The 126,723-nt window shown below is 41.3% G+C and overlaps 1 protein-coding gene across 3 annotated transcripts; it reads left to right on the plus strand.

Annotated features, from left to right (window-relative positions):
- Window positions 1–729: 729 nt before the first annotated feature.
- RASGRF2 (Ras protein specific guanine nucleotide releasing factor 2) lies at window positions 730–117,199 on the plus strand. Of its 3 annotated transcripts, none has more exons than XM_048503312.1 (27): window positions 730–1,706; window positions 29,111–29,217; window positions 33,113–33,260; window positions 37,866–37,955; window positions 43,130–43,383; window positions 44,384–44,463; window positions 47,041–47,234; window positions 48,991–49,100; window positions 50,373–50,491; window positions 52,329–52,489; window positions 54,296–54,362; window positions 57,557–57,693; window positions 60,625–60,707; window positions 62,367–62,615; window positions 67,214–67,602; window positions 72,594–72,719; window positions 77,223–77,312; window positions 85,628–85,734; window positions 96,124–96,236; window positions 99,121–99,181; window positions 100,723–100,826; window positions 103,785–103,869; window positions 105,157–105,354; window positions 107,735–107,814; window positions 109,291–109,408; window positions 110,078–110,146; window positions 112,605–117,199. In XM_048503312.1, the coding sequence occupies exons 1-27, from the start codon at window positions 1,422–1,424 to the stop codon at window positions 112,695–112,697; spliced, it is 3,717 nt and encodes a 1,238-aa protein (XP_048359269.1). In that variant the 5' UTR covers window positions 730–1,421; the 3' UTR covers window positions 112,698–117,199. The 3 variants fall into 3 exon arrangements, with proteins under 3 accessions (XP_048359269.1, XP_048359268.1, XP_048359270.1); XM_048503311.1 differs by having other exon boundaries at window positions 731–1,706; window positions 72,591–72,719; XM_048503313.1 differs by lacking the exon at window positions 730–1,706 and adding an exon at window positions 13,801–13,880 and having other exon boundaries at window positions 72,591–72,719.
- The last annotated feature ends 9,524 nt before the right edge of the window (window positions 117,200–126,723 follow it).

The following is a 126,723-nucleotide window of genomic DNA, read 5'->3' on the forward strand; positions in this document are numbered from 1 at the left end:
CTGAAGGTTGCACCCCATAACTGCAAAGCCACCTTATCTGTGTGGCATCGACAGGGCTGTCACATTTCCTGGCAGGATTTTTGTAGCTTTGCGCATAAGCTTAACGAGCAGAAATTCAACAGCCTATTCAAGTGAATTAAAGCTTCACAGCGACCTGGTGCATTTCATGTACTTGCCAAGAGTCCTGACAGCAAAGCCAAAGGGCTTTTTTTAATGTTTTAACGGGGCTTTTAACCCCATTATGTAAGCCGCCCTGCCCTGGGACTTCGATGTCGGGTGGGGTATAAATGGAACAAGCAAGCAAGCAAGCAAACAAACAGACATCTCCCTTTTATTTATTCCTTGTTCCCTGCTTGGTCCTGCCAAGTGGTCACCTAAGCATGTCTCAGCCTCAGCCGCCGAGCCCATTCGCAGAGCCGCCGCGCAGCCCCCTGGAACCCGCACACCAGCCAAAGCCGAGCCTTCGGAGCGCCCCGCACGTACTGTCAACATCTGACGGCATGTTATCCTCGTCCCATCTTAATCCGGCCGTCGAGAAGTCAACAGCCCAGCCCAGGAGACCGATAAGCCCCGGCCGCCGTCCTCGTGGCTGTGCAGCGCCCTGTCACTGCCACTCTCGTTCAGACAACCCGCCCCTCAGGAGCACACTTTTCTCCGCCGGAGGCCGCGGGCATCCGAGCCTGCCTGCCTGTCTCCTTCTCGGCGTCCTTTCCGCGCCCCCTTCGGCCAGCTCGCCTGGCTGGAGAGAAACTCCTGGAGGCTGCAAGCGAAGGGGGAGGGGGCGGGCGGGAGGGAGGGAGGGAGGGAGCCGGAGCGCCCCCCACACAGGCAGGCAGGCAGGCAGGCAGGCAGGAGGCAGGCGCGCGCATTGGGCGGGCAGGCGAGTGCGCCCTGGCAGCGGCCGCGGCGGCGACTTGGTCCTTGCAATCGGTCTCAAAGCCGATTACCGCTGATCCCCCCACGTGATAGTTCCCCTTCTGGCGCCCGCTGGGCTGGGCTGGGCTGGGCTGGGCTGGGCTGGGGACGGGCCTCGGGGGCCGAAACCTGGAGCGGCCGGGCTCGGCGACAACCTGCCAAAAAGCGCGCCTCGAAGAACTTTTCCGGCGCGCATCCTTCGGGAGGAGGCAGCCAGCCAGGCATGTGCCCGGCGCCAAAGGGACGGCTGAGGAGCCCGGAGCCCGTCGAGGTCAAAGCGGGGGACGCCAGCGGCGATCCCGGGCGGCAGTAGCGCCCGCAGGGCAGAGCAGAGCAGAGCGCCAGCCAGGGCTCCTCAGCGGCGCGACACAGCCGACAGCGACCGCCTCGCCCTCGCCTCCGCGCTCATGAGGCGCTGCTGCTGTTCGCCGACGGGCGCCCGTTGAGGGAAGGGGGACAGCGGGACGTCGGGGACCCGGGTGGGCGCCGCCAACTCGGGAGGCACCATGCAGAAGAGCGTGCGCTACAACGAGGGCCATGCTTTGTACCTGGCCCTGCTGGCCCGCAAGGAAGGCACCAAGCGCGGCTACCTGAGCAAGAAGACGGCGGAGACGAGCCGCTGGCATGAGAAGTGGTTCGCGCTCTACCAGAACATGCTCTTCTACTTCGAGAGCGAGCAGAGCGCTCGGCCCGCCGGCGTCTACATGCTGGAAGGCTGCACCTGCGAGAGGGCGCCCGCACCCAAGGGCGCCTCTGTCGGGAGCGCCAAAGACGCGGCGCTGGACAAACAGGTAGCCACCCGCCCGCCCCGCCCCGCCCCGCCCCACGGGGCTCGCTCACTTCTCTCCCCGGCGTTCCCCCGATCCCGCACCCGCCGCACTTTCCCATCCCCTGCCTCGCTCGCCTCGTTCAAGTGAACGTCGCCGTTGAAATGGGTCCTCCGGCGCAAGAGGACAATCCTGATCGAGACGTTTGTCGTTTAATTCAGTCTTAGCGGCACGACCTTAATGGCACCTCTTCTCTTCCAAAGTTTGGAAGTGGCGCGAGGCAGGGGAAGCAGCCGCGCGAGTGATGGAGGAAGTTGCCCCTTTGGCATGAGTCTGGTCCCCCAAAGCTTGTTTTGAAACATCAGGAATGGGGCGGGGGCCAACAAATGCTACCATTGCGTGTCTGAGTGAAAGCAGGGTGTGCACAGTTCCAGTGATGCTGTTATTGATGTCTGACTTGTTCTTTCTGAAATAAAGGCTATGTTCGGTGAATAACAGGAAGGAGCTTTGACTTTTGTATGGGGGTCCAACACTTGTTCACACCCCCAGAGCTTCTTTCCATTCGTTTCTTTGAGGCAGTGCTATTTTTCTATAAGGTACTGTTTACAAGGGCTACCTGTAAACACACCTGCTGACCTGAAAGCTCCCCACAACCCCAGAGCTGGTTCTTTTTCTTCTTGTCACTGGAGGGCCCCTTACGCACACACAAAATAATGCGTTTTCAAACCACTTTCACAACTGTTTGCAAGTGGATTTTGCTATTCCGCACAGCTTCAAAGAGCACTGAAAGCAGTTTGAAAGTGCATTATTCTGCATGTGCGGAATGAGCCTAGGTCACAGGTGTCAAACTCGCAGCCCTCCAGATGTTATGGACTACAATTCCCATCATCCCCTGCTACCATCATGCTGGCAGGGGATGATGGAAACTGTAGTCCATTACATCTGGAGGGCCGTGAGATTGACACCTGTGCTCTAGGTGGAGAGTGAAAAGGGTATGTATTAGCAAATGTGTCACCATTTGAGAATCTCTTGTGGTGTCTGAAAATTCTGGAGTGTAATCTCCATTAATTTTTTTAAAATGTATGCCTTTTAGAGATATTTAGCCAGTTGGCAGTCATGCATCTGTTCAGTTTTCCTGCCCTTGTTGCCAGCATGGTTGAATTGGCCACCCCCACCCTCTTCAGATGTGTATGGACAGTTTGTAGTTATCCTGTGATGTAGGAAAAGCACTCTGTGCCTGTTTAGAGCTGCTCTGCTTTATATTATTACACTATTCTAGTGCTGAGGTTTTGTATTCAAGGTTCAGGGACTAAAAGCTGGAAGTGATGGTTAAGAGGTCTAGAGATGACAGTTTATAGACACACTAGCTCAGGGGTAGGGAACCTGCGGCTCTCCAGATGTTCAGGAACTACAATTCCCATCAGCCCCTACCAGCATGGCCAATTGGCCATGCTGACAGAGGCTGATGGGAATTGTAGTTCTTGAACATCTGGAGAGCCACAGGTTCCCTACCCCTGCACTAGCTCCTTCAGAGAAAGTGCTGCTAAGTATCATTGTTTAAAACCCCTGCCAATTTTTCTGGAAGTTGGAATATACACTTTTTCCACAAGTGGAAGAAAACAAAAATTAAATGGAATGGTGATTGGAAATTCACCAACTCTACATTCCATGGGGGGGGGGAATCATAATCCCAAATGTTTTCTGTAACTTTAGTATTTTCAAGTGATTTTCTGTTGCTGATTAAATATAGCCTATGACATTCTTTTCTGAAGAAAAATATACCCTTGGGAATTAGTCTAACCTACAGAATGCTTTGGTGTAGCTACAACAATGATTTTATTAAATTGTTGGCATCTGTAAACCTCTTAATATAATATATGTTTAAACACTTGGATATAGATCCACCTGGCAATTTTCTGAATCCTTTTAAATCTCAAATGAAGCAAACAACCTAGTAAAAGTGTTTTTCTTTACACAAGGCCAGTTTGTCATCAGACTCATAACACTAACAGTTTCAGCGTATTCATTGGATTTGAATGGGCAACAATACTCACAAGTTTTAATTTGATTTCTTTCTTGAAACACCATCTGAAGTCTTTACTTGTGTGTCTACATGTGGTGATAATCAAGAGGCAACTACTGCAGATTTTAGTTTGTGGAGGTTTGGATTGAAGAGTTAAAGTTGAGTGACAATGTGAATGTAATTTTCAGTTGGTATCTTGAAACTGGAGTAGGGATGTGTGAGATCTACAGATCAGTTCATCTTTATATTTTGAACAGAAAAGTCTGACTGTTGAATTAGGTTTTGAAAGATATGGTATTGAGGAGGGGTCATGCCTCCATGGTAGAGTTCTTAGCTTCAATCTCTGGCAGACCAAGCTGAAACAGTCTAATACTAGAATGGTTTTATAAGTTACAGCCGAATGGGTTTGACAGTGAATATCAAACTGGATAGGTCTGATTCAGTAGAAGGCAGCTTCTTATTTTATTTATTTATTTATAGTTAAACTTATAGACCACCCTCCCACGAAGAAATATGCAAATTTTCTTTTTCTTAAAATTTGCAAATTATACTACTATACACTAATGATGCACTTTTGGTAATTTATACTACCGTATACAAGTGATATGCTTTTGGTAAAATAACAAGAGGTAGTATTAATATATTAAATATTAAATCCTGGTTTCTTAGCACTTTGGTAGCCTTTCATTCATTCTGTTAATCCTACCCAAGGTGAAGGGGGGGGCACCTCTATGACAGCTTCACTCATCAGAGCAGGGCCTCCTGCAGGTGGAGTCTCCATCCTTGGAGGTTTTTAAACAGAGGCTGGGTGGGTATCTGTCAGGGATGCTTTAATTGTGTATCCCTGCATGCCAGGAGGTTGGACTTGATAGCCCTTGTGGTCTCTTCCAACTATGATTCTAGGTGCCATCCTGCAAATGGGCAAAATCAACAACTGCCTGTACACATGCATTCTCTGTGGCTCCCACCACGTGGCATAGTCTGCCTGATGAACTCCCACCCTCCTGGCTTTCCACATGTTACGCAAAATTGAATTATTCTGAAGGATGTTTTAAAACAAGTAATTAGGGCTGTACTCTAATGAAATGTTTCAGAAAGATGCTTTGGTAAGGGTATAGAGACTGTGGACTGGACTACTGAGTATAGTATATACTGTCTGATGCTTTAAGTACAAGCCTGTTATGGAATTTTGGTATTGTTTTAACATGTTATATTAATATTTACAGCACAGTCTAGATCAGGGGTAGGGAACCTGCGGCTCTCCAGATGTTCAGGAACTACAATTCCCATCAGCCCCTACGAGCATGGTCAATTGGCCATGCTGACAGAGGCTGATGGGAATTGTAGTTCCTGAACATCTGGAGAGCCGCAGGTTCCCTACCCCTGGTCTAGATGGAAAAGGTGGAATGGACTGTGGGAATGGTGTGAGCCCATGCTGATGTGTTTGTTCATCCCACCAATATAAATGGCACATCTGCTAACATGGAGGGCAAACAGGGCAGTCAGTGATGGATACTTCAGAGCTCTATGGTGTCCTATCTAGAAGAGGCTTCTAACCCTAGAGCTTCATCAACATACAGGAGGATGCTGGCATGGCTGTGGATGGGCTAAGGGTGTTCCGAGAGGCGGAGCCAACAATATTTGGCTTCCAATGGGTTTTGGCCTTGGAATTCACCCGGTGCAGACCTGTAACTTACACCATGAAAACATATGGCTCACTTATTGCTGTGCCCCCTGGAGCTCTGTTGGAGGCGATGTGGTGCCACCTCCCCTGTGCTGTTCTCAGCCACCACAGAACTCCCCCAAACTTTCCATTGGAAAAAATGAAAATGTCCCCATAATTTTTCAAGATGCGCACTTGGAATGTGTGAAATGCTTTTCAAGACAAGGTTATCCCCCCCCCTCCCCACACCGTGTTTTCCCCAAATTGTTGTTTTTCTGTTGGAAAAACTGAAAAAGTAATCAGGAACAAAATTTTCCAACTTTTTCCTCCCCAGACTTCACATCATAAATTGGACTAGTGGGTAACTTGGGAGCAGTTCTGTCCAGATTCATCAGGGAATCTTTCATTTGCCTAACTGGCTCTTTAAACCATACTCACTGTTCTTCCTTGGCAAATGCTGTTTAAACTCCATTGCATCAGCTGCTGCATCTCCAACCTAACCAGCTTGTGAACAGCATAGAGTTCTCCCATCACATTGTGTTGGCTTTGGGGCAAACTATAAAACAATTTGCCATAATATACAACTCTCAGATCATTTGGGTTGTCTTCCTATTAGTAGTTGCTTATGTCTTTTGTTTTTCCTACTTTAAATGCAGTCTTTTAAAAAAAGCTTTTAAATTTCTGCTGAATTTTTCTGTTTGTCTCAGACAGTCACACTATCCTAGTTGTTCTGTCAATTAAAAAGGATAAATTTCAGAAGGGGAGAGGATCTCCTGAGTAATAATGCCTTCCGGTGAAGTAATAATTCTCAAATTACTAGAGGTAATTTGGGAAGCTAATGGGTAGAAAGGAGGTAGAAGGAGTTAGGGGCCAGGGTTGTCCACAGCAGAAGAATGGGGCCCCTTGGCTGATCCTTCCCTCTATAAGTGCCACCAGTTTCAAAATAATAATATGTAGTTAATAGGCTTTTCCTGATCCCTTCCTTATATGTTAGTACTGTGTTTTCTTGCACCTGATATATATTAAGGGCTGGTAAAAGTGCCTTGCGCTAATCTTATTAATTCAAGCAATACCCTTCTAAACATATTTGATGCTTAAAGTTCTTTGCATGTCAGTCTGGTTTTCCTTTTTAGTCTTCTTTTAGTCTGGTGTTACTTTTTAGTGTCTATCGGATGCAACATCCTCCACTTTTTTCCATGTGATTCAGAAGGGCTTTCAGATGGAAAGAAAACCCTGTCTAAGGGTCCCAGAGGCATAGCTAGGGAAAATGGAACCCGGTGAAAAATTCGTCTCCTCCACCACGACCAAAGAATGATTCCGCCCCCACCCCCCCACTTGCCTCAGCTGGCCCGGTCATTGCTGGCCTCATCATCCGACCCAGTGGTGGGAAGAGCGGTGCCTCTCCGCCACCCACCTCCTGCCTCTGCTGATGGGGCCCAGCAGCAGGAGGAGGTTGGCACGGCTGTGGCTGCGGTGACTCAGCAGCAGAGAGGCCTTGGTGCAGCAGGAGCATGTCAGAGACCAGCGGGTGAGTGGAGCTGTGCGCAAGGAGGGAAGGCAGTGCACCAGGCCTCTGGCTGTCTCCTGTGTCTTCCTCATGGACAGGCTGGAGGAGGCCAGCTCCTGCTTCCTGGCTTGGCCCCCTCTGCCGCCTCTGCATCCTCGCTCTGTGTGCCTGAGTGCTTCTGGAAGCAGGTGGGTGGTTGACAGAGGGGCTCAGCTCAGTGATTGGTCTCCTGATGCCACCTGATCTGTAGTTTCTCTATAATTGTCTTTCAGTATTCAATCCAACAAACCTTTTTCCCCGCTTGCTGATTCAGATATCATGGTGCTGTTATTTCCTGCCTGCTAATGCTTATCAGCTATCTTTTTGTCTTTTTACTTTGCTTGCTCCTTGAAAGGAAAGCTACACTACCATGGATAAATTTTATATTGTTATTTTAATTTCAGCTATTATTTTAATGCTGCTTGCCCTCACTCAACTGACTGTGTGGGTATTGCAAATGTGATCTCATTTGTTGAAAATGTGCTGTACTCAATAAACCTGAAAAAAACATTTTTACTCATTTTTGCCTCTGAGCTGTGTGTGCTCCCCCAAATCCTGACCCACATTGAGAGGTGGCCAGTTAGCTGTACCTCTGCAGGTGCTATCTTTGGTTTAGTGTTACTTCACCAGATCATGTCAATTTCAAGTTAATTTCAAGGGTCTATTGCTGCAGCAATGGACTTTCGGCATTAAAGAAAAAAGAAGCCCATTGAATGTTCTGAAATTATGGTCTGAAGAGTGGGAAAAACTGTTGTGGTGGGGGTAGAGGAAGACATAGTGAGAAAACCTGAAGAAAGCTTAACACACTGTGATCCCCTTTGCTTTCCCTGCAAAGGGGGAGGAAAAATCCACACTTGAACAGGTTTTGGGAATTGTGGGGAGTCTCTGATATGAAAGCACAGTGAATGAACAACACCCAGTATATGTTTACTCAGTTAAAATGTTGTGTGCATGATTCCAACATCTAAAATAAACTTGCAATAAAGACGAGATACACACACATACACACAGCAATAAAAGGAAACACAACATGAACCTTGTTTAAAGGAGATGGGCAGTTTAAAAATAAGCTAAAAGAGAGGCAACCTTTTGCTCTGTATTTTTTTTAACTTTGGGAGCTGGACCTTCATAAACCCTAATGGCTTTTGTTTGTATGGCAACTCCCACAGTAGCAAATGGAAATTGGACAGCCTGAGGGTAGGACAGCCTATCAAGCCGGTACCCAGTATTATATCCCAATATATGCAGTGAACCAAGAGAGTTTTTTTGATAAGCTATCTCAAAATTGCTTCTGATGAAAGTATCAAGGAGGCAGATGCACAGCATCAATTTAGTACGAATGCTTTTTGCAGAGAAACATTCTTTTCCTAATGTGCTGTTCAGCTTAGTGACAGCTACTTTGGATGTATGTCTGAAAAATTAATAAACATTTTAGAATAATTCAAAGGAACAGTAATTTGAAGAATCAAAATTATCTAAAGTGCATAGATTTGTTAATAGTCTTTTAACTGTTTTGAAGAATGAATTACTCATGGAATGGATTCTGTTTGTTTGTTTAATCGCTTATACTTTGCCTTTCTTCCTGGCTTAAGATATTTTACAAATAATAACATTTTAAATGAAAACCAGATAAAATAAAAAAACTCAAATGCTACCTCCACTCCCAAAGATTCCTGTTGCTTATATTCCATCAAAAGCTCTGGACAGCAAACAAACAAGACTTGTAGCATCTTCTGAAGATGTCCAGTGTCTATCTGGGAGTCAGCCCCACTGAATAAAATGGGATTACTGTCCAAGTAGTCCTGTTTAGAATTGCTCCTAAAGTGGTCAAAGATTTTCTCAACAATAGAGAGTAGTTCTAACTTTTAATAACACTAAAAAGATTGTTATCTCAATTAAATATAAATTACAATTTAAACATAAGAACATAAGGCGGCTGGATCAAAGCAGTGGCCCATCTAGTCCAGGATACTGTTTCACACATCAGGCAACCAGGTCATTAGGCTTACCATTTTCCCTGAGGCAGTGGGCTGCAGGCTCCACCAGGTCTGTTCTATCCAGTGGGAACAAACAGTAGGGGGGGTACATTACATCATGACATAACTTTCTGTTTGTACCCAGAAGTAATATCACAACACTCTAAAAATTGTCCATGATGATGCGTGACTTCATGACATACCTTCAAGTTGATGGACAAATCTCTAGAGCTTTGTGACATCACTTATACAAACTGAAGATGATGTCATCACTCTCTACCTTGGTTGACAATATGCACAGGGTTTTTTCCTTCATTTTCAGCTTCGTCTTTTGTTAATATATCTTTTTGTATTATGTATTTTTTGTGTTGATGTTTATGTTGAAGTAACTAGAGACATCATGTAGTAGAAAAGCAAGAGCTAGTATCTGTGAACTAAAGTGAAGAGTTTACACAGTGCCTATTGCTTGTTTTTAATATATTGTTTTCAATATATTGTCACCCAGAAAAATGGTAAGCAAAAACAATCAAATAAAGTGATTGTAACTGGTGATTTTTCAATGATACTGTGTGCGACTAATGAAGAAATTTTCCTCCAGGAGTTTGGTGCTCCCTTTTTTGTGGGTTTTAACCTTTTTCTTGTTGTTTGGCTTGGCTTTCCTACATAAATGTGCTGTAAACTTTACTTGCATTACACTTTCTGTCTTCTTGTGGCAAACAGTTGTCTTAGATTCATTGAACTGATTGCATGAACAATCTAAGTTGTCTTAGATTGCATGAACTGATATTTGGGTAGACTGCTTTGGCAACAAAAGTCATAAACGTTAAGCCATCACACACTAATGGGGAAGGCTAAGGTTTGCTACCAAGTTACAACTTGATTTTACTGCAGTCACCATGAATGTAACCACATGCAAAGATGTTTGTTTAGAGTTAGTTTCTAATTACGCAAAGGAAAAATCAATGCAGCAAATCTGGAAATTCAGGGCAATCTGTAGAGTCAGTTTGGTTGCTACCACATTCACAGACTATTGGTTATTTAAATCCAGAGACTGGAGCCAAGAACAGACAAGACATCTTAGACAAAACTGAGAAATGCCTGGTGGATTAATAGAAGGCAGCATGTGGGTAATTGCAGTAATGACTAGCGAATCACGTACTGCACTCTTTGCATAGGTAAAATATTCTTCTTGGGTATTTTTCATATTTTGTGTGTCACTGGAAAAATTACTTGATTTTCATTTCATTTCAGTCCATGTGCTTTTGTTTCAAGTGTGTTTGCCTAGTATTTTCATGTATATGTCCTGAAATTCTCTTGCAGTTTAACACTATTTTAAGTGACTCAGGAAGGATATGGGTGAGGTGGAGAGCTGTGGGAAATGTTTTCAGCATGTGGAATAAAAATTGTTTTAACAATAGTTAAACAAATTCAAAAACAATTTTACTACAACTTCTTTTTTCTAACACTTCCCTAAAGCAGTTCTTTCGACTTTTCTGGATATTCTAATATAACAAATGAGAAAAATCAAACTGATTTAGGGGAAAAGTAGTAAAGTGCATGTTGATAAAAGCTGTTACTGTCATTAATGTGGGCACAGATCACAACTTTTGTTATTCTGATCCTTATTTGAATCAGACTTGTAGTTATTATTCTGAAAAAATTAACTTTGTTTTTCAGTACTTCATCACTCAGGAAATAAAGGGTCAAAATGTTACATTCATGGAACCAAGTAAAGTTCCTTTCGTTAAAGAGAAATGGAGCTGGATAAAAGTCAGATTTTAAACAGATCTTCATGAATTCATGTGATTTTACACTGAAATGAAATTGACACGGTTTGCACCACAAAGACCAAACATCCACTGCTTTGCAGTACTGCTACAGTGAAAAACATGGTTCTGCAGCACCATTCCTGATGGATTCTCAGGATTTTAGCAGTGTGTTGCCCCAATTTTACCATCAATTCATATATCATCTCCATAACCACAGATTGCACCATAAAAACACACCTTTGCAGCATCATGGGCTAGCTCCCCATTACAGACATGGTTCTGAAGCATGGATGCATATGGATCCTCAGGGTTTTTGCAGTGGCTCACCCAAACTCACCATCAGAGCATATAGCATATCCATGGCCACAGTTTGCACTTCAAACATCACACATCTACAGCTTTCTGGCTCTTCTATTATTCATTATCCATCCATGCATTGTATGCGTGATTGTTGTGTTGAGATCTGTGACTAGGGGCATGAACTGTGGTGTAATGGTGATGTCAGGGTGACCTAACACAAAAATCATGAAGATCCATTCTTTGCAACCACGTTTTTGCACCACTGCAGTGCCACAAAGCATCAGATGTGTAATTGTTGTGTTCAGATCCATGGCTAGGGACATAAGCTGTGATGTGATGGTGATTTGGGGGCAACCTAGTGCAAAAATCATGAAAAACCATGAGGATCTGTGCTTTGCAACCACGTTTTTGCGCCATGTTATCCAGTAACCTTCCATGGCAGAGTTGGAATTTGAACCTGAGTCTTCCAGATAATAGTCTGAAACACTAACAATAACATCATAGAGGCTTTCATAAGGTGGCTAGTGTTGAACAGTAGAGAGCAAACAGGCTTGGGTGAGTCATGAAGGTTGTGTGTTATCAAGTTAGCCAGTTGTTGTTGTTGGCCCTGGCTCTGACAAATCCTCTCTCAAAAGCCAAAACAATCCTGAAAAGGTTCTTGTCCCTTCCTCCTGCCTTTTACTGACAGAAGCCAGAACTGAAAGGCTAATAATACTGTTGTGACTGTCTAGCTACTGAGAGTTTTGTTTATTAAAACTATCAGTGCTGCTTCTATTATTTTTAAGGGAGCTTAACCCCATTAAAAAAAGATGTCAGATTTTGCTACCAACATGGGGCTTAGAAATATTTGTATTCTGTGTCTGTGACACCAGTCTCTGGATTTAGGGATCCACAGATTTGGCAATCTGGAGAATTACCGGTAGATACATTGATGATAAAAAGCCTCTTTTTTTGTTTGTTGAAGGGAAGGTCAAATACATATCCCCTGGTCCCCATATATAAGATGACTTCTGTTTGCATTTGTTGGATCATGGATTCTAAGCATAAATTAAATGCACACCCAGGCATTCACATCTGAATGTACATTCATTTATAAAGGATACCAGCACTGCATTCCATAGACATCATGTTCATATATTCATCTGCATCTGCATTCTAATGCATCATGTAAAAATATTTTATGAGACTGGAGCCCTTTTATGTAATGTATTTATTTAGAACCAATAATCCTTCTAATTATTCCCCAGTGCTGTTTTAGAACTTCCCAGACACTGTGTGGAACTGAGCTGCCTGGGAGAGTTCCCCCTGCCGGGCAGCTGCTTATCTACATAGCACCAATATGGTGGCCACATGGCCAAGCATCTGTGCGACTTACAGGGGACGTTATTTAGAACATTTTGTTAGAACATTTTTATGCTGCCTCTCCAGAAACCTACCCAAAGGCAGCTTAAAAATAATAAAAACAAAACATTAAAAGATATTAATCAAAATCCAGCATTATGTACGTTCATCGGTTCTTTAATTTGTTTTCCTTCCTAATAAGAAAGTATTGCTCGTCTTTTGATATTGTTAACATATATTCGTACATAGTATATTATAAAGGTGTCATTATTTAATGCTATTTTCTCACCTCAAAACTGAAAAGAAAATCCTAAAAGAATCCTTAGCTATTGAATTCTTTGTGAGTGTTTAAATGTAACTCCTTGAATCTGAAAGGTCCAGGTCCAAAGTCTAAAGAAATTCTAATAAACTCAAAGTATGAATTCAGGCATGATTATTTAAAACTCTGAACTGTTTCCATGACAGTAGTTGTACTTTTAACCCAGGGCTGCAAAAACAGGGGTAGCTGGTTGGCAAGAATCTGGCCAGCCAAGGAACATAGTGGCAGTTTCTGTTTGGGTCACAAGTTGCATGACCAATGTTTTTTTTTAAAAAATGCAACACGTGAGAAGGTTTTATCATCTTAATTTTTAATGTTATAATTATTATGTAATGATTGGTATTATGATTATTATGTATCATACCTTTATGAAATACTTGCATTTCTAGCAACTTCAGTCAGACTGTGGTAAGCTACCAAGAAAATAACCTGTTGTGCTTTTCTTACTGAGATAATTACTTACCTGATATTATCATACTTAATGTCTTGGCTTATCATACCATGTTTTAATTCTTCCATGTATGCAAGTTCTGTTTTGGTATTGATCTCAATGGTGTCAGGTTTATGTCCTGGCCAGAAGGATATAAACCATCTTCTTTTAAATCACTCTGAGCTCAGCAGATCTCTGGAGATGTAGCATATCATTTTTTCAAAATAAATAAATTCTATAATTTACTTCTTTGAGCTAATACCTGTTCTTGCAACTTATTCTACTGCCCTGATTGCTACTGTTATGTTCTTCTAGAGAACTGTGTGCCTAGTTAATCTTCCTTCCCTGGGGGACATGATGTTGTTGTGCTTTACTGAGTGCTTTTTCCCCCTCAAAGAAATGAAGTTTCTCTCACCTTACTTTAGCCTCAAAGAACCAATGATAACTTTGTGGTAAAGCTGTAGAAATGAAGATAAGGATAGAGATATGTGGTCCCTGTCAGCAGAACTTAAAGCTTGCTTGTCTGGTAATTGATTCCAATTTGAATAAAATCTTATGTTTTAACACTTCAAACAATCCTTCAAATATTAGCTATTTACATTTGCTGTTCTTTGTAGCATCAGGTTACTGTCCTCAGAATATCTCAAAGATTTTACTGCTAAGTAAAAATAACAAACCCTTTTCCTGCTCACTATTATACTGCGCCCGCCTTTGGGATTTGTAGGTAAAGATTTGTATCAATTTGTTGCACAGAAACCAGAAAGAATAGGACATGAGAAAATTAGGATATAATGCTGCAGGGAATAATGAAGGAAGGTCAAGCAGTTAAGGGTAAGATAAACAAGCTTTTTATTTACCAGCAGGTAAGAGTCTTTTATCTAAGAACAAAAGCTGTTAACAGGAAAAAGCTCCCTTGTGATAATATAATAATTATATGTAATTACTAGTGGGGCCCGGCCACGCGTTGCTGTGGCAATTGTCCTTCTCATCACAGTCCGCAACCCACACAGATGTCCATGCAGGTCCAATGATCCGCAGCATAGCCTTTTAGGGTGGTCAAATGGAATCCCTCTTTCCCTTTTCAATGCACATCGTTATATGGTGCTGTCTTGTTTTTTTAGTATAAGGTAACCCTTTCCATTCCACAATGGAACTGTCCAGAGTGCGAATCCCGCTGTCCATGAGGCTGGTTGACACGCACAGTCCTGGCTTGGGTAAGGCAGAACTGGGGCAAGGAGGCTATCCCAGTCAGGCAGCAGAGGCAGGGTGGTGAGGCGCTCAGATCGAGGCCAGCTCCCTGGGTTCGTAAAGGGCCACGTGCAAAAGAAGCGGAGCCAGTAGTGTTGGTTCGCCCCCACCCCACGGATTTTCTTAGAAGAAAAAGGCAAACTCCAGCTCGCTTTTAGTAAAAGAGAGCTGGGGCGAATATGGGTGAGGAAGTGGGTAAGTGGAGGTTGGATGTGAGGGAGGGCAGAGTGAGGTGTGTGAGGATGAGCTGGATGTGTGTTGTGTGGTAGCAGTGGGTGAGGCACAGAGAGTGAAAGTTACCTGTGTGTGTGGGGGGGGAACCCCACCTGACGTCTCCCACGGCAAAGTGTGTATGTGTTTCACTTCCACTCGTATTACCTAACAGTATTACCTATTAACTGTCTTCAGTGCTCATCTCTGCCCATCTAAGCGAACATTCTAAGCCCTCAGGCCACAGACAGGCTGCACGAACATTCTAAGGGTGACAGTTAAACATAACCAGCTTCATGGCCTGGTGCGCCAGGAAAAAGACTTTTTACCTGGCTCAGGTATGGACTTTCGGCGATTTGAAGCTCCGATTACCTGCCCGCAACAGGGAGGAACGTCATGTGAACATTTGGGGGCGGTCCGTCCAGCTTTTTTGGCGTTAGGGAGTGACTAACAAAGTCACGGTTTGCTTTTTATATATATAGATTATATAATTCAATATATGTTATTTATGCTGCAGGGTGGATAGTTTTCTGATCATTTTTTAAATGCCCCCTTTAACAGAAACAGGTATTTGTTCACCAAGATAACATTTTGTGTATGCCAAACAATTGCATATGGGGCTGCCTCTGAAAAGTGCTTATAAACTATAAAGATAAATACATCTAGGGGGAATAGTAGTCAAAAGTTCTTGACATTTATTTATTTGCCTCATTTACACCCCATTTTCTCCTGAATGGGTATTACCCTAAAAAGTCAGTCTCTATTTTGAGTTGGGGGAATTAGCAGGAGATGAAGAATGAACGAGGGTAACTGGTATTAAGGGTGAGCAGTTAGACAAAGCATAATGGAAAAATGGCAGCAAAGTAAAGGGAACTGAAATGGTAGATCTCCAAGTCATGCTGAAAATATTCGGCCTGTTCCTTTGGCCTGCCACCATTTTAGTTTAGAAAGACTGGAGGGGATCCCCCCTCCCCCTCCCCTCTCTTGTCTTCCCCCTCCCATCTTACATACCTACCTGCTGGTCCTGGAGGCAAGCGCAGAACTCCTCTGCTGCCACTGGCTCCAGGCCCTACAAGGGACTTGGAAGCAGTTCTGTACCTGTAGGAGCTGGTGCTGGAGCAAAGTGGAGGAAAATGGGGAGGGGGAAATGAGGTGGCGATGGTAAAATTTGGATTTGGGTTTAATTGATCCACATTTTTTCAAGAATTCAGATATTCCTAATATGACGTTTCAGTGATATCTGGATTTACCAAAAAAAAATAATAATAATTCAGGTCGATTAGATTTGAATCCAAATTTTATTAATTTCTTTTTGCCTAGTCCTAACTAAATACACCAGGATTGTCTGGGTGGGAAATCTTAAATGAGCAGGCAGTTGTTACTCTAAGGTAAGTGTATTGTGAGGGAACATCAGGAACACAGGCTCCCCAGACTCCCAAATAATAGCTACCCACCACACCACAACCCCCTGTACCTTATTCTTTGTTGGCTTGGCCAGCTATATCCCATTAACAGTAGGTTCTCTTGTTGCAGTCAGGATGTGGCCAATGGCCTCCAGGCAATTAGCAGTTACAGCTGGCATACAATTGTGCTGGCCTCCCTCACTGCATCTGAAGCCATGCCAACTCCCTCCAATGGCATGGTGACATCTTGGGCCTTTGGGGCATCCTCCAGCCCTATGGCACAACCCCATGGGCTGGGAAGTTGACAGATAGCTCATGCCAAAGTTGCAAGAAGGGATTAAGGGTTTCTGCAGTGGCTATGGAGGATGAGAGCTCAACAAGGGAATAGCCACTGTGGCTAGGTAGGCAGGAGGGAATGGGACTAACTTCTGAGAAGCACAGTAGGGCCTGGAAAGAGCCCAACTCCCAGACAAGCAAATGGCCACAAGGGAATTGAGGAGGGAAATTGAACCAAAGGCAGAGCTGGGAGAACTGGGCAGGCTATTGGATGGGGTGGGTGGCATCACTGAGCCCCAGTACGTTTGTGGGAACAGCTCATTGGCCATGGAAAATGGAGAAACTGAATGGAGTCTGGTGACAAAAGAGGCTGAGGAGGTCCTAAGGCAGAGAGGAGGTAAAACAAAAGGTCGAGGATATGGAATAAAGTATGTGTGTGTGTATATGTGTGTGTGTGAATAATTATAATAGTTAAAATTCCATATGTGTTTTGTCCAAGAGGCTTCTTCAAGGTACTGTGAGCCTTGCAGTTGTTTTTCAAAGAAGAGTACATAGTTTTATATAGAGTTTTTGATGATTCCTAGGTCAATTCCCCACAGTCAATTAATCACGTGATACTCATGTGAAAAATCACGGTGTTCGGCACTGCTTAAGTGCCGAACACGGATTCATTCCGGTTCTGGCGCGCTCTCTCCCCCTATCATGCGTTTTTCAGAAAGTGCATGGAAGTGCAGCTTTTTGAAAAACATGCACTGAAGACGGTTCGGTGGGGAGGTTCAGGGGACAGAGTAGGTGACATGTAGCCTTGCAGCCAATCAGAGCGCAGTGGGCTGTGCGCAAAGCACACACAGCCTTTTTTTTGTTGTGCACCGGTCGAGGCTACGTAGAAACGTAGAAATGCTTATGTGCAAACTGTGTAAACTGTAAACTGTGTAAACTGAAATTAGCCTTCTGTGCCAATGAAGCTGCGCAGATAAACAGTTAGAATGGCGAAGCCGTGGATCTACATATCTGCGTGCTTAAAACAAGATGAGGGTGGAGTATCGTTCCTGCTCCAAAAAAAATGGCCAATCAGAAGAAAGCTGCTCAAATATATAGGTGGGGAAATTCTCTCAATACATCTATGTAGCAACGTAGCTGTGTGGAAAAAAGTTTTTTTTAAAAAAGTTCCCATCCCAACACAACACAACAGCCAATCAGGACGAGGAATAACAGACCCGCTGAGCAGATTGTGTGTTCGTGGGGAGTGTTTACATTACTTGAAACCATGATAGACATCGAGGTCTCAATAGACACACACTGCAGTGGGGAGGGACAAACCGTGATGAAAAAAGGTGCTGTTTCTTTTGGAACTGGGATGTATCCAGTTTAATTTTTCAGTGGGGATTTCACTCTAGAGCAGCGATTCTCAACCAGGCTTCCGTGGTACCCTGGGGTGCTGTGAGCGTGTCCCAGGGTACTGCAGCAATGCTACCAGCCCCCCTCACTTTTGTGGTGTCTCCCACCAGTGCCAGCAAGGACATGGAGCTGGCCCATGGGGCAGGGCCTGCTGCAAGGTCAGCAGCCACTTCCCAACCCGTCCCCAGTGCTTCCCTTCACCCTTGGAGATGAAAGTGTGGGGATGGCAAGCAGGGGCACTGGGAGGGGAAGATGGAGGGGATGGCAGGGGTACCATGAGATGTGAAGAGTGAGGCCAAGGGTACTGTGACGTCGAAAAGGTTGGAAAACACTGCTCTAGAGAGATGTGTCTTCACTGCCATGACCTGATCACATCCCTCATGTCCCCTTCCCTGGTTGTCAGGGTATGTCTGGCAAGCCTAATGTTTGTTGCTTATTATAGAATATTTCTGTGTCTTCTTTCTATGTCACAAGCAATGATTTTTTACATATGTTTAATGTACAATTTTTTAAATAAATTGTGCAAATTGTACAATAGTTTCCCTAAAAACTGTGAGGAAAAGCTTAAGAGAAATGAATAATTCAGTAAAGGGATACAAATGTAATGTTACAATCATTTGGATGTGTTTATTGTTGAGTTTTTTCATCTTTTTTTTTCAAATGGATTAGAAATATGTCAGTTTTACATGCCCCAAGCAGCAATGAATCTTGGTTTCCCAGCTCTGGGCCTGCTGGTTTTCTATTTATGTCAGTGATTGGTGGTAGCTTACATTGCAATATGACTTTCTAGGAATCCACAGATATAAAATATTGACTTTATAGCTTTAAAAGAATTATATTTGTCAGTAGATAGTAAACATAAGTAAAACATTTCTTCTGTTAATAACAGTGGAACTGTTGGCTTACCAGTTTTACAGCATGTTTGATTTTCAGTGTTTATCCTGGCTATAAAATATTATAGGTTGTGGCACAGTTCCCAGTATAATATTCATGTCCTTGTGCAATATTTTTTCACTAACTGTACATTTAGAGATAAGCTTTATAAATTTCAAATCAAAAGAAACTTCCATGAATTCTTATACAAAACCAGATGGGCCCATGAACAATATTCTAGTTATACTCTTGATTACAAAAAACTAGTTGTTTTTTCAATTAAGTATTTCTAAGGCCGTTTTTGCATGGCACAAATATACAGAGGTCAAGGGTGCTTTGACTGCATATTCCTACATGGCAGAGGGTGGACTTAATGGCCCTTATGGACTCTTTCAACTCCATTAAGGGACTGTCCTCTCCCCATCTCAACTCGCCAGCCACATTTGCTGGGGTCTGCAGGGAGAACATGGAGTTGGGAGGGGGTTGGCAGTGGCAAGTGGCATGGGTCTGGGTGAAGGAGGCCCATGGCTGCAACTTTTCCCTATGTAGGCAGGCAAGAGACAGGATGAGCCAGCATTAGCCACAGCCAGGGAAGATGGCCAATTTGGGCTATGAGGAAAGACCAGGAGACGGTCCAAGGAACCTACTTGGACCAGGCAGGGGAAATGGGTGGAGCAACGTCTTTAGAGGTAGGTGACGGCAGCAAGGCTGGAGGGAAAAAAAGCTGTGAGGATTCCTGTGCAAGCTGGGGAATCTTCCAAACCAGGATGGAGAAGGATCAAAAATGTCCTCCTCTCCTTTCTGAGACTGAGACCCCTAACCCAAGCCTAGAACCCCTGGAAGCTGCAGGGGGAAGCGAAGTGGGAGGGGTTTCCGATGAGGTGCACATCATAGTTGCAAACTCCTGTTGCTATTGATGAAAGGGCCTAAGCCAGGGGTCGGGAACCTTTTAGACTCAAAGAGCCATTTGGGCCCATTTTCCCCGGAAAAGAAAATTCATGGAGCCGCACCCTGGGATTCCACTTCCTTCCTGTGGGCGGACGGAGGCTGGAGGCCGCTTTTCTCTGGGGAGGCAGCGGAGGCTGTTGCTTTCGACTCTGCTGCTTCTGCTGGTTAAGCCTGCTGGTTCTCACTTTTCACTGCGCTGCTGCCCTTCCCCTCCCTTCTCGGGACCTGTCAAAATCCCCTCTGTTGCCAACCCAGGGCTGAACTGTTTCCGGGATTTTTGGGCTAACGGCTGGTGCTGGTTTTTTTCTTGGGGGGGCGGCGTGTGGCCTCGGAGGCCACTTTCTTCTCTCACCAGAGGTAGCGCGAGGTCAGCTCTGGGCGGTGGCGGCGCTGGAGGCCGCTCTCCCTGGGGGGGCGTGCAGCACGGAGGCCGCCTTTGGGGGCGCCGGGAGCCGCTCGGGCGGGCGGCGCCGAGGCCGGGCGGGGGCGGCGGCGGCGGGGGCGGGAGGCCGCCTCCCGTCGAGGTGGCTGCACTGGGCGGCAGTCTCTGCGCGGGGGAAGGGGGCGGAATCCCACGCTGCCCAGGAAGGGGCGTGGAGCCGCACCACAGGCTCTAAAGAGCCGTTTGCGGCTCACGAGCCGCAGGTTCCCGACCCCTGGCCTAAGCATATGCATTCTTGCACTTTTTCCTCAGGGCACCTCTGAGTTCTCTGGTAAGGAACTTCTGAGTTTGTTTTTACACAGATACAAAACTTCAGAAAAACCTCATGATGGCAGGACACAGAATGGGAGACGTTGTTGTTTAGTAATTACTATTTAACTGTTTTAATATATTTATTATGATTTTATTGTGATTGTTTTATAATGTTGTAGCCGCCCTGAGCCCCTCGGGGAAGGGCAGGTATAAATAATAAATAAATAATAAACAAACAAACAAACAAATAATAATAATAATAAATAAATAGTTAGTTCAGAAATTAGAAGCCTCCCTTGGTGTTGTTATGAGTATACAGTGAGTGGGGAAGTGAGGAGGAGCATGGATTGAAGATTTTCTTCAATCAGAACTCATAGAGAGGCAATCCTGAGGTTCAGGTGAACCTGACTTGCTGGCTTGAGGAGTGCCTTTTTATAATCTTTTTATTTTACTTGAACGTTTACTATTGGGGCCAAAAGTCAGAAGTTAGAATCCTCTCTGCTAATGGGCCAAACTTTAGAATTTGATCTGTCCCTAGGAAATACAGGGTTCTTCTGTGATTAGAGAAATATTAATACCCATGTTGAGCTGCTACTGGGAGTTTTGAATTGTTCTTCGTGGGAGACTTTGTAGCAATGAATGGGGTAGATGAGCCTTAGTGTCATGCCTTATGACTCCCAAGATGGAGACAAGATGGGTAGATAGCTTTGGTTTGACTATTGGTTTCTTTGCCCTGGATAAAGCATGGATTTTCCTTCCATAGGAAACCATGGAGGCAGGTGGTTGGCTGGGAGCAATTTGTTCACAGCCTGAAGAATTGGATCCTTTCAACTAGGCTTGCCAGTCTTGGCCTGGGAAATACCTGGATATTTTAGGGGTGGAATCTAAGGAGGGTTCATTTTGGGTAGGGAAGGAACTTCAATGGGGTGTAAGGCCTTAGTGCCTGCCTTCCAAATAGCCATTTTCTCCAAATGAACTGATCTCCATTGCCTAGTGATCAGTTGTAATTGTGGGAGATCTCCAGCTACCACCTGGAGGCTGACAATCCTACTTTTATTTACTCCCTCTAGAGACTGTCTCCATATGGAATAATAGATCTTCTAAATTTTGAAATTCTGAGGCGATTGCCGAAACTAATACTGTGAAATAACACTATGGAACCCATTCCCAAAATCTGAATCTGAGAAATACTTTTTGTTTCAGCTGCACCTCCCTAGTGGGGAATGTTGAGGATTTCCTTGAAAAGTGTCACACTTCAGGCAGTAGTTTCCTAGACAACAAAAAGGGGTGGGAGAAGGAGAGTTGCTTTTTTTACCCTGGATATTTCGGTGTGGAGGCTGACTTTAAAGAAAGGGGACGCATAGCTGGAATATATGTACTGTGCCTCGATGTGATACAACTCATTGTTCTTTTAGTCTCTTTGCCGCATTATCCCAGTGCTACAACACTATTTGATTTACTTTTCTCACCAGGATATTGCCTTCTAAACATAGGGAAGAGAGTTCAGGGAAGATGAGCTATACATCCCTGCCTATTGAAAGAAGTTGGCTGAATGAAGAATGGCAAATTTTATAGTTGGGCAAATTTTATAGTTGGGGACTGGGATGTAGAAAACATGTGGGATTCATCTGGTAACTTTAGAGTTAAAATAGTCACAATCCTTCAGTTATTTATTTATTTCATTAGTTTTGTATGCTGCCCTTCCGCTTGCTGGCTCAGGGCAGCTTTCAAGATGTCAAACCTAAAATCTTAAAATATAAAACCATACATTTAGAAACCAATTAAAAACTCTAGATGACAACTATAATCTTGGTGGAACAGCTCTGTGTTACAGGCCCTGCAGAATTGCTTGAGATATGCTACTTGATTGTCTTTTTAGTTCCTTTTAGGAACTAATAATTTTAATCGTACATGAAAATCTTCATCACATTTGACATCAGAAGATCTAATTGGTGCACGGTATTTCAGATGTTAATTAAAATGAAATAATATAAAGACAATAACGCAAACACTTCTGGGTGTGATGAGGAAACGCTTACATTATAATCTTGCAGAGCTCCTGTCCTACTTCTGCTAACACTAACTTGCATTAAAGCTGACAGCCTATTATAGAATGAAACATTTAAGGTTAACAATGTGTAAACTTGTCTGTAAAATGATCTGTACCATAAAAGAAGTTGCTTTAGTTAGGAAACAGCCTTCCATATTTCTGATTAATGTGAATGATAAATGTGACTTTCAGTGGCATGATCTTCTTTCACTTCCCATTCTCTCTGCAGCAAGCAAGACCACTTCTAGTGCAACTGTTAATTTGCTTCACCGCCAGAGCAGGCAGATGTGCCAGTGAGCACAGCTTTGTCCCAGATATCTTCCCTCCTCCCACAATATCACTGAAATCTCCTGAAGATTGGAATGTTTTAGTAACATATCAGTAGCAATTCTGATCTCTCTACTAGATAACAGGTTATCAGTGGCAAAAAGGAGTTCAGTTTATCCTGGATGAGCAACGTTGTAATCAAAAGACCCTAAGAATACAATCCTAATCAGAATTACACCTAAATCCATTGAAATCAATGGACGCGGAACAGTATAATTCTGTTTAGGATTGCAGTGAATCACAGAGATTTTTCAGGTCTGTTTGGATTTAACTTGGAATGGTTTCAGTCACTAGTGGCTGTAGTACTATGCAAGCTTAATAAATAAGCAAACAAGACCTTTACCCAAGTGAAGATAATCTATCGCTACAAAACATTTTTACTTACAGAAGACTTATAGTGATAATTATGCCTCATTGAATTCAGTGGGGCTTATACCAAGTAAATGTACACAGGATTACAATCTAAGCTCCAATGAATACACTGAGGTTTAATTCTAAGTGAACATGGACAGAATTATGCCGTTAAGGAATGGAGAGAAGGATGGTTATCGTGCAGGAACAGCAAAAGCTGGGTTTTAGGTGCTACTTCCATTCTGTGTTCCTGTTGCCATTCCTACATGTGCTGCACAGCCCAATTACCCTCTTTTCAAAATGTCTGATTTTTATTCCTTTGTCTGATTCCCTTTTTCTGCCTGTCTCCATGCCCAAGGACTTCAAATGGCTGTCTCCCTCACAGCCCTTGTCGGCTTAGAAGAGTGCAATTCTTCTTAGGATGCCACTTTTCTCACTAGTCTTGCCAAATTGTGGTGAATGAGGCTAACTTTCTACACTGGGTCACATTTGCTTTAGGGAAACCTGAGCATAAGGACAAAACCTTCCTTTCTCCAACACTCACTTCTTTTCTCATAGGAGCTGCTAGTTTTGGTTTTACACTGGGCTGGATGGAATGATACGTACATAACCAGTAAAAAGACATTCTTGAGATTGGCTCATGTTGGGATCCTGTATTGCAGGCACAGGAGCAGAATAGGTGTCATTTCAGGTTGGTAAATTGTCATGGAAGGCAGAAACCTCTCATCCTGCGTGCTATGGTCCCTATCTGATTAGAGGACAAACATACTTATGAAATAGGTTCCTAGCAGTGTTTTGTGCTGTTGGTGGTATAAGAGTCAAGCAGGAGAGTCCAAATATGACTCAAAAAATGTTCTCATCTAGTTTGTAGAAGACCATTGCTTTCAGATCCTGCAGGTGAGCTCCCAAAGGCACCTGGTAGGCCACTGCGAGTAGCAGAGAGTTGGACTAGATGGACTCTGGTCTGATCCAGCTGGCTTGTTCTTATGTTCTTATGTTCTTGTACCTTAGATATAAGGTTTTCTCTGGAAGCTGTACTAAGAGCAGCCAGATCCCTTCTAGTGTTGGTCACTACTTGGGTTCAGCAGTATCAGTTCCTAAGGAAGTCTTTTACAGAAAAAGAGCAAACTGAAGGATAACACATAGGAATGCCCCTGACCTCAGGATTCAGCAGATGTGATTGCTGCAATTTTTTTCTGACTGGTATCTTTCAGTCTCTATCAGTGGTTCTTCTTTTCTTGGTCTCAGCAAGTGAAGATGTTGTACTGGGTATTCTTAGAATGTTACCATAATACCGATTTTTGAAAGAACTTCTCAGCTTTCAAAAATCGGTATTATAGTAACATTCAACTCAGTTCAAATAAGATAAATATTTAAGATCTCTTACTATATAATTGAACACCGGTGGACATTGTCTACTTGGATTTCCAAAAGGCTTTTGACAAAGTTCCTCACCAGAGTCTGTTGAGAAAACTCAGCAATGAAGGAATAAGAGGGGGAGTCCTCCTATGGATTAAAAACTGGTTGAGAAACAGGAAACAAAGAGTGGGTGTAAATGGGAAGTTCTCACAATGGAGAGATGTCGGAAGTGGTGTCCCCCAAAGATCCGTTTTGGGACCAGTGCTCTTTAACCTATTCATAAATGACCTGGAAGTAGGGGTGGGTAGCGTGGTGGCCAAGTTTGCAGATGATACCAAATTATGTAGGGTGGTGAGAACCACAAAGGATTGCAAAAGAGCTCCAAGTGGACCTTGATAAATTAGGTGAGTGGGCTCAGAAATGGCAAATGCAGTTCAATGTAGCAAAATGTAAAGTGATGCACATAGAGGCAAAAAATCCAAACTTCACATACACGCTACAGGGGTCAGTGCTATCAGTCACAGACCAGGAAAGGGATTTGGGCGTCTTAGTGGATAGTTCCATGGGAATGTCAACTCAATGCATGGCAGCTGTGAAAAAGGCAAACTCTATGCTGGGGATCATTAGAAAAGGAATTGAGAATAAAACTGCAAAGATTGTCATGCCCTTATATAAAGCAGTGGTGCGACCGCACTTGGAGTACTGTGTCCAGTTCTGGTCACCGCATCTCAAAAAGGATATTGAGGAGATAGAAAAAGTGCAGAGAAGGGCAACAAGGATGATTGAGGGACTGGAGCACCTTCCCTATGAGGAGAGGCGGCAGCGTTTGGGACTCTTTAGTTTGGAGAGGAGGCGGCTGAGGGGGGATATGATTGAAGTCTACAAAATTATGCATGGGGTAGAAAATGTTGACAGAGAGAAATTTTTCTCTCTTTCTCACAATACTAGAACCAGGGGGCATTCATTGAAAATGCTGGGGGGAAGAATTAGGACTAATAACAGGAAACACTTCTTCACGCAACGTGTGATTGGTGTTTGGAATATGCTGCCACAGGAGGTGGTGATGGCCACTAACCTGGATAGCTTTAAAAGGGGCTTGGACAGATTTATGGAGGAGAAGTCGATTTATGGCTACCAATCTTGATCCTCTTTGATCTGAGATTGCAAATGCCTTAACAGACCAGGTGATCGGGAGCAACAGCCGCAGAAGGCCATTGCGTTCTCATCCTACATGTGAGCTCCCAAAGGCACCTGGTGGGCCACTGCGAGTAGCAGAGAGCTGGACTAGATGGACTTTGGTCTGATCCAGCTGGCTTGTTCTTATGTTCTTATGTTCTTATGTTACCAATGCCATTTCTCATGTGTAGAGGGGCTGATGAGACTCCCAAACTCCTCCTCACTCAGCTGGTAACATTTCTTAAGGCTCTGGGGTCCTCACATGGCTGTTTTACTCCTTGCCTGAGCCAACTCTTGAGTAAGCCAGCAGTGAGCCCAGCACCAGTGGCCAGGACTGAACAGCATAGGCAAAGCTACAATGGGGGGAAGGGTGGGGGCACCGCACCCTGGACACATGCCATTGTGGTCATGTGGGGAGTGGAAAATCCCCCCTTGCCCGCCCCCTTGCCCCCCTGCCCCCCCCCCACTTAGCTTAGTTCAGCCTGAAAAAGTTCAGGCTGGAAAAGCACCCTGGTGGGAACTACACTTCTCAGGAGACCTTGTGAGCCCCAAGGTCTCCTGGGAAGAGTAGTTCCCACCAAGGCTTTTTTCAGCCTGTACTGAACTGTACTGTACAAAGCTTTTCAGGCTAAACTAAGGTAAATGCAGCGGGGTGTGAGGGGACACAGGGTGCTGTGAGGGGACACAGAGGGTGGGACCAGGTGCCATTTTGCTCTGGGTGAAAAAGAGAGCTGCAATAAGTGGACAATCAGAGAAAGCTGGGGTGGGGGTGGGGGTAGAAAGCTGAGGCAGTGAGGCAAATTGTTGGGATTTGCAAGTGTCTGTCACAATTCAGACATAAAGGGGTTAACTATGTGCATGCTAATTAGTTACTGAGGTCAGAGCTTTATGACCAGTTCATTGATTAAGCTATTGGTCAGGTAACCCCAGCATTGCTTATGTGGGACAAGTCACGTAGGTCAGGGGTTATAAAGTTAACTCTGTTTCTTTGTCTCACACACATTTGGACCAAGATGTTCTGTGTCACAACAAGATCACCTTAAGAGGTGAATCTCTGCCTTGCTAGATAGGCACTATGTGGGATCACGTGGTCCTAAGCAACGTAACCAAGTTAGTGTTAGAATAGAAAGTTGTTCTTTGTTTTTCTTCCATGTAAATCCTTTCCCTTATTAGTAAGCAAACTCTTTTATATAATTACAGCAACTGTCTCATGCTCTCTTATTCCGCACTCTGCTATTATCAAGTTAAATAATCAACACAAATAGACAGAGAAAGAGGGCAGAAAGTTTAAAACAGAACTAGGGTAGTGGGGCAGAAAGAAAGAGATGGGTAGCGGGCCAGAAAGACTGTTGGGTTAGTGGGGCACAAATAGAGAAAATTAAGATTTATAATAAAACTTACAGTAATGTCATCAGATGGACTGTATTTCTGCCCTGAATCTCCATTGGGTATGATATGAGAATTAAATCGTTCTGATAAAGAGATGCAAGAGAATTATCTTCCCTTACAGAAGGCAGCCTGTGATGTCTCTATGTGAATTTTTTTTAAATAAAACACTTGTTATATACACTGGCAGCACCATCCAAAGAGCAGTGGGAGGCTGCACTTCAGCCAGAGATGGTGAGTGGTAGCACAATCTCGCTACCTCAAAAGAGGACTGCAGTGCCACAATGAGCAATCAAAAAACAACCCCTCCAGCCTATTTGACAGTGGCATATGCACCACCAGTTTTGCAAGTGCAAAGTAACACTGGCATAAAGGAGCTGTTCTGGGCTCAAAGGGAAGCCAAGTCAGTCCCACCCTGGGAATGCCTCTGAAATGCCATCATTTAAATAAATAAATTAAACAAATAAATTAGTTTTAGGTCTGTTAAACACGTAACTTTATTTAACAAAATTATGCAGACTGCAGAAATATGAAAACATGGCATGGATGATGGCATTTTGTGCCCTAAACTCTTAATATTGTTGACCCCTACAGTCCCAGAACCACCCAGGGCACCCCCTCCCCAGGTTCTAAGGAGCCCTTCCTATGGCCTCAGACAGGGTGTCTGGGTGCAACTGTGCTTCAGGGCCAGGCTTCTTCCTATGAGCTGCCTTGCTCCGTGGGATGTCTGCCTCACCCTGCTGCCTTGTGCACCCGTGGATCATAGGTAGGTCTTTCTCTTGGGACTTCCCCTGGGCCTTCTGGGCCCTATCCTGGTTGGGGTGGGTCCACAGACAATATTGCAAATTAGACTATACCATCATACTTTTGGAACCATGTCATAGGAGGGGATGATGCAGTATAGAATAATTTCTTGGAAGATACAGAATAATTGTTATGATACCTTTCTTGGAAGGTTTAGAATAATTGTTATGATTTTGCTCCACATAGATATTTGAATGACTCACATAGTTCTTAAACAATTGGAACCCACTATTGAAATTATTAGGACATCCTTACAAATGAGTTTTCCAATGTAGATATTGACCTTGATACACTTGTCTGCATATGAGCATCCTGTTTTGTTCCCTAAATGAAGCCTAAGTAATAGTGTATACTCTCACTTCCAGCAGAATCTGGAGCAAGCATTTTCCTGTGATATGCCACCATACCAGAGACCTGCTTGTGATGGCTATTGTTGCGTGGCATTTTACCCAAAAGAGCTTGCCTGAATCCTATCTTGCACATCTTGGATAGGGAATACAATTAATTTGATTTTCTCAGCAAAGATCTTAATGCCTCAGAGGTGCTGGCAGCATGAGTACCAAAGAGTTATTGGTCAATTCCCCATGGGGAAAATATCCTGGAATTGGACCAGGACCATAAAATACTAGTACCTTTTTATCCGATCTGTCCCTATCCACCACTACCGAGATCTCAAGTTGAAATTGGGATCAAACGTCCACCTCCTTTCCACGAGCCTGGGATCAGCTTGGCGGCTCTTTTGTTGCTAGTTCTCTGATTGGTTGTTGCTTTGGGGTGGGAATGTGAACGAATGTTCCCTTTTTAAAGTTTTTGTTTGTCACGGCTATGTAGCTACGTCGTCACAAAGCATAGAGCTTTGTGGTCAAGAATAGCACACAAAAAAGGCGCGTTCCTGTTTTTTCCTTTGCATGGTCATTACTTTGTATCCAAGAAGAAAATGTAAAAAAAGGTGCATTCCTGCCCACCCTGAGTTACCCATTCTGAGAATGCCCAGGCCATTGTGTGCTGTGATTGGCTGACAGCTTGAACAGAGACTCAGGGCAGGAAAAATAATCCAGGATAATGGTGGACAATTCCCCATGATACCAGCCTCATCCCGGGATCATCAGAAAAGATCCTCCTTCCTGGTGATTTTAGAAAATCCCGACATGAGGAGGATATTGCAGGGCTGGAACAGAGCCAGATTTGGCCCGGGAGCCGTGGGGAGTCCCTCCTTGGACCGGGATTCTACCATGAGTATCCCTGAATATTTCCCCCATGTGGAATTGACCATTGATGCTGGGAATTGGTCACATGTGAATTGTTCCCCAAACAGACTGTAGTGTTAAGTACTTCTTAGATGTTTATGTATCTCATAATTGTAGAATAGCATTAAATTACAGAAATGTTATAGACATGAGTTTAATCTTCAGTTCAGCAATTCATACCAAGTAAATCCTTAGCCAGAGTTTATATGCATGCTTGGAATTAATTGTATTTAGTGATATAATGAACATTTGTAGTTCATTATTCTTTTATATACTGATATATACAACTCTATTTCTTTTCCAATTTACAGACATATTTTACTGTCCTGTTTGGCCATGAAGGGCAGAAGCCACTTGAGCTCCGTTGTGAGGAGGAAGTCGATGGAGACGAGTGGGTAGAGGCTATTCACCAAGCTAGGTATGAAATACCCAGTGATATTTATTGTCCAACTAACCTGTCTTTGGTTTTACTGAGCAGAAATGTCCTTCCTTCCCGTGTCCTTAGTTTGGCCTCAGTCTAGGGAAGGTGGAGCTACTGGAAAAACTAAGCAGCAATATCAGTACCCCCATCGGTATGTGTGTATATGTATTAGAGAGAAGAGAGAGCACTCTAACAGTCTTCAAGGTAGCCAGATAATTCCCACCACAATTTATCAATAAGGCTCCAAAACTCTCTTTCCTGCTGGCTCTTTTGTATTATAATCACACTAAAATCTGACACATCTTCAGTCCAGCAGTTTTTTGTCCTGTTCTCAGTCAAATCTGATTTACTGCTGACGTAGCCAGCTATTTTTGAACAGTGAGGCTGCCTCCTCTTCTGGCTATCTGCTGACATAGGCTGCAATCCTGAGACCACACTGAATAGAATGGAATAGACCTGCTTAGCATTGCTCCCATATTCTCCCAGGTGGGTCTTATCCTTGAATTTCCTATACAAACATTTATTTGGCTTCAATGCTATACTAGGTTGTATACCTAGTATATGGTGTGATTGTTATCTTAAGGGTTTACAACCCAAGTAGGATGATCAAGCCACAGGAGAAACCTAATGACATAATAAAGAAACAGCGACAATACTGGTGATTGATTGGTGGCTGAAGCACATCACAGATTAATGTGCTTTGTGGTGGTGCCTATTTGCATGACACCCAACAAGTTCTGGCTTACTGTTCAGGTGTGTCTTCCATTAACATACTGATATAATTGCTGGTCACTCTCTCTGCCTTTCCAATAACACTGGAACAATAAGATAATGTGAGAGCCACTACTGACAGTAACAATAAACTAATTTTACTCCCCCTGCCCCCTGTCCCAGGATGCAATGTAAATTGAAGTAGAAGATGCTAAAGAACCTTTATGGACATTTATTATTAATATTATATCTTTAAAACACGTTGATTGAAAAAAGCATTGTATAATAAATGTCAAGCCATCCTCACCCAGCAGGGGCGTAACGAGGCAGCCCTGGGCAAACTGTAGCCCTGGGCAAAACCTGAGTTGGATGCCCCCCCCCCAATGGGCGGCCACTCCACCACGACCAATTTTTTTTGCACCAGGACATTGGTGCCTGCAGGGGGTGCCTTTTTAGACATATCAGCGCCATAATTTCAGCATATCATCAGGAGACTGTCCTTATACTACTCCCCAGGTTTGGTGAGGTTTGGTTCAAGGAGTCCAAAGTTATGGACTCCCAAAGGGGGTGCCCATCCCCCATTGTTTCAAATGGGAGCTAATAGAAGATGGGGGCTACAGTTTTGAGGGTCCATAACTTTAACCTCCCTGAACCAAACTGCACCAAACCTGGGGGGTATCATCAGGGCAGTCTCATGATGAGACCCTGAAAGTTTTGAGACTGTGCCTTCAGAAATGTCCCCCCCCCAGCCAGCAACCCCCATTGACAGCAATACAGAAAACTCAATGCGGAACAAAGATTGGGCAAATTTCTGGGATGTTCCTGCAAGGGGTGCATTCTTGGATGTATCAGCACCAAAATTTCAGGGTATCATTTGGAAACTGTCCTTATGGTACCCCAAATTTTGGTGCAGTTTGGTTTAGGGGGTCCAAAGTTATGGACCCTCAAAGGGGGTGCCCCATCCCCCATTCTTTGCTAAGGAGATGGGGGCTACCCTTTGAGGGTCCATAACTTTGGATCCCCTGAACCAAACTGCACCAAACTTGGGGGGTGCCATCATCTCCAGATGATACCCTGAAATTTTGGGGCTGATACATCCAAAAATACACCCCCTACAGGAACATTCTAGAAATTTGCCCAAGAATCTTTGTTCTTCATTGAGTTTTCTGCATTGCTGTCAATGGGGGTTGCAGGCTGGGGGGGCACATTTCTAAAGGCACAGTCTCAAAACTTTCAGGGTCTCATCAGGAGACTGCCCTAATGATACCCCCCAGGTTTGGTGCAGTTTGGTTCAGGGGGGCCAAAGTTATGGACCCTCAACACTGTAGCCCCCATCTCCTATTAGCTCCCATTGGAAACAATGGGGGATAGGGGCACCCCCTTTGGGAGTCCATAACTTTGGACTCCCTGAACCAAACCTCACCAAACATGGGGGGTAGCATAAGGACAGTCTCCTGATGATATGCTGAAATGTTGGTGCCTCTAGCCAAAACACTGCACCCCCTGCAGGGCAAAAATGGAAAACCACTAAAATACCCAAAAATGAACCCAGCATTTTGATGCCCCCCACAAGGTGATGCCCTGGGCAGCTGCCCACCTTGCCCAATGGGCATTACGCCAGTGCCTAATCTTCAAACAGGAGAAAATGATTTTGCGAACTCTCTTCAGTTATTCAATGTACTGGAATCCACCAGACCACAGCCACACACCCTGGAAAATCCACCAGAACCAGTCTCTTCAGTTAGTTTTAATTTGTGATTGTGTTGGAAAAGTTACAAGGCTATTCCCAGTCTCTCGCCACCTCCCATTAGAAGATGGATGCAATGGTATTGTAATGAATACTATATTCAAGGCTTTTAAATTAATAGAAATAAGTTCATATCATTTATTTAAAAATTGATAGAGAAATCAAGAGAATTCTTTAATTATGTACTTGATCCTGAATTTTCCATACTAGAGCTGTTCCTCTCAGGCAACCTAAACTGACAAAAATTAGAAAATTTGCAAGTTGTAAAACAGGCTAAATAGGAATACAATATTTGTATGCAAGATTACATTGCTTAGTCTCACAGTTTCCATGTAAATCTTGCCCTGCAGTTAAGTAGAACATTTCAGTACCAGTTCCACTAAATCACTCATAGGGAAGTAATAATTAAGATTCATTTTGCTGAAAAAAATGGCAAAAAACTCAAGATGAATGAAGATTCATAATACCCTGGCTATGTTCTAGAGACAGTGTAGTGTAGTGGTTAAGAACAATGGACTCTAATCTGGAGAACCGAATTTAATTCCTCACTCTTCCATATGAGCAGCAGATTCTTGTCTGGTGAACTGGATTTATTATTTCCCCACTGTACACATGAAGTCTGCTGGGTGACCCTGGGCTAGTCACAGTTCTTCAGAACTCTCCCAGCACCACCTGCCTCACAAGATATCTGTTGTGGGGAAAGGAAGGGAATGGATTTGTAAGCCACTTTGAGACTCCTTACAGTTGAGAAAAGCGAGGTAAAAAATCCAAACTCTTCTTCTTCTCTTCTAAGGGTTATCCTACTATTTTCTTCAAGATGGATGCATAGAGATAGTAGTCAACAAATAGTTGTTGGGTTTAGTAACTAAGTATGATTTTTCTATTAGCCATCTGTAAAATATCCCATTGCAGGATACAGAAAATCAAAGCTCGAACAGGGGAGGGGCCAGTCTGAAGAGAAGGGAGGGTGACTTGGAGGCTAGTTCAGGAGGGATGGTGGGAATTCAAGCTCTAGGCTGGAGAGGATGCAGTGGTACCAGGACGAACTTGATGCCAGAGCAATTAGCCATTGATTACAATTGTAGTCTCTGATATTATAACTCTTCCTTAGTTTCTGTCGTTGGACTTTGTATGCAAGGAGCTGTGGAAGTCAAAAGCCACATGAAAGGTGGAGATGTGGAATAAAAAGTATAAATATATTATTTTTTAAAGTGGGAAATCTGACTGTAACATACACACTGTCAATTACTACATTCTTTAGTTATACTGAATATTTAAGTTGTCATTGCTAGTGCAACTTTTCCTAAAATAAATATTATGATAATTTTAACATAGTTTTAATTTTATTATTTCTTCAGATTAAATATAGTCTCTTTTTGCATAATTTGGTACTGATGTCCTTACCAAATGAAACATTCTTTTTTCTTTTTGCAGCTACTCGGATATTCTGATTGAGAGGGAAGTATTAATGCAAAAATATATTCATCTAGTTCAGATTGTAGAGACTGAAAAGATTTCGGCCAATCAGCTAAGACATCAGCTAGAAGACCAAGACACAGAAATTGAAAGGCTTAAATCAGAGGTGTGTTCCAAAATAATATGTATTTTATTGCTTCTTTTGTTCTGCACTATGAGAATTGTCTGATCTGGTTTTTAAGGTATTTTAACATTAAACATCCAGACTCCCATTAATTACAGTGAAACTAGACTGATCATAATAACAAATGAAATGTATTGACTAATAATTATTCTGGATTTCATTATTGAGGAAATGTTTGGATATTTTATTTAGCCCTTTCTTATTATTTATATTGTCGAATGTGGTAATATGTCATTCATATTCATCACTTCTGTAGGACCCCATGTTAGAACTACTTGTATAAAGGTCAACCACAGAGACTTGACTCCGAAAGCTTTTCAGCATTTTCTATAATGTGAGGAGTGCTTTCCACTCTGAACCAGGCACCATCCCTTTCCTGCCAAAACCAGGAATGCTGATTTCCTCCATTCTTTCTTTACTGTTGTTGGGGAAGGATCTTTGTTCACTTTGCTTTCTACACAGTTTGTTGAGAACTTCATTTTTTTTCTAACATCTATCAATAGTTCCTGGGTGCAGGGTATCAGGGCTTCTCTTCTCCTTCAAAATGAGAAGGCTTCCCATTTAAAGGCAGCTGTCACAGGTTGGCTGCCAAGGAAGCTAAGGAAGCAGGTTGTAGCTAGCAAACAAGGACAGAGTACTGGCCACGACACCAGGACTCTGGAAAAAAGGTATGTACATCCTGTATAGTGTCAGTTCCATTATCAGATCCATCTGCTTATTCTGCCAGTAGAGTGGCCCTTCTTCCAAAGAATGTGTTGAAACCACTCCAAAAGAAAGCTAGGGCCAAGTCTACACACAAATCTAAAGGCTCTTCATTACCACTGACTTTGCCCTTGATGTTAGTTCTGATGGTGGGGCTGGATGTGAGGTTTCTCTGCTTTGATGGTGTTTGCTAGGATTCAACTGTTCTGTCATTTGTCTGAGGAAAGCCTCCTCAGGCCTCAGAATGGGAGGGGAATGGGGTTTACCTGCTTCCTCCTCCTTCCCGTTGTGCATCACTTGGGCTAACCAACAGCTTCCTCCCTGATGTGTTCACGGAGCCTCCATTTAAAGGTGGTTATCCTCCCCTGTCCTGTGCAGTGCTTGCTTCCCAACACTTCCTGGCTGCAGTGTGATCTCTCTTGCCCAAGGATGTCTAGCTGTCAATCTTTCTGCATCCCCATTGGCTGCCAGGATGAGTATGAGATCCTGACACTGGACACTGGAACTGCTGTTTGTGGACAGGAGGCTGCAACCTCCTTGGAATTTATTGCACTATTCAGGGGCTTTTGACAGCCCAGTTACTGTCTGAATTGGAACTTGATGTTGTTCTGCGGAGCTCTCCATCTCCTTGACCTCAGAAGTGTCATTCTTCACAACAGCACTTAGTTCTGTTTCCTGAGTCTGCAGCAGCAGCACCTCCTTTCATCTGGGGTCCACCATAAACACATTGTACCTTTATGCTTCATACAACTTCATTGTACCTTTATGCTTCATAGCACCAGGTTCCAGTCTTTTCCCTCTTCATATCTACAGGGCAGGTTCAGTAAGACCCCGCTGCTTGTGCCCAAGTAGAACTAATCAGATTGAGGCTTTAGTACACTGTCTAATGTATTGCCTACTTTATGCTGATTTTGTTCTAAGTTGAGCTCAATTCTCCCAAGCCCTCTGGGCTCAGAAGAGGATTGGATCCAATTTTTGTTGGCTGCTGTTTTTCCTTTTGTTACTTATCCTGTTGCCTCCTTCATTTTCTTATCAGTTAATATTAGGAAGAAAATGTAGGTATTTATCTGTGATGCATTAATCCAGGCTGTTTTGTTTAATCATTTTTGTAATGATTGTCTTTTATTTTTAAACTTTTATAGTATGGAAAAATTTGATTTTATTTTAATCTGTATTGTGTCTATTTTTGTTATGGCCAGCGGCTAAAACAATAAAGTGATTCATTCATTTTCCTCTTTTTCCCCATTTTCCCTCCTGTAGTTAAACTGCAGGAGTAGGTTACTCAGCTCTTAAGTAACGGGTCTATTCAATCATTTCCCGCTGGACACGCTAATGAAGGGGATTTACTCTCATTATTTTTGGTGGACAAAAAAGAGGGAGGAAAGAGGCCAATTGCAGACCTGAGAAATTAGAGTAAATGTTTAACAGTTTCTGAGTTTTGTATGGTTACATTCCTTGAGGTGGTTACCTTGTTCAAAATAAGCAGTTGGTTTGCAATTTTAGATTTCCAAGATGCTTGTTTCCACATCTCTTTTAATCATCACAGCAGGAAATATTTAAGATTCCAGTGTGGACCTGCCAATTACTAGTATGCCAGTACACATTTGGCCTTGCTACAGCTCTTAGAGTTTTTACAAAGTGAATGTCTGTGGTGGTTGCTTGCCTGTGTTTGCAGGGTTGCAGTGCTTATCCCTATCTGGATAATTATCACCTGGTTGCACCATCTGCTACTGCTTTATTGTATATGGTTCAAAAACTGGATTTGTTCATAAATTGGAATATACCCAATTACATCCTATCCAATTTATTCAATTTATAGGAGTAATTTTCGATTCCTTGATGGCTCATGCATTCCTCCCTGTAGATAGGGCACACCCTATATGCTGCCTGATTAAGTCTTTTTCTCCAGCAAACATTCCAGCCTGCCTTAAATATTCAAAGGATTTTAAGTTTTATGGCCTCAACCACAGTTGTCACACCCTATGCTTACTTACATGTGAGACTGCTGCAAAATGTTTTTGACACATTTCTATCTTTTCCAACATACCCAATGGAAATAGGGTTTTTTTGTGCCCTGAAATATTCTCAGGTCTTTGGCTATTACATAGACCCTTATGGTGGGTAAAGTGCCTTACAGTGCAACCCTCCCCTTCACTAAATTTCATGTCTTCCACCCCAATTAGCAGTTTCTTCCCAAGATTGTGTCCAATTTGACCTTCCCAAGGTCTTTTTTCCTGCCAGTCTTTTTTCCTGCACTTACCTCACCATATAAAATTAGAAGAGTGATGCTGTTTTACTTAAAACATACAAAAGAATTCTGCAAAGATCTAAATCTCTTTGTCTGCTGAAGGGGACCTGGGAAGGATTGTTCAATTTCTCTTTAGTCCTTTCTCAATGGGCAGTGTCTGCTATCTAGTGCTCCTAAGCTGTGGCTCAGATACCTTGTTCACTCCCAGACACTGCACACTCCCCCAGGGTTCTGGCATCATCTGCTGCTCTCCTCAGTAGTATGACTTTGTGAGCAGCAGTGGCATAGTGGTTAAGAGCAGGTGCACTCTAATCTGGAGAACCAGGTTTGATTCCCCGCTGTGCCACTTGAGCTGTGGAGACTTATTTGGGGAACTAGATTAGCCTGTGCACTCCAACACATGCCTGCTGGGTGACCTTGGGCTAGTCACAGCTCTTTAGAGCTCTCTCAGCCCCACCCACCTCACAGGGTGTTTGTTGTGGTGGGGCGGGGGAGGGAAAGGAGATTGTAATCCCCTTTGACTCTGCTTACAGCAGAGAAAGGGGTGGGGGGTATAAATCCAAACTCTTCTTTTCTTCTTCTTCTGATATCTGTAAAGCTATTTCTATGTTCACCAGACATTACTTTGTGGATGTAAATTTAAGACGTGAGTAAGTTGTTGGCAAAACTGTTCTACAGAGTCTCTTCAATTAAAGGGCTCATCTCTGCCTCCAGGGTAAGTGAGCTTATGATTCTGCACAGAAGCCACAAGGATGGAAGCAGGGTTGCACTTACCTGTGACTACTGTTCATCAGGTGGTCCTCTGTACAGGCCCACATCCCCCTCCTTTCCTTACTGTGGACTCTTTGCTTAGGGCATCTTGTAGTGCTTAATGGTGGTGATGGTAGAACTGACTAAATGTGTGGTCCCTGTCCTTAGTCATTTGCTGCACAGTTCAGAGCAGGGGAATGATAGTTGTACTGTAGAAAGTACTGGAAAGCTTTAGAACTTTCCTCTCTATAGTTGGCCTGGACATGCATGGTCCCAAATGTTTTCCTGGACAGAAGTTTACTTGATGAACAAGTTACCAGTAAATGCAATCCTAATTTTTCCTAGTGCTGTAATACATAGCTTGTGCCCCTCCCCCAAGCAAATACATCCCAAAACAGCTTTGTCATGTGTTTTGCAAAGTGCTGGGCAACCTCCCTGTTGTGTAGTCCCAGACAAACTGGGAAACTAATTAAGACCCTAGTGGTCACTGAGCAGTGTTTGTCTTTGTAGTTGACATTTGAAGACCTATCCTAGAGTCCTTCTCAATGTCATTAAGATATTGAATTGAATATGAAACTGCTTTATACTGAGCCAGACAATTGGTCAATAAAGGTCAGTATTATCCACTCTGGCAGTCATAGGCTCTCCAGGGTCTTGAGCAGAGCACTTTACCGATTGTCTGGTTCTTTTCACTGGAGCTTGAACTTGGTTCCTTCCACATTCAGAGCAGATGCTGCCCTACTGAGCCATAGTCTCTCCACCTGAAGGCTGTACTGTAGTCATTCACTGCAGGGTTTAGAAGAATTGTATTTACAACTTTTTTTACTCCAGGGCTTGATATTCTGATATTTTTCTGGAAACCATAACAGTCCCCTTGCTTTTGCTAGATTATAGCTCTGAATAAGACGAAAGAACGAATGCGACCTTATCAAAGCAACCAAGAAGAAGATGATCCTGATATTAAAAAAATTAAAAAGGTAAATTTCTACATGTCCTGCTTCAATACAAGAAATTCAGTTACTCTATCCATATTTTAATCATCTGTATACCTTTTTGCAAGTGAATGCCAATTTGCAAATATCTAAATCTGAGGACTGGACGCACACCAACAGAAAGGAGAATTTTCTCCAAAATTGGGGGATCTCCTAAGTTAATAGAAAAATCTGAAAACTGTAAAAAAAATAATGGCAGTGGGTTTAAACAACCCCAAAACAAAAACATTACCTGCGCACACATAACCAATGCACCTAAAGTCTTTGTCCATGCCTGGAAGATGCATTGGTAAAGGAACTTGAAGGCTGGGGGATAGCAATGACAGAAGGACAGGGAGTCTGGCAGCAATGCTGGGGTGAGGTGGGCGAGCGATAAGGAGGCTGGTAGTTGCAGCAGTCCTGGCAGCCATGGAGGGTCACAGCTTCAGTGACTATAAATGCTGGAGGTAAGGTGGGCATGGCAGAAAGAAAGTCAGCAGCCAGAGCAGGCCTGGCAGCCACAGAGGTCCACCTGACTTCAGTATTGACAGCCATTCTGGCAATCTTGGGAGGAAGGCTGGATAAGTGATGAGGAGACTGGTAACTGCGGAGGGCCATCTGGCTTTGGTGGTGGCTCCTGTCATGGTGACCCAATGGCAAGGAGGCTGGAAGGTGCAGTAGGCATGGCAGCCACATAGGGCTTTGGCCGTAGTAGCTCCAGTGCTGAAGGGGAGAGGCTGACCTGGGAGAAAAGAGGGGGATGTTCCTGTATCCTACATCAATGGAGGAGGTAGGTTCATTGTTCTGTGTGAGTATGTGGGGGGGGGATAGGTAGGGAGATCAGTGATGGTGGGGGCATTGAGTGGAGTACCAAGGTTTGGGTGGTAGGTAGGCAGAGCAGCAAGATGGCAATGAGAGGAATGTTACAGAGAAGTGACTGAGGGTGTCAGAAGCCAGAGGATTAAGCAGTGACCAGTGGGGAAATTTTATCTTGAGTTTCTCATGTGCCCCCACACGTTAATATCTAATTCTCAGCGTGGCTGGGTATACTTTGGGTTTTGATTATGGTTGGAGTCATGAATGGACAAGGCAGATCTTCCCACAAATCTGAAAAAAACAACCAGGTTTGAAGAAAAATCTGAATCTAAAACAAAAAAATGAAGTAGGGTTAACCCTTCCTCCCCCCCAAAAAATCAGAAGGAGCACCTATATTTCTGAGAAATAACTATCCTCTGCAGAGGGAATTGTGGGGGTAGCTAGGCAATCACAACAGTATTTCTAGCCTTCAAGTCTTGGTTTACATTAGTGAAAGGCAGGGAGAGGCTGTTTTTCTTTTGACATTCAAGGGAGGACTCATTGTGGCTAGGCCAGGCCTGGCAGCAACCACTGAATGCCTTAACACTGTGTGACTTGGACAACTCATCTAGGACTGGCTACTCACTACTGTTCAATAGCAACCACCCTACAAAAGCTAGTATGATATTGTGGCTAGAGTTGCAGACCTGAATTGTGCAGATCCAAGTTGAAAGCATCACTCTGCTACTGAAGCTCACTAGATGATTTTTGGCCAGTTACACATTCCCAGGGTATACAGGGAATGTGACATGCCCCCCTACAATTCCTTGTAGGTTCCCCATTTTGCAGGTAGACCCAGCAAGTGGCATCATGCAACTGGACCTGGCCTGGCAGCTGGCACCACACACTGGGCCATAGTTTTCCCAGGGGGAGGCTGCCAGGGGGAGGAAAGGAGGGATAGTTCAGGCAGGGGGTAGGATGGCTGGTAGATGAGAGAAGATAAAACAGCAGGACAGAGCGAGATGCTATGCTGGGTTTCAGGGAAGGGGAAAGAGGAAATGAAACCCCTCCCCGTAAGTCCTTGCAGGTGCCTACTTGTTTATTATAATTCAGTTTTTTAAGCGCCAGCATTTTTAACTTGGCTTGGTATCTATTTCATTTTGAAACTGCAGCATAATCATCTAAAATTTGAAATGTGCTAATGAATGAAGTAGGCAGATTGTTTTTTACTAGCTGTATAGGCGTGAGTAAACTCTTAACTATTTTGAAAAACTGTGTAGACTTCTCTCTTTTAAGATACCAGCAGAATATTGGTTCTATGCATTTAGGACCCAGAACTGCAAAGTCAAACTCTGCCAGAGATGTTAGATTATAAGGATGCACTGTGGGATATTAACTAATCAAAACCCCAAATAAAAGTCCCTGTGTATTACTACAGTTTTATAACTACCGGTAATCCATTTTTTAAAAAATGACTGTTGATAGTGTTCAGAAATCTTCAGATCTGACCATTATTCTGGCATAGTTTTGAAAAAAATTAGAAGAGGAGAGAGGCCCAGTAAAAACTCAGCAGATCTGTAGTTGATAGAGACATTTTCCAGTCAGCAGATTGTGCTATGTTGTCTTACCACTAAAGACAATTGTGGTGTGATAGGTACAGAGGTGGGATCCAACCAGTTCTCAATACTTCTCTAGAAGTGGTTACTAATTTTTTCTGGGTGCCGAGAAGGAGTTAAAGCCATTTCCCTGCCTAATAGGGACTGGAGGTGCGTGTGTGTGGCAGCGCCACTGTTTGAATCCCACCACCATCGGAACCTGTTATTAAAATTTTTGGATCCCACCACTGGATAGGTGTATCATTCTGAAGTGTTGTTTACCATTATACTTGTTGCATGACTGGCTCACTGGCTTGGAACAGTCTTTGACTTGATTCTGTATAAATAATAGCTTTTCTTTGCTCGCTATTCTATTTTCTCCAGTGTGCCTTCTAAGCACAGGTGCCAGTGCTTTATTTATAAATACATTCTGTCAGTATTACAGACTGGGTGGGGGAGAAGGCGAGTCCCCCCCCACAATTCTAGACAGCATCTGCTTTGCCATCTTCTCTCAATAATGTGTGTATAACACATTGAGTGAATGTAGTACAAAAGAGAGGGAGACAGAGTTAGGGCCAAAACAGCTGAGACATTTGTGTTCACTGTTAAAGATCTGAACACGCTCAATGTTTTTCATTAAAAACAGCTATGGGAGGACTAATTTGGTGTGGAGACTAGCTTCTTTCCCCCATGCTGTGTCCATACCCATTCTTTGTGCCACTGGTCAGTACACAACATCATAAAATGTGATCATACCTCTTGGCTGACCATAACAAATTCAGCCTTTGGAAATATTCACCACCGGCTGATTTGTTGTTTATTTTTTATTGAACTGGTTACATAAGCTTGTGTAGGCATTTATATTTGTATAAAGTATTAGGTTGATTTCGTATGGTGCAAATATAATGGGTTGTTGAAGGAAAATATCCTGGTTTGGGCAAGAACTCCATGTGGGTCCCTTCCTCAAAGTAGTATTGACCCACAATATTTCTGACAAACTGGGTTTTTCAAAAAATGCCCAAATCTCAATCTTAAAAAAAAATCCTGGGTTGAAACTGCTCCCAGGGGAACGACACGGGTGCCAAACTGCTTTATTTTCCCTGCCCTGCTGCCCGTTCTCCTGCTTTATGTTGTGCCAGTTTCGTTTCTGCTGAGCTGCCGACCAGTGTGATAGCCCGCCATTTTGGAAATGTCCCCCAAGCACATTTTCTCCCCTTGGCAGTGACTGTGAGCACCATTTCACTTAAATGTAAACAGCAACGGATTCACAACATTTCCTTTCCTTTTTATTTTTTGGGTGCTCAGAGCATCTAGCTAGGGAGATGCACACCTTTGGATGTGGATGGGATATATTGCTTTGCTCCTTTTTTGGATAGATTTTATTATTTTGTATATCACAACTTTAAGGGGGGTGTTTCATGTTTACATGTATCGTGGTTTCAAAGCCCAAAACATTTTTCCAGCTTGGGCCGTTTCCGCACGAATGCGGAAGTGGCCGGGTTGGCGTACTCGACGCCGACCCAACGATGCTAGGACCGTCCACATGGACGGTCCTAGAAAGAGCCGGGCAGCCAGCACCGCGGAGCACCGGTGCCCGGCCGACCCGGCGCGTCCCCGGGCCTCCGGTGCGTCGCCGAGGCCTGGCAGCGGCTTCCAGCCGGCGTTTCCTCAACAAGTGCGCTTTGAAGCGCACTGGGAAAACGCCGGCATCGGGACGGGCAGCTGGCACGAGGGCGGCGCGGCTGTGACGCAGCTGCGTCCCCTGTGCGAACGGTGGCCTGGGGACGGCGTTTTTGCCGCCTTTTATGGCCCGTGCGGAAAGGGCCTTGGAGAAATGGGAGGGGGAGGTCCTGCTTCGACTCCCAGGGTTGCTGTAGATTCTCCACCAATTCCCCACCAGGGTTGCTGTAGATTCCCCTCCAATCAGAAACGTTCCCTTAGCAGAGGTTGGGAGAGGATGGAAGGGGAACTGAGGTGGTGGAACAGCCAATCACAATGCAGGAAAGACAGGATGTTTGCACCTGCGCATTTGCATTGTAAAAAAACCCACCTGGATTTGTGTGAAGGGGCAGAAAGCAAATAGATTATTTTCCTCACAGAAAATGGGCACACATGTGAAGAAGAAAAACAGAATAAAATAGACCCTGATTAAAAAATAACAGATGTAACCTGTTATTAGTAGGCTGTTTGGAATCGACCCTATTAGATTTCTTCTGAAGATTTTATTTTGTCACCCTATTCCAAAGTGTATTTGGCATTTTGTTTTATTTTGTTTAACATTGTGTATTATTATATTGTATGTGCACATTTGTTTCCTGTTTTTGAGTTGTTTATGTATTAAATTATTGGTGTTAGTGCACATAATTGAATTGATTTATTTATATATTTCATCACACTACTTTTGGGGTTTTTGTGTTCTCAGACTTTTTGTACTAACCTTTTTTGGTGGGGGGGATTTGCTATTTCCCCCTTTTTTGTGATACCCCTCTGCACCACAATGTACACGTGCAATCCTGTACATGCAGTTTTGCCAGTTAACTGAAGAGGCAGCCTGCACATCTGCAAGAGATTGCTGGTTATAACACAACATATTATGGTATGAAAACTTAAGAAACAGAAAAGTCAAACTGATCGCTGCTTCACATATGACATTTTTAGTAGCAAGATCAGTATGCATGAAAGCAAAAACTTGTCAGTTCTATGTAAAGATTGTGTGGAAATTGACTACGTTTCTGTTCTGTGCCATGTGCGCATATTGCTGAAGCTATTAACTTTTCTTTCAATTGGTAGGTTCAAAGTTTTATGCGAGGTTGGTTGTGTAGAAGAAAATGGAAGACGATTGTCCAAGATTACATTTGCTCTCCACACGCAGAAAGTATGCGGAAGAGAAACCAGATAGTTTTTAACATGGTCGAGGCTGAATCTGAATATGTGCATCAGCTTTACATCCTTGTGAATTGTTTCCTAAGGCCATTAAGGATGGCTGCAAGTTCAAAGAAACCTCCAATTAGTCATGATGATGTCAGTAGTGTATTCCTCAATAGGTACTTGATGTATTTTGTGGATCTTACTTCCCATGATGTTAACACCAGCATTTTAATTTGCCTGTTTTTCCCTTGTCCTCTTTGCCTCCTCTGTTGAGTATTTCAGAAACAGATTTTTAAAAATTAAGTTACAATTCGTTACACTTTAATTGAGCAGAAGCAAGAATATGTGAGCAACATTCCTCCACTTTGTAGCAGCAATTCTACCTTCCCTGGAGGAATACAGATAACTGACATATTGACACTCTTATTACTGTCCTTAATTTTAGTTAAAATGGTTAAGCAAACATGTATCACAGATACATTACTGGAGTAAGCTTATTGATATATTTTATGTATTTGTTTACAAATGCTAATCTAAATTGCATGAAAAGCTTTGGATCACTTTTGCAACACTACACATATCTAATTAAAATATTTTTCTGTCTTTATTCAGAAACTAAGAACATCTAAGTACTATTCAAAAACTGAAGCTCCCCCAAATATTAAGGATGCCAATGATATTATGAAATAGAAAAATCGCTATACTTTGCAGTGCACTTCTAAGCAGAGTTGCCAATTGAAACCCATTGACTCCAGTGGATTATTAAAGAGTATAACTTGGTTTAGGATTGCAGTGATATAATGCAATAGTATGCAGAAGTGCTCCAGTCTGTTAGGACTGCACTGTCAAGTAAGCCCCATTGCATTCAATGGGACTTATGTATGAGTAAATAAGAGGATAGGATCAAGTTTTTAGGCAGCAGTTCTAAGTAAACCTATCTGAGGATGTCACACTGATTCCACCAGAAGTACTTTTGAATAAACATGGATAGAGACAAGCTGCATGGCTGCACTCATGCATGCACTCATTTGGGAGTAAACTACATTAATTGTCAATGAGATTTCTGAAAAACTATGCATAGAATCCCGATGTTTATCATATATGCTGATAATAGTCATAAAATAGTTTTCTAATGACAGTTAACATTTTGTTTATTATTTGAATTCTTTGTTCCAGTGAAACTATAATGTTTCTTCATGAAATCTTTCATCAAGGATTAAAAGCAAGAATAGCAAATTGGCCTACTTTAATTCTAGGTGAGTAAATATTGTACTAACACATAAAAACGTGTTATTAATCATAGTTTTGTATAGATTTGTTGGTCCAAGGCCCTTAGCTAACAGGACAGACAGGAAGATTTTCAAAATAAGGAAAGCATCAAGTTGGTTTCTTTGTAGGGCATTAATTGCAAATGTCCTGTTGCCAAGTAAGCCAATCTGAAGATTTGTTTCCGAAAAGCCTATTAAAGGTCCATGCATACAATCCTGTAACGTTTCATGTGTGCATGTCAGCACATTGGCACAAAAACAGCTTAACAACTAATATATAAACAATGTAATATAAACAATTTTTTCCTCAGAATGGCTGCTTCTGTTGTAATACTGCCTTTGTTACAAAGTATCTGCTAACAGCTGTTACTGTTATGACATTGCTTCCTATGCAGCTACCAGGCTTGGTGATTCAGGTATCCCGAATCATTTAAAATGGCCAAATTGCGGCCTATGCGGATCTATTCAAGCCATATTTTGACTGAATACAATATGCCCAAATATGAGCCAATCTGAATGCAAAGTATTTGGATCGGATTTTATAGACATTCAGGATTCGGCAGCATTCAAGGATTATTTAAACAATCCCCGCATGCAGCTGCTTCCCCAGGGAAGGGGTGTGTGAACTCTTTAGTTTGTTGTGTTCTGTCTTTAAACATTGTTTAAAGTGAACTCCCTTGAAACAATGTTTAAAGACAGAAAACAACTAAAGATTCCTCCCCTTTCCCCAGTAAGTGCCTACATTTGAGACTCAGAATCCCTTTAAATGATCTCCGCTTGCTGCTGCTTGCAGCGGCAGGGGTGCGTGGACTATTTAGTTTGTTGTTTTCTGTCTCTAAGCATTGTTTCAAGGGACTGAAATCCCTTGAAACAATGCTTAAAGACAGAAAACAACAAACTAAGGATTCCCCCCTTCCCCCGGCAAGCAGCTGCATTCGGGAGTCCCGCTTGCAGTTGCTTGCCGGGGAATGGCGGGTGGACTCTTTAATTTGTTGTTTTCTGTCTTTAAGCATTGTTTCAAGGGAACTTCCTGGAAACAATGTTGAAAGAGAAAACACAACAAACTAAAGAGTCCACCCGCCATTCCCTGAGAACCCCCCCCTAAAAAAAATCCACCCCCAAACAATCCCCCTCAATACTTACCTTGGTGTGCCTGTCAGGGACACATTTTTAAAGCTAGGAGCACCAAAATTGCAGGGTGTCTTCAGGAGATTCTCTGGATGATACCACAAAGGTGTGGTGAAGTTTGGTTTAGGGGGTCCAATTTTATGGATCCTCAAAAGGTATCCCCCATCTCCTAATCTCCCATTGGAAACAATGAGGGATGGGGGCACCCCCTTTGGGCATTCATACAATTGGATCCCCTGAACCAAACTTCATCAAACATGAGTGGTATCACCAGGAGAGTCTCCTAAAGATACCCTGCAATTTTGGTGCCACTAGTTTTAAAAATGCACCCCTTACAGGCAAGAACCCAAAATAATATAAAAATACAAAAAATTCTGACAGACCCAAACTATTCGGGATACTCCAATATATACATTCGGGTATATTGAATATGGTATTTGATTTATTTGGCTATACCGGTAATTTTACCCCTGAATAAAGCTGAATCAGAATTTTACCGAATATTTTCGGTATTGCTCAACTCTAGTAGCTACTTTGTAACAACTTTACAACACAGGTTTTTGTCTGCACAACACAAATAAAATGTCTTATAGAACCTTTTTGACTTTTTTGTCTGCAAAGCATTCCCCCTCAAATGGTTCTTTTACTCACCCCCACTGTTACAGCCATTACTTCAGTTTTGGGAACAGCTCACGCCACCTTTCTCTGTTGCTTTGGGATTCTCCATGCCACCCACCATTTGCAGAAGGTTCCCATGGAGGTTTTGTCTGTTTGGAGCTCATCTGCCTGCTATTTCTGTCTAAAAAGTTGTCATTGCTGATTTGGTCCACATGTCGTTTTTGCTTTTTGTTGTTTTGTTTTGAGGGATGTATCTTCAACACTATGAAGACACAATATGAGAATTGGCAAAATAAGTTGGGTTCAGAAATAAAACATCCTGAGGACTTCTTGGGGGAAAAGCTGTGTGAACTTCCTCCCCCAAATGCTTCTTTCAACATCCTCAAGACATTTTATTTGTGATGCGCAGAAAAAGTCAGAAATAGCTATTCTGGGGAAAAATTTGTTTCTATCATTTATATATTGGTTGTAAGGCTGTTCTTTTGCCAATGTGCTTTCATGTACACATGTGACATTACAGGATTGTATTTATGGACCTTTAATATTATGTGATAAGGTATTCTTAATAGGATTGTGTAAAATTGTTATTGAAATGATTTGTTTGGATATACAGGGAGTTTTATTATATTATTTATATGACAATAGCTTAGTTATAGATTACTTTGGTTTATAGTCCCCATATGTGCCCACACAGAAGAACACTTGATAATCATCAGTTCCAAATAAATGCAACTATGTTACTTGAATCTTCTAATTTCTTCTTGTAAATACTCTCCAAAAAGGGATAGATGGTGATATATTTCTCCTTTTTCTTTTTAGCTGATTTATTTGATATTCTTCTACCCATGCTGAATATTTATCAAGAATTTGTTCGGAATCACCAGTATAGTCTCCAAGTTCTTGCAAACTGTAAGCAGAACAGAGATTTTGACAAACTCTTGAAGCAATATGAAGCCAACCCTGCTTGTGAAGGACGGATGCTTGAGACATTTCTGACATACCCCATGTTTCAGGTAATGTTTGTTATCATGCATTATGAATTGTGCTGGTTAGAATCCTGATGGCTGTTTCAATTCTGCTGCTTCTGTCTGATGGAAATGTCTTTTGAGTTTCAACCTTTTCTGTGACAGTCAGGTATTAAAGAGATGTTAGTACTTGATTGGTCAATACATGTTGAAAGTCCCATGAAGTAAAAAAATACCCCCCCCCTTTCAAGCTTTTGTGGAATAGGAGGTTATCTACCATTACAGTAATATGTGCTATTATTATTAAACCTTCCCATATCTGGAAGGTACATGCTAACTGAGCCCCCTTCCACATATGCAGAATAATTCACTTTCAATCCACTGTCAATGCACTTTAAAGCTGGATTTTACTGTGCAGAATAGCAAAATCCACTTTCAAACAATTGTGAAAGTGTATTGTCGAAGGCTTTCACGGCCGGAATCACTGGGGTGCTGTGTGGTTTCCGGGCTGTATGGCCGTGTTCTGTTCTTTACCCCTGGCTATTCTTTACCCCCTAACTATGAGCTAGGTACTCATTTACCAACCAAGAAATGGCTGGCTGGCTGAGTTGACCATGAGCCAGCTTCCAGGATATCTGACCCACAGGGGGCTTGAACTCCTGACCATGTGAGTGGCAGTGCAAGCACTTAACCACTACGCCACACAGCTCTTGTAATATGATATATCTTGCTTTAAATTTAAATGCCTTTGTTTACCACATTCACACCCCATTCATTTTAAACAAACACATAATATTATGGCTTCCAGAAATGCTGAAGCACATAAAAATAGGCAAGAAGGGGGAAACCAAGACACAAGACTGTAGGTCTGTATCAGAAGCAGGAATGTGCTAGGTCTGATCTAGAACCAGCAAATCCTTGTTGTCATTGTCAGTTCACTTGGAGTTATTAAAGCAGCAATCAGAAAGCAGGAAAGAAACCAAGATAGCGTGTCAGGAAAATAAGCAGGGTAAGCACTAATGTGATGAAGGCATAGCAGCCTGAAGTAACAATTTTCACTTAGCAGGAACTAAGGTTGCACAGAGATAAATTGATTGCAAGGGACTGACATTATAGAGAACAGTGCAACAAAGTGGAGTGTTGTGTGGTTTCCGGGCTGTAGAACACAGCCATACAACCTGGAAACCACACAACACTCCAGAGATTCCGGCCGTGAAAGCCTTCGACAATACAATGCAACAAAGACTGATATAATTAATAAGGTAGAAGAGTGTACAGAAAATTTGCTACAGTTCAATCAACAACAGTTCTTGCTTAAAAAACTTGCAATTACTTTGTAAGTCCTGACTTCTCCTCAAGTCCACCAATGTGCTGGATTCTTTCCTCTTTCAAAAGGGATTCAGTTCACTGGACAACACCAGAACCGTACTACAATTTGCAGTTTGAAAAACATGTCCCTTACACAAAGTGGTAAGAGAACAGAAAATCTTATCCAGCTTCCCAGTGAACAAACTGCTGCTAATCTCCATACACAAAGGCCCCTTCCGCACATGCAGAATAATGCACTTTCAACCCACTTTCAATGCACTTTGCAGCTGGATTTTACTGTGCGGAATAGCAAAATCCACTTGCAAACAATTGTGAAAGTGGATTGAAAGTGCATTATTCTGCATGTGCGGAAGGGACCTAACCCTTACCAGGCTGAGTGAACTATTTCTTGAGGTTATACATGCAAATAGAAGAATAATTTTGAAATGCTCATTTTGTAATCTATTGTACATTTGAAAAGTTTATTCACTTTCAGATTCCTAGATATATTATAACCTTACATGAACTTCTGGCTCACACGCCACACGAACATGTGGAGAGGAAGAGTCTTGAATTTGCTAAATCAAAACTAGAAGAACTTTCAAGGTGAGACTATTTTTTTCAATGCACTTGAGTTTAAAATAGAAACTGCAAAATATAGAATCAATGCATCAATTTTAAAAGCTTGAGTAATGACACCTTTTCAAACAGCAGATATGAAAATGTCTCAGACTATTGCTGTGTTGATCTGCAGCTGAACTATTAGATTTGAGCCCTGCAGCACCTTGGAGACACTCAGGGCATGCCCTGTTTGATGAAGGGAGTTTTGACTCTTGAAAGCTTCTCCTGAAATTCTTGTTGGTCTTTATGGTCCTTCTGGACTCAAATCTAGCTATAAAAATGTCTGCAATTGACTTTTAACAGAAATGTCAAAGGCTAGTATTATATATTGTCAGGACAATTGTTGCATTTCATGACTGGGGCAGCTTAGGGAGCTGACTAACTCCCACTGCAGCCAAAGCCCACTCCTTCCTAAGCCAGCACAGGAGGCCATGGTGCCAGCACAGTGGTTGAAAGCCAGCATAGTATAGTGGTTAAGAGTGGAGGACTCTTAAACTGGAGAACCGGGTTTGTTTTTCCACTCCTCCACAAGACTCTTCTTGGAACTGGTCACAGCTCTCTCAAAGCTTTCATCCCCACTTACCTCACACGATGTCTGTTGCTGGGAGGGGAATGGAAGGAGCTTGTGAGCCACTTTGAGATGCCTTAAAGTTGAGAAAAGGGGGGTACAAATCCAAACTCTTATTCTTCTTCAGTGCAACTCCACCAAGGCACTACACTGGTGTGTCTCCAAGTTAAAATAGTGTATCTTGGAAGATAAAACTCTCCCTCCCTGCATTGTGCTGTGAGTCTCTTATCAGAAGAATGATCAGATACAAATTGTGGGCATGCCTAGATTGCTGTCTTTTATGGACTGGGTACAGTTTTTCCATGCATCCAGCTCCTGTGGCACATTCATGCAGTGTTAACAGTGTTCACTTCTGCTGGCTTACATTGCTGATGGAGACTAATATGAGGCCAGAGTATATTGTGCAGTCAGCACTTCAGACTGCTTGGTGGTGAATGTGATGGTATTCCAAGATAAGAAGTACTTTTTTTGGTCATGTCTTGTACATACTGTGTGTAGTAGTCTTCAGCCAGGAGCACAGGAAACTTTTTGTCAAGCAGGTTATCTTTGAAACTCAGGGCATGCATAGGGATAGTCTAAATTTTGCATATTTTGGTAGACTGTGTTTTGGAAGTTACACATTATGTTTGGCAGTTACAAATTTGTTTTAAGAAGTTTAAAATGTTTCCTCCCCATCTTCTCTACAATAGAGTGATGCACGATGAAGTGAGCGAGACAGAAAACATACGAAAAAATCTTGCAATAGAAAGAATGATAGTGGAGGGTTGTGATATATTATTGGACACAAGTCAGACTTTTATACGACAAGGTAGGATCTTTTAGTTTATCATGCATTTATGAGGTATTATTAACATATTGTTGAAATAGCAGAATTTATGTTGGCATCACAGGAGGATAAGATAGCATTGGAAGATAGCAGGCTTCAGAAGTCTGCATTGTCCAGATCAAATTCATTTATGAGGTATTATTAACATATTGTTGAAATAGCAGAATTTATGTTGGCATCACAGGAGGATAAGATAGCATTGGAAGATAGCAGGCTTCAGAAGTCTGCATTGTCCAGATCCAATTCATAAATCTTAGCCCCTACGATTTTGGGTGGCTGCAGAGCCCCACCTCTATTCTGTTTTTTCCCCCTGGGGTCATAAAAACAGCAGTACAATAATAGTAAAGCATGCATGAGAAAGTAACATACTCAATAACCTGATAATAATCTTCAGTAGATTAGAAATAATCTACAGCACTATGGAAAATAGGTCTGTTCAATAAATGTTATTGTCCCAGATGCCAACATTCAGGTGGGCAGTGCACTCCTGAGGGGGAGTAGTTGCACCACGGCCAAGAACAGCACTGGCACTCCACCCCCAAAGAGGATTTATGTGCTATGGCCAGCAATCTGACAGGGATGCTCCCCCAACCCCCTAAAACTGCTCTATACAATTCCATAGGCTGCACCTACCTTTTTGATGGCATAAATCTATGCTGCCAAGTGGGGACATTCCCAGGTTCAAAGGGCTTGGGAAACCAACCAAAGCTGCCTTGCCCTCAGGAAACCCCCTTCAGTGCTGACGCAAGCTCCTGTGCTGGAGGAGTACCGGTGCTGTGGCAGCATTGGCACCCAAGCGTCACACTGCCTCATGGCTCCCCAGCACCACTGTAAATGCCTCTGCACTTGTGTAGCACCAGGTCCTGCTGTTTGGCAAAAGAATCTCTATTTCTGTGGATCTTTCACTACTGTTTCTCAATATTGAAGTAATTGCCAAAAGGCCATATGCTCACTGCTGTGCTCTATAATTATCCCACCACCTCAGTTGTGACAACACTGATTTTCCTGTGGGGAAATATTTTTTAATTTGATTTGAAATTTAATTTATATATCACCCTCCCCCAGAGGGCTCAGGGCAGTGTACAAATATGTGGCGAGAGGACTGAACTTGTTGGTCACTCCCTTCTGTTTTCCAAATCATCAGGACCAACTGCACAAATTAGTACTGGTTGTTGGACTTTTTTTGCATCAATGGCTGTGAACTATATCATGCCATTATTCATTAATAGGCTATTTTAATAGAACTGTAGTTTTTCATGGATGTGCAACCCACGGGTGGGTGGGTGGGGGATTGCTGTGCTGCATCCAGGGATGGCACAGCCGTGGTGCAGCCACGTCACCTCCTAAGAGGCTTGCTGTGCCGAGGCCAGCAAGCTCCCCCAAAGAAGTGCCCTATGTGGCACAATGGGCTGCACCACTGACTTAGTTGGCTTAAATTCGCACTGACAAATGGATGCGTCCCTAGATTGAAAGGGCTCAGGAAGTTGATTTAAGGTAGCCCTACCCCTGAGAACATCCCCTTTGGCATCGATACGGGTTCCTGAATCAGAGGAGCACTTCTGCCATGGCTGCACTGGTGCCTGGGCATCATGCTGCTGCACAGCTCCCCAATACTGGCATAAGTGCCTCTGTGCTGGCATAAATGACCCTTTACGCCAACACAAGTGGCATTTACACCAGTGTTGGAGTCATGCCATCTTTTCAGCTTTGCACTGTAAGATATAGAGATTATAGCAAATAGATCACAAGAAACAGAAAATGAGAACATCACTTCTCAATCACATATTTATAATGTGTTATTTGCTTTTGTAATCACCAGGTACTCTTATTCAAGTCCCTTCAGTTGAGAGGGGAAAACTTAGTAAAGTTCGTCTGGGATCTTTGTCTTTGAAAAAAGAAGGTGAAAGACAATGTTTTTTATTTACAAAACACTTTTTAATTTGTACAAGGAGCTCTGGAGGAAAGCTGCACCTGCTTAAGGTACAACATTTTCATAACCATTTCACTTAGAACCAGCATAGTGAAATGTAGAACAGACAGTTCCTAATTAGGTTGTCTTTACAGCTGACATGAGATTTCATTATTGCATGGTATTACAATTTTAGCAGAAAGGTTGCAATGAATTAATCCACAGAGGCAATGCACAACTAACTGGAAACATTCTCTCTTAGTATCTCCAAATTCATAATAATAGGCAATGAATCGGGTGTAATCATTTAAACTAATTGTAATTAAAAATGGGAATAGGTCAGCAAAATGATACAGAGTACATTTACTGCAAGAATGTTCCTGCTTCACCTTAGGAAAAGAAATGCATTCTTCCTACATATAGTTCTCATCATTGCAACTCCAACAATAAGTAACCTTACAGGGTCACCATAAGTCAACTGTGACTTGACGGCACTTCCCAATCCCAATTGTGTGCAGGATTGCACTGTAAATCATTTTGTCCTATCAGCCTTGGACAAAATGTCCTATACATAATTTATTGGTATTTATCTATACTTTCCATTTTATAAGCATAAACAAATGAATAAATTATGCTCAGGTATTGTTTCACTTTTGCCATCTAGAAATGGAGCAGGAAATATCAAGACCTACTGAGAAATGTAGACAATGGTGATTTTGGCAGACTTTATATACTTTGGCTTCTATAAAGCTTTAATTGGTATTTCAGCAAATTGTTATTTGAAATAATTTTTGTTTGTCTTGTTTACATTTACAGCCCCATCCAAAGGGGGTGGAGTGGGTGAATCTGCTGTTGGAAGTGGCATGAGCTCTTACTGTTGGATTCTCCCCCCCCCCCACTGAATGCTGCGCCAGCGACCCTGTACCGCTGCTGCCATCACCAGTGAAGTGGGGGTAGTCCAATGAAGGCTTCTGTTGTGGGTAGTCCAGAGGCATAGCTAGGAAGGAGTCAATGCTATGCCTCTGGCTAGCGCAGCTGTGGTCTTGCAGCAGGGTACCTGGCCCATTAGATGGGTCTGTCCATGTAACTAATATGATGCTATTTAAGCTACAGAGTTTTCTAATATACACTTCAAGATGGTGTTGCCAGGTCTTCTGCTGTGGTGGGAGACCTCTTGCTACCCACCACTGCTTCATTGTCTGGCAGGAGAAAAACAAATTAAAAAATTACCATTGGCTTGACAGCATTGCATTTGTTTCTGGACAAACCCAGAAGTGATATCATCCTTCTGTAGCAATCACCAGAAACTCATGGTTTTACCATACAGTTTCTGATGATTTTGAGGCAGGTGTGATGTGACTTCTGGCTTCTTTTTCTAGACATCAAGTCACACTATGTTCCTGCCTCTCTTCCAGATGCTCATGCTGTTGGATGGCAACCTTCCTGCAAGGTCCTTGGGAATTAAACTCTTAGCTAAAGTACAGATTAGATGTATTCAATGCAGTATTCAATGCACATAAAAATAATTCTGAACTAATCTGTTCTACAAAAGTGGATTTTGTTATATTGTTTCTTTTATCCAAATGTTGTTCGTAATCAGTTTCTTAATGGAGGAATCTGCCGTGTCATTGATTCTATCAATAAAATTAATTTTGTTTGTTCTGGGCTGAGGGTTATTTTAATTGGAAAAAGAAAGGCATGCAGGTTAATATTGTTTTCATTTTCTAGCATTAATAACACTCATGATTCTTAGAAACATGTTTAGCTGTTGGAATAATCCTTTTAGGCAGCATTGTAATGTTAAAGTATCATAATTTTGCATAATTTTAAGATGGAGAAAAAGGGAAATGTATGAAAAATATGATTTATTTCTCTAGGCAGGAGGTGTTCTCTCGTTAATAGAATGCACACTAATTGAGGAAACTGATATGAATGATGATGACTGTAAGTTACAGCAAAAAGTTCAATACAGCTAAAATGCTTATAATTTTTTTAAATGTTAAATTTCTGTCTAATAAAAAATTTACATAGCCCATAAGAAATTTCTCTGGTACAAGTTCCAATTAAAGGATCAGGATAGATAAGGAGCATTTATCACCATATCTTGTAACCTGACTGTTCTCTTTCACAGCCCCTTTTCCTATATGATTTGCTGAAGAGAGAAAAACAGTTGGGTCCAATCCTGTGGACCACAACTTAACAACCAAGGCCTTGGGCATATATTTCACTGTGCCATGTTTGAGTCTTTCAAACAAGTAACTGGCATTGACAGTGGACTTGGCATAGTCAAAAAGCAATTTGACACCCCGGTGATTTCAGTGGTGAAGCGTATTCCCATCTCTCCATGGAAATCATAGGCTCTCCTGTCTACAGTTTTTCATTCTGCATCTTGATATGGAATTAACATACAAGACAAAAACAATCATTAAGCCTTTATTCTTTATCCATAGACTTGCTTATCTAGAAGCATGTGAATAATTTTGTTCAATGATTATCAGTCAAGTTGTGGTCACAAATGCCCCACTTTGCTCACCCTGCTGCTAGTATCTTCCCTCCCCCATTATTACCTCAGAGTTCTGCTATGACAGCTAGTATTAGGCTTTTGACAAAGTTCCTCACCAGAGACTGTTGAGAAAACTCAGCAGTGAAGGAATAAGAGGGGAAGTCCTCCTATGGATTAAAAACTGGTTGAGAAACAGGAAACAAAGAGTGGGTGTAAATGGGAAGTTCTCACAATGGAGAGATGTTGGGAGTGGTGTCCCCCAAGGATCCGTTTTGGGACCAGTGCTCTTTAACCTATTCATAAATGACCTGGAAGTAGGGGTGGGTAGCGTGGTGGCCAAGTTTGCAGATGATACCAAATTATGTAGGGTGGTGAGAACCACAAAGGATTGCGAAGAGCTCCAAGCGGACCTTGATAAATTAGGTGAGTGGGCTCAGAAATGGCAAATGCAGTTCAATGTAGCAAAATGTAAAGTGATGCACATAGGGGCAAAAAAATCCAAACTTCACATACACGCTACAGGGGTCAGTGCTATCAGTCACAGACCAGGAAAGGGATTTAGGCGTCTTAGTTGATAGTTCCATGGGAATGTCAACTCATTGCATGGCAGCTGTGAAAAAGGCAAACTCTATGCTGGGGATCATTAGAAAAGGAATTGAGAATAAAACTGCAAAGATTGTCATGCCCTTATATAAAGCAGTGGTGCGACCGCACTTGGAGTACTGTGTCCAGTTCTGGTCGCCGCATCTCAAAAAGGATATTGAGGAGATAGAAAAAGTGCAGAGAAGGGCAACAAGGATGATTGAGGGACTGGAGCACCTTCCCTATGAGGAGAGGCTGCAGCGTTTGGGACTCTTTAGTTTGGAGAGGAGGCGGCTGAGGGGGGATATGATTGAAGTCTACAAAATTATGCATGGGGTAGAAAATGTTGACAGAGAGAAATTTTTCTCTCTTTCTCACAATTGAAGTCTACAAAATTATGCATGGGGTAGAAAATGTTGACAGAGAGAAATTTTTCTCTCTTTCTCACAATACTAGAACCAGGGGGCATTCATTGAAAATGCTGGGGGGAAGAATTAGAACTAATAAAAGGAAACACTTCTTCACGCAACGTGTAATTGGTGTTTGGAATATGTTGCCATAGGAGGTGGTGATGGCCACTAACCAGGATAGCTTTAAAAGGGGCTTGGACAGATTTATGGAGGAGAAGTTGATTTATGGCTACCAATCTTGATCCTCTTTGATCTGAGATTGCAAATGCCTTAACAGACCAGGTGCTCGGGAGCAACAGCCGCAGAAGGCCATTGCGTTCACATCCTACATGTGAGCTCCGAAAGGCACCTGGTGGGCCACTGCGAGTAGCAGAGAGCTGGACTAGATGGACTTTGGTCTGATCCAGCTGGCTTGTTCTTATGTTCTTCTTATGTTCTTATTAAAGAGCTACTAGCTTATCGTCACAGCAAAAATGCTGAGCTTCACTGGGACTATGAGTAACTTACCTCAGCTGAATAGTTAGTAACTGGAAGTCTAGATTAATGGGATCTTTCATCAGTTTATAAATTGCAGATGCTGAAAAAGGATTGAATTGTGCATCATGGCTTTTTTGTTAACTAGCATACATATCATGAGCATAATGTAGGGCTCTGCAGATATTAAAGATTTGCAATATGTTTACTGATTATTGCTACTATGGTCAAAGGTGCAAGACAAGTAAACACAGTTGATTTTGTTAGTTGTCTGTTGTATAGAGATGTTAAGCGCTAACCTGTTTGGCCAGATTAGCCTGATCTTGTCAGATATCAGAAGCAACACAGGCTCAATTCTGGTTAGTACTTGGTTAGGAGACCACCAGATAATACCAGAGTTCTTATGCCTTGAAAATCCCCTGGGTTACCATAAATTTCCCCTGGGTTACCCACTTTAGTCTCCTGTGTTTGGGGTTCCTTTACCATCTATGGGAACCTTCCCCCCCCCCCCTTTGGGAGGGTTTTAATAAGGATTTTATTGCTGACGCTGTTTTATTATGCTGACTGCTGTGTTTATTTTAATGGGTTTTAAATTGTATGTTGTATAATTATGTTGTTCACTGCCCAGAGCCCTTTGGGGGTAGGGCGGTATAAAAAAACTCATTAATCAATCAATCAATCAATCAGTCAATCAATCAATCAATTAATTACTGCAATTTGATGGCACTTTCACCCACACAAAGAGATACCAAATTGCATGGTTCCAATGATCATACTGGAACGCTATGTTGGAGAAACCTTTGTGTGAATGGTTGGCTCACTATAGATCTTGCAGACCTTCATTCTGGGGAAACCTGTAAACCAGGATCCAAAGAACTAATTTTGTTACCTTTAAATGACTTTTTTTGGGATAAGTAGCCTGTTATGCCATATTGCTAGCTACCGATACTTTTGAAGATTTGGGAAATTGGCAATTTCTGATGATATGGAGTGTACTTTTCAAGGGAAAGAAATTAAAATTCCACTGAGCTAACACAAGTCTTCAGATTCTGGCCATATTGAATATATAATGCAGCAGGAAAAGACATTTTCTATAAATTTCTATGAGGTTTGAGTACTTAATCTCTAACTTCTTGTTTTTGTTTCTTCATCCCACTGCAATTGTACAGCAAAAGGGACTGGACAAGTGTTTGGACATCTTGATTTCAAGATTGTGGTAGAACCACCTGATGCTCCTCCTTTCACTGTTGTCCTGTTAGCCCCTTCACGGCAGGAAAAAGCAGCGTGGACAAGTGACATTAGCCAGGTGACTTAATTTTCTTGAAAGAAAACCATGTGATACCTTAAATGTATTAAGTATTTAAAAATAATTTCATGGCTCAATAGGTAAGAAATATAATGGCTTGTATCCTATCACTGTGCTCACCAAAGTTTCAAGTCTTCCTTTAGCCTAAGCAGTCTTCCTTCATCTTACATGACTCTTTCCCCACAGCGGAAGAATACCTTAAGCTGGAGAAAGACCTCAGACTTTGCTGTGTGGTGTGGAAGAGCTTAGGCCAGTTCTTGCAAGTTAATTTGTTTAAATTTTGTACTTAATTATGTCATATCTCACTTGAGGGCTTCTGCCAAGAATGTGATGCTGAGGTTTAATAAATTAATTGTATCACAAATTGTTTTTGAGGCTTTTCTCTGCTTCAAAAGAATTGCAATGAGACTGATGTTGAAGAAAAGTAATCCAAAAATTCCTTTGAGTGTCTAAAGCTCATTGCATTCCTCTTTGAATTCTGTCTTATGTCTATTGAAACACTCCTATTTTATATTTTTATTACCCTGTAATCATCTACACAATTTTCTCATACTTCTATCTCCCCAAACTGCATACTCAGACTTTTTAAATTATCAGGCTGAATCAGCATAATTACGTCTCTACTTCCATGCATAGAACCAAAACCTTGGGGAAAGGGGTAAAATAGGTGCTTTCCAGGAGCTTTGACAAGCATATAAAATTAGCATGTCTTTAAATGCATTAATTCACTGGGATACTTTTAACAACCACTACAACTATGCAATTTCAGAAAATAAAGAAGTTTGGGAAGGAGTGTTAACATTGTCAAAGGATGTCACCTAGCTTCATGATAACAGCATTCAGATTGCATGAAAAACTGATGTTGTGCACACAATTATATACTAATATTAATACTGGTTTATAGTAAAAAAGCCCCCATACCACTTACCCTGCAACAATTTCATTGGTCTCAATAGTTCTCAGCAAATTATACCAAATGCAAAGAAAAAGGACATTGATTTTTCTCCTATGTTGGTTATATGATTAAGGTTCCATCATTTAATATATTTAATTCGTATATTGATCTTCCAACACATTATAAAATTGCTTCCAATTAATTGATGTGACTGAAAGGAAATCTTTTTCAGTCCACATAGGTCTCCAATACCACATATGATGCAGAAGAAACTTAAAGACAGATCCCCCCAAGCTTTTATGATTCATAAAAAGTAGAAAACTGAATGACTGCCCCCTTCTATAACTATTACTCTGTGTCAAAGACATATCAAAGTTATCTCTCCACCTTAAAGCTAATCCCCAATGAGTGTCATCATATGTTCAGATGTTTGGAAAGATTGCCACAATGCATGTGATTATGATATTTGTAACAAAATGTATTTATCGATTCTACTATGTAAGTAAGCATAGAATTTGTTAATAGTAGAAGCCCATTACATATAGATAAAAATCAATTGGCTATTATTATTACTTCCCTATGGTTAGACTGTTTTTAAAAAGATTAGTTACTGGGAAATAAATACTCCAGGTAGTTTAGTTGCCCACAGTTGTACATCATAACAAATAGGCATTAAAATTGAAGATCTCTGATCTCAGCATACTAAGATTGGGAAGGAAGAAGAAGGGGAGCAGAAGTTGGTCAAGTTTGTGTCGGTCCTGAGCACTGTGACTTCTGGGTTCAGATAGAGGCATTTTTCTCTCGCTGGGAAGCAACTCTCCATGGAGAGTGTGGAAAGGCTCCTAAAGCATATTTGTAAAGTGATCGAAACATATCTAAAAATGTTACAGTAAACTGCTTTGGCTTCAATAATTTGAATCTATTGAGCACAAATTGTGCACAAATTGAACATTTCAGCTCAGTCAATCCATTCTATTTTTGTTCCGACAGCCGTATTATTGGTCTTTTCCAAATAGCAGAAATATAATGTCTTGATGACGTGATAAAAAGCATTTTGGGGAAGAAGCTCACACCTCTCTCTTGCCCAAAATGCCTTCAGGACATTTTTATTTCTCTCAACCTGGGTTTTCAAAAATCGCTGAACTAGCAATCTTTTTTCCAGAAGACGGGTTGAGGATGTCTCCTACTTGACTGTGTAAAAAAAAAAAGTTAGCAGGAGATGCTTTATTTCTCCTGACTCCCAGCTCTTACTTTCATTTTTGCTGCAGTTGAGCTTGTCATTTTTTGCCCTCTTCAGAAGCCGTCTGCTTCCGCCATTTGTGGAAGGTTTCCACGAAGGCTTATTCTGTTTGCAGCTCACCCCCATATGTGATTTCATTGTAAAAAGTACATGCATAAAGTTTGTTTTGCTGGCAATCCCAAACACATGTCAGTTTTCTTTTTTTTTTGAGGGGGGTGTCTGTGAAGCTACAATGATATAACATGAAAATCTGCAATGTTCACATATTTGAGTCATCATAGCTTTACAGACATCCCCCTCAAAAAAAGAGGAAAAATGACACATGCACTGGATTGTTAGGCAAAACAAACTTTATTCATATACTTTTTACAATGAAATCATGTGTGGATGACCTGCTAGCAGAGAAAATTTCCATGGGAAACCTTCAGTAAATGAAGACAGGGGCAGAGAATGTCTGCAGTACAAATGGCGGGCACAACAAAATGAAACTGGCAAGCTTCAATCAATTAATGGAGTGTGGGAGGCGGGAAAAAGACCCACTTTCCCTGGCAATGCTTTTTGTGTCTATGCTGTGCAGACAAAAAAACCCAAAACAAGTGTTTATAAAATGTCTGCAAGACATTTTATCTTTGCTATCCAGAAAAGGCCATTGTGAGTTTTACAATAATTGAAAAAGAAAGCAATGCTGTGGTTGTTGTCTGGATTTTAATTGATCCCTTTTCTATTTTTACTATTATTGAATATCTTAGAAACACAAAAAAAGAGAAAGACATAACGTAGGGTTTTCTTTATGCAGTGTATTGACAACATAAGGTGCAATGGTTTAATGACCATAGTATTTGAAGAAAACTCCAAAGTAACTGTGCCACATATGATCAAGTAAGTATGGCAACTTTTCATTCAGATTTAAAAATCAGTCCTTAACAAGTTTATTCAGAAACTTAAGATCTATTCAATGGCGCTTACTTCCTGGAAAGTGTTTTTAGGATTACACTGTCTTAAATGTTCTTGCAGATGCAGAACTGATGCTCAGCCCCATATTTCATAAGGAAATGCTGTATCATTTCTGTGTCTGTTTTGTCTCCATTTTATGGTTCTCAATAATTCTGACCAGAGCTGTGCATCCGGAAAAGCAGAATAGAAAATAAACCTTAAAAAAAGGCTTTGGGGTGGTGGTGGTATTTTTGGCTGAAAAGAGATGATAACATAAGGGAGCTAAAAAACTGATCCTGAAAAAGATTTTTTCCTGGTATTTTTTGGGCTGCTTGGGCCCCGCTGTCATTAGAAAAATTGTGGGAACCCCTCTCACCCTCTTTCCCTCCCTCAGTTACCAGTTGAAGGTAATCAGGGGTCAGAGAGCTGAATGCTGGACTGGGCACAGCATTGAGCTTGACAAAGCTATCTCCAAAGTTCACTTTGGAAGTGGCAGAAGTACCAAACTGAATGTTGGAATTGGCTGAGCATTCAGCTCTCCCCACCACCTCTGAAGACCACTTGGATTTCTGACGTGGTGGGGGAAGCAGCAGAGTTGAATGCATTTAGCTCTGCATCTTGGAATTTTTTGAGATTGGATTTAAAAGACCTGAGAAAAATTAAAAAGTAAAAAAGTAAAAAAAAAGTATGGGAATTAAGCTATTTCAGGGGCATTTAAAGAAAATTTCCAGATCTTTTAAACTAAAACCTGAAAAATATTGGGTGGTGGTGGTGGTGCTACATACCCATAATTCCGAGTACTTATTTAGAAACTAAATAGTGGCACCTTAGAGACTAAAAAAATGTATTCTAGAATAAACTTTTATGAGCCCAAGTGTTCTCGAGCCAATGTGGCATAGTGGTTAGGAGCTGTGGATTCTAATCTGGAGAACTGGATTTGATTCCCCACTCCTCCACATGAGCAGCAGACTCGTATCTGGTGAGCTGGATTTGTTTTCGTGCTCCTACACATGTAACCTGCTGGGTGACCTTAAGCTAGTCACAGTTCTTCAGAACTCTCTCAGCCCCACCTTCCTCACAAAGTGTTGGTTGTGGGGAGAGCAAGGGAAGAACTTAGTAAGCCACTTTGAGACTCCTTACATGAGAGTAAAGCAGGATAAAAATGCAAACTCCTCTTCTTCTGTATCTTGAAGATCTCAATCCAAGATCTTGTTTGTTGTGACCTTTGTATCATTAGCTTCCTGTTGACTGTCTTTTCAATAAATTGATTGGCTCAATGGATATACTATTGCATTGCCTTTCTATCTTTGGTATGATCATGTACCCAGAGCAGATCAAGTATTCTAATGAGAGATGGTGGTGGAGGCCCCTATATTCAGGATTATAAAGGCACCAAGGATTTTGGAAAAATTGGTAAAACATTCTGCTAAGTAAATGCATGAGGCAGAGTGAATGCATTTATCCTGAATGTGATGGCTTTGTTTTAGTTCCTAACTGATATAGTAGATATCACATTTTAAGTAGCTGTTGATAGAAACAATCTTTGTATAATTTTAAATATGACTGTGCCTTTTAATAACTGTTTAAAAATACTATATTATTTAGATCTGATGCACGCCTTCACAGAGATGATGTTGACATTTGCTTCAGCAAAACATTAAATTCCTGCAAAGTGCCCCAGATACGTTATGCAAGTGTAGAACGACTTTTGGAAAGATTAACTGACTTGCGATTTCTCAGTATTGATTTTCTTAACACTTTCCTACATACTTATCGCATATTTACTACTGCTGCAGTTGTACTGGAGAAACTTGCAGATATATACAAAAGGCCTTTGAGCTCAATCCCTGTTCGGTGAGTACTTTTTCTGTTCTTGTTCTCTCATAAGATCATTATCATAATACTCACCTGTTTTCATCTTGCAACATGTATACCATAATTATTTCTAAATTTATGTACTATAATTTGGCCACAGAGTCTTCAAGCTTCATAAAACCTGATTATTTACAATAAAATTGAAGACCTGCCACCTCCTTAGAAGATGTCATGGAATGCGGCAGTGTGGCAGGTCACATGCTAGGATTGTGATGTAGGTTCCTTTAAGTAGCATTGTTCCCCTAGCATACCTGATGTTTATTAAGCCTGGTTCTATCATGAGCTGGTAGTTGCTCTCTTGTAGTTCTTGTTCTCTGTCTATGTTCAGAGACTTCGTGTCTCCAGGCTTCTTTCTTTATTAAACTCTACTTCTGTCCTATGAGCATGTATGAGAATTGCTGTTTGCTGCAACTAAGAGACATGACATGGTGTCAGAATATGGACTGTTTTCGAGCCCTGCATCCCCTTGTATTGCAAGGCAACTTGACTGAAAATTGGAAGTGTTGGGAGCAAGCCTTTTGCCTATATCTGACGGTAGCTGGTGTTGATAATGTTTCAGACAAATGGCAAGTGGCTATTTTGTTGAACTGTGTGGAAGAGGAAGCAATGTTGGTCTACAGTACATTTATTTTTTCTGATGATCAGCCAAAGAATGTGGAGGAAGTTCTTGAGCAGTTTAAAAAGCACTGTACAAATGTGATGTTTGAACATTATTCTTTCTGGAATCATTCTTGGAGATATGATGATACCGTTGGACAGTTTGTGACTGAACTGAATCTTAAAACTAACAGCTGTGAATTTGGTTCAGCAGCTAATGAGATGGTCAGAGATAAAATTAAATTTAGTGCAATGGACAAGCTGAGGGAATGACTTCTGAAGGTGCCTGACCTTATTCTAGAGAAGGCAATTGAAATGTGCCAAGTGGCTGAAGTAATGTTTGTTCAGCTGCAATCTATGGCTACTTTTTCTAAGCAACCAGATGAATCATCTGAGATAAGCAAGGAATGTGAAAAGATTCCAGTTCAGATATTGGACATAAGGAATTACATGTTGCATATAGAAATAATGACAAAAACTGTGTACAGTGTGACATTGTGCACGGTCCTCAAAAATGTCCAGCATTTGGAAAGAGTTGTTATAAATGTGGAAAGAAAAACTACTTTGCTAAAGTGTCAGGCAATGTTAACAAATGATAGGAAAGGTCAACAAAGGAACCAAGTTTGTGATTTGGATATACATTATAGGAGTGTTGTCTCCTGATGCTGGTGGTTGTGTTGAGTCTCAAGCTCCTGGGAGGTATGCAGATATAATTTTGAGAGATTGTACTATAAAGTTGGATACAGGGACTGAGGCAAATGTGTTGCCACTCAAAATATTTAATGACCTCCTAGGTTAGAAAGTACTAATTGAGAGTGAGGTAACTCTTGCAGCATATGGTGGGACACAGATAAAGCCTCTTGACACTATTGTCCTTGAAGGTTGTACTTCAAAGAGGAAAGTCAAATTGTTGTTCTACGTAACAGACACTATCAACACTTCCATTGTTAGGTAGGGCGGCTTGTGAGACCATGAATTTAGTTTGTTGAGTTGATGCTATACTGCTAGCTGTCACATGAACAGTTATTTGCAACATATTCTGATGTTTTTGAAGGGGAATTTGAAGGTGCCCATCATGTACATGTTGATCCAACAGTTCCCCTAGTAATTCAAGGTTGCAGGAAGGTACTTTTTACAATACTTGAGAGGTTAAAAGAGACCTTGTGTCAAATGGAAAGTACAGGAGTGAAATCCAAAGTTGTAGGACCTACAGAGTGGGTAAATAGTTTGGTCATCACAGAAAAGAAAAATGGAGTGCTGTGTATTTGTTTGGATCCTTGTGATCTGAATAGGGCAATTTGTAGGCAACATTACACTTTTCCTACAATGGATGATGTTTTGAGTCAGTTGGCTGGAATGAAAGTTTTTACAATTGTAATGAAAAGGATGGCTTTTGGCAGGTTAAGTTGGATGAAGCCTCATTATGTCTATGTACATTTAATACACCTTGGGGAAGGTATTGTTTTAACCGCCTGCCATTTGGACTTAAATCTTCCAGTACGGTGTTTCAGCAGAAAACAAGGAGACCTTTGGTCACATAAAAGGAGTGTATATGATAGCTGATATGATTATAGCAGCAAAGATTAAGGAGCATGATCAGATCATGCATTGGGTGATGGAAACAGCAAGGTCTAAGAATGTTAAATTTAATATAGAAAAGATTCAATTTAAGGTGGACTGTGTGAGGTATATGGACCATACTGAGACTGCTCAAGGTGTTAAGGTAGATGATGAAAAAGTAAAAGTCATTCAAGAAATGCCACCTCCACAGGACATACAAGGTGAACTTAGATTCTTGAGGTCTGTCCAATACTTGGCAAAATGTATTCCAAAGGAGGCAGAGCTTACAGTACCTTTAAGAAGATGTCACCTCCTTAGAAGATGTCATGGAATGCGACAGTGCGGCAGATCACATGCTAGGATTGTGATGTGTGTTCCTTTAAGTAGGATTGTTCCCCTAGCATACCTGATGTTTATTAAGCCTGGTATTGTATCATGAGCCGGTGGTTGCTCTCTTGTAGTTCTTGTTCTCTGTCTATGTTCAGAGACTTTGTGTCTCTAGTCTTTATTAAACTCTACTGCTGTCCTATGAGCATATCTGAGGATTGCTGTGTTTGCTGTAACTAAGAGACATTACAAGGATCTAGTATGTTATACTGAAGAAGATGTGGTTGAGTCATGATGACATGGATGAATCACTAGCTTTACAGTTTACAGTATCTCATAACCTCTGGAGGGGTGGTTGGCCAGGTAGGATGAGCCATCCCATAAGAGTACTGATTTTGAATGGTTTCCAAATGTCTACGGAGGAATGATTCACTGAGTTGCTCTGTCTTTTGACAAGGTTTTTGAATGGCTAGAACAGGAAGATGACTTGGTGGTTGATAATTCTGTTATACTTCTGAAATCAAGCCAGAGATAGTCTGTTATTTAGTGTGCAATAAAAGCAGAGGAAATGAAGCACTTAAGGTGAAGGTTGTACCACAGAGGAAGAAAGACTGTCGGTTAATTTCATGTCACCAGAACAGAATGTATTTGAAGGTCTATTCAGTTGTGATGATAATAGAAAAGAGATCTTTGTCCCACTATTCCTGTCTCATTCTGAAATTTGTGAAAAGACTGGCTCAGTCTGGTTCTCATCCTGTTGTTTTGGTAGCAGTTGGGGCCCAGACAAGAAACCCAAGCCATCCAGTCAGGTATTTGTTATACATGCCTTCTGTACTTAATAATGTCATGAATAATACATGTCCTATTTTGAACTTTTTGCCTGATATTACACATTGATATATTTTCTTGGGGCAATTCTGGAACATCAGGGGAATTATGTGCGAATGCTCTTTGCGGACTTTAGTTCCGCATTTAATACAATCTCGCCACAAAGACTGGTGACGAAACTTGTGGATCTTGGACTCTCACATTCAATCCGTTTGTGGATCAGGGACTTCTTGTCTGGGCGTTCCCAGAGGGTTAGACTGGGAAATCGGGTTTCTTCAGTTCTTACTCTAAATATGGGAACGCCACAGGGCTGTGTGTTGAGTCCTTTACTGTTCACCCTTTATACATATGACTGTACTCCTGTCTATCATAGTAATACCATTATCAAATTTGCTGATGACACAACGGTGGTGGGGCTCATCTCTGGAGGGATGAGTCTGCCTATCGGAATGAAGTGGACCGACTGCTCTCATGGTGCAGGGAAAATAACCTGGTTCTTAACACTAACAAGACAAAGGAGCTCATAGTGGACTATAGAAGGAATAGCTCAGAAATTCAGCCCTTGACTATAAATGGAGATCAAGTGGAGCGGGTGGCTAGTTTTAAATTTCTGGGCGTTATGATTAAAGAGGACTTGACCTGGAAGTACAGACTGCAGCGGTGGTTGAAAGCCCAGCAAAGACTGTACTTTCTGAGACTTTTAAGGAAGCAACAACTAGATGGAAAACTTCTGGTGTCCTTTTACCGCTGTGCTATAGAGAGTGTCCTAACCTACTGCATCTGTGTATGGTTCTCCAGTTGCACAGTGGCGAATAGGAAGGCGCTCCAAAGGGTGATCACTACTGCACAAAGGATTATCGGATGCCCTCTTCCCTCCTTGGAAGAAATCTATAATTCCCGAAGCCTAAATAAAGCCCAAAATATTCTGAGGGACCCGTCTCATCCAGCACACTCTCTTTTTAAACTGTTACCATTTGGCAGACGATACAGGGCCCTCAGAACTAGGACAAAGAGGCTTAGAGACAGCTTCTACTCTAGAGCTGTGGCTATGCTAAACTCCGCTGCTTCATATTGATGTATTGGGGCTGTGTAGGGATGGGTGGAGGAAGGGGAAAGTGAGGATGATGTATGAGTCTGAAATTGTGTGCATCGAGGAATGGTGCTGTAAATTTCGTTGTGCGTGCACAATGACAATAAAATGCTTATGCTTATGCTTCTTACATATTCTTTTTTGTTTATTTGTTTATTTTTCTTTCTTTTTTTAGGTCTTTGGAGTTGTTTTTTGCTACTAATCAAAACAACAGAGGAGACCATCTGACTGATGCCAAATCACCCCATCTTTGCCGCAAATTCTCTTCCCCTCCACCTCTGTCTCTCTCTAGAACTTCCTCTCCTGTCAGAACCAGAAAACTGTCATTAAGTTCTCCACTGAATTCACGAATAGGAGCGTTAGATCTATCAACTTCTTCCCTTGCTAGTAGCCCTACCTCAACATATAGCCCTGCGACATCACCACCACCTACATCTTCTAAAGTACCACTGGATCTTAGCAAAGGCCCTTCATCTCCAGAACAAAGTCCAGGCTTTGCAGAAGAAAATTCAGAGAATCCACGCATTGAGCTGTGCAACAAACTAAGGAGGAGCATTCGAAGAGGTATTATATAAGGATTGTATAGCATAGTGGCAATTATTGATTGTATACTGAGATAACTGCAGAGAAATGGGGGTGTGCTGGCAGAATGGGGGGTGGATGTGCTAATGAAGTGTGAACACCACTCATTATATCTGTCTCGTATCTGTAATCAGCTAATCTGTGGGCGCAAAGGAAAAAGGAAAAGTAGAGGATTTTTTTTTTTGCTACTGTTCGTTTTCAGCTGGGGAATTGTTCAAGAATCTGTGAGATGTCATTTCTCCCCTGCTCTTATACCGCTCATTGTATAAAATGAATATTTTTAATGTATATTTGCAGGAACAGAAACAAACTGCTTACAGCCATTAGAAGACAGTCTAATAATTAAGGTTTCCCAGTTGTTGATTAAGCTTTCCTGAGCTGTTTCTTGTGGGCTAATCCAGGGAGTGCTTAAAATTACCCTCTGAGGACTTTTTAAAATAACTGCCTGTGAGATTAATTTCCAGAATGAAGAAGAGGGCAGCGGAACAAACAAAACTTTCAGTTTTTATGCAATTTGCTAACTGTTCTGAGAAAGGTTTTGTCTGGTTGAACATACCGGTACATATTTCTACTTGAAAACTAAAACTCACCAGCATTTGTTCAATTTCATCACCTACATGGGTTGTATTTTGAGAAAAGGTTGCTTTGATTTTCTAAGGACAAAGCTGACAAGTTCCACGCAAAGAATGATAAACCATGACCAAGGCCCCTGCACTGGCAGGTGCTAGCTAGGGTGTGACCAGAGTTCAGGTGGGCAGCAAGCGAGGCATTGTCAAGACAGGCCAGAGTCAGGGCAGGTGGCAAGCAAAAGCATAGTCCACCACAGTGAGGAGTTAGGGCAGGCAGCAGGCAAAGGTGTGGTCAAGGCAGTCCAGAGTTAAGGCACAGACAGGCAGGCAGACTTTGAGCAGAGGTCAGAGGAAGACCAGGCATGTGAAGCTTACCAGGAAGTACATTCATTGTACCCCGGGATAGTCAAGTCCAAGGCCGAGTGTATATAGAAAGTCCTGGCTGATGAGGCTGGGATCCTGCAACAGCTGAATCCCCCTCAGATGCAGTTGTCTCCATCTGGCAGAGCATTCTGCCATACCTTGCTCTCCTTTGACTCTGCAGCTGTAGCCTCTGTTTTTGCCTCCTTTGAGCAGCTGGCTCATTACTCGGCTCTTCTGAGATTCCTGAAGGTTTTCCCAGCTGCATGGCATCAGGCTACCTGAGCTTGCAAGGAAGGGCTTGGAACTGGCTCTGCTGCCTGCATTTCCTCACGAGGAGCCAGCTCTAAATGCACAGTGTTTTCAGGCTCCACATCAGAATCCGCAGTGCCCAGATCAGTGCTCAGGGGTTGGCTCATGATTACCATTACCTTTTAGATTATCATTCTAAACTGGATATTATCCATTGTTAGCCTGTTTTCAAGTAAAGCGATACAGAGATGGTGTTCATACAGCTCATTTGTGCGCTGTCTGTACTCTGACCAGTGCAAATAGTGCTGCTATTGTGATTCCACCTCTTCCCCATGGAGCTTACTCCGCTACAGCAACAGGCATGTCAGTGATGCCCCTATAGTGCTGTGACGTTAGAGCGCAAATCTTAGAACAGTAAAAAACGAATGAAAAAGAACACTAGGTAGAAAAAGGCAAGGAAAAAATAGCAGTCCTTTCGGAAGTGCTTCAGACAGTTCAGACAGCACACTAAAGTGATTTAGAAATGTAAGAAAGAAAATGGGAGGAAGCAGCTTATGGGGTGCAGGTAGATTTATCTGAACAGGAAAAAAAATTGTAATCAGTTAGTTGCTAAACTGATTGAGTCTGAATTGACATAAAAAAAAAATCTGTTACCGACCTGCAGCTCAACTGGATTATAAAGGCACTTTGAAAGGGGCCTAAAGTATAAAAAAAATTTCCTTGGGAAAAAAATCATTTTAATTAACTCCCTGGTGACATGGTTAATTGATTCTTAACCAAAGGATTTGTCATTGTGGAAAATAATACATTGTTTAACCAGAGTTTGTTCAAATTGATATTAGTGATTGTGACAAAAGTAATTAACTGGTTATTAATAAAACAACAATGTCAAGGAATGGTATGATTATAAATACTTCTAGTGGGTAATGAAGTAAAGCAAGGTTTAGATATCTGCTATGTTTGGCAAATGAAATATTCTTATGACATTTTTAGTCAATCTGAGCATGTATCACAATGTGCAGCTTGCCTCTGTTCCTTTGTTTTAGTGGCATTCACTATAGGACATTTGCAAATAAAGTATTAGTAGGCAGTGACTTCTTTCAGATACAGTGTCAGATTTTTGAACCAGTTGTAACTCTGTTCCTGGCCTGAAAATAATGACATATCACAGTCCCAGTAGTTGTATACTATGTTGTGTTTTAAATGAGCTGTTGATTATTTAATATTCTGCAGTTTTACAGCATAATCCCTGTTATCCAAACTCCAGTAATCTGAATTGCTTGATTATATAGAACTGTTGCATATCTGACACGTAGCTGCATTACACAGAAAAGATGAGCTTACGTTTTTACTCATCCAAATTTTTTTTGTCTGGGATTTTGCAAAGTTTACTCACAAGATCTCATGAACATGTAAAAGTAACAAAACATACAGAGATTTCTTTTTTCTTGATGCTGGTTGGTGACTGGCTACCTGGGTATGCTTATATGACTATCAAGAAACAGAAGAGCTATCTGTGTTGATTAGGTCAGCAGAAAAAAATAATTTATTCATGAAAATGTAGCTGTTTTGCATAATTTATAGACAGGAAATTTTTCAGCACAAAGTATACAGAGTTCTATTAAGAAACACCCTTTGAAGGACAACTTTTATAACCTGTAAGGATTTTTGACCCTTGATTCATGCCTATCTTGGCTGGTGAAGGCTGGTGGTGATGAGGTATGGGGAAATTGGAAATAACCTGAGTTTTCCCAGAGGGAAATTGTAATGAAAATTGTAACAAAACTAAGAAGACATGATACAGTGTTCGGTTGTGTTTGACATCAAGCTTGACAAATATGATCTTTAGAATTAATCTCAGCATTCAACTTAGGGAGCAAAGGCTGTAGGAAGTTAGTTAATGATTGATAAATATTATTTATTTCAGCACATGTACAAACTTATTCACGGCTTTTCTTCTTTCAAAAGGATGACGTTGCAATGAGGGCAGTTTCATGAGTAGCAAGTTTTAACTCATACTTGAATTTTATTTTAAATAGAAATTTAAAATCTGCATAGATCACAGATACTATAGCTGTGTAAAATGTGTGTCCCCCAGCCCTGAAAATTCTCACTATATTCATACAGCAGAAGTGTTTTTCTCGAGCAGTAAACCATGTTATTTTACTTGCCATTTAATATTAAGACAATTTTGTAACTATTTATAATTGCTTAGTACTGATTTTCCTGACTTCAATCTTGTGATTTAGTGTGTTTCACTAGATATTCTGAATAGATATAGAACCATGAAACTGTTCCCTTCACTATTGTCAGATCAGACTCTGTTCTTCTAAAAAATTGTCTTCAGGTAACATATTTTTAGACTCTGTTGCAACTATATCATTGGTACCTGTCAAGAATGCTATTTTATTTATTTTCTTAGCCTATTATGTTTTTCAGAGCAGCTGCTTCAGTAGCATAATCTGAACTAATTGTTTACCACACTTTTCAAAGTGCTACATTGGACATTTTACAGCATAAAAAAGCTGTGTTAAAAGAAATAATGTTCACCTAGAGTTGCAGAATTAATTGTATCTAAAAATCAAGGAGGTACATCATGCCACAGAGAATACTGAACGATATTGTAATGAACATGTACCCTTTCTGTACAACCAAAATAAAACATTTTGAGGCAGGAAATAAAACATTTCCTCTATGGAGTTCTACATGGCTTTTTCCTCAACATGCTTTATTTTCAGCCTGAAAAAGTTTTAAATTAATCCTTTTCTTCAGCAATTCTTTTATGGAACTGGTTTCACTTTAGCAATTCTTTTGTGAAAATATTTTAATTTGCTGTGTGGATCTCTTTGAAATGTTTCCCACACTGCTCTGCAGTCCTTTCTCATCTGCACCATTTTCTGAGCTTGCGCCAGCTGTTCCGCTGTATTTTTGTCAGTTTTTTTTAAAATTTGGGGCGATTGTGTCTCTGTAGCTTTGAAGACGTGACCCCTTGATAATTGCAGCATGAGGCTTTGAAGCTTCGTAGCACCGGATCTACAGATCTGTAAAAAACAAAACAAAAACAAGATGGAATGACCAAAAAACGGTGACCAGGAATCATTCTGAGAGGGTGAATGTGTACAAATTGGTGTGAGTGTGTGTGGGGGGTGGGTGGGTGGGGGATAGAAAATATTTTGCAAACGTTTGTAAGGATCTTTGCAGAAATGGGCATGGACAGTCCTTTCCTTTCCCTACATTTAATACCTTTCGGTAATTCATCTACCATTTCGCACTTAGAAAAAGAAAAAACTGAAAATGAATATTAATTCTTTCTTGAAATTATAGGAAGAGAAGTTTCGATGTCTCTCACATAGTTCACCAATCTACTTGGTAACAGATAATGTAGTACCCATTGTCAGAAAGGGTTGTTGGCTATTTTATCCAGGAGTGATATATTTATTTTGTGAAATATTGTTTTGTAAATATGCTAAAACATTGTGGGAACGTGAATAGCCTACTACTCTTTATTCAGAATATGACAATAAATAAATAAATAGTAGAGCTGGTGTATTTGCACAAAAGCATAAAAAAGATTTTCTTCCATTACTTGATTTAAGAGTCAGCCAAGCTCAAGAATCTATATAAATTTAAATCCCAAATTTCTGAAGTTGGAGGGATATGCAGAATACAGCTTTCTTGCCTCCTCCCTCCTGCAGCAGCTTGAAATAGCCCCCCAAATTTGTTCCTGGGGGATAAGTTATAAGGTACTTTGCCATCCTGATATTAAAATGTACCTTCACATTTTTAAAGCAGCGGTTCTAGAGTCTGTGTCAGTGGACCGCACAATCCCAGAAAGTGCCTCAACCGTGGATACACCAGAACTTTCCCCCTGTAGATCTCCTTCAACTCCACGGCATCTACGTTATCGACCACCAGGAGGTAAGATAAAATGTTTGACTTCAATACAATGTAAGTTGAATGGCTTTGAAAAACTGCAGCAGGTTTTAAACCTATAATAGTGCTGGTTTGTAGACATAATACTGAATTAAAAAACCTATTTTTAGGCTTCACATCTCATGAAGATATTAAACTTTCAAATTTGTTTAGTATATATTTATGAAATAGAAAATGAAAGCAGAATGTAAATAAAAACCATTCTAAACAATTAGCATATTTTTATTTTTAAGTGTTTTTAAGAGCAGGTGGACCACTGCCTCTTTCAGCTGACCCAGGAACAGTCTTTGCTCAAGGGAGTGGTTGACAATATCCAACAGGTGGTTGCTTACCTTATCCTTACTGGCCTTCATGAGCCAGGATGGGCAAGGATCTAGGACAGTGGTGGTGAACCTATGGCACTCCAGATGTTCATGGACTATTGGCCAATTGGCCATGCTGGCAGGAGCTGATGGGAATTGTAGTCCATGAACATCTGGAGTTCCATAGGTTCGCCACCACGGGTTTAGGAGGCAAGTAGGAGGTCTGACAGCAGCTAAGACTCCATTGACATCATCTGGAGAGAGCAGAGAGAAATGGTCTAAAAATAGACCAGAACATGGCAAGAGAGCCTCCAGTTCCGCTACTGTATCAGAAGTGGCAGAAAGGTCACGGTGTAGGGACAAGACTTTATCCACAAAAAAGCTTGCAAATGCCTCACAGGTAAGGGCTAATTTCTCATGTTTTGAGCTTGACGATAGTTGAAAGTTGCCAAATTACCCTAAATAATTGAGCTGGGTGAGAGCTAGCAGATTCAATCATGCGAAGTCCCTCTTCACATCCTTTGTTCCCATCTCATAAGCCTCTATAAATGACCTATAATATGTTCTCGCACCTTCATCATGAGACTTCCGCCACATTTGCTCAAGTCATCTTAGTTCCTGCTTCATTCCTTGCAGCTCCTCAGCATACCAAGTGGTGAGATGAGAGTGAGGTCAGAGAGGATGCCGGGGAACAATCCTGTCAATGGCCTTGGAGAATCTAATATTCCAGTCCTTGACCATGTCATCCAGGGAGCCTGTAGATTTTGGATCCCCAGAGCATTCTGAAAACCTAGACTGGAGCAGGCAGCCAAATCCAGCTGTGCCTTCAGGACAAAGTGATCTGACCATGGCACTTTATCTATAGAGTATGGAACCACATTCACACCCATCCAGAAGATCAAATCCAAGGTGTGGCCTGCTTGATGTGTGGGGCCTGTGCTGATAAGAGAGAGTCCCTGCGCTGCCATGGAAGACGTCAGGTCCACAGCTGCAGCAGATGAGGCGTTGTCGACATGGACATTGAAGTCCTCCCAAATTACAAATTTTGGGAATCTCAATGCCCACTCTGCTGCCGCCTCTATCAGCTGTGGCAGGTTATTTCCTGGTGCACTAGGAGACGGGTACACTAGGAAGATAGCCAACCTCTCAGTGGCTTTCCAAACTAGGCCCACACCCTCAATACAGGAGACCATTGGGAAGGGGGTTGTCCTGAAGGGGATGGAATCATGGATCAGGATTGCTACACCGTCCCTCTGTCCCTGAATCCGTGACTGGTGAAAACATGCAAAACCTGGAGGGGTGACTTTTTGGAGGGAGATCGTCTCTCCCTCCCTGCCCCAAGTGTTGGTGATATAAGTCAGGTCTATAACCGCCACTACGAGAAAATCTCGCAGTGTGGTGGTCTTATAATTAATGGACCTGGCATTACTCAACACCAGGCATGAAGCAGAGTTAAATTCCAACTGTCTACAGTGGTTTTCAACCTGTGGGTCGCGACCCCTTTGGGGGTTGAACGACCCTTTCACAGAGGTCACCTAAGACTCTCTGCATCAGTGTTCTCCATCTGTAAAATGGATAGATGTTAGGGTTGGGGGTCACCACAACTTGAGGAACTGTATTAAAGGGTCACGGCATTAGGAAGGTTGAGAACTACTGGTACAATCTGCATGTCTCTGAATGGGATGGAGGTCAGAAGGTGAGTGAGCATAACCATCTCTCCCTCACTTCTCTCATATGAACAGTGAGATAATTTTAATTTATTTATTGTTTTAATTGAAATCATATGTTGTATTGTGTTCGATTGTTTTGTAAACTGCCCTGAGCCCTTCGGGGGTAGGGCGGTCTATTAAATTGAATGAATGAATGAATGAATGAATGAATGAATGAATGAATGAATGAATGAATGAATGAATAAATAAATAATAAAAACATATTGGTGTAAAGGATGTGATGAAATGCTTTATAATATTTTGAGCAAGATGCACATTTGTTCAAGAAAAGAATTGATTCAGGATTGATTCAGGACTTATTCCTGACTGATTTCAATGAAATGAGCTGGAGGAACATATTGTGTACTATGCATAATGATAAAAGATGTATGTAACTAATTGTTGTCAACGGGAAGTTACCATGTTTGTTTCTACATGTGTGGCAATGAAAATTTACAGATGGTATCTAAATTACTCATTACAGGATGTGAATAAATTGTTTAACTAGAAGCTGAAATTCTTTTTGTAGATCTCTGGCATATCTGTACCATCCCACCAAAAAGCACCGGGCAGCCAATAAACCCAAAATCAAACACAGCTGTATATATAAATGCAAGGTCTATAATATTCTATCAATGGCAAGGAGTCCGTCTGCAAAACTCTTGACCCGCTGCTTTTATATATTATATATATATATACATTTATATATAGACATATACATATAAATGCATATATAGTGCATTTATATATACAGCTGTGTTTGATTTTGGGTTTATTGGCTGCCCGGTGCTTTTTGGTGGGATACCCGGAGATACCATAGACTGTATATCTGTACCATCACCAGATGTCTGAAGAATGCAATGTTATCACAACACTTCAACTCTATGAGTTGAATCCTGGAGTTCGCTTCTTTTACATGTGTAGCCTTCCACCACCGTCGGTCTATTTTATTATTTTATTTTATGGGATTTTTATGCCACCCTTCCCTTGTCAGGCTCAGGGCAGTTTAAATACATGCCACAAGAAACACAAATAATTTTTGTTTCCTCTTCCCTTTGTAGCTTTGTAACATACACAGTGAATTTTTAACATATCACTCTGTTATGTGATAGCCTCCAATACTTGCTGTTTAGAAGGATAAACAGTCCACTTGGTACATTATAAAGAAGCACACACTTTCTGTTCCCTCTGAGGGCTGAACTACTCATGCCATTGGAGACCTGTGAATGGGTCCCTTGACATTCAGTTTAACCACACAAAACAGTCACAGACGGACTTTCCGTGGATTGGGGCCATGGCAGTGTAGAAGTTATTGTGTACTATTTTCCTGACTGAAAGTGTCCAACCTCCAGGCCTGGGAGAAGAAAATAATTGACAAAACATGCACATCTATTATCTGCCTTTTCTTTATGTCTTGAAGTATTTGGGGAAAGCATTTTCCATCAGAGAAACTGAATGGAAAAGGAAGAATTGCTGAGTTCACTATTTTAGCTCTGAGTTCTGAGTAATACATTACTTAGGCAAGAAACCCTCTGTACCTGTTTGCCTTGATAACTTAATCCATATAGTTTCCTGAAATTAAATAAAAAGATAGGCTTCTATATTGTTAGATTTTTAAGCTACCATTCCTTCACTGTATCATTACAATTACTCTAGAGCCGTGGTGGCGAACCTTTGACACTCCAGATGTTATGGACTACAATTCCCATCAGCCTCTGCCAGCATGGCCAATTGTAGGGGCTGATGGGAATTGTAGTCCATAACATCTGGAGTGCCAAAGGTTCGCCACCACTGCTCTAGAGAAATGGTGACTGGGTCAAGGACTGGTACTGAGCCTTCGTGGAAGAATAACGATTTGGCCTAAGCTGCTCTTCAGGTTCTGCTCTGACATTCTAACCACTTGATCCCAGTAACAGAGTGCAGAACTAAAGTGACATCCAGCGACATCCACAAACTCTCATCTAATTTACCCCACACTGCTTTTGTGCAGATAAAATGGAGAAAGGGAGACTGTTGTAAGCCATATTGGGTCTCCATTGGAAATAGTTCTATATAAATAATGTCGGGCACTGATTGATTTTGGTGCTGTCAAGAGAAAACTGACAAGATCAACTTTTTTGGGCTCTGGACAGAGTTTGCTTAATGCTTCCCTACTATTCTTTAAATGTGAACATAAAAACATTTTACATGCTTTGCTTTTCCACATGGTAGTTGTACTGCCATCTTCAGGAAAAGTGATCCTGAAAATGCATTCATGACCTTTCTGCTCATGGAGACGGTAGAAAACTCCTGAAGAATATTGGTGTGATTAAAAATTAAAGTCAGATAATTTCTCCTTCTTTCTTCACAACATGTTTAGCTTTTTTTCAGCAAGAGCGTATGCACACATACAGGCATTTTTAAAAACATATTTATTTGACATGCATAAAAAGGAACTGTCAAACTGTTTATGTTGATTTTTATTTTTTTCTTTGCAGTACAGACCACTGACAACAGTCATTGTTCTGTTTCCCCTGCATCTGCTTTTGCTATTGCTACAGCTGCAGCTGGGCACGGAAGTCCACCAGGTGAGCCTTCTAGTGCAAGAGAAATCAGATCATTTCTCCTTTTATGTTTTAGCAAATAAATCTGTGTAGCAAGCAAATGACCCCAAAGCCTAGGGTTAAGTTGTTGTTCAGCTTACCACGACTGTATAATGTTTTAATTGCAATCTCCAAACCGAAAGAATGTTTTTTTAAATAACAAAATATAACAATGATGGTAAGTTTATATATAAGCGTCTGTAAAATATCTCCAAATATCTAAAGATAAGTCAGTTCACAATTTTCATCTATATGCTTTATGTTCAAATCAGTGACGTAGGTATAAACTTTTTTATGGGTGGGTTCAGGGGGTGGGGCCACACCTCTCCAAGCTCTGCCCCACCCCGCCCCCCAAGCTGGAAGAAATTGCTCCAAACTCTATGAGATTTAAGCCAAAAGAATTGTAAGGAACCTCGAAGGATTTCCCAAAACTGTACCTGGACTTTCTGGGGAAATCAAAGCTCTTATCAAGCAGCTGAAAAGAACTGGCTGCATCTCTACCCGTCCTCTTTCAGCCTTCAAAGGCTTTATTTAAAGGATGGGGAGCCTCTTTGTTCTCTTTTCTGTTGCATTTAGAAGGTTACTGTAAAGTGGATTTTAAGTAACTTACTACTAAGTTGTAATAACTTTTGCTAGCCTGAAAAATCACGGCTCCCCCCCCCCCCATCTATTTGGAAAACTGGGAAAAGAAAAGATGAACCTCCAAACGTGGCTGTTTGGCCCACTGCGAAGCATCACCACATTTATTAGGGAATCGTGTCTGCGGTCAGCGGTGTACTGGGGCCAAATGGCACCCGGAGACAAACCCCACTCTGGGCACCCCCATGTGTGGAGCCCCACTTAGTTGTGAGTAAGTGCTCCTGCCTAGCAGCCGAGGGGCGAGTTTCCCTCGCCCTCCAGCTGCTAGGCAGGGAGATGGCGGCGGCCCCTCTCCGCCACTGCCACCAACTCCCTGCCAGTGCCTAGCAGCCAAGGGGCAAGTTTCCCTCACCCTACAGCTACTAGTTAGGGAGATGACGGCAGTGGTGGCCCCTCTCTGCCACTGCCACTGACTCCCTGCTGGTGCCTAGCAGCCAAGGGGCGAGGTTCCCACAACCTCCAGGTAGGCTGGTCTCTTGTGAAGCCTTCACATATTTCTTAAAGGGGCAATTCCCCAAAGATTTCTTAAAGGGGAAAGTACTGACACTCAGTTTGAAGTCCTTTCCCCTTTAAGCAATCTTTGGAGAATTGCCCCTTTAAGAAATATGTGAAGATGTTATGGGGGGGTTGAACCTGTGAACCCCCCACTTACCTACATCCCTGGTTCAGGTGATGATAAGGTTGTAAGGTCCTCAATACTAGAGGTGGCCATTTACCTTTCCAGTGTTGTCATGTAAATCTTTCAGCAACAGTAAGGCCATGAAAAGTCCATTTTTGTTGACCAATAGTTAGCTGCAAGGAGACAAGCAAGTAGTTTAAAAATACATAAGCATCTTCAAAGATCAATGAATAATCTAATACAAAATAGATGTGAATAATTACTTCTTCCCAGAGCAACCAAATAATGGACAGACCCAAAGTATATGTTTAAGATACGCACCTTGTAAGTTACAACACCAGCAATTGACACTTTACATAGTGGTGTCTAGTATATCCAAGACATAATTTTTTGCTAAGGTCCACAGAAGCACCATGAGTAAAATTTAGGTCTATATTCTTTTGCTTTGCCAAAACATGGCAGTCTAGCTCCTTATTCCATTCATTTCTGAGACTTTGCATATCACATTTATCCAGCATCAAATATTTGTAAACAAATGTTGTAGGTTTTATTTTCTGCATTGATTTAATGAGAGTTTCCAATAGTAAAGAAGATTCTGAAACAGTGCTGCAAGACATGTTTAGATAGCAACAGATATTGCAGTTGTAAATATAGCCATTCAACAGTCTGACCCCGCAAATGCTGGCAAATGGGGCTGTTCCTGGGCCAAAAGGGCTCGGGAAACCAACTAAAACTGTCACCACCCCTGAGAATCCCCCCAAAAGAGCACTGGCACTGCAGCAGTGCTGGGACCTGGGTGTTGTGCTACTATGCAGTTCCTCAACACCAGTGTAAGTGCCTCTACAGCAGCATTAATGCCCTTTACGCTGCCTCCTAAAGGGTTTCTGCCCCTTTCCCAGGTAATCACTGCAAACCTGCTGTAAAAAAGATTTCTTCCCAATTTTTAAATCTGAATTGGCTGATAATGTTAATTTGGCATGCAAAAAAGTGTCAAATTAATATTGCAATGACATTATATGGCAGTTCTCTAGCTGAAGAGAACAGGATCTATTTTTGTATGAATAGACCACAATGCGTTCCATTGATGAAATAGTTCTGAGCACAGACATAACTTTATGATTTTTTGCTCAGCTTGTTTAACTTTTTAAGACAAAAATTGTTTTACAAGTGGCAATATTTGTAAATTATACAATCCCTTTTCTTAAAGTTTCTGAAGCATGACAAAAAATAGATAAATCTATGCTTTATACTTACAGCCTAATGAAAACAAGACAAAAATGGGCAGGGAGAAGGATATAAGAATAATTTTCATTTAATAGCACTACACAGCAAGTTTGTAGAGCCAATAGACTGGAGGAAACAAAAACAAAAGACCACTCTCATTCCATCATCTAGATTGGATCTCTGATCTAAAGTAGATCTAAAATAGATCATTGAAGAAGAATCAAAAGGAAAAGCAGACAGTGAAACTGATACTTTTTGAAGCAAATCAAGATTTGCAGAACCATTTGTAAGACGAATCCTGCTTTCATAAACTATTGTTTCAACAGACCATGTTTTGGATCTTGTGATTTGCAGAACTACAGATCTTTCCCATCCCCCCCCCCCCCCGCCCAGTAGTCCTTCCCAACCCCATAAAAAGTTATTCCTGAAGTTTCAGGATTTGTGTGTTCTCTGAGTGAATCTGGAGGCTGTTGGTGGGGAGGGGGGGAAGCATAACACACTCTCTTCTTCTCTGTCAGCAGAACTTTGAGAAAGGTCCCTGACCATCAGAGCCTTTTGCTGGTGGATCACTGGTTCCAACTACCTAGTTACATGTAATGTCTGAACTGTTAATACTGTAGTTTACACATGCTTATTTATTCAAGTGTAACAATTCATAATTTACTTGGTGCTCCACAAGGCATCTCTTTAAACCTTTCTCTTCATACAAAGGAATCTCAGGCCTAAATAAGTGAAGCAAAGTGATGAAATTATAATTAGCAAAATAAAAGTTTCATATGCTATTTTCTGAGCGTCATTCAGTTTCTTTTGTGACCAGCAATTACTGATTAGAAATTATTGATATCATTACACAGTTCTCTGGTATCATGTTTCTGTTTTGCTTTTTTGGCACAAGTACTATAATTGCAGTAACTATGGCCGTTTCTGCACGGCCAGGAGGCGCCCCCACGCCGGCAGGAGTTCTGCCGGCGTGGGGGCGGGAGCCTGCTCGCACGCAAACGTGCGAGCAGGCGAAGGGGAGGCTGGCAGGCGGCAGGCGGCTCCGCACGGAGCCGCCTCTGCGCCCTCCCCACTCGCGGTGTCCTCCTGCATTAAGCCTGCGAGGCGTGCAGCCCCGCCCACGCTGCCCTCCGACCCCTGGAGGTCGGAGGACGGTGTGGCGAACTCGACGCTTCGCAGGCTAATGCAGGAGGACACCGTGATGAAGCGAGACAGACAGCGTCTTCCTGGCGGCGTGGTTCGCACCGCGCCGCAGGGAAGACGCTCCCTCCCCAACAACAACCCTTTAAAGGGTTGTTGTTTAGGGCGGCTTGACGCCGCCCTGGGGGGAGGGAAGAAGAGTCAGGTCGCCACTGCTGCGTTGCAGCAGCGGTGCCTGTGCGAACGGCGGCCTGGGGGCGCCTTTTTTGGCGCCCCCAGGCCGTCATAAATGGGCCGTGCGGAAGCGGCCTCTATGACACTGTTTGCACAAAACAGCACAAATGTATTCTTGGACTAGAATCTTGTGAATATATTGAACATTTTCTTGTTTGCACAAAACAGCACAAATGTATTCTTGGAATAGAATCTTGTGAATATATTGAACATTTTCTTGATTGGCACATTTTCTTGATTGAACATTTTCTTGATTTTCTTGATTGGTAATTTAACATGTTACTGCCAAGTGAATCCAAAGAATTAATTTTCTGAGCATGTGAGATTATACTGCAGTTTACAGATTAATGTTTTTCAATGTTAATGTTTTCCAACATACAACCAAATGAGATGCCATAATGTTTAAAAATGTATTACATATTTTGAGCTGATATCACCATATCACCACATTTCAAAGAGGAGGAAAGCTATATCCATTTTATTTTAGTATAGGTTTTGAGATTCCTTTTCGACAATAAACTCTAGACACTAAAATGCTGAATATTTAATGTAAACTACAGTATTATACATTCCCTGTGAGGTTCACCTGGTGCCTTACAGCTGGTCTATTAGTGGCCACGTGTTTGGTTTAGAGCAAGTAAAACACTTTAAATACCTTCTCAACTGGCATTTTGATATTCAGCACCCCAAAATGTAAATCCTACAGTAAGATATGGTGAGCTCCCAGTACATGCTTATCAGCATAACAATTCAGCAAAGGTTTCCCAATGTTATACACAGATCCAGTCTTTACATGAGTCTTCTAAAGGTAGAGGTGCAGAATGTCTTCTGCTGTGGTCTATTTTTTCTCTTCTTTCTCATAATGACTAGTTTAAAACAGCTTGATGTGTTGTAAATGTACCATACAGTGCCCTCAGGTGGGGATAGGGCATTGTTCCTTTTAAACCAATGACTGCATTGCCATCCTTGGTTTAAAATGAATAATGAGGATTTATTGTAGAGCAACAGCAATTGATATTGTCAAGTCTTGTATTAAACTAGATTTTATTATTTATTATTATTTTATTAATTATATTTCATAGACCAACCAATCCCCAAAGGGCTCTGGGCGGTGTACATCAATAAAACAATACAATGATATACAATAAATATAAATTAAAACAAGAAATACAATTTATTAAACATTTAAAACCCTAAAATCATCACTACAGCAGCATCAGAAAAAGTGATGGCATCCAATCCTAAGGCTGGGAGGGGACTAGCAATGCCAGAGATGGTATAAAATATAATAGCAAAGGCAAGCCGGAGATGGTATAAAGTATAATACAGGGCGGGGGGGGGGGGGGCTTCAAGATAAGATAAAAATGTGATTGATAGAGCTTCCTGTCATTATGAAGAAAAAATTACCACTTTTGTGTTTTTTTTCTTCATTTATATCCCTCCATTCTCTCCAATGGGGATCCAAAGCAACTGACGTTGTCCTCCTCACCTCCATTTTATCATTACAACCACCCTGTGATTAAGTTGGGGTAAGAACATGTCACTGCCCCAAGGACACTCAGCAAACTTCCATTCCACTTGTACCTGTGGCCCCTTCTTAGGCCCCTTCTGCACAGGGCAATAAATGTGGGCTAATCATGGTATAAAACCCATGTTGGGTGGGAACTTCACACATATCCCACTCCTAATGTGAGTCCGCTCCACGTTCCCCCCCCACACCTGGGTTTTTCAAGAATCGCACTATCAGTGGTTCTTTAGTTTTAATGTGGATTGCAGCCGTAGACAAGCAAATTGCTTCCCCCAGGAAGCACGTTACTTGGCTGCGCTTCCCTTTTTTCCCCAGTCCCCGCCTCTTTGCTGTGTAGCTACGGAGGGGCATAGAGTAGCAGCATGACTGTGGAGGTCCATGCCTGGCTGGCTTGGTAACTACGCAGTGGAGGGAGGGAGGTAGAAAAAAACCTGCGCCTCTGTGCAGAGTCAGAGCAAGGGAAAACTGCAACTGGGGCGTGAGCACATCCTGTGCCCCTGCTGCAGCATCGCTCACTCCCACCACGCCCTGGAACGCCCCTGCCCCACTCCCACCATGGCCCTGCCATGCCTCTGCCACTGCTCCACTTGGGGCGTCACCCCACCCTGTGGATGCTATGCCACTGCCCACTGTGTGAAGGCATGATGGCAACCCACACTGGCTCCACGGGCTCCGTTCGCTGCCTGCACCGAGGCATGTGAACGGCCCAAGGGCAACACGGGTTGCTTAACCCCGACTGCAAACCACTGTACTTTGCCCATGTGTGGAAGGGGCCAAAGTCTCACACTCTCCACATTACAAAGCCCAGCATTACATTGGCTTTTTTATGCAGGGTCAATTCCTCAGATTTTGTTTCTGTTACTAGAAGTGGGCGGGGGGAAATGTGAGAGCTATGCCAACTGGCAGAAACCAACGTGTGCAGATAATCTTTGATTCCCATAACTTCTTATAGAGATAATCTGATGGAAGTCTCACTGTCCATGAGCAGAGAGTATACTGGTAGGCTTTTCTGATTCAATGTGTTTTAAGGCTTTTATTTGTTCAGAAGTTGTGTTTTATGGACAGTTCTCAGGTGCATATTGTCCTTATTTGCAGGACATTGGCTGAAGCTACATGGTAAAGTTTCTCCTCCTATCAAAAATGCAGGAGTTGTTCCCAATCTAGGATCTGATACAGCTGTGCAATCTGGGTTTGTTTGTTTGTTTGGTGAGAATTAAATGCTTCCATGTATCAAGCATTATTGTCTTGGTCTTGGAATTTCCCCTCTGATGACTTTTCATTTGTCATTTCTATATTTATCGTATTTTACCTTTTTGTATGACATTTATTTATCATATTTAACCCAGAAGATTATCTTTTCTTGACTATCTGGGGTGCCAATAATAGGCAAAGGATTAATTTATTTCAGTCTGTGTATGAATTTTACACTCATGAACATTATTCTTTCCCCCCTTTCAATATTCACGAACTCTGTGATGAATTTGAATAGGCTTCTATTTTTGTTCCTAAATCAAGAGCTGTTTTGAATTTAACAGAACTGTTGCTTAGCAATTCTGTCAACGGATTGGGTATATGCTCTCCTTCAAACTAAGGCAATCCTCTCACCATGCAACAAATTTTATGCAGGAACATTGTTTTTAAATTGGTAATTATTGATAAAATGGTCCTTCCCTTGTTAATAATAGATTGGATCTAGCAACCATAAGTAGCACAATGCTCGTGAAATGGGTCTTTGCTGCCTTCTGTATCTTCTCAGAAAACATTTCTGAGGGACTGCACCAATGTGTGGAAGGAGAGTTTCAGTGAGGAATTTAACATCTTAATGGTGTATGAGAGAAGAACACAATTTATATTCCGGTATATGCATTCCAAACTGTAATGATGGCAGTTTTGTTTTTTTAAGTCTGATACCATAGGCAATTAAAATTTGGCCCTCATCTGTGATATTTCTGCAAAGTTCTTTGCTGACAAATTTTTCTCAACCATTCCAACATGGAGGCCAAGTTGAGGGCAGATCTGATATTTGAGGTGTCAGAAGCACATGCCTGTTCTTTGTTTTGTATAACTTCATTCAGTTTGATCTTGCCTATGGATGCTGACATGTTCTTGGGTAATGTGAGGGCCACAATTTGTGCTGTGCACCCATGGCCATCCTCACTTTTGAAGTCATGCCCGAAAAAGGTATTAGAACCATTAGCGAAAATCATCAGCTTTTCCTGATTGAGAAGACTCTCCTAAGACCTTTAAAGGAGGCTGTTATTAGACCTCTACTCAAAAATGGGTAATTACAGGCCAATCTCCAATTTTACAGACTGTGATAGAATGTGGAGTGGTAGAACATCTCCAGGGGTTTCTAAACAACACTCCATGGTTCTAACTTGAGTGACATGATGTTGCTTCCAGATAGTCTCAGCAGTGAAGTCATGGCACACACACTGCTAGTTTCTACCCCTTGTCCCCACCCCACAAGCACAGCAGCCCAAAAAGGCATGACCTGGTGACCCAAATGGACTTAGAAGGTTGAACTTTTAAATAATACCAAACATATAATACCCAGTAAAGAACAAATTACCAAGTTAATACAGAGCAAAAAGATTAGCTAGATAAGTGAATATTTATTTAGTGTGGGGTTTCTCATTGAGAGGAGTAGAATAAAATATTGGACAGAGTGGATTATTTTTCGTGGCAGGAAAGAACAAATTCCATCTGACAGAATGATTGTGCAAAAATGGTTATGCAAAAATAAATTATGAGTCTTCTGGGGAATAGTGCCCCATGTTTCTTGTTCTATCTTTTTTGAAAAACTTGTGTGGGTCACCTAAAACTAGACATACCCTGAAAATTTTCTAGTTAATTTCCTTATACCTTTTTCTTCGGTATAATTATTTAACCATAATTATCTGTTTAATTACATAGGATTTAATAACACTGAAAGAACATGTGATAAAGAGTTCATAATACGCCGAGCAGCCACCAATCGTGTTCTGAATGTCCTTCGCCACTGGGTCTCAAAACATTCTCAGGTATTTTCATATTACAGTTTTCCAGAAAATTTTCTATTGTGGAAGAAATGTGCTTCTTTTGCATTGCTGATTTTAGTAGTATGTAATTATGAGATTCATATGCTAAATTGTACATCTTTGTAATATGAAAAGTATAAGCTTTACAAGGCTGCATTAGTAACATTCTCTTTTTTTGTGACTATAAGAAAAAAAGGATGCTTAATTGTCACGATTAAACTGATATGAAAAGTATGTGACTTCTTCCTGAGAAGTTCATATAGGGATATGAAGACCCAGAGCTTGACTCAACATAGTTGTATGTTTCGTTTGGAATTCCTGAATAGATCTGAGGAATAATAAAGTTTATTGTAAGAATGCTGCTCCATCGTTTTGTAATCTTTTTGTGTAAATAGCACTTGAAGTCCTTCATCCATTTTCCTTACAAAATGACAGTGTGTCAAGCTTATTTATCGCAAGCACGTCAAACATTGTTTTACCCTATATGAAAATTAATGTAGGCATGTGGTTATTCTCTGTTCAAAAGTGAATAATATTTAAGTTACTGCATGAGGGAGTTCATTTACCACCAAATTTTTGCATCTTGGTAACAATGATTGGAGTTGGTATAAAATAAATGTTAGCATATTTTTTATCTGCCCCTCCATAAAGGAGCACAGGGTGGTACATATATAGTTTTCCCATTGTTCATTGTGAGGCTAGGTTCCATTGTGATGTGGAATGACTGTCCTAAGGTTAATGACAGAGTGTGGTTTTGAACCCGGGTCTCCTAGATCCAATTCTGACATTCTAACCACATCAACACGGTAATTCTTGTGACCTGAGCTAATGCCTACATTGTGTCCAGTACAAATGTTGTATCTGCCATGCTGAAGTATTTTTTCGGCCTTGTCTTAGGTAAGTAATATTTGAATTGGGTTTGTTTTCTTATGTAGTAGGTATCTTGAGAAGACAAGTGATGTTTTTACAGTTATTAAAATGTATATCATAATTTATGTTTATGCATTTTAATATGAGAAAACTTTATTCAAAAACATGTCCTCTGTTCAGTAGGATTTTAATTCCATGTGAACGTGTATTGGGTTGCAACCATCATGGATCATGCTATGTTTGACTTAATGTATGAAAGGCATAGGGTGGTTGGTGGGATGGAGGTATATTATATACTCCATTCTGAGTTAATTAGAAGAAGGGCAAGGTAAAAATATGTATACATATGTGAGCATCAGGAAATGGGAGATTGCTCCAATGGCTGCTGCAATATTGAAGGGGCCCCTGAGGTGAATTTACATTTCTTAATGGGAAAGAAAGAGGAAGCAGATCCATGGCTGCCAAGTTCCCACTGCAGATGAGGAATTCCCAGCTCCTGTTTCCTATCGCCATTCCAGTTTAAATAATCAATGGCAGTCAAAGGCATGACATCACTTCTGGAGAAAACCTGGAAATGAAGTCAGTCCACTCTAGAAATCACTGGAAACTCTGTCATTTCCAATGGTTCCTAGAGTAAACCTATGCTACTTGTGGGCTATCCCTGGAAGTGACACAATGCTGTCAGGGCCCCCCAGATTCCTACACCCTCAACAGGTTGCAGGTCTGTCAGTCTTAGATGAGAAAGCAGAGCATAGATATCTAACAATCCTAAGAACTGTGCTCTGTTCCCTGCCCCATAGGTTCATCCCATTAGGAAAAGATCCTTTCCGAACCTCCTGACATGGCATAACTCTGTGGTGATCTCACTTTTTGTAGTGAGAGCAGATGATCCCAGATTAGTGGTGAGTCGTCTTCTAGGATGTAAGCCTCAAACAGTTTTCAACTATATCACCCATTCTGTGACCAACTGTGAACTGCTTATTTGATAAAATCTGTCGCTGTGAATAATCAATTCAAATAAGATAACCCAATACCACCATGTAAACAGCAACAAACGTCTTTTATTTTACTACACAGATGAACACAAATTAATCAAATTAAAAGAACTGCATTGTTTGATTTTTCTGCAGCTCTTCAGAAAAAGTGTGTCCTTTTCAAACTACAAACCAGTACACGGTTTATCAGGCTAATCATACTTGGTACACTGAAGTCATTTTCAGCAAACCTGATAGTCAATGGTCCATCAGTGCTCTGGATTTTCTTTTTAAAGTAATGTCATTAATCACTTTAATTCAGAAAACATATAAAAAGATTTTTAAAACAGCAGTAGAAACTATTAAATAATAATCCCTATTGTTTAGATAGCTCTTTTAAGTAGCAGTGAGCAGCAGTGGTGTAGTGGTTAAGAGCAGGTGTACTCTAATCTGAAGGGACCGGGTTTGATTCCCCGCTCTTCTGTTTGAGCTGTGGAGGCTTATCTGGGGAATTCAGATTAGCCTGTGCACTCCAACACACGCCAGCTGGGTGACATTGGGCTAGTCATAGCTTTTTGGAGCTCTCTCAGCCCTACCTACCTCACAGGGTGTTTGTTGTCGGGGGGGGGGAGGAAAAGGAGATTGTCAGCCCCTTTGAGTCTCCTTATAGGAGGGAAAGGGGGGATATTAATCCAACTCTTCTTCTTCTTCTTCTTATGACATTTGTATGGTATTTCTCAAGTTATGAGAAAATTTTATGAGCATAGTTTGACAACTATACAGTGCAATCCTATCTATCTATATATAAAGTTAACCATCCGTTTGTTGGTGACTCCCTAACGCCGAAACGGCTAGAAGGATCGCCCCCAAATTTTCACATAACGTCCCTCTCTGTTGCGGGCAGGTAATCGGACCTTCAAATCACCAAAAGTCCGTACCTGAGCCAGGTAAAACTTCTTTTTCCTGGTGCACCAGGCCATGAAGCTGCCTCTGTTTAACTGTCACCCTTAGAATGTTCGTGCAGCCTGTCTGTCTGTGGCCAGAGGGCTTGGTATGAGGGCTTAGAATGTTCGTGCAGATGGGCAGAGATGAGCAGTGAAAACAGTAAATAGGTAATACTGTTAGGTAATATGACTGGAAGTGAAACACATACACACTTTGCCGTGTGAGACGTCAGGTGGGGTTCCTCCCCCACACACATGCAGGTAACTTTCACTCTCTGTGCCTCACCCACTACTACCGCACAACACACATACTCTCATCCACATCCAGCTCATCCTCACACACCTCACTCTGCCCTCCTTCACATCCAACCACCACTAACCCACTTCCTCACCCATATTCGCCACAGCTCTCTTTTACTAAAAGCAAGCTGGAGTTTGCCTTTTTCTTCTAAGAAAATCCACGGGGTGGGGGCGAACCAACCCTACTGCCTCTGCTTCTTTTGCACCCAGGGAGCTGGCCTCGATCTGAGCGCCTCACCACCCTGCCTCTGCTGCCTGACTGGGTAGCCTCCTTGCCCCAGTTCTGCCTTACCCAAGCCAGGACTGTGCGTGTCAACCAGCCTCATGGACAGCGGGATTCGCACTCTGGACAGTTCCGTTGTGGAATGGAAAGGGTTACCTTATACTAAAAATCAAGACAGCACCATATAATAATGTGAATTGAAAAGGGAAAGAGGGATTCCATTTGACCACCCCAAAAGAAGAAGAAGAGGAAGAGGAGGAGGAGGAGGACCTTCATGGACATCTGTGTGGGTTGCGAACTGTGATGAGAAGGACAATTGCCACAGCAACGTGTGGCCGGGGCCCGCTAGTGAATATCTAATCATAAACAGGTGTCCTGTAGGGTTTCTTCCCAGTTAAGTGCAAAAGATTGCAGGTAAAACTGCCGCTGGTTGGATTAGCAGAGCTAGCAGTCTCCTGGTTTTTGCCTGCAGTTAAATGAAGTGAATAGATTCTTTCATATTATTCACTCAAAGCCAAGGACAGATCAGCTATATTCCATTTGTAAACCATGATGTATTCTCTGACGTCTATCACTATCTGTTTCAATTCGGGTTAAGTTTAAGGTAATACAGTGATATAAATTGATTATGATTCACTCTGGATTTGGTTCTGAATTAGCCATACTAGGAATTACGATTGTGGAATGCAATAAATATTATAGACAATAAATTATCCATTCAGATATAATGAAAAAAACTCTGTTTAGTGACAAGATGATCTAGGAAGTCCTTATGTTCTTTCCCACCCCCTATCCTACTCTCACACTCTCACAAGATTAGAGACTTCCTGCTTTGGAAGAAACCAGTTTGTTGTGACTTCTGAATTGGTTTATTGTGGTTTGTTTCTTGCCTGGAAACCAAGAGTAAGAGCCATCTGAATTCTTGCTCTGATGGACATTCACCTCCATCAGGCATCAAATACCTTGTGCGTTATCAGCCAAGGATTGAATTTATGAGATAACAAAACAACCTTTATTATGCATTGGAGGTAAAAAGCTTAAAATAAATTCAGAGGCGTAAGGGGGCAAAATGGTGCCTGGGGCAAAATGGTGCCCCCTGCCCCACACCCTTACCTTAGTTCCTCTCTCCTGCAGCCTGGTGGGAACTACACTTCCCAGTAGCAAGGTCTCCTGGGTAGTGTAGTTTTCACCAGGCTGCAGGAGAGAGGAACTTCCTGATGGGAAGAGAGAGAAGCTAAGGGGCAGGAGAGAGGAACTAAAGTAAGTGGGGGGGCATGGGGGGTGGCGGGGGGAAGGGGTCGGGGGGACAATTTTCTGCCTCCAACGGTGCATGCCTGGTGCACGGCACAATCCCCCTCCCCCTTATAGCTCCGTCACTGGATAAATTAAGGTCACACACAGGTTGAGCGCTGATATTTGGTTAGCCCTGAAGGGCAGGAGGGCCATTCTGGACTTTTGCCCGTGGTCCCAGAATTATCAAGACTGCCACTGCTAACTCATCAGTTTAACTAAACATATCTCCAAGTTATTGTATGTTTATTACGGTATGGCAAATATTACCTTTTTAAAAAAAGTTTGAAGTTTGAAGTGTGTGTCACAAAGAAGCCTAAAATCAAAGCTGTGAAAGAGAAAGAAAAATGAAAAGAACATCTTGTCAATAAATGTGAAAACTAACTGCATTGCTGCATAGCAACAGCCTTCTTAACATTTATTTGCTCAACACCAGATGTTTCTGTGGTTTAAAATGTTGTTGTATGAGAAATGTATAGCTTCTCAAAGCATAATTCTCAAATGTTCTATTGTTATAGTACCCTGGTATCAGAAGAGCTCATTATTCAATGATAAAAGTATATATTTGTTCCCAAAGACAGGACATTATAGATAAATTTATTGTCCTTACTTTGTACCAAATAATAAAATCAACAAATTACTACATTATGTCCTCACACAAGTTTTTATCATCATATAAAAGGTTAGTGGAGATATGAGTCTAATATTAACTTGAATTTCTTAAATAGTACTAGTGTGCTATTAGAATGTTATACTAGGATCTGAGAGACACCTACGTTTGAATCTCTACTGTGCCATGGAAGCTTGCTGGGTGACCAGTCACATGCAGTATAACCTACCTCACAGGGTGTTGTGAGGATAAAATGGAAGAAAGGACAATTATTTAAGTCACGTTGGGTCCCCATTGGGAAGAAATGGTAGTATAAATGAAGGTAGTAAATAAATAATAATTTACATCATCATTTTCCTTTAACACAACAGCTTTAATTTTAATGTATCTACTTACTATAAGAATGAATGTTAGCTGGCACCAAATGGTTGATTTCCTCTGATGCCATTGTCCCCTGGATACTGATGCTTAAATGTTATCATGATACAGTGGGAAGGGAAAATGAACGAAGCAGCAAAATGACTTCAATGACCTTACATACTCAGCTGGTATCGTCAGTACAGCTTCTGAGAAACCCACGTTCAAATCCCTATTCAGCCATGGAGTAACTGGACCAATTACTCTCTCAGCCTAATCTGCCTGAAAGGGTTGTTCTGAAGGCAGAATGGAAAAGGAGAAAAGGAGTGTATGCTGCACAGAAGTTAGGGTTGCCATCCTCTAGGTGGGGCCTGGAGATTCTGAGAATTACAGCTGTTCTTCAGTCTACAAAGATCAGTTCCCCTAGGGAAAATTGCAGCTTTTGAAAGTGTACTCTATGGTATTATACTTTGCTAAGGTTTCTCCTGAAACCCTAATCTTCCCATCCCACCAATCTCCAAGAATTTCCCAATCCTATCTGAATTCGCTTGGAGGAAGGGTGGGCTACAAATGCCACAGACAGACAATACTATATTATAAAGTTAGTGAGTAATTTTAACAGTCAGTCTAATAAATGTTGCCTGTACAGTGTGGGATTTTTTAAAAAAAGAACATGTATAGTTAAGTATAGTCATGCACAGTGGCAGATAGGATGGTGCTCCAAAGGGTTATCACTACTGCCCAGAGGATTAATGGCTGCCTTTTCCCCTCTTTGGAAGAACTTTATAATTCCCACTGCCTAAAGAAAGTTCAGAATATTCTGAAGGACCCGTCTCATCCAGCATACTTTCTTTTTGAAATGTTACCATCTGGCAGACGATATAGGATTATAAAAACAAGGACAAATAGGCTTAGAGGTAGCTTCTATTCTAAGCTGTGGCTATGCTGAATTCCATGATTTTGTGTTGATGTGTTTGGGGCTGTGCAGGGATGGGTGGAGGAAGGGGAGTGCGGGGATGGGGTGTGAGGTCTAAAATAGTGTGCATCGGGGAATGCTTGTAAATTTTGTTGTGCGGTCACAATGACAATAAATGCTTCTTATCTTCTTATAATGTACTACAAGTAAAGAAATGCTCATTTCTGATTTTGCCTCTGGGGTGAATTCTCTTAAGTGGGACTAAACAAGTCAGTCTGTACTCTCATTCCCTCCAGTCTTCAATAAGAAAAATATATTCCACGGAGAATTGTTTTAACGTATTACAGTGTAGTATATATGAAGGGACTGAGAATTCTAAATGCTTATTTTATCATTATTATTTTATAATTGACTATGTAACTGAATTCAAGAATTCCCTTCTTTTTTCCAGTCTTTTTAAAAGGGAAGAAACCTTCTCACTTGGCAGAAATTAGTTTTTCAATCCAACCCGTAATAAAACTGGTATTTATATAGTGCCTTAGATGTTCAGAGCCCAGTTTCGCCAAGGCAGTTAGGGCTTGGGAACTAAACAGGGTCAGCCATCATTGAACATGCCTTGTATTTTGCTAGGGTGACTTTGTCAGTACTTGGATAGAAGTCCACCAAGGAAGTCTGGGGTTGCTATCTGGAGGAAGGCAATAGTAAACCATCTCTGCCTCCCTCTTGCCTTGAACACTTCATTGCTGGGCTCACCATCTGTTGGTTGTGACTTGATGGCATATTCTTAGATGTTCAAAGTGGTGCTGGAAAGTGCCGTCAAGTCTCAACCCACATATGGCCACACTGTAGAATTTTCTAGGCAAGAGGTGGCTTGCCATTACCTGTCTCTAGTTTGTGATCCTGGACTTCATTGGTGGTCTTTCATCCAGCTACTGAGGAGGGTTGACTCTGCTTAGCTTGCAAGATCTGACAAGATTGGACTAGCCTGGGCCATTCAGGCTAGGTTGGTATTCAAAGTGATACCCATTATTATCTTAGAGTTCTCAACTGTAGAAAGCAATTGTCTGTACAGGCAACAGTTTGTAGTCTTGGTATATTGTAGGACTTTTACCAGAAAGCTTGGCGCAAAGGATAGCAAAAAGCAGATTTGCTTAGCTGAAGAAGGCAGTAAAAAACAAAATTAAAATTGATAGAATTAAGTGTAATAGTGTGTGTATGTCCCAACTGTACAGTCAAAATAAATGTACAAGAGTTTCAAGAACTTTGCAAATAACTATTGTTTCAGTTACTATGGAAACAGATGCTGAATTGCTACCCACATGATAGCAAACAAATCCCTATAAAAAGGAACTGCAGTATGTATACTGGAAAGATGAAGCTTTCTAGTTTAAAACCTTTATCTAAACATCTGTGCTGAAATAAAATGCAAATTATTCGAATTAGTGTTTCTCAGTGACTCCAAACATGAAGGATATTTTAAATATGTGTATTTACTTTAACCCTTCCCTTTTTTGCTACCACAACATTTAACCATTAGCAATATTCCTAATTCCTCTAAACAAAAAAATATTTAAAAATTGAGCAAACAGAATCTTATACAAGTTGAAGTTATAAACAAAGCATCTGATGTATGCTCAAATGATTTGAGACTAAGATATATTCATTATGTTGGAGCAAATTAATTTCTCGGCATATGATTACAAAAAGCTTTAAGAAAAATTGTAATTACTGCTTGTAGAACTACAAAGGATTTTGGGTTAGCGTACTAAAAGCAAATTCAGTATTGCTAGATAATGGCATACATTCAAATCATGCCGCAGAAGGCCATTGCTTTCACATCCTGCATGTGAGCTCCCAAAGGCACCTGGTGGGCCACTGCGAGTAGCAGAGAGCTGGACTAGATGGACTCTGGTCTGATCCAGCTGGCTTGTTCTTATGTTCTTATGATGAAAATGCATAGAAATCTGAACAGCCTCCCTCCCCCTCTCCCATCTTCTATGTGTATTGCTGGAGGTTTTTAAGTGTTGCTTTTTAATGGATTAAGTGGTTTTATTATCATCGGGGGTATATTTATGGGATTTTGATATATTGGAATGTTGTGGGATTTCCAGGCTGTATGGCTGTGTTCCAGTAGCATTTACTCCCAACGTTTTGCCTGCATCTGTAACTGGCATCTTCAGAAGATCTATTGGGATCTATTGTTTTAAACTATGTATTTATATGTTGGATGCCGCCCTGACTTTGCAAGGGGAAGGGCAGCATATAAATGGAATACAATGAAATAAATAAAAATAAGTTAATAAATATTCTATCTACTCTTAATCCCTAAACAATAAATGGCTAAGGGAATGGAATGTCACGATGATGAACCCTCCACCAGTGGTGCAGCAGGAGTCATTGGTGGGTGACATTCCATCCCAACCATGGAGCCCCTCCACCTCTCCCAACCCCCAACAGCCAGCCTAGGCCCACAGAACAGCTGTTCCACAGGTCCCCAGAAACCCTTCTTCCTCCCACACTCATCCCCAACAGCCACCCTGGGGCTGTGGAACAGCTGTTCTGTGAGCACCCAGAAGCCCTCCTGCCCCCCCCCTCACAAGCTAGCCTGGACCTACAGTAGGTGGCAAGCATTGCACCAGGAAAGGGGGGCACTACAGCCCCAGTAAAACCCACTGCAGGGGGGGATGCTTCCTCTTCTACCCTTTGCTAGGGCCCATTGCATCTCCCCCTCAATGGGCTTTGCTGCTAGTACAAATATAATTGCTATAATTCTAGATTGGCTTACTTGGAAACCAGATTCACTGAAATCAGCAGGCAGTTTCTATATAAAATATTTTTGAACTATTTAATATTTTGACTGACCTGAGCTGATCTTCCTGGAGTTGCTGTTTTATTCACAAAATTTAATTGTGCAGAACTAGGTCTACAATTATTCTTATTGTATCAAAGAGATTGTGATTCACCAAACTCTGAAAAATCATTTGAAAACAGATTACATCAAGTGGTATGTTTCTAATCTGGATACAGTTTTCTGTATGACTAGCTCAGCATTTCAAAATAATTGAAAATTAATTTTTTTGTACCATGTTTAAAAATGTTGGAGTCAATTATCCATAGTTAGCATACCTATCATGTTGGAATTTAGCTCCTGCTGAACGCATATTTGTAATGTGTATTTTAAAACAACCTACGCATATATATAAACTAAAAATATAAAACACAAAGTAAGTAAAGTCTTGTTTTATACAATACCTCCATAAGGAAGTTGGACATACCTGCAATTATTTGTACATTATTCATAGAGATCAAGTCAAGTTTGCTTCTGCGTAGTATAAGAAACAACTGACCATACAATCTTAAGTAGGATCATACTGTGTCACTGTGTTTAGAAAGTCTAACTTCTAGTATTGTTCTAAATCTTACATTAAATAATATTTGACATAATCTTTAGTACTGAAGTATAAGCAGTGAAGTGATGATTACGCTCCCCACTACAGTTATGATTCTTATTCCTTGCTACTGAATAGTGTGATGGTTTGTTCCCAAGCCATCTCATTGGCTGCCCCAGCCCTATGGAATGGCCAGCCAAAAGAAGCAGAGCGATTTAATGACAGCTTTCAGGAAGGACTGTAACATTTAGCTGACTTGGGATCAGTCGGTTTTTGAATTAGACTTGAACTGGTCTTTCTTCTTTGACTGGTCTTGTACATGCAATTAGATTTATTTTTATAATCGAATTATGTAATGTTGATGATGTTACTATTTTATTATTGTTTTAAGATTGTTTTAAGCAGTCTTGAGTTTTATGGAAAAGCGGGGAATAAATATTTTACACAACCCAGAATAAATCCAGCTACAGAGAATAATAAACATAACTGCTTCATTTGGAATCCTTTTTCTTTTTGTAGGATTTTGAGCTATATAATGAACTGAAAATGAATGTTCTAAATCTTCTAGAGGAAGTTTTGAGAGACCCTGACCTTTTGCCACAAGAAAGAAAGGCCACAGCAAATATACTGAGGTAAAGAGACTAGAATGAATTAGTTAATATTATGAACAAAGAAAATAGCCTTCTTTCAATCATTGCCTCTTTCTATTCCCAGAGTCTTGGACTTCTGCCTTGGAGCCTTCACCAAGGGACGCATACCATAAGATTATACAAACATATTTGTTACCCCAGCTTCCTTCAGAACTGTTATGCAATTTTGATGACAGATGGGCAGCGCATCCTTAGGACCTCTGTGGTTCCTGTGGTTAGTTACATGAGGGGAAGCCACACAGGCCAGGGACCAAACAAAATAATCCTGCAGCAGAGATGCACAGGCACTCATACTGCCTGCATCCACAGCAAGAGCTGTGGAAGTCACAGGGGTGTGATGGTATGACTGTGATGAGTAGGGGAAAACCAGCCAACCACACAGCAGCATATGGAGAGTTTGCCCCAGACACATGAGGAGAGGGGTGGGGAGGGGTGGGCCCACACTGTGCTGGGCCATGCCCATAGTCGTGGAGTTGACTAACATATTCTTGTGCCATGCAATTGGCATCTGGCCTGCCTGGGCATGGATCAGGGTTTATATTGGCTGTTGGTGGCCAGCATTGGCTGTGGCAGGGGTGGTAGAGGTTCAGCAGGGAGCTGATGGGATTCATTGGCTTCCTGGGGTCTTCAGGGACATGGCAGCTAACAGGAATTTGGTTTTCCTGGCCTTAATAAAAGCCTGTGTTTTACGTCATAGTTTTTGCTGGCATAACTCTGTGCTGCTGCTAGGGGAAATTCCTTGGCTGGAGTGGCTTGGGGAGGTGAATAACTTGCCATTCGCTGAGCCCACCCTATTCCCTGCCAGTGTAGGAGATTGTGCCAGTGATGCTTTTGTGGTTGGGGGTGGGGCACACTATGTTGTTGTCACATTAGCACACAGCAACACACAGCATTGCTGTGACACTCTTCTAACATATCTTGGGAATATACCAGCAAACTGGGTGGTTAACTTCCTGAGCACTTTGAAGAATTATACTGTCTTCCTGAGCACTCAGAATTATACTGTCAATGACGAAGGACAAGAAAAAGAGGCTTGAAGTCACTAACACTGCCATCCTCAGCAGAGTTATATTGTTCTAACACTGTTGAAGCTAAACAAGCTTAGAATACTGTTACTCTGCATAGGATTACGCTGTAAATCACTCCTGTAACTCCAAATAGTTTCTCACACCAAGCAATTAGTAGTAACCAGCTGCTGTGTGACACTGTAGAATATAGCAAGCACCTTCCAGTATATTTCTTTCCACCATGGCCTCTCTGAAAGCCTGTATAAACCTGTATGTTCATTTAGGCCACCTTTTAGAACCTCTTCTCTTGATACTTCCATCTTTAAAAATTAGGCAGGGTGTCTGCCGGTGATAGTGCTATACAGAAGTTCAGTAGCTATTCAGAAGCACATATAGGAAAGTGTCTTGCCTCTTGGTGTATTGTAACCTCTATCTGTGGGTTCTGTGGGGCAGAACTTGGAAGGAGTTGCAAAGAACTAAATTTAAAACAAAATGGTTTACTTCCTTAACAAACAACACTTTTAACATTAACATTTAACATTAACAATTTACAGTCCTTTTAGGTTGCATTTCAAGTCCTTATATTTACAATCTACTGATAATGCCAAGTCCAATTCTTCCTGCTGGTTGTTGGCTTATGAAGACTTCAGAGGCTTGGTGAATGGGATCTAAGATGATGAAGGTCCCCAAAAGAACTCCCATCAACTACATACACAGCAAGCCCTGAAACAATACATTCTAACATTTACAATGTAGCAAAAATAAACAACTCCCTTCCCACTAGTTCCCAACAACTTTGCAGTTACCTTAAACAAGGTGTTAAGAGCTTATAAAGAATGAAATCAAGGTCCCAGCCTGGTAGCCTTGCTTCGTCCAACTTCACCAGTTTTTGCAGCCTTCTGCTGCTTTGAGTCTCCACCCCTTTCTGGGTCAACCCATTTCTGAACATAGGGGTTACAGTATCATCACTGGTGTTCCTGTGTTCATCCAAATAGCTGTAGAGAGTATTTAGCGTTGTTCATATGCTTTCCTCAATGTCTGGAGAGGCTATGTGATTTGTCCCTCTACGTGCTTACTCTGAATTCACTTTTGAGCCTTTTCGGTGTTAGCACCCCATCATTGGAATGGCCTCACAGAGATGTCTGTCTAGTGAACACATTTTTATTTTTCAAGCATCAGATGGACATTTTTGTTCGCTTGTGCCTCCTGTTGAATTTTGCTGATTTTTTGTTGTCATTTTGCTGTTGGTCTGTTAAAGATTTACTATAGTGTGATTGGCATTCTTAGTAAAGTTTTACAGTTGTGGAGATATGTGGGTGTAAATTTTGTGAACTGCCTTGAACAAACTTGGAAGAAAAATAAATTTTTTTAAACAAACTGGCTTTCCCATCCCAGTTGAATGGGTTGTTATGTGTTTAGTTTCATACACTTTAAAGCAGGGCTGCAGCAACAGAAAAAGCAGAGCACTCGCTTTCTGCCTTTGAGTGGGGTTCATTACACAGAGTTTGGTGTGACAGTTATTCAGTGTGCTTTTTGGTAAAGTCTCTGAAAGCTGGTTTAATCAGTATCTTCATGTAATGAAGTTGCAGGCTTTCTCACTGATTACCAGTCTAATTAATCAGTCTTCAAGACTGTCATTGTAGAACTTTTTCTTTATGTATGTTATCCTGTACTTTATGCCATACACACTCATTTGTAAAAAATTATTATTAGTAATAAATAATTTTAATAACCTTATAGGCAGCAATTGTAAAACTTAGCAGTTTGCTTTCAGAATTCCTATGAACTGACCTCAGTGTTCTCCTGGCTACCAATAAGTTCATAATCTCTATGTGAAATATTTTCTCAACTATTTTTAGGGCACTTTCTCAAGAGGATCAAGATGACACTCACTTAAAAATGGAGGATATATTGCAGATGGTGAGTTCATCTAGATAAGTATAATTGTAAATGACAAGCATAAATAACTAAAATGACATCAGTCTATATAGTAAATCACTGTTCCTTTTCGTATTTGGATTTAGGCAAAGGAATAGTTTGTGTTACAGCAACTGTTGGACACAGATGCAGGATTGTGTGTAATGCCTGGCTTGGTAGCTTTGTAAAATTTGGGGCTTTATGGAGAGCTCACCAATCTGAAGAGCACAGGGTGGGTAAAGCAAGAGCGGTAAAGCTCTTCTCATCATATCTAAAGCAAAGTTTTACCTAGTATTTGAAAGTTATACTCCAGGCCCTGGTCTCAAGGACACGTTGACTGGCCAAAGATTTTATAAAGGAAGGCAGATTGGATCTGTTCAATATCCCTATTCCAGGAATGGATCCAAAGAGGGACACCATATAAGAGTTGAACGCAAGCCTTAGCATTGAAAACCTTCAGTGCAGCAGGAAGGAATCCATGGCCCTTGTTGAAGAAAATGTGCAGTATGGCCTTAGCAGTGATTTTGCTGGTAGCAATAACACTATTCCTATGAGAGAACCAACCTGCTCTATGATGGAAGTGCAGGCCCAAACATTTAAAGAGCTTAACCTGCTCAATTGATTCACCATTAAGAGACCACCTAGTAGGTTGCTAAGAACCAGAAAATACCAGAATTGTGGACTTTGTATAGTTGATATTGAGGCTGTTGTTACTCAATATTCAGCACGTTGGTCCAAAAGCCGCCTAAGGCCTACCTTTGTGCAGGATAACAAGATCATGTCATCTGCATAAACAGAACAGGGATACTCTGGTTCTTCAAGGTGGGACAATGGGAATACAACTGTTTACATGCAGCGGCCAAGTCATTAAGGAAAAGGTTAAACAATGTTGGAGCCAGATTACAACCCTGTTTTACCCCTCTACAGGAGGTGATTTTATCAGTAAGTTGGCCATCTTGAGTGCAATTTACATGGCAAACTGTATTGCTATGCAGGGCTATTATCAAGAAGAGTAGTCTTTTCTATGCCTAAATGGTTGAGCTTACTTCAAAGGAGATGCCTTGGCACAGAGTCAGGCTGTTTTGAGGTCCAGAAAATCAGTGTAAAGCTTGTTCTTATTTCCCCTTGTGTACTTAGACACTAGGGTGTTCAGGAACAAACAGTGATCAAGGGTTGACTTGCCCTATGCTAACCATTCCACATTGTTGTAAAGTTATGGCTCAATAGTAAACCATTTGCTTTCTGTGTAGTCAGTCTCGGGTTCCATCCTTGGCACCTCCAATTAAAGGGAAACCCTTGGAGAGTCACCACCAGTCAAACTAAACAATACTGACTTTGCTAGACAAATGATCTGACTCAGTGTAAGGCTGTTTAATTTGTTCTCAATAAAATTTTCTTCTTACTCATACGTTCCATAATTTAGGAATATTGAGGTAAGATTAATGTGGCAGTCACAGCTTAATGTGATATGAAAGCAAATCAAATCAGATAAGGAAGAAATGAAATTACTGTTTTTGTTGATTGATTGCTTTTTTTGCTTATAGTTAGAAAGTCCCAAACCGGAATGCTTTGAAACTTTATCAGCCATGGAGCTTGCTGAACAAATAACACTCTTGGATCATATTGTTTTCAGAAGCATACCCTACGAGTAAGTATTTTTTCAGTTATCAAGGTAAAAATGTTTTGTAAATGAACTTTTAATTGCTATAATAATTTACAAAAGCCATAGGCCTAAAAGAGAAATGTATGATAAAGTTGTGTTTGGTGTTACTTGAGATTTATTGTAGATGCACAGGCAATGAATAGTAACAACAAAGTTCTGAATAGTAGCATGACACCTGTATGCCAATATTTTGTGAGTAGGACATAGTCATTTCTTAAACAAGTATTTATTAAAATTGAGCGATATTGAAACAATTCAGGAAAATTCAGATTCGCCTTGATTTGGCTATAAAATTATTGGTATGGCTGAATTAGCCAACTAACCCAATTCTGCTAATTCGGGTTTAGCAGCATTTTTGGCATTTTAAGTATTTTTCATTTTTGGCCAGTAGAAGGGCGCATTTTTAAAGCTAGTGGCACCACAATTTCAGAGTATCTTGAGGAGGCTCTCCTGATGACACCACCCAGGTTTCATAAGGTTTGGTTCAGGGGGTACAAAGTTATGGACCCCCAAAGAGGGTGCCCCATCCCCCATTGTTTCCAATGGGATCTAAAAGGAGAGGGTCCTTTGAGGGTCCATAACTTTGGACTCTCTGAACCAATCTGGACTCTCTGAACCAATGGTGGTATCATCAGGAAAGTCTCATGAAGATACCCTGAAATTATGGTGCCACTAGGTTAAACAATGTGCCCCTGACAGGCACCCCAAAATTTCCCCAGATTTTCTGCTCTGAACTGGCTCTATTGCAGCCAATGGGGAATTTCTGGGTGTGTAAGTAGGGTGCACATTTTTCAAGGTAGAGGCACCAAACTTTCAGGGTGGCTCCAGGAGACACGCCTGACAAGAGCACCCAGGTTTGATGAAGCTTGGTTCATGGGGCTCAATGTTATGGACCCCCAAAAGGGTAGGGCCCATCTCTCACCATCCATCAAAACAAAGTTCACGAAACCTGGGTAGTATCATCAAGAGAGTCTCCTGAAGATACCCTGAAAGTTTGATGCCTCTACATTGAAAATTATGCACCCCACAGACACCCCCAGAAATTCCCCATTGGCTGCTATGGAGCCGGTTCAGAGCACAGAATCTCCCAGGCTCTTCTTCAACAATTTCTATGGTGGGAAAAAAATAAATTGTTTTTTCCCACCATAGACTTCAATGGGACTTGCTCCCTTTAAATCTTTTAAATCCTTGCCTTCTCTCTTTAAATCCTGCATCCCAATCCATGCCAAAAGAACACTTCCCACAAAGGGAGCCCAGAGGGTTTCTTTAAATCCAGCTCCCCTCCCAATTGGGTGGCTTTAAAGAGAGTCTCTGGGCTTCCGTTAAACAACATGGAAAGTGGTTGTGGTGGGTTTTCATGGCTGTGTGGCCGTGGTCTGGTGGATCTTGTTCCTAACATTTCGCCTGCATCTGTGACTTGCATCTTCAGAGGTGTATCACAGAGGGATACACCTCTGTGATACACCTCTGAAGATGCCAGCCACAGATGTCGATGAAATGTTAGGAATAAGATCCACCAGACCACGGCCACACAGCCCAGAAAACCCACCACAACCAGTTGAATCCGGCCGTGAAAGCGTTTGACAAAACATGGAAAGTGTTCTTTCTGTGTGGACTGGGTCACCGGATTTAAAGGCTTGCTTCCTTTAAATCCGGTGTCCCAATCCACGCTGAAAGGAGCACACTTCCCATGTTTTTTAAAGAGAAACCAGAAGGTCTCTTTAAATCCACCCCCTTCAGCATGGATTGGGGGGGGGGTGGATTTAAAGGAACCTTCTGGGCTCCCTTTAAACATCTCCAAATGCATTTGAATGCCAAATTGCTGTTCGGATTTGGGCATTCAAATGGATTCGGTTTGGCTTGCATTCAGGGAGCTTGAATTTGGCCAAATACAAGACGAATTTGCCGAATCAGGCCCGAGTATTTATCAGTTGGCTTAGAGAGGTGAAATGGATATGGTCAAATGCTATATTCCTAATTGGCAAAACCCAGATTCTTTGTATCTGTTGTGGACTGATTGCAACAGATAAATAGTGTTGATTTGCTGTACTCCTTATACCTAATTACCTCTGTACATGTGCTCTCTAATTGAAGTCTCATATTTGGAGCTTTTAAGCCATGTGTCTTTAATATTCATGCTAAAACTGACTTAACCAGCTTTTTCCAGAGGGGTAGCTATGTTTGTCTACTGTAACAAAACAAAAATCCAGTGGCACCTTAAAAACTAACCACATTTATTCCAGTGCAAGCTTTTGAGTTTTGGAGCTTACTTCCTCAGCTGCAAACAACCCCCTCAGACCCTTGTTTTTACCATGAAGAACAAGGGATTAACTCAGACAGTTCATTCATGCTATTAGACCATGACTAGGTGTTCACCCCTGGAGCTTTATCCCATTCCCTTTCACAAATAGTGTTTGTACTCCCCTTCTACCAGCTGGCCACTAATAGAATTGCAATTTGACTGCAGAGTCTCTGGCATAAACATCAGAATGCCCTCCCTAATTCAGCAAGCAGGTGAGCCATTATGAAATTTTTAAAATGTCCCTGCTTCTTTCTTTTCTCCCTTGCCCAGGTCCACCAGAGTAAAATGCTGCAGCTGCAGGGCCAGGGCATTCCAGGGGTGGGGCATGGTGTGGTCAACCTTAGTTGGCCTCCAGAACCTGGTTAGCCTCCGTACGCCAGTGGAGCGTTACAATTTTTGTAATGTATCTCCACTTTCTCCTACAGGGGGTTCTTGAAGGTTTTTAAAAAAACTTTTGAGGCTTTCCGCACCATGGGAAAGTGCCAGAACAGTGCTGTCCCAGTCCGCCTGACAGCTCTGGTTTGGGCTATTTTGTAAATGGGTGTGAGCTTTAACTTGAATTACAGTTATCATTTACCATTCCTTAATTGTACTTTTTGAAAAACTTTTTTCCATCCTTTTGATCTTCCTCATTTTTCCAGAGAGTTTCTTGGGCAAGGCTGGATGAAATTGGATAAAAATGAAAGGACACCTTATATTATGAAAACCAGCCAGCACTTTAACGATGTAAGTGGAATATTGCTTAAGAATATGAGAATACAGAATTATAAATGTCTTGATTTCTTCATAATCAACCATAAACCCAACCAGAACATTACATATTACTGAAGTACTTGCTGGCAATTTAGTAGCAGTTTAAAATGTGCAATATGTGGAATATTGGGTTTGGTTAATCTTGACTAGCCTCCCTGCCTTCCCCTCTCCTCCTGTTCTGTTTGGTACAATTGTTTGTTATGGGGGTCACAGGAGTTTAGATTTAAATTGTTCCATCCTCAGTTGGAATGTTAAGGGCATCATAATGTACAGTATATGTTTTTATTGATGTAATTGTTGGACCCTACTCTGTGCCTACTCTGTCAGGGACAGCAGGATATAAATCAAATAAATAAATAAAGTGACATCCCGGAAACCACACAACATTCCAGTGACAAATTTTTGTTAATGATTATGTCTTAGATCTCTTGTACTAGTACATTGTTAGACATGCCACATAAGTTCATATTTCTTGGACATACAAAGTTCAGCAGCCCATAATGCCCATCTTCAAAGAGAGATAATTATATCTGCTGTATTCTTCTCTAGCTCAGATAGTTTGTCCAAGCTTCTTTCCTCCTTCTACCACTCTCCAGTTTATCTGCTGCCCCTATTGCAGAAGGAGACAGCAGGCCCATCTTTGTGAGAGTAAGAGGAATTCAGCCTTCCCTTTCTCTTCACTCCTGTGGTGACTGGTGCACTCTGGGATGTAGCTCCCATCTAATGTGAAACACTCTGGGAGTTGCTCTTCTCAAAGTGAACTGGGCTTGTGCATGCTGTGCCTCCCAGGCACCTCTGAGGGCAGGAGAGTGGCAGGAAGAATCTTGTGTATATCTGCAAGTAAATTGGGGTGGAGGTTTGATATACACAAAATTCCATAGGTTTCCAAGTGTTTGGAATCATGATTGGGATAACCAGGTCTAATTGTAAACTTGGCAAATAGTTCCTCTGTCTGAGGCTGATATGGCTGTTACTTACGTTTAGTCACTACCTTTAATATGCAACTGGAAGCCATGGTCAGCAGCAACATTTCTGATGTTATCAACATCCTATGAATATTCTGAATTTGTTATCTTTTTACTTTGTTATCTTAATCTTCTTACTTTGGCTTTATTTTCTCTGGCCCTTTTTGCAATCTTTGTTTTTTCAGCCTTACATGAAAAAGATCCAAATTCTGTTGTTTATGTGGCTTAATTCTATATATTTACATACTTTAAATACAATGATCATTTAAATACAAGGATTATTGTTTCCATACAGATGAGCAACCTTGTAGCCTCCCAAATTATGAATTATACAGATGTTGGTTCACGCGCTAATGCAATTGAGAAATGGGTGGCCGTGGCAGACATCTGCCGATGTTTGCACAACTATAATGGTGTGCTTGAAATCACGTCAGCCTTGAACAGAAGTGCAGTCTACAGACTGAAGAAAACCTGGGCTAAGATTTCTAAACAGGTCAGTAATCTATATTTGTTGATTTATTTCACCTATATGTTAAGGGCTTTTTATTACCAAAGGTAGTCATTTGTGGCTTGTTAAAACTCAAGATGCTTTTAAACGCATTACTAGAAAATCAAGGACAGGGCCAGCCTTGCAGGGAGGCAGTGTGAAGCATTAATGACACTTCCCAAAAGGTGCAGCTTTTTCCTGCTCCTGATTTGCATCTTTTTGAGTTATTCAAAATATTATGCTTTCAGTGGTTTGCTTGCCCCCCCCCCCCCCCCACTGCAGAAGCATTCTTGCTAAGTACAGGCTCAGCATCAGTGTTGAGGAAGGACGACAAGGAAAGACAGCACACAAACAGAGCTTGCTTTGCTATGAGACAACCAAAGCACTACATTATGCAATTTCTTTTATTTTTATTAATTTATGTTATTTATATGCCTTTCTCAATGCGTGTTGTTTTTCTTAAAGTGATTGGTCGTTGTACCATCTTTGATTGTTTATAACTAAAAAAGATACAAATTGAACAGTTTGCCTGCCCCTCCATTTCAAATCATCTGCAGCTTTCCAGAACAACCTCAGTTTGAAAAGGGTGAGAAAGAGAACTGAGCACAAGCCACAAAGGAGGCCAAAGGGCACAGGGCAGAGGAACAAGGGCCTAAGGAATAAGGACCAGGTGTGCCACATCCTTGAATATCCTCTGATGTCTAGCAGTGCATTTGTAATGGTGTAGAATTTTTTTAGTCCTCAGCACTCTTCCAGACTCTTTTCTGTCACACCACCACCTCTCTTTTTATCTGCCCATCTCAGCAGTTGGCCACATCTAATTTTCTGGTTACCATTCCCAAGTAATTTTTTTGCTGTTATGGTTTTGTTCTGCCAGCCACCCATCCTGGCCGTCAGAACTGCTTTTGCAATCATGTGAGAGCTCTGCTTTGTGGGAAAAGACTGAGTAGAGGAAGGCTTCTGATTGGATTGATTCCTATGCGCTGCTGCAGGACTCTTATCCAGCTTTTTCTGCTTCCCCTCCAAAATGCTGTACTTTTAGTCACAGTGTGCATGACACTGACACACCCTTGGGCAAAAATAGTCTCCCTCTGCCTGCTACACAATTCTGCCTGGGCTTTTTTCTTTCTATCCTTCTTGGAGATGTCTCTGAAATAGCAGAGATAAACATATGGCAAGAATAAAAGACTATTAGAATAGGAGCTTCTACCACTGATGTACCATGCAGTCCTTGGGATACTAACAGTAGATACTGATAGTAGTATCCTCCTCCTCGGGATACTAACATTTACAGTGCAATCCAGAACAGAGTTACTTCAATCTAACCCTACTGAAGTCAATGGGCTTAGACTGGAGTAAATGTTCGGGATTGCACTGTAAATGTTTTCTTACTCTTTCTCTCTCTCTCCTCCCCCCACCCCATGGAACTCCTTCCATTCCTTAGTGTGCCTAGGCTCATTCTGCAAACAACACTTCATAGACAGACAGACAGACAGACAGACCTGCTTTCTTAGCTATTTAAAATTTGGCAGGGAAGACAACTTGAGCGAGCAATACTATATCTGAAAGTCATGTCCCAACTGGATAGCAAAGACAGAGGTGTCATCCTTAAATTATATGCTTCCTATTGGAATAAGGTTCCCGGTGAAACCAATGGTAAAATGAATGAATTTAATAACAAATATAATGAAAATGAATAAATCTTTTTTAAAAAATAAACAAAAATGGAACTGCATATTCTCTTTTTAAAATCTCTTATGCAATGAAGAAAGAGTTCTGAAAAACAATGTAATTGACTTGGTTTTTGAATATAGATTTCCATTGTCATATTCTGGAAGCTTCCTTGAACTTTGAATAAGGTGGAACATACAAATAAATAAGTAAACCTTTTTGATTAACCATAAAAGCATATCTGATGGGCATATTGACTGAAGTCAAATCCAGTATATATATGATGCTGACTGTGCACAGAAAAGTTATCCGTGTAAGTGGCCCATCAAGCTGTTGCCTCATGTACATGACTTTACATATGACAGCCTACTCGTTGTTGCATGTGGGTAGGCATGCAACATTATCAAATCAGCCGCACTTATTTCAAAGCCAGAGTAAATCAGTGTGCTTCCAGTCTCAACATATGGATTAGCAATGTATAGATTAGCATCCTATAGTGCTTAGAATGTTTACATGAGCACGTTTTTTGCCCATGGGTTCCATAATACTTGAATTGGCCTCAAATATGCACTTAGGTTTAGTTAAGATATTAGTTCCACTATGATTTAGAAAACAACATATTCATTTGAAGCTGAACTCATATTTGAGAGACTTTCTGGATTGTGACAAGTTCTGTTTCACAAGGAGTGACTTTTCTGATTTGTTCTGTTTATAGACTAAAGCTCTTATGGATAAGCTTCAGAAGACTGTTTCATCTGAGGGAAGATTTAAAAATCTCAGAGAAACACTCAAGAAGTATGTCTCATATTTCTATACATATTGGACGGTTATTAAGATAAGTCTTCAGTTAACAGCTATAATTGAAACAATAATGTCTCATAATTTTATAGGATCATCTTTTTAATACAGGCTTTACATAGTTTCAGACTTTTAAAAAATGTACTCTGAAGTTGGTACCATGTGCAATTTTTTTGTCATGAATTGTCAGGATATATTAAGCTATCATTCTTCATGTAAAGTTTCCTGATAAAGAACTGATAAAGTTTTCCAGCAAGTATATTTCTTCCTTGATCTTTAAAAACTGTCTAATGGGAAATTTTTTACAGTATTTTCTAATTCAGATTCACAAAGGCATGATTGTAATGGAGAGTCTCTTTCTAATTACTGACATTTTAAAATGAATGTTTGAGGACACAAGCTGTTAAAGATTGTTGCCATTTAGCCTCTTGTTGATGGGGTTTTGTGTTGACCTTCCAAAGAAATAACATGGAGATTATGCAGCAGCCTTGTTTGTTGTATTATTCTATCATTATTTTAATACATAATTATCCAAGTCCTCAACTGATTTAGTTAATAGTAAAATAGTTGTCGTCGTCATCATCATCAGCAGTGGCGTAGGAGGTTAAGAGCTCGTGTATCTAATCTGGAGGAACCGGGTTTGATTCCCCGCTCTGCCGCTTGAGCTGTGGAGGCTTATCTGGGGAATTCAGATTAGCCTGTACACTCCGACACACGCCAGCTGGGTGGCCTTGGGCTAGTCACAGCTTCTCAGAGCTCTCTCAGCCCCACCTACCTCACGGGGTGTTTGTTGTGAGGGGGGGAAGGGCAAGGAGATTGTAAGCCCCTTTGAGTCTCCTGCAGGAGAGAAAGGGGGGATATAAATCCAAACTCCTCCTCCTCCTCCTCCTCCTCCTCCTCCTCCTTCTTCTTCTTCTTCTTCTTCTTCTTCGTCTGTCAAGTCACAACTGACTTATGATGATCCCTTAGGTGGGTTTTCAAGGCAAGAGACATTCAGGGGTGGTTTGCCATTGACTACCTCTGTGTCAGCACTCTGGTATTCCTTGGTGATCTCCCATTCAAATACTGACCACAGCTGACCGTGCTTATCTTCTAAGGTCTGATAGATCAGGCTAGCCTGGACTGTCTAGGTCAGGGCAAAATTAATATACCATGACAATACAGTGGAAAAGCATCAAACAATTCAACTGTCTTGTGTGTTTTTGCTCTTTTCAATACCATCATTCATTGTTGTTTCTACACTCTGTGGCAGCCCCAAGTTACTCCATTCTTTCCCTGTTACATTTAGATATCAGAGGAATATGGCAAATTTGAAAACCGGATATTATAGGAATGATTACCACTCAGCTGTGCCTTCTTCCTTAATGAATTAAGAATCTTTGAGATAATTTTAAAGAGTTAGATATATGCAGTAAAAAATCCAGAATTGCCAATGCAACAAGTAGTAGTAACATCTGTCTCTTGTCTGTGCAGTTGTAATCCCCCCTCAGTGCCGTATCTGGGGATGTACTTGACAGACTTGGCATTTATTGAAGAAGGAACACCCAACTTTACGGAAGAAGGCCTTGTTAATTTTTCCAAAATGCGAATGGTAATTTTTCTTTCTTTGTAGTTTTTTATTGACCAAGATTGACTACTAACCATAAGAACTGTATCCATGAAGCATTTCAAGATGCATCATGGACAAAAATATAGTTTTTTTAAAATATATTCAAGGACAATGTTCATCACCTGTTGGCAAGTTTTGGAGTATTAGTATTGCAGTTTGCAGGTACCTGTTTTCCATTTGCACACAAAAAGCTGAAGATGACCAGCTAGCTGAAATATGAATGAAGAATGTGAGCAATGATTAACTATTGAAAATGCACAGCTTCTAGTACCTTGTTTGTCTAACCAATATTGTCCCATATGAGGAATATGTTTATTTTTGAAGGAACAAAAGTGTACATTAGATTTCTTTTAGTAATCATGCATTTTCAGCAACATAATTTTATAAAAGGTTCAGTTTGAAAAAATTATGTAAAAACTTTTCTTGGTGGTTTTTGGTTAATTGAAGTATAACTAGGAAGTATGTCTGCAGGGCAATATGGGCCAAGTGAGACTAATTCAGAATAGTTATTCATAAAGATTATGCCTGTCAAGGCCTATAAACAGCTTCTGTATAAGGAAACATTTTGAATAAATGTATTCTTCATTTAGTTTTAGTAACATCAATTTGTATAAAATCAGAGACCCTCTCTTATATCTATTTTGTTAATAGATATCACATATTATCAGGGAGATACGCCAGTTTCAGCAGACATCCTATCGCATAGAACATCAGCAAAAGGTACAATATTCTATCTTGTCTCTGTTTTGATACCCACATTGAGTTTCTCAATTGTAGTGTAGGTGTGTGTTGGTGCAATATCACATTTGTCATCTGTGAGAAAAAAGAGGTTTATGGTTCAAACTTAAAACTGGCTCTGAGCAGGATTTCAAGAGGGATATAACAAGAACACTGTTTCCTGGTTAGGTGGTACCAAGATGGTCCCAACTGTAATTAACTGTGTGTGTGCGTGCCATCAAATCACAGCTGACTTACGGAGACCTCAGGGTTTTCAAGGCAAGAGTTGTTTAGCAGTGGGTTGCTATTGCCTGCCTCCATGTCACAACCTGGCATTCCTTGGAAGTTACCCATCCAAACACTCGCCAAAACTGTCCCTGCTTAGCTTCTGAGATCTGACAAGATCAGGTTGGCCTATGCTATTTAGGTCAGGGATAACTAAATGTGAAATATATTGATGGGGTTTTTCCTCTTGTTATATTTGCTGGGAACTTAAGGTATTTCAACAACATAGGTAATAATGATATCCTTTGGCTTGACTGGATTGTGTTCACAAGATAAATAGTTAAAATGGTATTTACTCTCTGGCTCACAGAGAGCTACATTCTCAATCACCATAAACCCCCATTACTTCTGCCCCTCTATGAAGGCTGCACTACAGGGAGGCTCACAGTATATCTGTTCTTCTGGTAGCAGTTGTTTCAGGGTGGAAAACAGCTGTCAATCACAAACCCCACCAGTTAAGGACCAAACTAACTTTCCTGCAATGTATGGTAGATATGATACCACATTGGTGAACAGTGCTCAAAAGAGCCACATGTGGCTGCTAAGCAACTACGAATAGCATGGATTAATAAGACTGTAAAATTTTCGATTACCAGTGAGGCTTTTAAAAACAGGGCTAGACTACTTAATTAGGATTACTAACTGAATACATTCAGATCTGTTGAAATTGTTTCATAAATAGAGTGCATGAACTCTAGAATAGCTTTCAAAGGAGTGTCCGTTATGGATAGCTCTTCTAAATACAAACTAGAGAAAGGGGATGTTGCCCAAATTGTTAAATGTGTTGGGCTCATAACATGTGTAAGGCCAGACTGTTTCCTCAAGGCAATAATTTTGGGTCTGGTCTAGTGTATTTCCGAGTCTTGATCTACTACAGCACTCCAATTAAGAAGGAAAAACAAGGCACGCAGAGAGAATCACATAAAACAACCGTTATTCCCCTAATAATATATAAGGTTAAAAAGATGAAATGCAAAGTAAAGGGGAAAAAACATAAAACATTGCAGTAAAATAATCTAATACTGCCCTTGTTTGGGCCTAACTGAGTTGAATGGGAATCTATGGAAGAATAAAGGGTGAAAGGAAAAACATATGTTGCTTCATCCTAAAGAGAAGATTCCATTGCGCTAAGAAGCTAGTTTGGGCCACAGAATTCCCAGGGTTTGGGCCACAGAATTCCACAGATTCAAAGATGGAGAAAAAAAATCTGAAACCCAAAACCTACTTTAAAGTTGGAGATCCAAAGGTAAAGGATTCAGTGATTCAGCAAACCATAAAGATGGGAGAGGAGGGTTTAGTGCAGGTAAAAGATAAGGGTAGTTCTCTGTGCAAGCACCAGGTCATTACTGACTTATGGGTTGATGTCACATCGTGACATTTACTAGGCAGACTATGTTTATAGGGTGGTTTGCCATTTTCTTCCCTAGTCATTTACACTTTACTCCCAGCAAACTGGGTATTCATTTTATTGAACTTGGAAGAATGGCAGGCTGAGTCTTGAGTCAGCTACCTGAAACCAAGTTCTGTTGTGATTGAAGAACACAAGTCATGAGAAGAGCTTTGACTCTAGTACTGCAGCTCACCACTCTGTGCTACAGGAACTCTTATTTATGTAGAGCCAACTATGAAGTGGAATGGTCTTGGGCCCTTTCCACGCAGGCCAAAAACAGCACCTAGGCATAGTAAAAACACCGTTCCGGGCACTTTGCATGGCTGTTCCGGAGCACTTTGCATGGCTGCTGCCTCCAAAATGAGGTAGTACCATGCTTTCCCACCCACACTGGCAGAGAAACGGTGTTTTTGAAACTTGCTAAGTCTGATGATTGGAGACAGCATCCTCACAGATTCAAAGATGAACAGCTGACTCGCTGTTTTTCCCTTCAGGGGCAGGACAGCTTCAAATCCATCTCAGTTACCTGTAGGCATTTTCTGATATAAGTTCTCACATCTTCAGAGGACTGAAATGTCTTTTTAGAGCAAAATTGTTTTTGAATATTAAGAGATAAAAGCTGCAATCCTAAGAATACTTTTATGGGGATAAGACCCCTTGAATAAAATAGAATGTGCTTAGGATGGCTCCCAAAATGTCTCATTTACCAAACTTGCAATGCAGTTCAAATCTGCATACAGTATTTCTGTATTATATAGTAGCTGTTTCCTATTCTTCTATTTTCAGGTCACTCAGTACTTACTTGACAAGAGTCTCATCATAGATGAAGATACCTTGTATGAACTATCCCTAAAAATTGAACCCAGATTGCCTGCTTGAAAAGACAGCATTGTCCTTCAGCCTATCGAGAACTTTGGTGTAATGGAAACATTGTGCATGGCATGCCCCTACAGAATGCGAGGGGAGAAAGCTGAGAATTCAAGTTCCCTTTTCTATTAAGGGACTCAGAACCTCACAGAGATTCCTTTTCAGGCAAGGAGAAGCAGCAGATGGAAGAGAAAGACAAAATGCCAGAAATATAGGTTAAATGTTGTTTTGCAAAGGTAATATTTCATTTAAAAGGGACAGTGGAGCTAATGAAGAACAGAAGCGTTGGCAGGGGAATAATCATACTGATTGAGGCAATGAGGTGGACAAAAGGAAACGTAGGTACTATGTTCCATTATACTTCAGTAAATGGAAAATGGCCATGTAAAAAAAAAAGATGTACATTGAGCATGCAAACATCTAAGGCTTTGATCCATCTGCATTTCATTATGTCTATTGCAAACAACAGGATTTAAGAACAATATATTAATCTGTAATATCAAAAGAATAACATTTAGCACTCTCATGTCAATTGCATTGGCTGCTTAAACTATTCTTTTTTAATTTTAATTTTTTTCCCAAAAAATTGATAAAAGGTTGGGAAAAAGAAGTATATTAAAAACCAATTTAATACTGTAAATACACTTCTTCTTCTCTGGAAATATGGTGATGCAGATTTCTAAACCATCTTGCACAGTTTCCACGTATTAAAAACTTAGTTGGGAATACAGTGCAGCCCCAAAACTCTTGATTTCAGTAGACTTAGAAATTTGTAACTCTTCTTTAGTGTTGCACTTTCAGTGTAATAACTTGCATTGGTTAGTAAAAAATGGCCCTATCACAGATGAATTGCCTAGATATTTTACACTTTATTTTTGCAGATGCTGAAGCTCTTCTTACAGCTGTCATTATATACTGAATGCAGAACCTTTGTGTGGTTTTAGCTCATTTTGTTGAGCGCCCACCTGAACAGACTTCCTTGAGTCACTTTATGAAGGACAGCTCCAAGTAAATATAATGGCACAAGTGGGGGCCTGTGAAACTCACATGGGGGCAGATGCGCAGAGAATTCTTTTTTATTTGGGGGGATTTAAACCCCTTTTATAAAGTCTTCAGATTTTTCTGCAAACTTGGAGAGTATCCCAAGTTGAAGAAACATTTTTGAGGTAACATGCTCGAAGAAACATGTTTGAGGTTGTGCCCCCTTCTGTGCATTTCTGTGCATTTAAGTATCTACAGATGGGGGCACAGTTGGGAATTAAACACATGGATGTTCACTGAGCTTCCCCTCTTTCAAAGCAAATGACAAAACCCTTGCAGATGGGGAAGAGCTATATGTGTTATCATAGCTCCAGTACCCATAAGGAATAGATAGACCAGGGTAATAGTATGAACTAGATTCATGTTAGATTCTCATATCCTGTACAGCTGGGTTTGAATATTTATAGTGCAAGCCTAGTATCTATTCTCAGAGTAAGTCTCATTGAGGTCAATGAGACTTACTCCTTAGTAAGTATGCTTAAGATTGCAGACATGATGTTTGTCAGTAGGATTACATTAATAAATTGCCACTGTTAGTTTGTGACCACTGCCCATTTCTCTGTGCATTTATGAATCTCACATATCAGTGTGCTAAACTGTGACCAACATATTTATCTATCTGTACTAATATGTTGCCATAAATATAATAACTGAAGCCAACTGTGTTCTGTAACCCTGTAGCCTGGCATGGGTGCTATGACTCTGATGTGCAAATGGAACTCTGAATGAAATGGGACTTGCCTATTCTCTTGGAATGCATGTAAAGAGACTAGCTGCATGCTTGAACTGTTGTTCACATACACCCAAATGTTGAGGAATTTTAGACTACACTGGTAGTCATGTAGGAACCACTGTTATTCTGTTAAAACTATGTTGCGAAGGGCACTTCATAAATCACACCTTGGCAGCAGTATTTCTGAATACAGAAAGAGCAGATTTTAAACTGAGAATTGCTGTTTATAAAGCACTAAATTATCAGTCCCATATTTTCATTGAAAACAATCTCCTTTTGAAATAGAAGGCATCCTAATCTATCTACTGAATATTGTATTTTAAAGAAAATGAAGCATTTTAAGTCACACTGATTTCAGTGGGCAGAATATACTTTAGTCTTTGCCTCTTAGGATTTAGCTTCTGTCACTGTGGGATCCAGATCAAATCCTCTTATTTAAACAATGTATGGTGCTTCCTGTGGTTTCCTTGATAAAGAACTTCCTGAAGTTGCATGGAAAATGACCACAGTTAAGTACACAATTCAGATATTAGCACTGTTGTATATCTAGGCTGGAAAAATGTCTTTTCTTTTCCAATGACTATCAGCCAGATGACTATTTACCTCCCTTAAATCCTGTCAGAGAGTCTGACTGCATATTTGAGCCAGTGTTTCTTACCAAAGTCACCAAGCTGCTAAATCCTATCAATGGAAGATAGATCTGCCTGTTGTTTGGTTTTTTGTCTTTATTTGCACTTTAATTATATTGCCAACCCAAAAACTGAACAATAAATTCAATATTTTGTCTAACTATAAATTCCTACACTCATAAGTTTATCTGTTCAGTAGTAAGTTTAATCATTTTCTTCATACCGAGGGCTGTTTTGATAGATAATTGCATGACTAAACGTTAAAAAAAAAAGTCTTGGGAACATTTTCAGTCAGTAAAAAACAAAACAAAAACAGAATGAGAGAACTCCAGAGGCATGTTTAAATGGTTTTGGTAAATGAATGTGATAAAAGTGAGTATGAATATTATTTATGTTATTTATAGATGCCTTTTTTAAAAAAACCTGCTTGTTCTTTTTATCAGTGACCAACAAAAAGTTGACTGCATCCTGATGCATGATAACTGAAGCATGGGTTACGTGGACCAAACAGTTAATTTACTGCATATTTTCATTGTGTTCACATTATTTTTAAAATGCTAGTTATTTAAAAGTACCCTGACCACAAAGAAAATACCCTTTGTTTATGCATTTTTAGTGTGTATGTTCTATTTTGATACCATTAATCTGCCTCAAAATCCTATCTAACAACCATAAGAGGTCCTTCCATGGGCATTATATGTGATGTATAGCAGTTGATTATTTTTAATTTCCTTTACTTGTATTTTATTTTACAGTAGCAACTTTGTACCTAGGGAGACCTTTCTGTTCCTGTTGTATGTGTACAGAAGGTGCAGTTATCTGTATTATTCTACTGTTACACAACCTCCATTAAAATACGGATGAGCTGTACTGATGGGGATTTCCTGTCAATATCCCAATTTCTTAGTTTAGAAACCTGTTCTCATCTCAACCTAGCAGCAGCATTCTGGACAGATGCTTTCAAACACATTTTTGTTGTGGCACAGATGTGAAAAGCTGCAAAAGCTGCAAAACTGAAAAATACTGGCACTAGCTGCTAAACTGGTGAGCAGCCACACTCTTGCATTGCTTTGTAAGAAGGGTATAGGCTGCCATGAGAGTTTTGATGGTCTTATGATGATTGATGATTTTTAGTCATTTAATTTTTTTTTCAGATGCACTGTCTTCCATACTGTTGTATCCCTTGACGTATAGCTAAGTAGAGTGGGTTTGTGAAGTACCTGTGCCATTGCTAATGATCAGCAACAGAATTTCTATCATGTTTGTTCCTTTCCTTAACTTTTAAAACATTTTCTAACTTGAATTCCTCTGCAATACTGTTTTAACATTAAAACATTAAGAATTCCAAGCAGGCCTACCCCTTTCGTTCCAAAGCAAATTTCATTAACTTCAATCCTGTTCAGAGTTAGACTTATTTGAGACCAACTATAAAACTGTTGGGCTTAAGCATGCCTAACTCTTTGTTGGACTGTGGCCTTCATGTGCTTGAGCTTCCTGAATCTTGTATTGCTAGTGGCTTTATGTCTCTCCCCCACCCCTGCTGCCCCATGTTTTACTTTTGGTTATTTCATTACATCCTGGTAAAGTAGGAGATTATAGGTTGGTTCTAAAGGTCCCTTTCAGCTCATGAAAGGATTTTTCTATTCATGAAGGACTTTTTCTTCCTTAAACAGAAGACTCTTCCTGTGAACAGCCAAGATATTTTGTCAACCCGGAGCATTGGGAATAGTTACCCACAGTGCCAATGTGACTTGGCTTGAACCTAGCCAGAAAACAAAGCTCTAGGAGCAAGCTAATCAACACAGGTATTAGCCTCCTTGCACTTCTGTAAAGCAATGGGTTCCCTGGAAGCAAGCCATGCACCTGTGGTGCCAGATGTGTTCCCTTGATTTTTCTGCTCCAAACAGCCACTTGAGTAGTTTGTCAGAGAGTCATCCCCCTGTGCAGAAGGGCACCTTTGGAGCAACATTTGATATATTGAGGCATTTACTAAAATGTAATGAGCCGACAGCTTTGGCCTGTATTGTGATGATATTTTGAAATGCTGTGACTTTGTATTGTTGGTAGGCAATGTGCCATTATGCAAATTAAACATTTTCTTCTCCAAAGTTCCTTTCCAGTTTGATCCTTTGTTTTATCTCAAGCAACTGGATGGAATTAATTTAAGTTTACTTTGCAAGGAGTTTATTCCAAATAATAAGCAAGATATTGGTTTATATGATTGTGAAACTGGTAGATCCTGTTCTCTTCAGAAGTCTTCCTGTGATGTAGTCATTTTTTAAAATGAAGATATCTGAAGTATTTTGTGAAGGTGGACATTCCTCTCCAGAGACATTTTACACAGATGATCACTGTGATTCAATAGAATACCACCATGTACAAGGATGCAGAGTGAGAGCACATCATCAGTTTTATAAGCCTGATCCAAGGTTCAAGTGAGCCACAAGATTTTCTGTGCAACTTCTAATCTGTTCACAAGGAAGATTGTGGTAGGACTGAATACATCCTTCTGCTCCTTTCCCTTTGACATATGAGTATGCTTTGAAACATACTTTCAGGTTGGTAGCCATGTTGGTCTGCTGCAGAAGAGCTCAATTAGAGTCCAATACACTTCAAAGCCCAACAAGATTTCCAGAGTATAAATCTTTTGAGAGTTGCCTTCATCAGACATGTATCTTTAAGGTGCTACTGAACTTGAATCTAGCCAATAATCATATGATAATCATCAGACTCCTAGACTGATTTTTAAAATTTTCCAGGAATGGCAAAACATGCATTATTTTCATTAATATTTTCTTTTGCTGAACTGAATGTTTTGAAGACCTTTTTTGTTTCATTTGGAGTTGTGTGTGTGTGTGTGTGTGTGTGTGTGTGTGTGTGTGTGTGTGTGTGTGTGTGTGTGTGTGTTTTAACTGTTCATCACCTTGAGGGCTCTAATTGAGTAGACAGGTGGGAGAAAAATGTTTCAAATAAATAAATAAGGAATGTAATAATGAACATTTCAAACAAATATATAAAGAGGCACTGACATTTTTCCACCTTTTGAGCAGCTGCATCTTAAAACTTTTCCTTGCCCAATTAAGCTTGATGTTAGGATAGATATTTTATAGATATAGATATCTATAGATATACAACTGAAATCTGTTTTGCTGGAGCTTGGATCCATAATTTATTTTAATTGTCATGTCACAGATCTTGGAACAATTGTCCTTATGGATATTTTTTGGCTTTCCTTCTGTGTGGAGTCCTATGGCTCGAGTTGAACCTGTGGAGATGAGTATTGGGAGCTTTCATAGCCATTCAAAAATCTGTTTTCCATACCAGTTCTAATTTCATTTAAACATTAAGTAAATAATATTTCATAAAAATAGGATATGAAGACCCAGTTGCTGCTTTATACTCTTCCACAAATTCTACATCTGGTCTCACTGGCACAGAGGATGTCTGGAATAAATTCACCTGGAGTAATTTCACAAGATGGACCAAAATGTACATTACATAGGAATGACTGGGTTGCTCTATGTTTAACAACAAAATATAAATTCAGGGGATACAAGTATAATTGAATTGCAGTGCTGGAGGATAGGTTATTAAACTCTGTCTCCATAGTTTTCCTCATCAAAAGAATGCTGCAAATCATCTTACTTCAACTTGTCTCAGATGGCAAAACACTGTTACATGTATTTTTCCCTTAACTGGGGAAATCTGGCCTTGAAAGACAAAAGATTATTTATTTATTGGTTCTGGTGGGATTTCCAGGCTGTGTAGCCGTGGTCTGGTGGATTTTGTTCCTAACGTTTCGCCTGCATCTGTGGCTGGCATCTTCAGAGGTGTATCACAGAGAAAAGTTTGTTTCACACTGTCTAAGTGAGAAGGGAAAGTTTAGTGTGGTATATTGTACATGTCCCAGGGTGGGGAACCAATCATTAAGAGTTTGGGTGGAACTTGTTATGCAAAGGTATGGTTGAGTGCATTGTATTGCGGGTGGGGTTATCAGTCCATTTTTGTCCAGTCCAGGCTTTGCTAATTTTTCACGTCTCTTCTTTCTTAGTAAGCTTCTGAATTGTCCATAATTTCAGTATTCTCAAATAAAATATTGTTTAACACATGTTCTGCAACTGCAGATTTTTCAGGATGGTTAAGCCGACAGTGTCTTTCGTGTTCCTTAATACGGGTCTGATTGCTGCGTTTTGTGGTTCCTATGTAGATATTTCCACAGCTACAGGGTATGCAATATACTCCTGCAGAAGTGAGGGGGTCTCTCCTGTCCTTTGCTGAGAGTAGCATTTGCTGTATTTTCCTGGTGGGTTTGAAGATGGTCTGTAGGTAATGCTTTTTCATCAGTTTCCCTATTTGATCTGTGATTTCCTTGATGTATGGTAAAAATATTTTTTCGGTGGTGGGCTGTTTCTCCTCAGTTCTCTGGGTTTTTCTTGGCCTTAAAGCTCTTCTGATTTCTGTAGTGGAGTAGCCATTCGCCTGCAGAGCCCAGTCTAGATGGTTGATTTCATCAGGGAGGAGATGAAACACCATACATCAAGGGAATCACAGATCAAATAGGGAAACTGATGAAAAAGCATTACCTACAGTTAAACAGTTAAACAAAACTGGACATAATATTTTATTTGAGAACACTTAAATTCTGGACAATTCAGAAGCTTACTATGGGGCTTTCCCTACTGACAGAGTTGAACTGGTTTCTACCTAGGTTTGCCCCAGTGAATCCCCACTGCCACCGAGCTCAACATTGTTTTGTCTCAGTCCCCCCCCCCCCCCGAACTGCGACATCCTTGTCGCAGTTATGAACTACACTTTTCTGCCGGAACAAGGTCGATACTGCTTCGAAGCTTCAAAGTGGGGAAGCATCAAAACAACACCTCATCCGTTCAACCGCTTTTGTGGCATGGCGGGCAGAAAGCGCATGTAACTGTAAACTGTAAAAACTGTAAAAAAAAAAAGAACGCTCCTGTTTCCCGCCAAGCTCCAATCACGATCGAGGAACGAAACAGGCACCAAGATGATACCGCCCACTTAGCTCGGTTCCAACTTAGTTGCTGTGGGGACAGCCTGGAATCGCCCTCCACTGAAGGAAACCGAGTCGACCTTAGCTCCCTTCTGTAGTGGGGAAAGCCCCTATGTCAAACTGCACAGGGAAGCCATTGAAATTCACAAACACTAGGACAACTTCAATAAGAAAGAAGAGCCTGGCTCCCAGTACTTAAAAAATGGACTGATAACCCCACCCGCAATAAAATTCATTAAATCCCTCTGAAGATGCCAGTCACAGATGCAGGCAAAACGTTAGGAACAAAATCCACCAGACCATGGCCACACAGCCCGGAAAACCCACCAGAACCAGTTGAAAGCCTTCGACAATACATATTTATTTATTAATTTTCATTTAATTTATACCCTGCCCTTTCCCAACCAAGTCGAGCTCAGGGCAGCTTTCAACAATAATACAACAGAAATATATGTTAAAAAGGCACAGTTTAAAATCAGTAAGTACCAATTTAGCTTAAAAGATGGCATGCTGCTTGTCAAACCACATTGGTATTCTTTTAGGTGTGTATCTTGTGAACTATTCGTGAGAAGCAGGTAGTGAAACAATTTTGTGCAACCAAACAAAATGAAATGTCTGCCTTTTAATGTTTAGGATGATAGTGATAATATATGAGTCAGCCTGAAGTTTTTTGGTGCCCTAAATGTACTATGACTTTGCCCCTCCCCCCAAAAAATGAAAAGGCAGGAGATAATATCTGCAAATTTCCATCATGCCCACTTAAGTCTATTTTCTCTAGTCTAAACCTTCACTACATTCTAATTACAGTCTGTTAAGTGTTCCATAACCTTTGTTGCTGTTCTCTAAAATATCATGGGTACACTGAAAGCGTACTGATAAGAATGGAACACTGTAATCTAGCTGAAACCTGCTACATAATAGGTAGATGTACTCAACCAATCACTCTTTATTTCATTAGCAAAAAAGCCATAGCAACAATACAGAATAAGGTGGGTATTCCACCAAGACAAAATTTTAAAAATAGTAAAATAAATAAAATATATTTAGACATTTTATAGAAAGTATTAAAAGACAAAATCCATCACACACTCACTCACACACACACACACAGGCAATGGCAGAAGCACTGATGTCACTGTTCAACAAGTGCTAGCAAAGGCATGCAGTCCCAGAAGATTGGCAAAGAGGTGCCATAGTCAAGTTCCTCAAGAAGGGCAATATCTCCAAATGCACCAATTGGTGGGGCATCACACTCCTCTGTCCCTGGGAAAGCATTCTGCATGATCCTACTTCGGCAATTGCAGAGTGCCCTTGACCAATGCCTGAGAGAAGAACAAGCTGGATTTCGCAGTGAAAGGCCCTGTAGCAAGGACATAGGTAAGGGGGGGGCGTTCTCGGGTTCAACCCCCCATTGCATGTCCGAAGCTCCGCCCCCCCCCATTTGTGGGTTTTTTGTATTTTAAATTGGTTTTTTTTGGTTTTGGTCTGCAGGGGGCACAGTTTTTAGGCTAGCAGCACCAACATTTCAGGCTATCGTCAGGTGACACTCCTGATGATACCACCCAGGTTTGGTGAAGCTTGGTTCAGGGGGTCCAAAGTTATGGGCTCCCAAAGAAGGTGCCCCATCCCCCATTGTTTCCAATGGGAGCTAATAGTAGATGGGACTACACATTTGAGGGTCCATATCTTTGGACCCTCTGAATCAAACTTCACTAAACCTAGGTGGTATCATCAGGATAGTCTCCTGCTGACACCACCCAGGTTTGGTGAAGGTTGATTCAGGGGGTCCAAAGTTATTGACTTCCAAAGGGGGTGCCCCATCCCTATTGTATCCAATGGGAGCTAATAAAATATGGGGGCTACACCTTTGAGGGTCCATAACTTTGGACCCCATGAATCAAACTTCACCAAACCTGAGGGGTCTCATCAGGAGAGTCTCCTAAAGATACCCTGAAAATTTGGTGCTGCTAACTTAACAATTGTACCCCTGACAGCAGGCACCCCCAAATTTCCCCAGATTCTCCTTTTAAATCCACCCCCTTCGGCATGGATTCAAAGGGAGAATGTGAGATCCCCAGATTAAACATTGAAAGTGATGCTATTTCAGGGTGGGGGATAATCCACCCCAAAATAGCATCACTTTCAATGTTGTTTTAACTGGGGACCCCAGATTCTCCCTTTAAGATGGATTTAAAAGGAAAATCTGGGCTCCCTAATATAAACACCATTGAAAGTGATGCTGTTTGGGGGTGGATTCCAGCATCACAGCATCCGCCCATGGGGGGGCCCCCGCATACCTCAGATTTTTCACCGGGCTCTATTTTCCTTAGCTACACCTCTGCCTGGAGGGGAGGGAGAAGGGACTGCCAGCTACCAGCTGGGAGCCCAGCCAGTGGGAGGGGGGCAGGGCAGGCAGGGGAGTCTGCTGTCCCTGGCCTTGGAGAGCTGCTTTTGTAAGCGCTGAGCCCAGGGATGGGACTTGGGGAGGCATAGCCATGCCCCCATGGATGGGTGGGGTGAGGCCCCATAAAAATATATATACCTACGTCACTGCCCTGCAGTGAACAAATCTTCAACCTTCGAAATATCGTACAGCAATGCACTGAATATCGACACCTACTGGCCATCAACTTCAAGAAAGCTTTTGACAGCATTAACTGAGAGTCCCTCTGGCAGATCCTGTGTTTTTATGGCATACCAGCTGCCTTCATTGCCATCTTCAAAGACTTGTATCTACAATCCAGCTGTTGCATCAAGACAGATAATGGCTGCACTGACTTCCTTGAAATCACCACTGGGGTCAGACAAGGCTGCATTCTGTCTCCACTTCTCTTCCTTGCTGCCCTTGACTACATTGTGCGGAGAACTGGAACACACACTGGCAACAGCATACACTGGCCTGACCAAGACTGCCTTGGCGACTTGGATTTTGCTGATGACATCGCTCTTCTCGAAGAAGATGAGCCAAAGTTGCAGCACATGACAAGTGACCTGGTTAGAGAAGCGGGAAAAATTGGCCTCAGGATAAGCACTGATAAACCAAAGGTCATGTGTGTTATCTCAACAGCCCGAACATAGGGAATCATCATTGGATCACAGCAGCTAAAGAAAGTAGAGAAGTTAACCTACTTGGGCAGTGTGGTCTCCCAGAATAGAGATGCAGAGGCAGATGTCAGGGAACGCTGCAGCCATTTTGTGGAGAATGAACAAGATCTGGTGCTCACCAACCATTCTCCTAAAGACCAAGCTCCGCCTATTCATCTCCATTGTGGTCCTGACAGCCATTTATGCTAGCAAGACCTGGAAGGTCAATGTCTTTTAACAGAAGTGCCTACGCCGAATCCTGAAGATCCGATATTATGACCACATCATTAACCAAGAGGCGCTCCTCCGAAGGAACAGCATGTGCAAACTCCATACCATCGTTGCACACAGAAGACTTCGACTGCTGGCAATGTCCTTTGTATGGAGAACAGTCGGATCCCAAAGATGGCAATGAGTGGATACCTCCTGATGCCAAACGACAGCGAGGATGCCCCTGAAACACCTGGAGGAGAACATTCAAGCAAGACCTGAATGCACTGAATATTGAATGGGAAGAGACTGAAACACTTTTCCAAGACCAGAAATGCTGGAGAGCAATTATCTATTAGGTTCAACCTCTTATTTAAACATTGAAATGTGACATGGGATAAATCCTCAATAGACTTGTGATTGTTTTATGGAATCCCATCAAAATGGGCTTCCAAGACTATGAGCAGTAAAATATCTAAGTGGAAGATGACTGTTATTTAAATACAAACCATGTCATGTGAATATGTGCAGTCCTTGTAAACTTCTGGAGCAAGCTCCTAAATTTTCCTCCGGTGAGGAAGTTTTTCAAGGTTTCCAATTTTACAAGGCTTTACAAAGCTAACACACCCTTCCAAGTCCAGTAAAATCAGTGGTCTCAGATGTAATTCTTTTTACTGTTAGAATGTTATGTTAGTAATGTTAGAAATTATTCTAGCATTAATTAAATAACATTTTAGCAAAGCATTCTGGCCAAATGGTAATTATTGTGATGTTAAAAAACCTAATAACAACAAGCATTATGCAGCAGGCACCCACTAACTTTTCCAAGTATTGTGTGATCAATGGTACCAACAATTTAGAAAATAATATGGTACTGGTACTGTTGCCAGACACATCATCCACCTCCAATATCACCAGAAACAAGCTTGAAACATAGTGTGACATAGTGTGGTTATTACAAAAATCAGTTTCATCCAAGAATGCCTTGAGTTCAGTAACAACCACATGGTCTAATTACTGCCCCCTATTGCATTTGAGATTAGCCTACAATTGACTTAGTGCTTTCATAAGCAAAACATTTTTCCCATCTGATACCACTATTATTGGACTCTGTTCCAATCCAGCAAGGGAAGTATACACATACATTTCAGTGTGTGCACATCCTTGTTCCAGACTACTATCGACATTAAAAGAGTTTGCAGAGGAAAAACAACCCTTAATATAGCAGCTGAAAGCAGCTGTGTTTTGCACTGTGTAGTTACACTAAAACAGATTATGGGGATGGGGAAACTGAATCACAGGATTTCATTTCCCCAAAAGAGGTGATCAGCATTATTGCCACTGGCCTTCTGTTTGCCAGGGAGACTTGAGAACCTTATATAAGAAACAAAGTTGTTTAACTGTCACATATGATTCTGTAATATTTTAGTGCGCCAAAAACAAATAAATAGTCCTGCCCTGTTGTTGTAGAGACTTTACAGGTTAAAATTAAACTACTATCACATAATCTGCACATCTAATAGTGATGGGTGACTCCCATCTTTGGATTACTATTATGGTGGACTGGAGCCATACTGATGCTAATTTTTCTTCTAACTCGGGGTGCTCCCATGTTTGCAGAAAAATCTGAAAAAAAAAGATGGGGGGGGGGGGGATTAAATTCCCACCAAATACATTTGCATTGTCTGCACATGTGCAAACAGTTCACTTACTCAAATATAATGGAGTCACTAGATGGCAGCCACTGCTCAGACCTCAGCCAATGAGAGGAAGATAGCTGCCATTTGACAACAGTCTTATCTACCTCCAAAATCAGGCACCCCCATGGTCAGTTGCCCTGTGCTCAGCAGCAGCAATGGAGGAGGATGTTGGCAGCTACTCTGGGCTCAGTAGCAGCAGTGAAGGGGCCTGAAGTTCCTCCAGGCTTGGTGATGGGGGGGGGGACATGTGATTCCCCCACAAATCATCCACCTCCATTGGAGGTGGATGATTCCCCTACTGAGTAGTAGAAGGAATTAGGTGTAGGGTATTGGCAGTGGTGGGGGTGGGAAGGGTTTGCGCCTCACCGATATCATAGGTCCCCACTAACCCTAACCCTGTACACTGTTCCCCAAGTGTCCCCCTATCTGCAGGTGTCTAAATCCATGGATCAGGAATACTTCCCTAAAATAGATTTGTCTACAAACTTGAAGGACCCTTAAAGTTTGCAGAAAAATCTGAAATCTTAAAAACTACATGGAGAGGTTAATTCCCCCCAAAGTAAAATAGCATCTGTGCATGTGCGGAAAACACACTTACCTTTGACAGCTCCAGTGGCTGCTGCTGCATTTTAATTGGCTGTTCCATCACCATAGCCCCCCTTCCTCCCATTCCTGCCCTCTGCAAGGGAACACTTCCAACTGGTGGAGAGTGCACTGCAACTGTGGGAGCTCAAGCAGGACCTCCCCCTCCCATTCCTCCAATGTGGGAAAAAGTTTTGGGCATTGAAACCACGAGACATGTAAACAGGAAGCACGCAACCCCCCTCATTCCTGTACACAGTTGGGTGGAATGGTGCTCACAGTTGCTGCCATGGGGAGAAAACGTGTTTGGGGGATGTTTTGGAAATGGTGGATTATCACACTGGCCGGCAGCACAGCAAAAATGAAACTGACATGACATAAGGTGGGAGAATGGGAGGCAGGCAGGAAAAATAAAGCGGTTGGAAGCCCATGCTGTTCGCTTGGGAATGGGTTCAACCCAGGATTTTGCAAAAAGATTGTGATTTTGGCGATTTTTCAAAAATCCAGGTTGATGGAAATATAACAGGCCAATCCTGTTTTGGGGAAGGGACCAGTGCGAAGTTCTTCCCTAAAATGGGATATTTCCCTTTGTCAACCAGTTATATTTCTACTGTGCAGAATCCACCTAAGAAAAGGGATGTCAGGATGGAGAAAGAGAAGTAATAGGAAAAGTAGAGGGATAGGAGAGGAAATAAAGTTGCAGGAAATGCCACCTTCGAGCAAGTTTCTTGAGTATCCCCACATATACCCCACATATATTCTAATAGCCAAAATGGTCAAGTCTGAGGGCACTTAAATGTGGTTATTGGAGCTGTGAACAGACAAGACAGATCATTCTACAAATCTGAACAATGCCCCAAGTTTGCTAAAAAATCTAAAACCCACAAAATGTGTTTTTTAATGAATACCTGTGACTTAAAAATGGAAGCATTCAGTGCCCATTGCTGGGCAACCACAACATTCTAGGCTTGACTTATGTCAGTAAAAGCAAAAGAATGGAGCAGGGCCCTATCCAGCACTCTTTTGGCCTTTGAGG

The sequence above is a fragment of the Sphaerodactylus townsendi genome, linkage group LG07 (assembly GCF_021028975.2).
Source record: "Sphaerodactylus townsendi isolate TG3544 linkage group LG07, MPM_Stown_v2.3, whole genome shotgun sequence".
Lineage (NCBI taxonomy): Eukaryota > Metazoa > Chordata > Lepidosauria > Squamata > Sphaerodactylidae > Sphaerodactylus > Sphaerodactylus townsendi.

What these genes read in the sequence shown, in the direction of transcription:
- RASGRF2 (XM_048503311.1), top strand. Translation starts at nt 1,422, where the DNA reads ATGCAGAAGAGCGTGCGCTACAACGAGGGCCATGCTTTGTACCTGGCC. An exon ending in TCAGACTTTTATACGACAAG is followed by an intron (nt 50,492 to 52,328) that starts GTAGGATCTTTT and finishes TGTAATCACCAG; the next exon opens with GTACTCTTATTCAAGTCCCT. An exon ending in GGACAAGTGACATTAGCCAG is followed by an intron (nt 57,694 to 60,624) that starts GTGACTTAATTT and finishes TTCTTTATGCAG; the next exon opens with TGTATTGACAACATAAGGTG.